The sequence below is a fragment of the Rhipicephalus microplus genome, chromosome 4 (assembly GCF_043290135.1).
Source record: "Rhipicephalus microplus isolate Deutch F79 chromosome 4, USDA_Rmic, whole genome shotgun sequence".
Classification (NCBI taxonomy): domain Eukaryota; kingdom Metazoa; phylum Arthropoda; class Arachnida; order Ixodida; family Ixodidae; genus Rhipicephalus; species Rhipicephalus microplus.
The window spans coordinates 164,411,449-164,555,627 of NC_134703.1; the positions used below are offsets into that span (position 1 = coordinate 164,411,449).

Consider the following 144,179-nt stretch of genomic DNA (forward strand, 5'->3'; position numbering starts at 1 on the left):
CCCGACGTGTCCGCTTATACATGGGGAGGGCGAGTCCAGAAAACCTGTTTATTTCGACTCAACGCGCCCTCGTCGGGTCAATGTAAACGGGCCTCTTGCTGTTCCTCGCTCATGAGCACCATGGCTTCGGCATTTTCTCGTAAGGTGACCCCGTCCTCCACAGCGGTAACAGCGAGTGTTAGACCAGGTGCAACCGGTTTTATTATGCTTTGCACTACCGCACCTTGAGCATTCTCGACGTGCAGCACCCCACCGCTCGTCTTGCGGTGTTTCTAGCTGATTTGCTTGTACTTTCAACACTGGTGTCAAGGGCAATCCGTTCATACTTTTCACCCCCATATATGCAGCTTCAGCCGAAAGGACCATCGCTTCAGCCTCTTCTAAGGTTAAGTCCTTCTTCGAGAGTAGCTGCTTCTGCAGTGCACTTGACCGGGCACCACATACTATGCGATCTCGTAGCATGCGGTTCAAAGCATTGCCGAAATTGCAATTATCAGCAATTCGCTAAATGTCGACTGGAAATTGATTGATGGCCTCATCCTCCGCTTTACATCGACTGAAAAACTTGTAACTCTCGGCAATTTCATGTCGCTTGGGATCGTATCGTTCAAAACTACAACGACTTCTTCATAAGTCAACTCATTCAGCTTGCGTGAAGCTACCTTCCCTGCCAGTACTTAGATTGTGTGTGTGCCTAAAGCAGCAACCAGCAATGCTCTTTTATTAGTCGAGTCCTCAATTGCATTCTCTTCAAAGTATGCTTCGACTTTAATAAGGTGTGGCCTCCACTTCTCTTTGCCTTCTTAGAATTCCGGAAGCAGGTGGTGAGCCATGATTGCCTCGGTTGCTCGGTTTTCGAAGCCTCACGTTCAGGGTCGTTTTTCACTGCATGGGTGGTGTCCATCCTCGTCGCCACTGTAGCATAGCCATGGCGTGCGCTTAGCAGCGCTGTACCAGCAGGATACCAACGTAGTCAGCAGAACGAAAGAACGTTTATTCAGAACTGTAGAACGTATTTATAGGCAGCTTAGGGGTAGAACGATAACGATGAACACGTGGTAGTAGCTATAATCTGATGAGATGCAGGCTGCCAGCTGAAGCGTCAATGTGCGCGCGCGCACCCACACAACAACACGTGAAGACACAACAGCTGCTGAGTAAGGAGATTGGTGTTGGGTGCATTGTTTTAGATGAGTGACGGAGCCGGTCGTGGTAGTACTATAAATTATTATTGACAGAACTGTAGATTCGCCCCTTTTATAATGTCACGTGGCTCCTAAGCCTAATGATTGATTATTATGTGGGGTTTAACGTTCCAAAACCACCATTTGAATATGAAAGACGCCGTAGTGGAGGGCTCCGGAAATATCGATCACTTGGGGTTATTTAACGTGCACCCGAATCTGAGCACACGGGCCTACAACATTTCCGCCTCCATCGAAAATGCAGCCGCCACAGCCGGAATTCGATCCCGCGACCTGCGGCTCAGCAGGCGAGTACCTTATCCACTAGACCACCACGGCGGGGCGGCTGCTAAGCTCAGCTGTTAGTATTAGGACCGAACATTCAATACCAACCGGTACGACCAAGAAGCGGCCAAGTTCACAAGTGACATCGACCACCGTACTGAATTTGTAAATTTACGAGTGCAACAACGCCGGAAGTATACACGCTTGTGCTAAAGTAAGCCACAGTGACATGCATGTGCAGATGAATGAACGTCGTTAATTTGAACAAACGCCTTGAAATTAACGACCAGATGTACATGCACACAGTGACGTATACAAGGTGGGTGAATCGGCTACTTCTCCTGGTTCTCGAAAGAAACGATGCCGCATGCAGTGTTTCTTATTTGTGTTTGTGGCTTTCATAAATCAAGATTTTTGGCAACTTCAACAATAATGAACGTGATTCGCAGTCTGAACAAATATCAATTCATCGCCTAATTGTCGCTATTTTCGCATGCGTAACTGCATAGATACAGAGAAACAAGCAAGAAAAGGCAGAAGGGTTAAGCAGACGCACGTCGGGTTATTGTTACCCTCCACTAGGAAAAGGCACAAATAGGCGACATGAGCTACATAGGAAGAGAAAGTGGATGGAATGAGTCACAAGCCCACTGGGGAGGCACGTCCTGTCCACACATGGTCGCATGAGACTTGCTGATTTCAATTACTTCACTAGCACTTAAGTTGCCTTCAGCGCCCTTGCAGCGGATGTCCAAGAAAGTGGTCTGGAGTCCAGTTGGTTCACAAGCATCCGAAGTGGTCATCAATGAACGTCATAGCGATCACAGCTGCTCAAAACGGATTGTATCTGTTGCGTTTAGCATTGCGTGGCATGGGCATACAAGGAAATAATCTGTATGACTCTACAGACATCTGTCAACAAAGAGGCAAGATTCTCAAGTACAGACTGCTAACGGTGAAGGTAAAAAACAAGTCGCACTGCACCCAACACACAAACACACACACAAACACACACAAACACACACACACACACACACACACACACACACACGCGCGCGCACGCACACACAATGACGTTACGGCTCTGTCACTGGAGTCTAGTTTAGAGGAAAATATTGAAACTCCGCCTCAAATTAGGTGGTGTAGATTGTCACATATTGACGCTGCGTGATAGGCGTACCCGTCGTTAGAGGCTCGGCTGCCTTCATCTTCCAAACTTTTGCCAACCCATAGCTCTTTGATGAGAGTGTGAAAGTGTGACCACACGCTAAAAAAAAAAGGAGCGAGAATGGAGAAACGGGCTCCGTTCTTCCTTCGGCGCAGCGACTTCCTCCCTTTCGGGTGCTTTACCCGTCGCGCCCTCTCGCGGCAAGGACCAGAGAAAAAACGTTCCTCCTTCAGCGTTCAAGTTTCTCCTCAATCACGGGGGTCTTGCTCGCGCGCATGCGCACGCGAAACCTATAGCCGGCCGCAGCCAGTCGCGAGCGGTTGCTTTTACCTAAGATTGTTGTAAGCAATGCAGGAGTGACGTTTTCTTTTGTTTTATTAGTGTAGAGTAAAAGCCTCTCTTTTTTTATCGTCAGGCACTCGCACGATGCTCCGCATACTTCCATGTGTGTCTCGTGTTGCTTCATACTACCAAGTTGTCACGAATACAAGCAGCTCTGCTTCCCGAGCAGGCTTGCTTTATCGATTACCTTAGAGTGTAAAAAAATTATGAATTTATTCGGTGTCGACATACTTGGTAACCCACGCATTTTTAGTTTCGCACGGCACCAACAGCATTAATGAATTCAACGAGGCGCGTAAAAAAGCATCACACCAAATTTTTCAACATTCTAGGAAACCTGATACCACTCTACAGTCCATGCGTGAAAATACGATCATATACAATTGATAGAGTTATACGTGGCACTACCACCGTATGGATGTTCTTTTCAGTTTATCCCCACTCAAATACGGCCGCCGTGGCCGGAAGTCGAACCTGCGTCCCCCAGCATAGTCACACGACACCCAATAAGGCTATGCTAGCACGGCAGGTGAAAGCACAAAGGGAAACAGGCTGCGAAGTTTCACCGAGCGTTTATTCGCCAGGCTAGGTTACAACCATCAGAAGCTTTTTAAAAATCATCATAACTAAGCTTTTGGGAAAAGTGAACCAATGACTTCTGTAGGTTAAACCAAATTCTCAATCGCATTCGTTTTGAATTGCCCATGCCAGCACTGAGAAGTAGGAAGGAATCTTGCACGCGTGCAGTATGCCTTTCTCGTCCATGGTTCTCCTTTGTCGTGAGAAACTCAACACAAAATGCACTTCTAGTAACAGCTGTGCACAGCAAGTAAGTACTAACGCTCACTCACCTTTGAGAAAAGAGTATTACGAATCCAGAGTAATAACCACCACACCCACAGCGCTAACACCAAAATTGTGGCACGCACTATGATTGCAAGTTGACACGTGAGGCGAATTGAGAGAGGCATCTGAAGCAGAAAAGTATGCAAGCACAACATTCTATAAAGTTATAGTAAACTTGCGCACTGCAGCGATAGTTCCTCCACTCAAGTATTAGAGCTGCCGCGACGCCAACAGCCACTGTCATAGCTCACGAAAAAATACCGTCAGATGTGAGGTCATCACTTATTTCTCTCGCAAGACCCACGCTGTAACGTACGTATACACTGCTAGGACGGTCGTTACCGCATCAAAAACATTGTCACTGAAGGGCTAGTGGTGTACTGTATCCATGGCTAACGGTCACACTTGTGGTACGCACGTAAAAAGAATATAGGCAAACGTTAAAACGAAACAACTAAACGAGGTCGACGTGACCACAGCACACCTCCCACGACAGAGACAAAGTTTGGTCTGCATGCTGCGCTCTCTCCAAGTAACAAGAAGAAAAAAAACATGACCTCCGAAATGGCTAAAGCGCGGCAAGTGTTTGCACTCTCGGAGGCTTCAAGAAAAAAAAAAGTAACTGTGGCAGTGGTCGACAGACGGCGCAGCGTTCGGAATGCCGTGTGCATTCTATGCATGGCTTGGGGGTATCCGCCTTCTTGAAAACCTGGTAAGCTCTAGTAATTATTCCGTTCATTATTGTGCAACCATTGATAAACTTACGTTTGTTTAAGCATCAGATACAATATATTTACGTGTGCGCATGTTTTGGTATTGATAAAAACGTAAAAAAAGTGTAATAAAACCTACTTCTAACTTGTGCCACTATGGTCAGTCGAAATTCATCGCTATATAAGCTGGTGCGCTTTCATAGTAGGGTGTGAGTAAACACGTCGAAGTGTGGGCCGTTGCTGCGAATGGTTGATTGTGCGCTTGTTGCGTACTTGTCAGCCTTTATGTTAGTGTACTTGTTGCGTACTATATGTGTAGTATGTGACCATGTATGCATGTGTAGCTATATAGATTGCATCAGCACATATTAGACTTCCTGTGTCAGTGAGTAGTCTTGAATGGACTGAGGCATAAACAATCCGCAAGGGAGCCGTGAAAGTGGGTATGACAACATACGTCACGGCATGCAACTTTTTTTAGTTTCGTTTAGTCCTTCCAAATGGCGCCAGCTACCACCTACTTCATGGCTATGACGCTCTCACACCTCCAGCTACTCATATAACGTTGAACATCTATCTGTCAAAGCTGCACTACGGATTCGGAATGGTTTCGCTGTGATCGAGTGTACAGTTTGGAGGCACATCTGGTGACCTGCGGACCCGTAAACGCATGGATAGCGTCGCTACACAATGTGAATCTGCGATAAATAAATACAGCAAGGCTAGCATGCACTCTTCAGGTGAGGGCTCTGCAGTATCTGTATCTTTCGGAGTGAACGTGGTTTCGCTGACCGAACGAAACGTAGTTGCTCCGTCGTTCTCTTTCGCGATGTCTTCACCACCACAGGCTCGTCTGCTTGTTTTTATAATCATTTCGTTCAATATTAAGCTCAGCGGGACCTTTTTTTGTAACTTTCAGTGCCGTGTACTCCTTATCAGTCCAGAATCGTTGCATTTGCTAAGCCTACTCGCTTCGCCGGGGGGCAGCCATGTTGATTTTCATAAGGAGGAACGTGTTTCTCCGTGGATGAGGAAGCAACGTTTCTCTATTTAAAGACGAACATTGGGGACATCGCCGTTCCTCCCTAAACGGAGAGAACGTCACTCCATTTTTTTAAGAGTGCACTTGATGGCTCCTCTTCAAGCTATCCCTTTTTTGTTGTAGGTGCGTGTATATTTGCCACAAGCTCTCCTTTGTTCGTGTTTCTATTTGTTTACCCTGCCTGCCCATTACATGCGTTAAACTACTCCCGTGCGCAAACCATGCCCAAATAACTGTGGAACTTCCAGATTATTCATAGGTTTTCGGTGGAAATACGCGCACAACGCAAGCATTAGAGTTCATTCTAGAACTTACACATGGTCCCCGCCACAGTGGTGTAGCGGTTGCGGTGCTCGACTGCGGACTCGAGTGCCACGGGTTCGATCGCAATCGTATTGCGATGGAGGCGATATGGTAGAGGTCTATACACTGTGCGAGGTCAGTGCAGACTAAACAACACCCGATGGTCGAAATTTCCAAGAGCTCTCCACTACGGCGTCAGTCGTAATACTGAAATGATTTTGTGATATCAACCTCAGATGTTGTGGTTGACCTATGTACGTGGCCACTAGCAATAACGCTGGTATCTTTGATGACACAGGTGTCAATGCCGAGACGCGCTTTCCCGCTTGGTGCATCACTCGACGGCTGTCACTGTTGTATTGCTTTAATGGCTGGTACTTTGACGCTTTCATTTTTTTGGGCATAAGGTCATACAATCAAAGAGTTGTTCAACACGCCGACTGTGGATTTCGGAGATGTCGCGACTGCACGACCATGTTATATAATAATATTTTATATTATTATATAAATATAATATATTATATAATGATATTTCAATAATAATATAGGAGTTCTTCGACTGAAACTACGGTAGAATTATGAGGCATGTCGTAGAGGAGGACTCTGGAAATGCTAAACACATGGTGTTCTTTAACGTGCACTGTCATCGTAAATCAATGATTTCGCCTGCATACAAATGCGACCGCCGCGACAGTGATTTCAAGAAAGGGTTTGCAGCTCACCTTTGCAGGCGACGCCGCAGCAGCCGTTTGAAAGTAAACGGTTTTGATGTGTTTAACGGAAGCACTCTCAAACTCGCTGGAACACAGCAGTTAGTTTAATATATCGCATAAAACACCGTGAAAAGTTTTTGCGCAAGTAGGCTTCTCGGCGCTGCTTTGCAGCCACGCAAGAAAAGCGTCTTTTTGGCAATGTGCAAGCACTTGATGATTTTTCATTTAGTCGAGAACTCCCTCTTGGTTGGGGTGGGGCGAGAAGTCTTGGTGCAGTCATGGCTTATATACGAAAAAAAAATCAAAATTGACGTAACAGCGCATCGACATCATCAACGCAACTGTGCGCAACTGTCGAACGCCGGAAGCTTCTGACTGCCTTGGCCTCAACGACGATCTTCTCACTGAGCTTCATTTTAGGTAGCGGCTTCGTCAGACTTTTGTTCCCCACGTCTGACTGTTTTCACTGTCGCCAACACTGCGGAGAATAAATGGTTCTCCGCAGAAGGGAATAGGAAATTGCGGAGATGCTAACGACGACCCCGCGACAGCGCTCGATCGGCCGATGGTCGCACCAGCGTGGAATCTTTGTTGCGGGTTCGGGACGGCAAGCGGTAGTTTCTACTCGCTCCACGCGGCTCCCAGCAAATCACACCGCCTGCACGTGCGAAAGACCCCTCCCGCGATGAATACTCTTCTGATGAGGGGCACGGAACTTCTTTAGGTAATTCACCCGCCCTATGTTCGATATATGAAGTGTTCCGGCTGTTTTTACAATGAAACAGCTCTAGGGCTATAGACCGAACGAGAGATGAGTTCCTAGGCTTGTGACGCTGTGTTTCACAAATACACGAACTTATGGCGTAGCTGTGTCGGTCGTGGTAGAGCCACTGCATATGCTACCTTCAGCAGAGTTGCCCCCTTTGACGTTTTCAACAACGCTATTGGTCGAGCGTCATCACATGGTCATAAGTGGTTCATTAGCACTGTGGAGAAGTCAACACTACGCAGGCAACGCCGATGCTCCGCAGATTCCGGGCATATCAATCAAGCATGGCTGACATCGGCTACTGCTGTTGTCGCCACGCTTCTTCGGTAGTGTAACCGTTATGTGGGTTGGTCGCGAGAAATGTGGTAGCAAATGCAGTGTGTGTTGAATTGTACTACGTTCAGCCCATGTGATTAGGCGCGGGTGCAGTGGGGGTTGGTATAGAAAGAGTAGTGCTCAGTGAAGAAGAAATGAACACTTGGGGCATTTTAAACGCGAATGCATTTTTTATTCGGGGCATGTCAAGTGTCTGTTCGTGTCCGCGCACCGGCAGGTGTTATCTCTCTGCTCTCATTCTCTCTCCCATAGAAAAAGCTGTGGATGCACGCACTTATTGTCACCCCTAGCAACTGGAGCAGGTGGTTCGGGTGTAGTAACGGAGAGTGAGTGGAGAGGAGGAACGTGCTCTGCTGGGTGGGGGCGCTCGCGTTGCAGGAGCTCAGCGGAGCTTTCGCATGTGTACAGAGAGTGTAGGAGGTGTTAGGGGCAGTGCTTTCCCACTCCTTCTCTCGATGTTCACCCTCTCTCATCCCTGCGCCCCACTCTCCCATCCGCTCGCTCGTATACGTATATACGAACACAGTGAAGCGTGCGCCTCCCTCTCGACCGTTCCCTGCCTGATGAATGTGTAAATAAACGGTTACGGTACAAATCTTGATGTTGTCATTCATTTACGTCATTAAAGTTACTACGCCGTGTGCTCTTCGCGCAAGAAATGCATTCACATTTACTCACGATTCCCTTAGGGGAGGTGGGGGCAATTTTTCATATATCTGCGGTACTACAAAACGGGCTTTATTTGTATTACCCACATAGTCAGTGAATACGTTATGCATGCAAAGTTGGTCAGCATGTGTCAGTTGCATATGTCCAAGAATGTCTGCCGGGTAAAACAAAAGAAAAAAATAAACGGGGAAGTTCAGCTATAGTTATTCGCATTGGCAAGCTGTCGTAACGAGCACGTAAAATTAATGCATCTTTCAAACCTGAGGCGAAAGGAATGTTTGAATAAATATTCACATCAGCTATCGTAAGCCGCAATGGTAATACGAGCGTATTACGAGAGCCGTGCGTAACACGGGCGCCGCGCGGCCCCACTCGCTCGCTATCCAGCTCGATTATCAAAATCGCTATCCAGCTCACACTTATCAAATGAGCCCAACGCCGCGAAAGAATTCTATTCTTAACTGGATGATCGCCATCAAAAGGGCAGAAATAATTTCTTATCTGCGAATGGGAAAGACGGCGGAATAGAAAGCGAAGCTAATTTGTGATCAATCATAAATTTATATCTCACTGGTTCATCGAGCCTACGCGCTTTGTTTCGTTATTGTATATCAAGAAAATAGGCATAAAATCAAGGCTTGTAGGCGCGACCGGAGCCGCTTAACCTTGTTCGTATCTTCATAAAAAGTAGGAATAAAGTAAAAAGAAGCAAAGCAAGGCTAGTGCTTTGAAGCGCGAGCGCTGCTCCTACGCGGCTGGTGAGGGGCATTCCCGCAAGACATTTGAATTCAAGATAGTGTTCCTTGATACAACTCGGCTACCTAAAGGGATGCACACAGCAACTCTAGGTCGTGGGTGAAGCGGTATTATTAGGTGGCGTAGGCCGTTTAGGCACGCAGCATGAGGCGGTAACCGATGCTAGGTCGCGCTGGGCGAATATAGGAGATGCACGGTAGAAACGGGGCAATCGACTGTTCGTATAACAGCAAGGACATAAGTGCGCTGAGGCCACTCCGAAGGTTTGCAAGACATCTGGAACGTCCAAGGAAGAAGCTGTTCGTGGCCATTGGTAGCGTGAGCTGGCACAAGAACACTTGGCTCTTTCGACGGGTTTAACTCTGTTCAACTGCCTATACCTGTTGCCTGATGTAAACATCAATCAGGTTAAAGCATTGCCGTGTTCAAAATTAGTTTGATATAAAGGATAATTTGCTTCACCAGAGCTGTAAATATTCCGCTTTGGCAGAAATAACAACTTATATTGAAACGTCTCGAGGAAAATTAAGGTTCGTCGAAAGCTGCCCAATAAAGTTGTTAACTCCGCTCGTGAGGGAAGTGAGTAATGGCGACTCTCAGCGACATCCTGGGTGGCCCTCCGGACAGTCTTCAATCGATGTGTGAGGTCCGCACTATGCAGCAGGTTATCTCTTTTGAATGTATTGTTACACATTTAGTGCACCGGTCACAAAAGTAGAGTGCCGGTAAATGTGCACTGTACAGCATGAGTTGGCATGTTTGATATAGCTTTCCATATTAAATTAAAACACAAATGGAGTGGCAATGGTGCATCTTGAATTGTGTAGAAGTGACTACATATGGTCAAAACCAGTTCGACAACATTGAAAGGGCTGGTTCGAAACCTTAAACTCGACCATAAAGAGAACCTAAACGCCTACTTACGCGTTCTTTACTTATTTGAAATGGTGTGACATAAAGTTTTATGGCGTCAGAAGCGTAATAAACACTTCCAAGCATCGGGACGCCCTGTATAATTTTATATACCAGCTGTTCTGAAGCTGACACAGTATCATGAAATCACAACGCAGAAAGTGGACACATTGTTCATTGGACATTGCGATGTCTTCAGCCTTCTATGCTGTCACTTAATGTGAAAACTTATTATGACGTAGCTGATGGCTGAGCGTGCCAGATCGAGTGTCATAGCTTTCTAGTGTTATTCTACCATACTATCACGCAATGCATTATGAGATAAAGCATAACACTCCGAAACTATACACCGATAGTTGGTGTAACAATAATCATATTATTACTTACCGGCGTTTAACTCACTAACACCACGATGTCCTTATGAGACATGCCATCGTAGAGGACTCTGGATTCGATACCTTGATTGATTATTGATATGTGGGGTCTAACGTCCCAAAACCACCATATGATTATGAGAGACGCGATAGTGGAGGGCTCCGGAAATTTCGAAAACCTGGGTTTCTTTAGGGTTCGATACCTTGGTGTTTTTAACGTGATTTGATACACGTTCCTTGCATTTCGCTCCCAATAAAGCTGTCTTTCCACTGGGAATTGAATCCGTGTTCTCGATCTTGCCAGTTTGATGTCTTACGTTCGAAAATATATCAGGGGATCGAACGGAGTAGCTGTTATGTTATTTTATTCAAGGCTATATACGGCTTGGCACTTTTTTTGTCCTATCGTTCCGAGGTTGCACTCAACCACTTAACGTTGAAAACGAATAATAAAACAAACATATCAGTTAACCTTTAGCTATATTCGTAGATTTTTACACCGAGAGCTGTTATGAGATCACAACTCGGGTACGCGCAGTTGTCCGCCGCCACCACTGCCACCACCGCTGGTATCCTTAACACCATCGCGAGAAATTAGAAAAAGAAAAACCTGGCACCAATCATAGAGTGGGACTCGAACCCGAGTCCGCTGGGTGCAAACCCAGTATTTTACCACTAAGGTACCCTGATGATTGCGACTTGTTGGAAAATTTGCTTTAAGCAGGCTTGATGTCTGTAAAGCAATCGCGTTACTATGACTTATAGAGCGTTTTAAAACAGTAAAAGAGCAACAAGTCGTCGCACAATACCGCAACTCATTACAAAAAAGTGCTTCGCCGCAAAGGCAAAACAGAACGCGAGAGTAACTAATTGGAAGGTCACGCACAGAATGACAAGCAGATCTAAACGTGTCCTGCGTTTCTCACGCAAAAATGACGCACGAAACGTTCTCACAGGTACAGATGAACGCAAATAAGCGTCTCATTTGTTACTTCGTGTTGTCTGAAAAGTGCGCCCTTTTCGCAAACTGGGGCTGTGCAACGATTGCAGTGACCTTTGTGCGCACGGTAACTACAACAGAATTGTTCCGACGAAACCCAAAGGCTAGCCAAGACACACAATTCTCCTCATTGCAAGATGAGGGCGTGCGCTATCGACCGTACACCCCTTTATTCTCTACACGGGCCAAAGTACGCGTGAGAGATGAGAGCCACCACGCTCATTGTGCCATCTTGCTGATAATGCTGTAAACATGATACCCCCACCCCACCCCCCGATATGCCTGCCAACAGCGGTAAGTGGTAGATATGAGTAGCTTGCTGTTTGAACGTTGAAGTAGGTATCCCTTGGTGACTCAGTGGTTAAAGCCTCGCATTCACGGCGCGGAGGTCACACTATCGATTCCGCGCGCCGGAGTCTTTTTTCTGGGATTTTTTTTTCTTTCTTGCGTTTTCATATATATAGATATGCATACATATACGGTGCATGACATCGACGCCGACGCCGGTGGTGAAATCCAGCTGAGGATAATTGCTATTGCACAAAAAACTTGTTCTTGTTCCCTTATTAACCATGGCTCATACCCACTTCAGCCATAATTCCTCATCGTCGTCAACCACTGCACGAACAATTGGCACAAAATTCCTTGCAAGTGTTTGACGGATACCATCTTCTCAAACATGACGAAAAATAGCATGGAGAATACAGGCCTACAAACCAAAAAAATTATTATTAAGTTCCATATATAGTGGGTATCAAGCAAGTGTAGTTGCAGTAACTTCAATGCGTGTTTTGAAAATGCTCTGAGAAGCCGCTCTTCGCGTTTTCATTGTGACTGTGCTGTGCCTACCGCGCAGGCCTGGCGTTTATTTAAAACTTGGCCGGTGTAGAGGACAAAAATGACAACGTCTAAGCACAGAGTACACGGTTGTGCCTGCGAGCCGTAACAGAACCCTGCAGATGCGTAGAGGGTAACACGTCGAACAAGTGTCCCCTCTGTGAGGCGTCGCTGCCATCGATCTCATGGTGAGCAGATCCGGGCCGCCAGCACAAAAACTCAAGAGCGCTGAACCACGTCTGTGGGCTGGCGCAGAACTGGGTCCACTACGAGCAGATTGATTGAAGGGGGGCGTTCTGGACACGCCTCCTTCCTTTCCGGAAGCAGCTGAAAGCCCCAAGAGAGAGCCCGTAGTCGGTGAACAAGTTGGAAAGATTGCGTCGCCTTCTCGCTCTTATCGTGTCACTACATTCAAAAGCCCCTAAGGACAGCGCACATTCGCTTCTATTCAATATTCCCGTTGCACCATTTGGGGTATGGCTGTACTTGTTAATACAATCGATTAGCGTTCAAGTCTTGTCTCTAACAACCTCCTGTACTGCTGAATTGTTTCAGCCTAAGTAGCAATTTGCAGTCTAAAAATCTAAGGAATGGTATGAAATACCATTCCTTAGATTTTGCTCGTTTTTACAATGATGTCCTGCATGTACATTTTGGTGACAGTCAGTGTTCTTGAAAGTAGCATTGATGTTTGCACAAGCAATAAGCCTAAATTCCTTACCAGTGATGGTAACATCTGATCAGAACAATGCACAGCGGTTGTAAACTGCATGTCATGTGTGGTGTATGTTTTGAAAATTCCGTTAAATTAGCTTCTGTGTATTTGGACTTTTTTTTTTGGTGTAGGATCAAGCAGGTCAGAGGAAAAAAGCAATAGTTCTCAACCCTTGCTTGCATTTTATTTTGTTCACTGCCGCGTGTGTGAAAGAGATTATCGCTTTTTCCCCACTTGAATGCTTCAGTTGCCAATTTCTAAAGCTTCTTTTGCGTATTCCTCGGTGTGTATGCACAGGAATTCGCATCGCGCGTTTATACACCCGTTGATGTGCCTTATCAGCAACTTCACATGAGATTCTTTAAAAGAATAAATTATGAATCACAAGTTACTCACGATATATGTGGGGCCTATGTATGAATGCTCCCCAATTTATTTGTCCTCGCACTTGTATACCTTCGCTCCACGAATATAGCGTGTTATAAGTACAACCAATTCTTCATTTGTTCATAAACATCCGCTCAGTCTGAATGACGAGGAAGCGTTTGCCCTTCGCTACTCTGCATGTTTAAAAAAACAATAGATATGAAGTTGTACAGAGTGTGTTTCTCGTACCTTACATTGCGCTTTGCTTGGGTTAATCATAATGGCTTGGTAATATGCTTTTTAATTGCTACACTTCGCATGGCTACCCATCTATAATAACTCAGGTATAGAAGATGATATGCAAAAAATCGGAGGCGTTGCTTATCACTGACTATAGGAGCCTGGACGTGGCCCTCGCACGTGGGCGCTTTTGCGCACTGCATGGTGCGTTCCTTGAAATTAACGTGTGCTTCGCGCGCTGCCCAAACGTATTTCAGCGGACACAAAGGAAGAAGCGCCTGTTGTTTAATATCGGTACCTCCATGTGCCGCAACAATCTCAACAACACGCAACGAGAGCCACCTTTCTCAGTGCATGTTCTCATGTTCACTTTTGTCGATGATTTCAGAGCTGTTAGAAAAAAAGCAGCGCCAGCAGCTTGCTCTCCGCATACCCGTAACGGCTGTTCAATGTATAGATGTTGATCCTGGTTTCACTGCGACGTCGCTGGGTGCACGAAGAATCAGAGAAAAGGGAAGCTTTTGACGCAACAGCCCTTCCTGCAAAGAAGGTCGTGGTGAGCGCCCAGGTGTCTTATACAACCTAATAGGGCCACCTTTCGAGATCAGTACACGTGAACTGAGGGCCAGATCGATGTACTCCTCTGACCCGAAAAGCTAGCGTGTATCCATTCGGCCCTGGTAATCTAACCACAATGGAAGCGCGCGCTCTGCTATATAGTCTGCTTTGCGGTTACACTGATTTTCATTTCTGTAATATATCAAAAGACACCTAGAAAGTCAGCTCGCTTCCACATAGCCCCTCTCCGGGTCGTTTACGTAAGTTTGCTGAACACATGCCATAAAATCAATCATATCTCACCTGTCCTTCATAAGTACTGCTAGCAATTACACTCCCTCCACTAACTCACTCAGTCAGTCACTCACTCACTCAATCACACATTTGCTATTCAGTTTTATAATGACCGTAAATCTGCTGACACCATGTGTAGTCGATTTGCCTCCTCAAAGGATGTCACGTGTGATTGATTTCATGCGGATACACTCACCTTTGAACTCCGAGAAGTGGTTTACATGGAATTTTAAAGACGATAGTCTTTCTTGGGGTACTTTGACGCAAATTTTCTGTCTGTCTGTCTGTACATTTGTCTGTCTGTACATTTGTCTGTTTGTCTGCCGTAACGATACCCCAAACGGCACCATACGACATTGCAAACGGCCAACCCCATCCACAGCACCCTTCAATATTGCTCAAGTTTCAGCGTTCTTACTTGTGCGATGGTCAATTAAAAAGCAATTCTTGCGCATATCTTGGACACCATAACCACACGTCAATATTTTTATGTGTCTGTTTATACTAAAGAAGGCATACATAAGTAATTCTAACGACCATTGCGTTTATCACGCTCCGCTGACAATGCAACGCAATGCTCAAAACGGCAAGTGTTTCCAGCGCCTTCCTAAGACGACATGGTGGTGGCACCTGCCCGTCGCTTTGTGTTCTAAACCTTATCGCCTCCAAGACTGGCGCGCACGCCTTCCTTCGTTTTTGAAGATAACTGGCAGATAGCGTTCGTGTCTAACATGCCTTAGGATGCCTCGATGCGCGCGCCCCCACTCAGGGTGCTGCCACCTTTTGTACTGCTTCCTCCGCCATTGTGGTGCTTGCCACGCATTTCCTAAGCTGTGCAACTCATGTGCAGGTTTTCTTCGGCATGTTTTGCCTGGATGTGGAATTCTCCAGGGCTACAACCATTCACATTAAGCTAGTGGGCCACTACGCGCCAGAACAAAGCCTGTATGCAGCGGGACTGTAATAGCGGCCGCCGCCGATGTCTTCACTCTAGGCGGAGGAGCGGGCATCGAGGCACTCTAACATGCCTCGATGCGATCGTTCGCCTTCGCAGTACGGATCGAGACTCTCTAACCCAGCGCCTCTAGAATACAATTCACCAATCTTCTCGCACAAAGCATCAAATAAACGTTTTGTTCCCTTTCCGCAGACGCAAGGCTATCGTCTTTCGACGCATTTGAAGCGAAACATGCAGATTCGGAGCCATTTTTAGGAGCTTGCTCCTTTCGCTGGGGGCTATCTTTCATCGTTTCGCTGGCGTGTACGCTAGTGCTCATCACTAGCGCTAGAGGCGCAGTTGTGCTCTTCGTTGCTAAAGCCCCTATACTTCGTTGCAAAAGCGCGCCGCCGCTCAGGCGACGCTCGCTCCGCTCTCGGCGCATGCTCTAGTTTGGTAGGAGACCGCTAGGTGGCTGCACCTATTTATAGCGCTCGCTCTCGGCACGCTTTCTCTCTCTTTCACCGATACCGCTACCCACTATGAAGTTGCACATCACAGAAGCCAAGGTGGCGGTGAGGTGGGCTCGCAATGCGGTTGCAGCACGGGCTCACCGTCAGGACACTTCTTGAACTTTCCACTACATCCTATATTTTAAGATCCTCGGGCTGTGTACTTCACGGATCACAAAACCATTATACTAAAAGGAAAACATTCCTCCGAGCTTATGTTATCCGTAAATAAGTCTTGAACAAAATGTATATAATGCTTAAGTATGAAAATATCCGTATACATATAGTACATGAATATGTTAATAATAAACATTTCGTATGTAGCGTGCACATCAAATCACACCACAACTCTCGTTTCACGTCTTTATATGATGAATATTGAGCATATGTACAGATGATTCACGGTTTACTGGATTTAGCCACTGGTGCAACCTCCTTCATTATCCTTCCCTTCGTCTATATGCGGGAATATTTTTCAGAGGAAGTGCGTAAGCCCATATGTGGGAACAAGAGCCCGAGGACGAGTGCGCTTTTTTGTTATTGAAATAACTTTTGTTGTTGGCTGATTGACTGCACGCTGCCTCAACTGTGCTCTTGTCCCGTTTGTGTGTAGAGTGACTTTCGAAAACGTTATTCTCAAAGTGCCCTGCAAGCCTTTTTAAGTGGTCATTCAATAATCTCATTGTAGGAGTCTAAGGGCTCGCAAATCTTTTGCCAAAAAATGTTTTAAATGCGTCAACTATAAGCAGAGTTACAAAGATTTTGAAATCCGTTGGGTGTATTCGCGTTGACTATATTTATTATTGCCGCACGTGTTCATAGGACAACTGATAAAACAGCTGCATGACTACAATTTGAAGGAAAAAAAAACGACGCTGCAGCGTCCTTTCAATAGGGCACGCGAGTCCTAACAAATTCAGCTATAGGACATCTAACGGTGACGTCATAAGGTTAGTTGGTCTTAGTCACGACGCAGGCAACCAACCTTAAATGACGATTACGCATTCATGTCTATGAAGTGCGTATTAAATTTAACGTTCTCTAACTGATTATGATAACCACTTGAAGCCTCGAAGACCACCGTGTGATTACTCTTATCATGCAAACACGGTAGTCAAAGCGTTCTGAACTATCAAAAGAATGTCTGTCTTGTAGAACCAGTTGCAGTATATGTACAGTACAACTGAAACGCTCAATAACGAAATTACATAAGAACGAAATTGTCCCAATAATTTTTCTCTCTGGACAGCGAAGGTGTTTAAAAAAAACACTGCCGTAATAAAGAAAGTTTTACGTAGAGATTCCAAACATTTTTTCTCAACCCATGAGCTAGTTTCCAACTAAGAAGTTCAAAAATTTCAGCAGTAGTCATTCGATATTTCAAGCATGTATAGCGTCGGTGCTATCATCACTGTTTAAACTCGCTTGGATAATGATTAGAGCTGTTCTTCGCTGAGAACAGTGTTTTTCCAACACTTCCGTTGGCTGCAGCTATATACTTGATGACATGGGGTTTTAAGTGACGATACCCACGAAAGTGGCGTTAGGCTGGCAGGCATTCTGTAGACTTGTTGCTGTGTGTCTCTCCATGTGTACGGCGAGTTCTGGCGCGCTTCGCTTACGTGCCGCGTTGTTCACCTCTCGTAAAGATGCCATCTCGTAATAAAATAAGGAGGTTGTTAACACTTCAGGAGTATAGAATCACTACCTGGGATCAAGAATGCGGATATTACCGAAAATTTTGACATCCCACCAAGCTCTTTGTCTACAACTATTGAATGAAAGGACGGCATAATACCAGAGAAATATTAGCGACTTGATGGTTGCGCGAATAGTTGGATTGCGTATTATCTTTTTTTGCGACAATGGAACTTCCATGAAAACAAACAAAAAACTCTTCCTCTGCAATTTTGTTATTCATTGGTTCGACTTTAGTTCATATTGTAGCCCACCCATTCATTGAAAATTACGCAGACGCTGCAAGCCATCCACGCTGTGCACACAAGAAGAAAATGTAACTTTTTCGAAACATTCATCTGACAAACGTAAAAAAATAACAGCACTTTGATGTTCATTTGGTGATATTTTAATATATTTTCTCTCATGTGATGCGCACAGCACGCAAGCGTAGCACGGGTGCCTATGCATTAAGTGAATCGCGAGATGTTCTGAGGCAATCAGTCCAGCTGCAGCACCGGTTGCGTCGATTCAAGCGTCTGTACGAGCACATAATCCTGTACACAGCCCGCTACCCACAGTTCACCAGCACAAAGCTTTTCCATGTGCTCTCACATCGCAAATGTCATCATCGGTTTCGCCGCTTGTCCTTCCACACGCCACACATTCTCTGGTTCATGTATCGCCTTCTTGTTGGGTCGCCAATAGTGTTGTCACAGTATTTCTCCATGTTGGCTTTTAGCGTGCATCGGTGTTACAAAAGATGCCCACTTTTATGCCGCCACGGTTATACCACCGACGTGAAAATGCCGTAGTACAGGCATCTCAAGCGCAACAGTGCTCGGGTTTGGATTCCTGTCGGCATCACTTATCTTCCCGTAGATACCACCTCCCAGAAGCAACAGTTCCAGTGGCCAGCATGTATCACCTAAATAGCGGTGTTCATGTGCGAAAGTGCTTGCTTGAGGCCCGTATGTCTAGACACACCAGGAAAGAAGTGCACACCTCGGCGACTATCAGTGAGAAGTTTCGCTGCCGCTGCATGCGCCGCCTTCGCCTGGTTCGCAGGATCTTCATTGTCACGATGGCGATGTCGTTTTTCGACAGATTTTCAGACAAGCGCTGTTGTGCTCCTCACTCATGTGCGCAGTCTTCCTTAAATTCATACCGGCTCTGGAGCACTAAACGCCGTTCCTTGTGACGGTGCAAGGCGCCCAGGTAATCTCGTCGGTGCCAAGCCACCCGCCAGACCAGGAACAGGACCAGCCAGTGCCCTGCGTATACAAGAAAATCACATTCATAAGTTATGAAACTATCCCTCGTGAACGGGTAAATGTGCTGCAGAAAAGGCAGGGGTTCTGATTGTTTGTTTCAAGTAACGTGTTCTATGAATTGTAAGTGCGGCATTTCGTACACGTATTCAGCACGCATTCAGCGCTGAGACGACAACGACAGATAAATGCAAATTGACTGTGCATACGGCTGTATAATTTGAATAGATAATCATTTTCATGCCCATTCAATGTGCAAGCTGTCCCTCCATACGTATGCCCTCCTGTCAAGTAAAACGATTATCACTAAAAAGATGTACAGAAGCGTAGGAAACAAGTGCACTATCTTTGCGGTGCTGGGTTAGTGTGAAGACCACCGCGTCCTAAAGACGCGTATTTTAACCACTGGCCTAGACACCCAAGGTCGGAGAGACTAATGGTATTTGGACTGCGCGAATGCGTCGCACTGTCACTACAAAACAAATGTGAAAGTGACACATTCTATACGAAGGTTTGGTAAACTTCGAGGTGGTATAAGAAAGGCCGCTGCACGACATGATCTAAAGGCTGCGGACGCTAAAACGTTAAAAGGCACGGAAGAAGTCAGCCAGAAGCTATCATCGCCATGATCGAACGTCGTCTACTTCGCCTTCTTCGCCTTCACTGACTGGCTGCGTTTATTATATTTTCAACATTCTGTCCCGCCCCAGAAGAAAGACGAAAGAAGAGCCTCTTAAGTACAGTGCCGGCTTGTGTTTTAGTGAATCACGACAGCACTAGTCCACCATGACCAGGATATACCTGCGTTACTCGAGACTGATGACCAAAAACGTCGACTCTTCCTGTCGTGTTGCACTATACTATAGGACATAGTTTAACATTCCACCTCGGCTAGAAGTTTGATGATACCCGTAGGAAGGTCAAAATATTTCCTTACTTTCTTTTCCATTTCTTTCAACGACGATACCGTAGACTGAATGTATCTAAAGGTCCCGGGTTTCGGCACCAAAATATGTGGACGCTAAAACGTTAACAGGCGTGGAAGAACTCAGCCAGAAGCCATCGTCGCTATGATCCAACGTCGTCTACTTCTTCTTCGCCTTTACTGGCTGGCTGCGTTTATTATATTTTCAACAAAGGCTACTTGTAGAATTATGTAGATGAGGAAAATTCCCACTTTGTAGACATGTCTTGCTGCAGATGCGCTTTCGTTATCGCAGATAAATCCTTCTCATGAGCTGTTTAAGGGACTGCTCGATGAAGAAAACGTCATGCCACCTGAATACGAAAAGCCGCCAAGTGTTGAAGACTTTACGATGACTCATTTTTGGAAAACTTTCAAAATGAAGCATGCTAGGCTTCCTTCTTCAATAAATGCTGTGATTTCGAATAAGTGTGCCTGAAGTGAATGCTATAAAAACAAAGAAAATAAATTTACATTCCGCGCCACTTTCTTGCCTAAATTTTCCTCTTGGTAATAAAAATATTTTTACAAATTTGACTTCATGAAAGAGTCACTAAAAGCGAAAATAGCGAGAGAACCTATTTTATTGTGATAATTTAGAGCGCAGATCAGTTTGCTTAAAACAACCAAGCTATTCTGATTTCGCTGGGAGCCTTTATCCCACTGGTCAACCGTGTCTTTCTATGTACGAAAAAACTGGCCCCGTATCTGCATGTTACACCTCAAATGTCGTCGAAACACAATAGTCTTGCGTCTGGAGAAAGTAAACAAAACGCTTATTTGATGTTCTGCGCAAGAAAATCGGTGAATGGTGTTCTAGAGGCGCTGCGTTAAAGTGCCTCGAGCGTGCAGCGGAGGCGAACGAGCACATCAAGTCACGTCACGCGTGAGATATGAGCGCTATCTGGCAGTTATCCTGGAAAACGGGGTGCGCACCGTGCGTGCCAGTCTCTGAGGTGATAAGGTGTAAAAAGCAAGGCGACGGGTATGTGCCACCACCGCGTCGTCTTAGCAAAGCGTTGAAAACACTTGCCGTTTCGTGCAAGCGTTGGATGGCCAGCGCAGTGTTATAAAGGCTACGATCCTTAAAATTACTTGTCTATGCCTTTTCTAGCAAAAAATAGACATACATTATATTGACGTGTGGTTATGATGCCTCAGATATGCGCAATAATTGATTTTTAATTGACAATCGCACAAGTATGAACGCTGAACCTTGAGCAATATTGGTGGGCGCTGCGAATGGGGTCGGCCGTTTGGAGTAACGTTTGGTCACTTTGATGCCATTCGAGGTACCGTTAAGGGTGGACAAACAGACAAATCACTGACATACATACATACATACATACATACATACATACATACATACATACATACATACATACATACATACATACATACATACATACATACATACATACATACATACATACATACATACATACATACATACATACATACAGGCAAACAGGCAGACAAAATTTTTAAGTTATATATCCCCAAGAAAGACTATCGTCATTAAAAATAGATGAAAGGATTCACGGTAGCTGTGACATGCTTATGGTAATTACGCCACACGCTTTTTTGAGGCTGTAAGAAGCCAACGCGGAAATGACGCAGTAGGCCCGGACGACAAAGGACGACTGCCTATAGACCGCGAATATGAAAGGACCATTATCTGCAAGAGAGAAATCTGTCAATGCTGCTTGAAGCGCTGCTTGAATTTCTGTCACTATAACGAGGTGCAAATGAATACGAGAGCAATTTTTGCCACTTGAGCTATTGTGTCCACTTGGTTAGAGGTGATCCAAGCGATATCTGAGGAAATTGTGAGGCGGTGCGAATCACTCGAAGCGGATATTTTTCAGCTCTTACAATTTTGATTGTTTTTCTTAGCTCCTGAAGCCTAAAACTACGGCAGCCTTTATTTTTTTTTTAGTTCTCCTTGTACAAGTAATTATAAGCCAGAACATGAAGACGCTACGGTTTACATTCCTTGGTATCTGACGACTTCCACGGCAATTTCGCGAAAGCCGCTGTCAGCATCTCCGGCCAACAGTGGAAGTTTAGAATTCGCTATCGCAACTGAGTGCAAAAAAAAAAGAAAACAGTGGGAAGCTCAGCGCAAGTATTCCCGCCTCGTCTAATATTCTCAACTTCTGTAACCACAGAGCACGGCTGGTCTGTCGGCCCAGCTTCTCCGCGCCAGGGGTCAAATATAAAAAAGCAGAAGAGCCACAGTGAACGCCCAAGAGGCCTAGTGTACACAAGCAAGTCAGTGCCTGAAACTAATGCTGGTGTAAGAAAACAAAAGAGCAACCCTTTTGCTTTTTATGCTCCCCTTTCTTTTTCCCCGGTGCGTCGACAGGCGCGCCTGCGCGTGGTGTCGGGTCAGCAGCACGCTCGCTGACACCATTTGCATGCGCCGGCGCACCCCTTGAGTCCTCCCATTTCAGATAGGACCCGTAATTGAGCCTTCGGCGCCGGATGACGCCCGCGCGTCTTCTCGCGCTGCACCTCGCGCCTGGACGATGTCCCCGGACCGTCGCCGAGTCACCGAGACGAGATAAGCTCCCGTCCTCATCACCGCCCACTGAGCTCACACACGTGCCTGCTACCCTTCAGAAGACTGCTCGCCGAGTAGGCGACTCGCAATGAGAGATGCGGCTTGTCTTGTCACTTCGAAGGGAGAAGCGCCTGGGCCTCGCGAGATGGTTTCCACTTATGCATGGCGCAACACCATGTTGCATTAGAGAACCACTGCTGCAACGAAGTTGGATATAAAGATCCGATGACGTGCATGCTTGATTTAACCGGTACGTAACCTACGAGAAACTGCTCAGTTCTCACTCTAATTTCGGGGAAACATAATCCTTACAGGTATTCATTGTTAAATTAAACACCTTGCAAAATTGTTTGTTTTACTCGTTTAACATACCGAGAAGCAGTGGTACTAAAAGAGAACTTCTAAATAAGCAGATTGTCACTTCACCCGTATAGAAACGGATGTTCTTGAATACGACTTTTTGCTCTATCATTGTTTCAGAAAGTAGCGCATGCAACAATGACAGCGACAGAAAAGGAGAATATGAAAGAGAATATGAAAGTGTGGAGAACAAAAAGACATGTCTTATTCAAAAAATATTTGAAAAGTACTAAAACTAAGGTTAATGTAAAAGTATGTGCAACACAACACACCAAAAGAGCTTCGCCATGCTAAAATGAAAAATATAGGTACATTTGGCTAAAAGTAACACCGCATTCTCATTTCAAGGTCGTAGTAGTTCCTTCGAGCAAAACATCGTTGTTACGGAACAACTCCTAAAGTGCGTTCCTCATTCCCAATTAGTGTTAATGGTCTTTTTCAAATTACCGGGAGCCATACGGACATTATGCGTAAGTTATCAACTTGAGACAATAAATGTTCCCGGTTGCGGGAAAAGGTGAATCTGTCTGAAGCTGGACCGGGAGTCGTTGCTGTTGAACGCAGAGTGTAGCGCTACAGCTACACTCAGATGCAGAATGCTGAATGTTTTAGAACAAAAGTGTCTCAATCTGTCGAATGATCCAACCAATTATCTGATCAGCTATTACACCCCCGGGGTTATTGTAAGCCAGGTATAGGATACTTACGTTCTTGGGGGTAGCTGTACACGTTAAGCGAAGCAAGACCTTAATGATAGGCTCTATATTTTTATTTTAAGACCATGTAGCTACGCTGGTACTTTTACTTCGTCTTTTATGAGGCGACCACGTCTGTAGGCATTCTTCTCAAGAGTAGTTTCTTAGACAAAAGGTCATCAGTTTTCCTCGCTTCAAGAAGACCGAGTCAGTCATTTGCATGGCAGACACCTTTCTCCGACATATTGCCGACCGCGGACCGCGGAACAACGTCTTTGGTATGCACTAAACAAGGTGTACTCTGCCCACAGCTCAGCAGTTTGCGCACACATTCAAGTTTGCAGCAGGTGTTAGAAGCCAAACTCACGCCTGCTGCCACCTTGTAAACTTGTCCCAGTAGCAACCGCGGCGCCACCTCTCGCTGCCTCCCTCCCTTCTCGGCCTGTCTTATTTCCACCAGCCACGTCGTCTACTTCTCGCCCAAGGTGGCAAAAGCTTTATTAGCGAGCGAGGGGCTCAATTGGACGGCGCTCAGGGTGCGATTACGGCCTGCTCCTGGCCACCTTCCTTCGACCAGGCCATAAGATGGACCGCTGCTGGCGGTGGCAGCCAGGGGTCCTTGAGTTGTCGCCCGCGGCGCCCGTTGGCCGTTCAACCCAGCAATTACAGACACCGTATAACGACCTGCCGACAGATGGTCACCCCCACAGTTCGGAAGGCGGAGGAGGAGTCCACTTTTCGGTGCTTCAGGGCGGAATCGACGCGCCGGCTGACTCGTCCAGTACCGCCAGAACGCGTCCAGGAATCCCTGTGCGGCGCTACGCCCGGTAGCCGCCGCAGGAGAGGGGCAGCACTGCTTCCGTTCTCGCTTTACCTCGCCGCCATCAGAGGTGTAACTCGACTCTCTCCGCGCGGCGGCGACGAGCGACGCACATTAGAGGAGAGATAACAAGGTGCCGAGTGCCGGGAGCTGCCTCTTCCCTCGGGGCGGGCGCGGTGGGTCCGATTTGTCCGGCACGCCAGCTGATTAGCGACGGCGGCGGCTGCTCGAACAAGCAGGGGTGCGTACGTCGCCATTACACCACGCAGCGCGGCCGAGACGAGTAGGAGGCGCGCATTTCGGCGCAACCAGCAGTTACGTATGCCAACACTTGGTTTCCTGCTTTGCCTTCTGCTTTAGCGTTTCGCGCGTCGTCGTGAGCTCCTCCGTCTGTCTAGTCTCCTTTGTCATCCCCTTTATTGAGTGGACGACAAAAGAGTAGGTACACCTTTTATGGCGCTGTGGAAGACTGGGACGCCCCTGCATCTCAGGGTCGTCCCGTGTCTCGTGAGGTGCACCTGTCCTTATGAACGAATGCGGGAAAATTTGTACAAAAAGAAAAACGTATAGCTGTCAGCTCTGTTTTCTTTTGCCAGAAATTGCTCGCGACCTCTGGGAACGGGAGAAAATAAATACGAAACTACGGGTGGTAGGCTCTTTTTATTGGTGAAGCAGTGCAGTGGATGGCCGGGCAGTTGCACCCTGTCGTTACCGCCCACCCCACTTCTTTTCCAGACTCACAGCGTTGACACTGGTCTACCGTAATTACGCCCGAGTAATCTACAGTGACACGATGACCGTAATGTGCTCGAGGAGAACAACGGGAAAAGAACGAAGCCTCGAGCGGGTAGTAACGATGTGGCCGCACTGCAAGTTATGCTCCGTTTTCGCCAAGTATGTGACGGGAGTGTTTCATGCACTGGTATTAGGAGAACACCACGATGCTAACAAATGAGTAGGAAATTACTATTTTTCCAGTTGTCATAATCAAATGCGTTGCCGCTGGCTGCGCTGCCGGGGCGCGTCGTCGGCGCTGGAACTCTCGCTTCCCTTGCCATAACCGCTACTCCCGAACGAATATTTCACCGATTTCGCAAACATTTCACTAACCTTATCTATTACATTGTGGTAATCCCCGTTTTAAATTTCTTCAGTAACATCATACAATAAAAAGTATGTTCTAAGTGGTTGAAGCGCGCACTATAGGATCAGGATGTCGTGCGCACTTTGAACTCTTATATGCGAAGCTTAAGTATCCTCCAGCTTTTACTAGTTTCTGTCTCGCTTACGTGTCAATCTAAATGAACTTGACGTCCATCTTCTGCCTCAGCCCACTATCTTGCATTGCGTTGTTTTTAAGCCATCGAAGGTGTGACACTTTTTTCATAGAGCTATTTTCTGGCAATAGAAGCGGTATCATTTATTTGAAACGGTCATTGTGTGAATGAAGTTGCTGATGAAGTTGTGATGATGTGAATGAAGTTGCACACGACTTCTCCAGTATCCTTTCCAGCGAACCATTAAAATGAACTGCTCAAACTTAAAATGTCAATTATTCTCTGCTTGGTTACATACTATACGCACCGGCGAAATTTCGCGTTCTCGATGTCAAATTAGATATTATGAAGGCAGGATGGTAAATAGCGATGTTAATGTAAAGGTATAGCTAACGTTCTTGCGTTATTTGTCTTCACGTTATCGTGCATGCAGGTATAAGACAATTAGGCAAGCATGCACAGCCTGAGTATATCATAACCCAATAGCGTCAAAGAGCTGTAATTTAGCAGAAATTGCGGCATCAGTGTAAACGCGGTTGATTGTTAGCGAAAAATGGTCTTTTCCATGACCGAAAAATGTACAAATACGCCAATCAAGTAAGTAATAAAAATTTCTGGGTCCAAGAGAGGATCAAACCCACGCAGTTTGCGTAGAAAGCAGGTGTACTATCATAGAGCCACGAATTTAGCAGAAATATTTTAAAAAACACTATATGAATAAAATGTTACAGAAATAGTCATTTAGCACACCTTATCTTACGTAGCAGAAATGTAGATTCACGTCAGAAGTCAAAAGATGGGAATTCAGCAGCGAGTGGGCGTTTCAAGGACCCACCCATTACAAAGCACCCAGACATGTTTAATCATAATCAGCAGCAGAACCACCCACAGTGTGAACAAGTGCTGGTTCGCGTGCTGCCCTGTACGGACGTGTAGTGGGCTCTTCGCTGATTTACAAAATAAGTAATTATGGTGTATTGGGCAGGCACCTTGCAATATATGGATTCAGTTATACCTTGAAGTGGCTAAGGTTATGCGCACAGCCACTTGTTTCCTGGTGGCACGCTTGAGGCATGCACCGAGAACCTAAGCCAGGCTAGCAACTTCGAAGGCAACGCGCATGAGGCCCGATTACGCTATGGCGACATACTCTTCAAGGCAAAGCTGGAGTGTCCTTCAACTTTTATTGAATGTTATCTGCATAGCCACGCATTTCGATCTGTACATACCACTGCATTGCAATAGAAGGATGGGCTTGAAGAAGCTCACACAGAAGCAAAGATGGCGCACCCTAGCGGCGAAGTCCTATTAATTCACTTTTCCTGATGTGACATCAAAGCCTTGCTGTCAAGGTCTATGAAAACATGTAGCACACGATTATGAGATGAGCCTGAGCATCACCACGAGAGCTTTTACAGACTTGACTCTCGTCACGTTCTTCTAGCATTCCTTATAAGAAGACGCCACGAAATCACGTGTACAATGTCAGCGTACCTCGTCATGCATGTTCACAAGCGTACCTTAGCATGTTCACTATCATTCCTCCCTAAGACGTCAATAGATTGGAATAACCTACCTGCATCATTAGTAAGCATCACCGACGCCACTCAATTTAAGAATACACTAATAAACTCATACTGGTGAACTGTACTAATCAGCGCAAGTGTTATTGACTGTTTAGTGTGTTCTTTGTGGTTCTAGTTCAGTTGTCTTTTAATAAAGGGTACTCCTTGCATGCAAAACTTCATCATTATATTTATCTTCATGTATAAATGTGTTTACATAATCCTGTAGTTATTTTGTTGTTCATCTGTATTTCCGCCTCTCCCCTCTATAATATACAAATGTACCCTGAGAGTTTTTACAAATAAATAAATAAATAAATAAATAAATAAATAAATAAATAAATAAACACTAATGCGTAGATTGCGGAGGGGTGTTGTAAATACGCAACAACAGCTTTCTAAGGTTGGAGACGAGCGATACCCTAACTTCTTTGTGTGTCAAACATCAGAGGCTACTCACCAAATCCAGTGCTTATCCCATGAATTGGTGACCAAAATGCTGTCAGTGCATGAAAGATCACTTGGACTCTCGACTCTTTTCAGTCGAGCTTTTGGGTTCTTGGGAAAATGTACACAACTGCCAACGCAGCTATAGAATGCCTGTCAAGGTATGTACGCGATACAGCTTTAGATGATCGTCTTTCGACCATCTGCTGCACTATTGAAAGTTACGCACGTAGTACAGGTCCCAGCGCAGTACAGTGTGTGTACATCAACTCGTTGTACAATACCACAGTAACATATCATCACACGTCCCTCTTTATCTCCCTTCTTTCCTTTACCATCGCAAAGTGCAGGCCAGAAACTCTCTTTCCTGGCCGCGGCTTCTCATTTCCCTTCTCTATACGTTTTTTTCTTGTCAGCATATAGTCGTTTTTTGACCCACGCGAGTGTTATTTTAGAATAGATGAAAAAATACAGCATGCAATGTACAACGGAGATGACAACGAGAAGCTAGACGCTGAGTTTGGTGAAGCTGCAAGAAAAGCACCCTTAAACCATCTCGACACTGCAGGTCGGCTCCCGGTTCGGACTGGGTGACCAACAAGACTCTACACAACCTGGACGGTAAGTAAATGATGCGGCTGACGAACTACATTGACGACTGCTGGTGAGAGGACTCCCTCCCCGATGCGTTGAAGTGGGCCGGCTATGGTCATGATTCCCAAACCGGGCAAGCAGGTGACGATCGATAACTTAATACCAATCCCGCTCACGTCCTGCGTGGGCGAAGTCATGGAACACGCTGCTCTGACTCGCGCGACTGATTACCTCGAAGACGCTGAGGATGTGACGGCGATGTAGAACTAACGCTGCATATGAGCGTGGACGCGGTCCAGGAATTCTCGCGAGGTACGGGCATCGAATATTCGGCGGACAAGTCCGAGCTATTGCTCTAGAGGCCCAATAGAAGGGACCGAAAAACCGTCCTTCTCGATGGAGGGAGATCAGAGATTAAGATAATAAGGCAGACAGCATTCCCATACCGAGCGTAGGGCACATAAGGACATTGACACTACACCTACAGGCCAGCTGTCACAACGGTGAGGCGGTAAGAAGACTTAGACATTCGATAGACGACACAATTTGACCCCAGTGACGCATTACAAACAGACGTAGCAGTACGCGGGAAAGCTGTGCGATCCGCCTCTTAGAGGCGTACGTGATCAGTCGCATAACGTCTGTAGCTTTTTATCTAAAGTGCGCTGGCCTCCGAACAGAACAAGGTTAATTGCACGATTCGCGAGGTGTTGAAGAGGGCGGTTGGCATACCTGTCAACGCGAATAGAACGCCCTGGGCGAACTACGCGCAACACCGTAGGCGAAAATCACAACACCCCGGGATAACTGATCGAGGAGCACATTACAGAATACGAGCGATCGTCAATTTCTAAGACAGACAGGCGCATGCTTGAGTCTCTAGGAATAACATGCCACACACAATGCGGGGAGAAGACGATGGTTCCGATCACGGTCCGCGACCGTCCCATCGTCCCGCCGCTCTTTAAGAACATGCGCCCGACGCAACTCGTCGGGCGCCGCAACAGAGCAAGTGACCTCCAAATAATGCATGACAACAGCGACGAGGTGGTGTACGTGGACGCCGCGCGATACCCATGCAGATCGAAGGAGTGCTCACGTGATCACAGCTGTGAAGCGCACGGGCAAATTATAGGGCAAATTAACCCAATAATTACCTTAACCTTCCTTCACTTCAATCTCGCCGCAAAATAGCTCGACTGTGTCTTTACCACAAATTCTTCCACTCGCAACAACTCAGAAATCAGTATATCTGACTAGCCCACCGTATTTCCCGTACTAGCCACGCCAACGCAGTCTATCAGGAACGTGCCCATACTAATACATTCCAACAATCATTTTTCATACGCACATCCCGAGACTGGAATGACCTACCTGCTGAAGTTACTACCATCATGGACCAATCTCGTTTCAAGCATGCCATTGTAGTGCCCCCATAATTAATGTACCCATTCTGTTGCTGTCGCTACGATATTGTAACCCTCCTTTCTAGTATTGTGCCGCACCCCTTATATAGAAGTGCCGCCATAACTTCTGTAAGTAGTCTGTTGCCGTTACCATGTTGTTACCCTTCTTTCAAGTGCCGTGTCATGCCCACCCCTCATGTAATGTCCCTATGGGACCTTTGAGGAATAAATAAATAAATAAATAAATAAATAAATAAATTTGGCAAATGTATTGCGAGTGCCACGGTGCGTACGGAACACACAGGCGGACGAAGAGGCGGCGATTGCTCTTGCAATGGTCGCGGCAGCGAAGGCTGCGGTCGAGATCAGCGACTCAAAAGCTGCCACCCGTAGCTTCGGGCGCGGCCGCATCTCGTGTCAGGTGGCTCGGATACTTCAATCAAGTCATGGCACAATAAGAACGGCGGCGAGCTTCGAGGAGCGATAGCCTCGGTGTCGTCATCCTCGTATTTCAAGACTGAAAATGTGACGGTCTTCCTCCTGTGGACTCCTGCTCACACCAGCGTCCTCACACCAGCGTCTTACTCACAAGCTACCAGGCGGCCCACACCGCAGCTGGAGGACTCACTCACCAAGCCGCGGCTCATTCGGGGGCAGCCTCCACCTCCGAGAGCGGGAAGATGATATCAACACAACGGCAAGAACCGGGATGATAAGGAGGTGATCGCCTGACCACATTCAACGACATTTTACAACATTACAGACTAAACAGACGCAAATACTTACCACCTAACAGCAAATTGAAGAAAATACCTGCAGGTCATAACTCTAAGATTACTACAAACAAGTGCGTACCCCATCCCAGCGTTCCTATGCCTGTTTTATCCAAGCCTATACCAAACGTACGCGTGTAAAGCATGCGCGGCAAGGGCCAAACTGCGGCACATGATTTGGCAGTGTGGCAAAAAATTTAATGTCACTGCCGTCGCTCATTTCGAGACCCATGTTAGACAGGGAAGAACTTCGAGGCGAACTGCTGCTGCTACCACTGCGCCAGGGCAGGGGCCGGCCGCCTCCGCAGCTGCGGTCACTGCTGCGGATCGGCTTCGCTGCCGCTCGGAGGCGGCCCTCACGAGCGACGTGCTGGTCGACCAGCCTTAGGCCATCCGGCTAGCTGAAGATGCCACCCGGGTCCAAGGACTCCGAGCGGTCACCCGAGGCACGCCGTCATCTTCAATGGAGGGTGGGAAGGGACAGGGTTAATCCCCTCTAGCCCCCCCCCCCCCCTCGCCAGAACGAAACTGCCGGACTTCAAATAAAGTTTATTTATTCATTAGTGTCACTTTCACCTCTCGTTAGATTCTCATCGCGAGTGCATGCTTGGCTGCCAACGAGAGCATTCATTACTCAAGGCTCGGCGTGCGCCCCGCCCAACGACCCCCTGCAGCGTACACGCCGCTTAAATTTGCGCGCAATGAGAGACCCAAGGTTTCGCCGCTGCGTCCGCCTGGCGCTCGTCTTCCAAGACCACCGGCGCGGAAGCATTTGCCATGAAGAGTAATAACCAGAGTGATGTTTGTCACGGCCGCAGCAGGCTGGGCGTAATGGAAGCTTCATGCTATGGCTCCAGAGGTATGATATTTCTGCATCCCAGTGACTCCGCGTTTGGCCGCCGCGTTCCTGTGCATATGTACTGCGTGCCTCGCGCAACAGCCACTTGGCACTTTCTGCAAATTATTATTATCCAAGGCCGTAATGCAACCCGGAAAAGAAGTCTTTTAAGTGGCTCCGCAGATTGCTCCTTTTTTTATCTCTAGCTTGACAGTTATTGTCCCTGATGTGAGCAAACAGGGGTATTTGTCCGCAGAAGAACACAAAGGAATAAAAGGCTGTCGCACACAATGGCACATCACGTGTTCACGATGAGCGCTGACGTAGAGAATCAGGTTCGTCACGGAAGGTTATGCTTTCCACGAGTCTATTTTTCCTTTGACGAAGCACGCGTGTGCTATGTGCTATCAAGACCTTACCCAATAGTTCACAGCCTCCTAAAAAAGTCTACAAAAAAGTCCTTCTGGTGATGCGAAAATTTTCCACAGCGGTGGCTATCTTTCCTGTACAAATTAACAGAAAGTTTTAGTACCGGGAAATAAAAATGGAGGGGCCATAAAAGCTTGGTTACGCATGAAGTTGCGTAGTTGCGTAGTTAGTGATGTAAAACAAATTGTTTTCTTTAAAATGTGGTGAACTAATGCGAAAGAGCCATCCAGCGGCAAGAGGATAAGCTTTTTTTGCGCATATATGAGATGTGAACATCTTACCCAACACGTTACCACAGCGTCGGTTGCGGCAACTGGCCCGCGGTGTAGGGCCTATTATAACCACACATGCACAAAGGTAGTACAGCTGTGACGTACATGCTCGATTTCACTAGTTTAAATCACTTGCGTTTCGATCATCGCTAACTCGCAGCGCTTCCATATTTTCTTTTTTGGTGAGAATATTGATGTGACGCTAACTTTGCCTTAATTCTATTAGCTATAATATTTGTAAAACGTAAGTACAGAGCAGGCAGTAAGCTGATTGGCCTGTACTTTTTCAAGTCCCTGACGTCTCCTTTCTTATGAATTAAGATGATGTTAGCGTTCCTCAGAAATTCTGGCACCGTTCCCGTCAAGAGACACTTCGCATATAAGGTGGTCCATTTTTCTAACACAAAATCTCCGCCATCTTTCAGTAGGTCCATCGTTACCTTATCCTCACCAGCAGCTTTGCCTCTTCGAATTCATTCTAACGCTTTCATTACTTCATAAGAATGGAAGCTTGAGCAACTTGGTATACGTTCATCTTGGTTGAGCAGCGCACATGAAATGACGACGAAATAAAAGAATACATACAGGCGCTGACTCACAACTAAAGTTTATTTGGTCAGCTATGGGCAATCCAGCGGGCCGAGGAAGCCGCTAGGAGGCAAGACCTTCTATCCGACACCTAGGTAGGAACCCAGCCCACTAACACACCGGATACAAATTGAAGTTCGTTCATTCCTTCCTTATCCTTACCTCTCCTGTCGTTACCAGAAGGGTGTCAAATTCCTCTGGGCTATATTCTTGCTTCTTACGATATAATTCCGTTTTCGGCTTCCTTAAAGCTCTCCGTAGAACTCCTCCTCCACCACCTCAACTATCCTATCCATATTGGTTACGACACTTCTTTCCTTGTCTTTTGATGCATGAATCCGATTTCTGTCCACGCACAGGTTTGCCTCCGCAGTTTCTATAGGCTTCTGCCGCTGTTTACAGCCTGCTCTATTCTCTCCCTGTTATACCGTCTGATATCTGCTGCATTATGCTTATTGTTTAATTTCAAACAGGAGCAGGATTTCGTACAGGGTACTTCACAATATACCATAATAGAACTATCAATCAGGTGACAGAGAAATGCGCAGAATACAATGAACCCATATACATCACCTTCATAAATTACGAGAAGGCGTTTGACTCAGTTGATACAACAGCAGTGATGCATGCGCTACGCAATCAGGGCATCGACGAACCACACGTAAACATACTAGAAGAAGTCTACCGCGCATCCAAAGCCACCATAGTTTTCCATAAAAATTAGCGACATAATCACAAAAACAAGGTTGTAATGTATAGAGACACGATGTCTTGAATGCTATTCACCGCGTGTTTACAGGAGGTTTTCAGGACCCTAGATTGGGAAGAGTTAGGGATAAGAGATAATGGAGAGTATCTTAGAAACGTGTAGTATGCTCATGACATTGCCTTGATGGAACTTATTACAGCCCATGATTACTCAGCTCGACACGGAAAGCAGAACAGTAGGTCTGAAAATTATTATGCACAAAACTGAAGTAATGTGCAACAGTCTTGGCAATAAACAACACTTCACGATAGGTGGAGAGACGCTGGAAGGTGCAAAGGATTATGTTTACTTAGAAAATGTAGTAACCACGGAGTCGACCCTTGAGAGTGAAATAACTAGAATAATAGGGAAAGGTGGCACGCATTTGGCAAGCATTCTAAAATCATTCATGGTAATCAGCCACTTACCCTCAAGAGGAAGGTATACAACAGCTGCATCATGCCAGTACTTACCTACGGAGCGGAAACCTGGCGTCTTACAAAGAGAGTTCATATTAAATTGAGGATAACGCAGCGATCAATGGAAAGTGATAGGCGTAACCTTAAGGCACATGAAGAGAGCAGAGTGGGACAGGGAAAAACTAGTGTTAATGATATTATACTTGAAATCAAGAAAAAAATGGACATAGGCTGGGTAAGTAGCACGTAGGTAGGATAACCGCTGGTCATTAAGAATGACTGACTGGATCCCAGAGAAGGTAAACGAATGAAGGGGAGACTCAGAAAGTTAAGCAGGCCAATGAGATTAAAACGTTCGCAGGTTTAACGTGGCAGCAGAAAGCACAAGACCGGGTTGAGTGGCAGATCACGGGAGGTTTTTGCCCTGCGGTGGGCGTGGTCAACATGATGATGATGATGATGACTGAGGCAACTGTAAGCGACTTCAAAGGCATGGCAGTTGTGGAATATTAGACAAGCTTTTGCTGCAGTCACTATTGCTAAAAGCTAATAAAAAAGGCGAGGAACATTGGCTACCTACAAATTCGATTGTTCAAGGATACACATTTAGCGTAGACATCACTGAAAGACCCGTATCTCCTCCCGCTTCACGACACCAATGTACGGAAAATTGAAGCGGTGATTCAACACACTGAGCGTGCTGCTTTTCGGGCTGGGGTGACCGGGAAAGGGGCACAGGCGATAGCGCAGCTGCGAGTCTTCGAGCCTCGGAACTGAACAGCTAAACGACGTCGGCATAGCAGCGGTAAGGAGGCCCGAGTAGCGGAGAGGAAGAAAGGGCGATCAGGGAGCGAGCCGTGATGAAAGTTGTGCAAAAGGCCGCCTTTGAAGAAAGACACCCCGCTTAGAACGAAGCGCTACACTTTGAAGCACGTTCGCGCACGAGGCCTCACCGCTCTCTATGGAAAACGATCGGCCGCCGCCGTCTTATCGGGCAGGGCGATCTCGCCTAAGCACGCCAATGCACGACGCTGAATGACCGCCAGCATGGCGAGCTAGCAAAGTGCAGATCCGGAGAGATTTTGTAATGACAACCGTTGGGGCTGGCCCTCACGCCGCCTGAGGCTGGGAGGGGGGCGCGAATGTGGGAGAGGAGGACCGGCGTGCATGCAGTGATGGCGTCGCACCCCTCGCTCGGGTACATGCAACGCGAGCTATTTGCCCCGCATTATATGCGAGGCACGCGAGGCTGCGTACACCTACACGAGAGCCGAGGTGGTGGCCGACACTTTTGAGGTGCGCCGCTTTTTTGCTCGCGACAGAATGCAGAGCAGTTCGCGCGTTCGCTCATGAATTTTGTGTGCCAGCAGCAGGTGAAGCTCCCTACGCATCCACGAATGTGTTTGGTTCGCCAGTAGTCTTATGAAACACCACGAGTTCGAATTTATTGTTCTCATGCCCTTTATAGAGTGGAACAATGTAGTAGTCGCGAAACATCGTTCTCATGAATAGTTTATTCAATTGGAGGAGCCTAATTACAATACCCATAATATACCTGAGATACAACATACATCCATGCTCGATGGCATGAATATGTCGGTATACTTCCACAGAGCACCCTACTATAACATTAATGATGATTGTCTTTATCACAAGTATGGCTTAAATGGTGCAAAGTGTTTGGCACGGCACTTAGTGCACAATACTCGCAATGTAATTTGAAACTCACCCGCATGGAAGACAATTCATGAAAAACGGAAAAATTATCAACCACCCAAGCACTCAGCTAAGATACAATACAAAGCACCCCACCGTGGTTTATGGCGCAATTTCCGTGATAAATGGGGCTTGGCATCATTTCCAGCTTATGCACTCAGTCTCTTGCACTTCCATTCAGGGACGTTAAAATCTGCCAAAGTATACATCAACACCCAACTTGACTCGTGGATTCAACTCCGTAAAATTGCTGTTTTGTATTCACATTTACCGAAACTGAAGATGAACCAGTAACTCAGAAAGGACACATGTAGACAGAACACTGCTGCATTGTTTTACTGAAAAATTGGGACTACATATGCATATTATGGGTGTTCTTTCTGCGACAATGGTCCAGCTCTATGGCTCTCTCAATCATAAATTCGTTCGTTCTGGTTAAAGATTATGGAACAAACATATAAAATTCATAACGGACAGGATCTCCAAGCAAGCAGTCCCCCGCCTCCCTCCCTCCCCCTTCATTTTTTCACGTGCCGTTCGCTAAAGCATAGCTCCAATCTGGACATACATGCAAGCAAGCCTTGCCAGTCTAGAAAATTACGGTCCTGAAGATTTGCGCCTGCGGTCAGATAGAAAGAACGCGCTTTTTACGGCGTGGGATCAACTTATTATCCAAACCAACAGTTGAGCTCAGTACCGTTTAGAAAGTTCCACCTTTAAACAACTCATGCGCTGAAACGCGCGCATTGGTGAAACTTTGTCGCGACAATAGTTTGAAACTTTCTGTCCTCTCACGCACCACTCATTGCTTTACCCATACTGCTTCTGTAACTTCTCCAGCTAGGCCAAAACGTATCGAAACCACATAATCACGTAGTAGTACCCTCACCACAATCCTTCCTTAAACAATTGAACCAACCGAAAGCAGTGGGTATAGCTCTCTTGCGTAGCACAAAGCACGAGATTGAAAAAAATAAATAAAAAATTGTCATGAGGTGTACCTCAGGCTAGAGAACGCCCTCCTCAAATCGATTCTTCACACATCTTCGCAACTGTAGCTCATTCCTTCTTTTTCTTTACAGGAGGATGAATAAAGATTTTCAGTCATTGACTGATTTCAGACTTACGCCCCTAACATCAGTCAGCTCTAAATATCTGAGCGCAATCACTCTAATGCATTCTTTAAAAGGAAGTTATGTACAAATTTGTACGTCTTTTGACCGCAGTTTGTTGCTGCTACCGCATTTAATAGGAAGGAAGGATTCCGCAAAACACAGTACATCGAAAGAACACACGAGGACACCAGTGCCAAAAATAATCATTCTGAAGGTGTCTCGCCTTATTTGGTGTGCAGTGATTTCGCGCATTCGTTCCTTTCTTAAAGGGGTACTGACACAAAACTTCGTGGCCGAGCTAGCCTCCGGGATCAATTCTCTTCAACATGCGTATTTCATCTGCAAAATATCAACAGCCAATATAGCTTGGAAGGTATACTTTTCAGCCATCCTGAAGTTTGGTTTTGAAGGCATTGACACCACCTAGAAGGATTTTCGGGGCCCTTTACTTTTATTACGTCACTACACTGCAGTCGATAAAACAACTGAATTCAGGAACAGCGCAACCTACAAGTAGTTACTTCGTAACTACGGAAGCGAAAAAACAAGGACAGAAAAGAGCGCTGCGCTCTTTTCTGTCCTTGTTTTTTCGCTTCCGTAGTTACGAAGTAACTACTTGTAGGTTGCGCTGTTCCTGAATTCAGTTATGTCCTACCAACTTGCCCAAGTTTCTACGCTGCACGATAAAACAAGTTATGAAGACGTCATAGCTGCCATCTTTCTTTTGGCGCGTTTCTGTCAGCACTCTATACTTCTCGGAGACTGGTAGCGAGTGCGCGGCAGGAGCGCACATATTGAAAGTTTTGTGTTCGGCGACACTGCAGTCCCGTTTCCTCATCGAACGGAATTCTTGATGCGGACTACGCAGAAGTGCGTCACAGTTTTGTGTGCTGACGTGGCCGAGAGCTGCACACGCTAGGGGGCGATAGTTGCAACTGGAGGCTTGTACTTTTTGGCGTTCTCTCAAACCGAAACTGAAATCGCATGATAAGGTGCCTGTAATGAATTATTTGTCGCATGCGGCAGGAAAGGATGTGCCAGATTGGGATCAACAGGTTTTCAGCAACACACTTCAGCAAAAAAAAAAGACGAGGCCAAAGTCTCTGTGTCAGTACGCCCTTAAAGAACTCGCCGACAAGCCCCTGAACATGTGCTTCTAGACATTCAAATAAAACTATATCTCTTTCATATGAAATCAGTATAACACGAATGTGAAACATGGCTTTACAGAAGCAGGTGAATTCGTTGCAGCACTCGGATGTATTTGTCAGTCCATTGAGCTGCGACGTGGCCAATGTGTTCCGCTACTCGCTGGTGCACCTGTGCCCGCACCAAAGCCGATGTAACTTTCGTGATGAAAATCACTTCAACGAAGTCTATAGTGGATGCCAGCGTACGACACTCTCCTGTTGAATTTTAACCGCTCCGTTATACGACATGTTCATAGCGAAAGCGGAGTGAGGAAACGTGTTAGGGGATTTTCAATGTGGAGAGGAAGCCAAGGCCCACCTGTTCCGTGCGACCACGTTGCTTGCTGCTCGTTCCACCACTGAGATAGAGCCATTCACGGCAGACGCGTTGCCATTTTGCGGCACTACACAACACTGCGTGCGCACGTCTCGAGCCCTGATCTGAGGTCACCTGTTTGCACTTTTAAAAGTGCTTCGGACGTGAGTCCAGGCAAGCGGCGGTGGAAGATCCGCGTCCACTTTTCGAATCCGTTCAAGGTGTGAACGTACTTTTTGACGTGCAGCACTTGTTCAATATAAACGCATTTTCAAAACCGCGATTTCAGTAGTTCCACTGACTGCTTCTTCGCAACGAGTCTTGTCTGTTTGCTTAAGTACACTTGAGTGTGGCACAAAATATATTTCGTGAAAAAAGGAGGAAAAAAAAGGCAGATCCCACGTACAGTGGGAATCATTGATATGCGAAGCACGAATGAGAAAGGTTGACATAAGTCATTTTAAAATCAGCACTGCGTTACGAGGTGGAGGTAAGTGATGCCGTGCATGCCTTCCGTGCCATGATTATCATGTTTGGATGTATCGTTTACCTTTGTAATCTATTGACGTCACGTGACACAAAGTTTAGTATATGTGGAGCTAGCAAAACGACCGCGAGCGCATCATGAAGGGCCCAATATACTCAAACGTAACGTTGACGCGCGCACGCTGGGCACAGCAATGCTACGTTAGCCAAACGTGAGCACTCTTCAGTCGGACGCCTGGCGCGACCTGTGTGATCAGCGTCCGTTGCCGCGACCCCACGGCAACCGGCGCGAGATGTCACATGCTGCATTTCGCGCCAATGGTTACCCAGACAGTATACTGCGTCTGCCTCTTTTCGGGACGGAGAGGCGCCGGACGCGCTGAAACGCGCATGCGTCAAAGCAACGCAGCGGGGCACGCGCCTGCGAGTATATGGCAGGACCGGCGCCTGGCGTGGAAACGCCAGCGTGACGCGACGAAATGAACGCCGGCGAGCACGCGCACCGCGTCACGTCGAAATGTATTGGCGCCTTGACTTTGGCATGTAGTCACATTCTCACATGACACGCAGCTGATGATTATCATGTTTGCACCAGTCACATTCCTTCGTCATCCATTGACGTCACGTGATGCCAAGTTTATGTAAAGCTAGCGAAACGGCCACGCGCACATCATGATTGTGGCATGTAGTCATGTTGTTACATGACACGAATCTCCTCACTATCATCTTTTTAAGTGTCATTTACATATATATCGTCCGTTCGCGTCACGTAATACCAAGTCTGGTACATGTGAAGGTATTGAAACCACCGCCAACGCATCATGAGTGTGGCAGGTAGTCATGTTGTTACATGACACGCATGAGATGATTATAATGTTTGCACCAGTCACATACCTTCGTCATCCATTCACGTAACATAATACAAAATTTGGTATATGTGACGCCAGCGAAACGCCCGCGAGCGCGTCATGAGCTTGGCTTGTAGTCATGTTGTTACATGACACATGTCATGATTTTCACTTTAGGATCTGTCGCTTGTATTGGCCATGCAATCATGTCATACCATACCAGTTTTCCAACATGTCATGTGAACGAAACCACCGCTAGAGATGCAGGACCGTGAAATTTAAATCATGACATTCATGACATCCATATCATGATTTTCATGTTATGACTATTCATATATGTTCTTCATACAGTCATCTTATGCCATACCAAGTTTGGTATCGATACCATTATCAAAACGACCAGGACAGCTAAAAGTCGTAGGCGGCTAAATAGATAGATAGATAGATAGATAGATAGATAGATAGATAGATAGATAGATAGATAGATAGATAGATAGATAGATAGATAGATAGATAGATAGATAGATAGATAGATAGATAGATAGATAGACTCAAAGTCGCTGAAGTTCGCTTAGAAATGCTTCGCATTTAAAAGCGAAGGTCGGTGCTTCCCTTTTTTGTCTTTTCTGCCTATTTTCTTTGTCACGAAGTGTATTTTGCACCACAGTAAAGTGTACCTACCAATGTAAGCACCAAAACACCCTAAAGAAGTTCCTTTGGAAAATAATTCGTTAAACTACGAAGTGTTCAATACTACTATGTCTTGCTTTGATAGTGAGACGTGGAGCCATCATCCAGAAAAATCAATACATGTTGGCGCCGTGCATTCTTGTTTTGAAATGTCATTGTTCCTGATAATAAAATAGAAGACTTAAATATCTACCTCCCTGGAATTGCCAGATCCGTACTTTGTGCAGATTAGTATATCTGGTATTGTAACATTTGCAGGTCTTGGTATCTTTTACTTGCTCTACCTTGGAGGTCATATCACAAGTATAGTATGCCTGTTGGATCGTGCCTCCTATAAGATATGTACATTGCCCTTGGTCAATCGTTTTCTGTTCCTTATTGGTGAACTATCGCCACATGGGACGGCTTCATGCTCTCCCATAATTGAGTACTCTAAATCGTTAACCACTTTTTCTAAACACACACGTATATATATAGGAACTTTTTCTATCCGCCACCCTCTATATTTAGGAGAGCCGTAAATGCTGGATTTCGCTGCCTCAGAGTAAATCGCTCCATTTTTTCAGGGCGTTGTTCGCGAGGCCGCTTTGCTTATCTTCTCATTGTTGCCGACTCTTTCTGCCTCTGGCGGGCCGCCGCCGCCGCGCGCTCTTCCCGATAGAGCGATTGTATATACTCGGAGCTGTTGCCTGTTTTGTCGGAGGAGCTCTTCTTCCGCGGCGAAGAGGAATTTTTTTGGCACTGGTCTTGCCCTTTTTTGTCGGTCTGTGACGGACGAGTGAAACTTGTCTTTCGCCCGGCGAGGTATTGGTAGGCTGATGTGTCGATGCGCCGGCAGAAATGGCAAGCCAACATGTATATATACAAAATGTACATATTCATGTTTCATTTGTGTCTCTTGTTTACCTTGAAACATTTTTTTGTGGGTATGTTTGCGTGAACCATCGAATGTACATGTTCTTTCAACGTCATCTCATATCCATGTTCATGTAAATAACGTCTGTTTTGTCATCATCGTTATTTTATGTCTGAGAAGAAAATGTTCTGTTGAATTGTATTGACGTTTGTGACAATAATTTTTTTTAAACAGGCCGTTGTTACGGGGTCTGCTAACGCTTGCTGTTCTCATATAGACGGTTTCAAGATTGCAAGCGTTGTGCCCCCAAAATTCATTTACCAACTCGTAACGTGGAAACCAAAAGGTCGTCTTCACGTTGTTCAATAGTAAGGAAAGTCTCTTATGAGTTTTTCAAATTAAAAAAAAAAACGTGCGTGATGTTCAAGGCGATCTCTTCTAGTTTTTATGTGGCTCAAAAGAACATATATTTGAATATATTTTGCCAAGTGATGAGAAGAAACTGTAGAAAATCAGCGGGCTATTTTCTAACGCTCTTCTTGCCCACCCATCTTACTCCGGCATACCGGTGTACGAAATCGAATAACAAGTCATCGTGTGAAAAACCTTTGACATCTATAGGGACGGCTTACTGCTCTCCCATAGTTGAGTACCAAGTACTCAAAATTGTTAAGCATGTTTCTAACCCCCCCCCCCCCCCCGATGTGAGGCCCACGGGACGGCATTTTGCTCTCTTATAGTTGAGAACCATTGCAAGTACTCCAAATCGCTAACCATTTTTCTCTAAACACAGGGTCTGTAGTGGAAAACAAAGTACTTTAATTCATGAACATCTTACGGCGAAAGCTGTACACGTCCATGTTTGAAGGCCCTATGAGGACGAAAAAAATTATACCATCTCCCCACTAACAGAACCATGGGTTGCATGCGAAGCAGCGTATGGGTCGACTTAAAGTACTGCTCATCACTGGCACCTTGCCTGATGTTAAGACGTCTTTGCACGTGGATCTTACCAAGAACTCACTACAGTCTCTAATCTTACTCGTCCCGAACTCTTGTAAGCGCACGCCACGCGGGAGCACATTTGCTTATCGAACGTCTGTGGAATCTCGTTTCTCGACGCCATTGTGAGATTGCTGAAAGAGTGTAAGGGGGAGAGGCCACAGCCACTTAAGGAGGCTCAAAAACGCCAGCGCGTGTCAGTGCGTTTTGACTAGAACACGATGCATTGGTTCGTCGCGCGTTCTGCAGCATCTCGTTGCCCGATACCATCACATGATAGCTGAGACAGTGCAAGGGGTAGAGACCACATCGTCTAGCCCAGCCCCTTAAACAGGCCGGAACGCGCTAGCGCGTTAGTACGGTCTGGCAGTGCTCGGGCCAGCGGTTGCACATGCTCAGTAAGCGTGATAAGGCACACCGGATGGAGCTCCGCTATAAGCTGCTTCAAAGCTTAAATGGGTAGAGCGTATGCGCATATGCACCGAGTGCGTGTCTGCTTCATCCACCTCGCCTTTCAGAGCGTCCCGGCAAGGTAAAAAAAAAATGTTAGAGAGAATACAAAACCATTAAACTTTCGTCATGCGAAATCGCATTGACTCGGTCTAACATCTAGGTCTGAGTTAGTGACTTTAACTTATGAATCAGTTTGCCAGTCTTATATGCTCATCAGATACAATATAACATCGCTGAAATTGCCGCGGGTGTTACTAACCTCGTTCGCCACGTATGTGCTCGTTTACTGAGCGCTTTTTCCAGTGCAAGTCAGCGCATTACGACGTCCCATAGCATCTTCACAAAGCTGACGGATTCCCGATTCTCTCCTCCCGTCTGCAACATTGAAAAAAAGAGACCTACACCGTGACTTGCAGTGCTGCTTTTACAGAAATAGCACCAGAGAACCGAGTGTTAGACGTGGAAGCCCACACGCACGTAACCACACCCCCGCAGACATATTCTGAGAAATACGCGTATGAACACGATGATGTGCGCAGCGTGGTGTGCGCACCTCATGTATATGTACACTATCTATACGCACACCAGAAGACCACGTAGATTTATAAAGGCTCAAAGAAATAAGTGAGAAAAAAGCACAAGGCTCAATGCAATGCTATTTCAAGCCCAATATGGCTGTTCAAGACTGAAACTCACCGGAGTGAATATACCCAGTAGGGAAAGACACAAGTTTCTTGCAAAAAAAAAGAAAAACAGGAACTGCTCAAAATATGATAGTGGAATGTCGGAATATCCCCCTCAAAAGCACTGAGGGAGGCCTCGGTTTCAAATCCTACAGAGGCCCTGGGTTTCAAGAGGGCGGAAGAGTTAACCAGTGGGTGTCTTATATAGCCATGAGAGACTTTAATTTCTTTCAGAAAAAAAAGAAGACCAAAGCAAAAAAATTAAAAAAAGCAGATTCCACAAATAATGGGGAATCGATGTTATATGAAGTTGCCAGGACGGAGAAAATAAAGCAGTACATAACATGCGTGTCTTGATTTACTTCCCAGGACCTGTAATTTATGTTAGTCATAGAGTGACGGCCCTTCTAACCAAATAAATGGCCGCAAGCATGCCATGAGCGTGTCATGTAAATCATGTTGTACGTGACATGAACTTCGTGGCATTCATTTTACGATCAGTCATTTATTTTGTGATATGGTCACGTCACCCAATACCATATCTGATGTATATCAACAGCGCCGCCATTTTTAAATGGCAGCCAGATAACCCGACCTGATCCAGTCTATCATCACCCTCTCCTCTTGCTCTCTTCTGCTCTCGCCCATCGCCTAGCCTTCGCGTGTGCTTTCAGAAGAAGGGAGAGAGAACCATTCATTTGGGGCCTCACGACGGAATTCATGTGAAGTAATTTGTTGTTCAACTGTGTACAGATCCGTGGGCGGCTTCTTACATACTTTGTATTCACAATGTTGGTGGTCACGCTGGCTCCGTAAGAGATACTCTGTACTTAGCGTGTCGCCATTCGTGGCGCTACGAGGGCACCCAATGACGACGTGTCACTGCGATGCGGCTGGATGCGATGGCTTTAAAGGGACCCCGAAATGCTTTTTTACAGTTTTGTCAGCATTTAGGCTGGGACATTATCAAGCTATTCGCACCACAAATTTAGTGACACGCCCCGTACTAAGGCTGCAGATCGGGCAATTATATGATACCCTCCTACTCACTTCTTCCTGGCCTCCTCAACTCATGAGACACGCTGGCACCGCTGTCCATCGAAGATCTCTCATGGACACGCTCAATGATTTGAGCTTGTACCAGGCTTGACCTCCGAGATGGCACACCGACGGGTTGCGCGACATGTCGGAGGTCATCACATAGTGCGCCTGGCAGCACGCACAACTTCTGGTAATAAAGACGCAGATCGCGGAGTCGTTCATATATCTGCTCCGACAGCTACCGCTACCCAGTCAGCCCAACTTACTTCCGCGTATTGTACAGCCCATAGAAGCCAATCAGATCAACAGCCACGGTGAAGGTACTGCTGATGTGCTCTGGCCTCGTCAAGTGACCAGAATATGTCGCTCTGTAAATCTGCGGTGGAAAACGCGTTTGGCCGTGTCGCACCAACCTGCAGCGATTCGCAGCTCTAAAGCGTTCTAATAAATTACACAGTTCACGCAGAGAGCTCAAACTGCTCTCTAAATAACCCTTATGACTCTGTCTACCGGCCCAATGTGTTTTTACAAAATCGCCACCATTGTTTCACGATCTCTTGATTGATTGAATAATTGATTGATTGATTGATTGATTGATTGATATGTGGGGTTTAACGACCCGAACCACTATATGATTATAACAGACACTGTAATGAATGACTCCAGAACTTTTTGACCCCCTGGGGTTCTTTAACATGCACCCAAATGTGAGCACACGGGCAATACAGAATCTTCACCTCCACCGAAAATGCAGCCGCCGCAGCCGGGATTCCATCCCATGGCCTGCGGGTCAGCAGCCGAGTATACGTTTAACGGTCTCTTTCAGAGCGCTGTGAGGCGACGGCATTTTTTTGAGCCACACAAAAAGAACTTCAAAGAAACAAATCTAACACACGTATAATATTGGAGATGAAAGCACGTCCATACATATTCAAATGCAATTTTTTTTCCTAACACAGTTGAAATGTGGGTTGAATTCCCGGTGAGAGTTGTTGACCGGAAACATTTCTCGAAATTTCAACAGACCTTGGATGACCTTGGATAACAGGCCTTGGGTAATCGACAAGTGTAGCGCTTGATCTTGATCTAACCTGCATTTGTGTATTTGCTAATAATGTTTTTTTAACTTTATTATTTTGTAATGTTACCCTCTCTGTAAAGACCCTCGCATGAGAGTTGACTGTATCGCAAAATAAATAAATAAAAATAAGCATTATCAGTGGGACAGCGCTCGGACGTGCGTGTGACGCAGGCAGCATTACTCTATCCCCCGTATTCTAGAACGCCCCTTCACTCAACGCTCCCCCTTCACTTGAGGAAGCCGATGGGAGCGCCATCTCTGGGCAGGAAAAGTCACTGCATATCAGTAATAATTTGCTGCTATTCTTGAGTAGCATAGCGTCATTTTCAGCCGAGCAGCGGCGCAGTGCGCCGCTCGGTCAAGTGAAGGATGGAAGTCGAGTCGAGGAGCGTTTGTGAATACGGGGGAATATGTCGCGTCGCATCACGACCACTCCCTGAACAAAGGTGGACCGATGGCTCCCGCAGTGGGGCACACGTTTGTACTGGTATCGAAAGATATAAGGTAAGCGTTTATATCAAGCTTGCGAAACGGCCGCGAAAGTGCTTTAAATGTGGAATACAGGTTGCATGTCTCACGATCTCCATGCTCTACTCGCCATTGGTGTATACAGTCACGTCACGGAACACCAAATTCAGTGTATATCAAGCTAGCAGAACGGCCATAAGCGCACCATGAGCATGGCTTATAAATGATGGTGTACATGACATGCACATCATGATTTCATACTACCACGTGCCGTTAATGTTGCTAGTACTAAAATCTTTCATCATAAAGAATCGGCAGTTCACACGTACAGTGCGAATCAATTATATACGAAGCACGAATGAGGAATGTTAATGAGTCACTTTAAACTGAGCGCAACGTTACGAGGCGGACGTGAAATATGTCGTACATGACTTCCATGTTATGATTACCACGTTTGGACGCGTCATTTACCTTCGTCGTCTATTCGCGTCACGTGATACAAGAATAGTATATGTGGAACCAGCGAAATGGCCGCGAGCACGCTATGAGCGCAGCATATAGTCATATTTTACGTGAAATGCAAATCAAGATAATCTTGTTTGTATGTGTAATTTACCTTTGTCGTCTATTCACGGAACGTATCACAAAATTTGGTATCCGTATAAAGCTAGATAAACGGCCGTGAGGACGCTATGAGCGTAGCATGTAGGCATGTTTTACATGACACACATATCATGATTATCATGTCTGGACGTGTCATTTACCTTCGTCTTCTATTCACGTCACGTGATACCAATTTGGTGCATATGTAGCTATAGCTAAACGGCTGCGAGCGCATAATGAGCGTGGCCTGTAGTCATCTTTAGCATGAAACGCATATCAAGATTATCATGTTTGGATGTGTAATTTACCTCCGTCGCCTATTCACATAACGTACTACCAAATTCGGTATATGTAAAGCTAGCGAAAAGGCCGCGAGCGCATCATGCGCGTGGTATGTTGTCGTGTTCATAGATGAAACGCATGCCATGATTATCATGTTTGCACCAATCATATACCTTCGTCCTTCATTGACGTCACGTAGCATCAAATTTGATACATTCGAAACTAGCCACACGAGCACGAGCGCACTATGCGCGTAGCATGTACTTATGTTTTAAATAAGACGCATGTCATGATTTTGTTGTTTGGATGTGCCATTTACCTTCGTCGTATATTCACGTCCCGTAATACCAAATTTAGTATATGTGAACCTAGCAAAACGACCGCGAGCGCACCATGATCGTGGCGTGTGGTCATGACTTACACAATATGCATGTGATGATTTCCACTTTAGGGTCTGCCACTTATGTTCGCCATGCAGTCATGTCACACCATACCAATTTAGCAACATGTGATGTGAACGAAACCACCGCAAGAGCAGCACGACCATAAAATGGAAATGATAACAATCATGACATGCATGTCATGATTTTCATGTGATGACTATTCACTTATGCTCATCATACCGTCATATTATGCCATAACAGTTTTGGTATTGATACCATTATCGAAACGGCCAGGAGAGATAAAAGTCGTATGCAGCTAGATATATAGATAGATACGCTCAATGTCACCGAAGTTTGATTGATTTGTGGGGTTTAACGTCCCAAAACCCCGATATGATTATGAGAGACGCCGTAGTGGAGGGCTCCGGAAATTTTGACCACCTGGGGTTCTTTAACGTGCACCCAAATCTGAGCACACGGGCCTACAACATTTCCGCCTCCATCGGAAATGCAGCCGCCGCAGCCGGGATTCGAACCCGCGCCCTGCGGGTCAGCAGCCGAGTACCTTAGCCACTAGACCACCGCGGCGGGGCAATGTCACCGAAGTTTGCTAAAAGAAGCTTCGCATTTAAAATTTCTATATATATAAAGCTAAGAAAACTGATCCAGGAGCACCATGGTGATTGAGTGTAAACCATACTGATCATGACAAGTTAGTCATGATGACTAGTCACTTGATTCGCCATGCATTGATGTTATGCCATACCTGTTTTGGTATAAATCCTATTTACGATATGGTACGGGGCGGATAGATAGATAGATAGATAGATAGATAGATAGATAGATAGATAGATAGATAGATAGATAGATAGATAGATAGATAGATAGATAGATAGATAGATAGATAGATAGATAGATAGATAGATAGATAGATAGATAGATACGCTCACACTCGCCTAAGTTCGCTAAAAATTTCTCGCATTTAAAAAATCGGACCCATAATCTGATCGGATTCATGGCAGTGGTCGGTAAGTGTATACGTTACGGAAATAGAGGATTGAACAGCAAAAAGGTAATTTTTGAACCAGGGCATGTGCGGGAACGAAACAGCACCCTAAAACAGAAAAGAAAATGAAGAAAAATGGGGACCCTTCACTTTCGTTTTTAAGAGTTGAACGCAATACCGATAGTCTATATATGCTTCAACCACAGTGCATACTTTTAATTGTATGGCATTACTCGAGAAGTTTAAAATTTTTTTACTACTATGTAAACCATAAAGTTGACAGAAGCTTTTTGCACAGGGCTGAATTTTGTATAACGGGCAATATTCTTTGCACCACGAGCAATTACTCGCGTGAACTCCTTTCGAACTTGATATGCACCCACTACATGACTTTAAGAAAATAGGCGCAGTAACGTGTGTGCTTTCTGTAGAGGATGGCGGGTTTAAAACATGAAACTATGATAATTACATGCTTTGACGCACACTGGCGAAATATACGCTTGTACCATGCATTATTGCTGCGGTATTACTTGTTGTACTGTGAATATTATATAGAAGATGCGCGTGTTTCCACAGCATGGAAGTTACTTTCACTGCAGTTAGAAGCGGAGGAAGTTACTTTCACTGTATGTCCAAACATACGCATAAGTGGGTGGTATAGAAAACGTGGTTACCAGCAAACGACGCGGGTTCGATCCCCACTCGGACCCGGGATTTTTTCATATTGATTGTATTTGCATACTTTTAGATTTCTCGGTGACGCACAAGATGATGTTCTTTCGTTCACAACCAATGACGCCGACGGCGGAATTTCTGCGAAACGAGCTCTTTCAACACTATCGCATTAAAACGCCCCGTGACTGCCGGTTCTCGATTACCTTCAAAGAGGGATGCTAAGAGTTTGAGCGATTGGTAATGATTTTGCTCATCAATATCAATTGCTTGCGCGCTTACCGCGAAATCAGCATTAATTCTTCTGTGTTGCCCCCAGACACACTAAATACAATTTTCACTCACCCGATCCCGAAGTGTCAGTATACTGCTTCGAACCCCATTTGCTCGAATATTTCCTGCGGTGTTAACTATATAGTGCTACTGAACGGTGGCTAATACCGAGATGTCCTGGCTGTCAATTGAATTTAATGTAAATAAAACTAACGCGGTTTCTAAGGCTGTGATCGCAAACAGCAGTAAGATTTTTTCGGTGCGGAAGAACAAATGTATTTCATGTTCAAAAAACGGACACCGCCATCTAATTCAATTAAGCAAGTATTTCTCAGTTTCCAATGTTGTCACATAAATAAAGAATATGATGAAAAATGAAATACACAAGCCCAGCCATTTTTTTGTGTAAGAGTCTAGCATGGGACTGTTGGCGCAGTTTTTACCAACACAAAGCAACAATCTTTGCAGCAGTTGAACATAAACTAATGGGACCACCTAAACGAATTCACAAGAATGTCATTAAAAAAAACGCAATATTCTCATGCATACCCCGACTCTTGTTTTTCACACATCATGTACTCATCTCCTCTCAATCACGCATCAAAGCTTCACGGCGGCTCGGTTTATTGTTTAATGAAGCAATACTGATCAAGTATACAATCTTGCACGCTGGAAGCAGCTGTCAAGAAGCCTGCAGCGTTTCAGCTGGCCAGTTCGTCATCTTAAATCTCTTTAACAAAGAAAAGGGTCCGGCGCTAAGGAGGAGGCGAGCTTCTATCTCTCAGCAGTTCAGCTTACGTTTCGTCAAAGCACATACGACTAAGAGTGAGCACCATTTAGTCGCCCATAGAATAGTCGCCATCTATTGAGAGCTACTTCCTCACATCGGTATAAAAGCACCCGTGTCACAGGATTGTCCCGGTGTGGAGCGCATCCACCAATGCTGTTTGACCGCTTCGGGCTGTTTACGCCCGCCCCAAAATCCATCATCCTAGAAGGTGATGGCGTCGACAACCATAAAAGGGCACCACAATAGTGGGAACGGTGTGATTTCGATAAAGGTGGTCGATCAACGCCGTTGTTTCCGTTACACGCCGGGAATGAGTCATCGTCAGCGTCAAAACGTGGCTACGCCGATCTTGGGCAAATGCTTTTACGAGTAGCCATTGGCAAATCAATACGCCATCGGCACCACCGCAACAGATCGTCGTTCTCACACGGGTCTGCCTTGGGAATGGCAGCGATAAACGGACGGAGCTTCAGTTGCGGGTCGTCGCAGTCTACGCGAGCTATGGAGGAGCGAACAGTCAGTTACTCGAGTTCATGGGAAAGCGGCGCTCGCGCGCAGAACACGCGGCGCGAGGTGTCACCGCCTTTTGCGGCCTGCTGCTGATGCGTACACAATGGGCCATCAGCTCGCGGCGCCGACTTGCGGACGCAGCGGCTTCGAAGCGAAAATGGCGTCGCGCACCCCGCGCGCTAAGCGGCAGAGTAAAACGTTTTCGCGCGCCTTCGAGAAGGCGGTGGCTCGCTACCTCGTTGTCGGCTTCTAAATGACCCGCTGTGCGTGTTCGCAACGAGCCGGAGGCGTCCACGCGTGACCGCCCGATTAGGCCTAGCCGCCGACAGCCTCGCTGTCGGCGCCGCTTCCACGGGAGTAACTGACTGGCCGCGCGCTTACGAGGAACCAACATATAAATAAATAAGCGCGCTCGACATGACAAAGGCTGCGCCGTTGGGAACGTTCGTGTAGACCGCCGGGCGTGTGTTACTCGAATGGCCTTACACGTGTCTTTCGATTTCGCTCGCTCACGCGGTCGCGTCGTGCGATCTGCGGGCAACTGACGCAACTCAAGCGAGGTGTCCGCGTGCTTTAATTTCGGGTTTTTCTGCCTCTCGTCACCGTTTAATGCTGAGACCATTCATTATTTTTTTTTCAGGTACTGTCTCCATGGAGTTCGCAATGTTTGCAGTGTAGACTTTATTTCCGTTAAAGTAACCTGACGAAACATATGCTCACACGAGCTCAAGGGAGGCTATAGACAAGAGAGGCTGTTTAAGCAACAGACATACATAGAAATAAGTGGTAAACAAACATGATGCATCACGAATCTATAAAAAAGTTTCATAAGACACACTGGAGCTATTCGAAACATTTCGGCATTAGCTACGATGATTATCAATGGCCGCCTTCTTCTGTACGAGCAAAATTAATGGCATGTGTAACTGGAAGTGGTGCCGTTGACAGTTGCATCCACGAGTGAAGCGCTGCACTTTCGCCTGCGCTGAAAATGTCGGACACGAAGAGGAGGAAAATGAAAGTGTTTCTATGAGTGCGTTGTAAGATCCTCCTTCGCATGCACAATGTAATGCCTCTTGCAGTTTCCAATCATGCGGTAATCGGATGATCTGAGAACACAGCGCGATGTTTACACGTCTGTAGCTACTCGGCAATTATAATTGAGAAGATACGAAAAGGAGAAAGCCCAGCTAGCACGTGGCGCTGTTAAGTGAATAAACCTGGTTGTGCGAAAGTTAAGCTGAGTAGAAAAGGACGTGCTTACTGGCATCGTGAGAATGTTCATGGTGCTAATGCTAGTGCCCAGCCGCAAAAAAAAAAAAAAGAAATTGCGTCCTACACATAAACTGTTCCTATACTTTCTGCGTTTCCCTTAGCAACACGATTATAACAGCATGTCCACACATATACGTCATCATAATATATGATCGCTAATGACGTTATTGCTTCTTTAACGACCATATTGTTAAAATATTGAGTAGCCTTTTTTTTTTTTGAAGTTTCCTGTTAAGCAGGTTGACGACCAAGCGACATAGTACATAAAGAAGTTCGCGCTGTTCTGACAATACACATCGGGCTCGGAAAGCACTGACAGACAAGGCAAACATAATTTGGGGGGGGGGGGGATACATGATTTTTCCCTTCTGACCACGCACCCTCAAACAGCGTCAAGCCTAAGAGCTCGCACAAGGGAGGCGTGAAGAAGGGGCGCCAATTACCGGCAGTCCGGTATATTCAGTCACCTCGGCGACGAGCCTTTCCAAGCAAGCCACGCAGTGCGCCCGCATAGACGCGGAGGCACAGCGCCGAAGGCAACAACGAGATGGGAGGGGGGGTGAGCAACAAGAAGGCCGCTCGGATCACGTCGCGGGTGATGGCAACGAGGTACCGGCCGCCACTTCTCAGGCGGCTCGTTTCCTTCGACAGCAGCGCCCGGGGCGACGAGCGCCGGTAATGGTTCGGGCGTGTTGTTGGCCCGAAAGCAAACAGGCGCCGACAGCCTCGCTGCCGGTCCGGAAAGAGAAACGGCCGCTGTCGGCCCGAGTGTTAAATGCCTCTCGGCCGCGCGGCCAAATTACAAGGCGCCCACCCCCTCCCTTCCCCCCACCCCAAAACCCAAACCGCTTAGGGCCGTTCGCCGGCTGAGAGAGAGGTCCGGTGTGTGTATCGGCCGGTTTCGGGGACGGCCCGAAACAGGACGACGCGATGCCGCGATCATGTGGCCACTAATCGGCGCGGCGGGCGAACGGCCGATGCTGGAATCCCCTTAGCTCGTGGCTCTGCTAGACGTACTTAGGTTGCGTGGCGTACCTGTCGGACAAGCGAATTCTCGCGTAGCGTGTCTAATGCGACTCTTCTTGCATGGCATAAGCCATCGTATATGAGCGTTCACACACCTGTACCCACGGAGCTGGCTACCTTTCCCTGGCTTCCTCGTCTCATCCGCTAATAAGCGAACGATTACGTCGACGCCTCGGACGGGATTTCAGACGTGTAAATGAGGGCCGAGGGAAGCTCCTGAGGACGCCAAATGGCCCCGTTTATTGCACGCTTCTTTCAATCCCCATTTTTTGTACATCCTTGTTCCCTCTTGCGCACATATGTCTTCGTAACGAGATGATCCGTAATGTTTGCGTCTAGGCGTGAAAATAGCCCGCTCGTCTGAGAGATTATATAAAATTGCCGGGAAGCCGGTCGTTTACTGCGGTAGCATACAAGTTCTTTACAAAGATCCCAGCCGGAAACGACAGACGCAGGGACCGAGGCAGTCGTGAATGAAGAAATCTACTCGTATATTTGACTATTAATCGCTTTGAGACGTGCACGGATCCCGTCTTTGTCCTTGTTAGGCAAGAATTTATCTTTTGATATTTACTCTAGACTTGAAAGAGAGCTTGTTTTTTATTTCTTCAATGCCCGTGTAAACGATGGAAAATTGTGTAGTAACGTATTACACTATTACCATTACATTATCACCAGTGTGTCGCTGTATCTTTTAAGTGCATCCTTTCCCTTTCTAACTGCCGGACCTGAATGTATATTTTAGGCGTCCCATTCATACATCATATCATAGGATTTATTCGAATGTGATTGATCGCTTTTCTTCAAGCTTTCTAGCACAATTCCCTAAATTTCAACAGTTGATGGGACACGCCATTTTGTCTTTAAGTCATTCGCACATTCATTATCGCATTTATAAACGATTGTAGACTCATCTTTCTGTATTAATTTTTTGAAGGGTGCGACGGGACAGGTACTGTTCCACTCTTTCCCCGCCTCGCCGGCAGGAAACTGCCAGATTTTTATAATAATAAAGTTTATTCAATCATTTATACATGCACTCGGTGCTGCATAATTTTCAATAAAGCCAAATTTCATGAGTATTTTATTCTGTCATAGCAGTGGCGGTGGTCAAGTGACCGGAGCACATTTTTCCAATCGCGATGCGGGTTTTCACTTGACCATTCTCGAATTCAGGGAAGAAAAGAAACGTTTACTTAGGGCTCGCCTCTATGTCATGTCTGTCTTGTTCTCTTTTGTGGCTATAAAAGAGAAGGTATAGGTCTCAAAAATTGCTAAGCGGCGTAGAAATAGGTGCTTACAGTTTTTGAAAAAATGACAGACCTGCACCAGCGGCTCTAGCAACACACGGCAACTTTGCTTGGTCAACTAGAGATATATAATTTCAACATTTAAGACCCTTCCCAGGTGCTGATCATGTTAAGATATCTGCGCTCTCCGTTTCTATCTCTAACATATTCTGATTTTCAATATTTCCTATTTCCGAACATATAACATAGGAAGAGAGACGCGTTCCTTTAAGGTCTGCTTCTCTTTTCCTTTTTGACAATATACGTGTAATCAGCGCCTTAGAGGAAACATCTTTCACATCACTGTCTAAATGCGTCAACATCACGTTAGTATCCTTTATTAAATGAATGGCTTTATTAAGCGTAAGAAAATAGGCGTTATACTCATGAATATTTCAAGGTGACATCGAAGACTTAGGAAAAAGACCGATGATTGATTTCGTTCTTGTGCGTAAGTACATGGCCAATGGCAGACCGGTTTCGTTAATTACTTGCCCACCTTCAGGATTGTCTTAAAATTTCTCTTTCAACCAGCGTAGATAGAAATTCCGAATACAGGCCCAGGAAAAGATTCAGCTCGCGAGTTTTGCAACATGCACCCATTTTTCGCGTATGTACATGCAAGTAAGCCCAAGTTTTGGTTCATGTTATTGCACAGTTAACTTTCTATACATTGCTTTGCATCGCAGTACCTTCTTCCACGCAACGTTCGAAAGAGAAAAGAAAGGCATTGGCCGCTCACCCCGGCCCCTTGGGTTCGGCTTGCTGCTGCTGTTGCTGGTTGCGCAGGGCCACCCTGTTCACGTGTACCGGGATTGGGACCACAATGCGTGGCGCGTCTGAGTGCGTCTGAGGCCCGCGGCCTGCCGTGAGCCCTGCCTTGACGCGCTTCCACTTGGCGCGCCGGTTCTGGAACCATATCTTGACCTGGACCTCGGTGAGCTGCAGAGCGTGCGCTATCTGCGACCGCTCCGTCAGGGACAGGTACTTCTTCGAGTGGAATTCCTTCTCGAGTTCCAGCAGTTGCTCGCTCGTGAACGCCGTGCGCCGGCGCCGACTTTGTTGTTGCTGCTGCTGCTGCTGCTGCTGATGGTGTTGCTGCTGCTGATGCGACGTGGACAGACTCTGGCCGTGTCCTTGGTGAGACGAATGGCCGCTGCGTTTATCGGCGCAATCGGGACGCCCTATCAGTCGGACATCGTCACCACCCACGAGGCTCGGTGGTCGCGGACTGCTTTCGTGAGGCGGGCCGCAGTCGCCATCACTGTCTGAGCCTGCGGCCGAGTCACCCACCGTGTGACACCAGGCCAGCGGTGACGGGGGACAGCTGGAGACAGGAGAAGTCTCGCCTGCACGGAAGGGTTCACACGATGAGCCACTTGTGTGACTCGCGCAAAACATGGCATAGGAGCTTGCCCACCCTGTATACCCCTTGAAGGCACGTGCCTTATATAGGCAGAATCTTCGTCATCACCATAACCACCTCCATTCGTATAGCACTCAAATCAAAGTGCGCATTCCTGCATTTTGCCAACAAGCAGTCACTGTCAATGCTCTGATGATGCCGGGCGTTACTATTGCAGCTTGAGCCGTTGCTCTTTCCCCATATACGATCAAGCGCTTTAGTGCTCGTTCTACAGCTCGTTCTGCTTGGGGTTGGCAACAAACATTGGCATAAGCGAACAACAGGTTTGCCATTTAGTAGTTTTGAGATGGAGGCAGACCTTGAGACAAGAATAGCCAAATGCGACGATGCCATTTAATTTAGTCTCCAAATCTGTATGAAAATAAATGAGCAGCCGTGTTATGAATTGAGCTGCTATTATTGAAGTACAAGTAGCATAAGTTTGGATAAGCGAGAATGTTGAATTGAAATCGCGTTTCTCCCCTATCACCTGATATTAAAGCAACTAATAGGTTACAGATCAATGAATAATTTATTATGATTTCAGTGTACCTGCATATATAGTATATTAGAATTGATAGAGGCCCTGAGAAACAGAGTAATACTATACAAAGTAATAAATAGTGAATCATTTCTTTCAACAAGTGCGTAGAAATATTAAACGTTGAAACAGCTTTCCGTGAGTCCAGCATTGATTAGTGGGGTTACTATAGCACCTTTACAACTGCAAGTATTGAAATCTGGTGGAAGACGAACAGTCAAATTTAATTTTCTTGCTGACACCTGCTAATGACAAGTTCGCACGAGAAAGCGCGTTCTCCATTAGCATTAGTAAGTGACACGCAGCGTAAGCATATTTTGCCGGCAGTCTGAGTTCAGCGAGGTAGGACATGCGTTTGCACCACGAGACATGACTTAAAATCTTACAAAAAATGTAATGTTGTTGAAAAACAGGTCACTGACCGATTTCTAACCCGAACAATGACATTTTGGGATCCGCACGAATCCCAAAACGTCATTAGTTCTGTTTGACATTGGTCAGTGACCTGTTTTCAACAATGCCTTCACCTGACCAGACGATATTGCATTGAACTCTCATCTATAAGCAATGTAATTTATTCGACAATAGTAAAAATAAATGAATCAGGCACTAAGCACGTCAAAGTACAAGTTCAAGGCTGCCGGCAAGTAGCTATGAAGCTGCCCTGAAATGTTCACACCTAGGTGGCCGTGGTGTTACAATTAGTCAATCAGGCACAAAGTGGCCATGATCGCCCATTAAGAGTAACAGACTAGATTCTAGGAGAAGGCGAGTGCGCGTGGGGAACGCAAGACCAGGGAGTTGGGCGGCAACATGAGCAGGTTATCGGCTTATGGTGACGTCAGCAAGCACAAGAATGGACTAAATGGCGGATCAGTAGAGAGGCCCTTACCTACCAGCACTGGTCGTAGTGTGTATGATGGTAGAATGATTATGGTAGCATACCCAGTAATATCCTGTATTCCTCGCTTGAACTGCTTCCGCGCAAATATTCAGTTATCTCACAACCACATCATGAACAGCGAGGTTCAGCGCAGAGAGAGAGAGAGAATAAATGGAGAGAGAGGCATGAAATTTAACCAGAATTGTAGCATCCGGTTTTCTACCCTGGGAGTCTCGTATACCCATCATAAATGTGAGGTGCCACAAAGGTGACTATCCAATGTGTTCAGTGGTGGGCTTGTGGCAGCACGCCTTCATTGGCATTTGAGCGGGAACTGCCAACTGCCGACTCCCCCGCCCTCCCCCTCACCCCCAAAGAAAAAAAAAAGCAGCCATCTGCTTTTGCGCACTCACTAAGTAGGAACGACCACAATGGGAGTCCTTTTATCTGTTACAGAGTTGGTGATGTAACCGGAATGGTGGATAGTCTAAATATGAGCTATGGTCCGGCGCTTGATGTTCTCAAAATATGAAGCTATATATACTAGATAATTGTAAGGCACATACACCAATGCTCTCCAGGAGAGCGACGGAATATTTCGACCACCGAGAAACGCAGTGTTAAGAAAGCAAAGGTAGTGGATACCTGAGGCAGTGTTGCCAAAAAAGCTCACGTCGAGAACTTTTGCGGTACGTAGATTCTAAGGCAAAAGGGCAAGGTCTTTTCAACGCAAATTACGCATGTCCTTCACGGCCATACGCATTCATACTTGCGCGGCTCGGCGAGCATTGCATACTTACACGCACACGCCAACGAGGCAGCTATATACTATGCCTGCGCATCACTCGACGCCCTGGTGGTCGCGAAGGGAGATAACAGCCGCGCACTTTTGTGGCCAGTCACCCAGGGTTGGTTCACCGCACACGAACAAGCCGAAAGACATGGATGAGAAAGAGTCTGGAAACCCTTCCTTTAGATATAATTTACTTCGCTAGACGCGGCGCGCGTAATAAAAAAACGAGCCCGAAAGCGGAGAACAGAACTGCCGGTGCACGGCTCAGGGCGCCCCTAATGACCGGCAGGCCTTCACCCCCAGGTCCGCTCCAGCGAGAACTCCCCCCACTCCAACGCTGGCGTGCGATTGTCGACTTTACAGCGCGCACCTCACTGAAAAGGAGGCAGGCACACAAGCAGGGCACTCCTCCCGTGAACAAAAATGAAAATAAAGTGACGGCTAGGTCCATTAGCGAGGACTGGCGTGTCCCACGGTCGCGAGGCGCAGTCGAGCGTACTTGAGGCCGCCTCAAAGCGACACGCAACGACGGAACGAGTCGCCGAGCGCGGCGTCGTCCGCTGTTGCTTTGAAAGGCGTGGGCTCGGGCTGAGCCACGGCAGCCAATGGGTCCTTCCCTTGTCGCACGCCCTCCAGACGACAGCGCTGCCGCGCCAAATGGCGAGATAATGAAGCGACAGAAGCGCACGTCGAGAGGATAGCATAATGAAGATGTAGCGACCGAGATATGGGACCTCGTCGTAGACACGATGATACGTGCAGCTGATAACGAAAGAAACAGAGCCGGTTGGGTCACGTTGGATTCTAAGCCGTGGGAACGCTGTCGCTCATGTGTGAAGAGAGAAAGTGTTTTCGACCACATGCCAGCTTGTGTGCAGTTTGGAAAAGCACGCAATATGCCTCACATTTGATCTCGTGACTGAAATTTAACATACGTTATGCTATACCATGTTGCGTTCTCTGGCCGCTGCTGCATACAAAATTAATTTATTTATGCTCTCCCACCTATGTATCGACCCATTCATGCCACTATTATAAACTAGGGGATATTATTAGAAGTAATTGCGATCGTAACGCCATGAAAAATTCACATTAGATTCACTCCAAACAACGTCCTCTATATTTTCCTCGGCGTTTTTTCTGTTATCGTTTATGATGTCTCTAACAAAAAAAAACGAACCCTTAAAATTGCACTTTCATTCATTTACAACGACAGTCTCGTGCTGGCAGACTTATGCCGCCAAGTAAGTATGCGAGGGATTACTGGTCAGCTGCCAACTGATGACAAAACAATGTGACACACGTTGCCGACAGGCAAGAAAAAGAGTTCCGCTGTCCCCGTAAAGGCAGCAGGCGGCACTCACTGACGCTCACGTTCCATATATATAGCCTATAAAGTGTTCGAGGGGATGACCGCCACCATAGTTCAGTGGGATCGCACGCGTTATTCGAAGGGCGCAGTTTCGTATCTTGCCGGTGGCATGTTATCTCTTCATCCACTTTTCATTCTTCACATTTTATTTATTTTTTTTAATTTAAATACCCTAAAGGCCCGAATGGGCATTACATAGGGGGGGATAGAGTGGGGTTATGATCACAAGTACAGTACAGAACATAAATGAAGGCAGAGATGGTATACATGTCTACTGCATCGAGAAACTGAAAGTGCAATCCAGAAACAACGCCAAAGAACAATAGATTACATTGAATGAATAAAAGGGGTTCACGCGAAATGCACTTTAAAACAGTAAACAAGAACAAAAAAGCGCGATCAGTACACTCAACAACAGTGTGCAAAAAGAATGGAAAAGAAAAAAAATACAGAGAGAAACATAGAAGAAGAAGAAAAACAAAATAAAGATTTATGCGTCATCAAAGAACTGCAAGAAAGGTTTTGAGTGCATGTTGAAAAGATGATGAATCGGACAGTTCTGCGATGTGAGCAGGTAACGCGTTCCATTCTGCGATTGCAAGGACTAAAGGAGAGTTTTTATATCTTTCTGTTTTAGCGAAAATTTAGAACAACTGCTTCTAATAACATCCTGTGTACTTTAGTTGACATGAATGTCTATTAGTTCTGAATAATATTGTGTCTGACAAAGGAAATGACCCTTAGGCCGCGTTCACACTGAGCATTCCGGCCGCCGAAAGTGCTCCGAATCCGGTTCGGCGGCGGCGAGATCCGCCGAAAGGGCCCTCTCCGCGCCGATCGCTCTCGGACCGATTTTTGCGGCGTCTGCCGCCGAATCCGTCACCGCGGACCAATAGGAGCACTTGTCAAGGAATTTCTAAAAATGGCGGCCAAGCCCTACTCACTTGTTATGCCTCAGTGCACGTAACTGAATGTTGACACCAACGGGAGTTTAACCTACTCTGTGCCTAGTTCACCTGCGTGTTTCGTGAAAGAGGTGACCGAGCTTGCTGTTGGCGTGACCGAGCTTGTTGCGGTCTTGCAGAGCAAAACAAACCCACCAACGCCGCTTGCGTCAGTGGTTTTTCTGCTCTTCGTGCATTACAAGACAGCTACTTGCCAGCAAAGTAAGCAGTACTGTCTTTTCTTGCTTCTTGCGTAAAAGAATCGTCGAAGTATACACCACCGGATAACGTAGTAGCGTTTGCGAGCTGCCACAACAACTGGGTGACAGCGCATCCATCCCGCGTTCGCCCCGTAGTAGATGGCGTATTCGGCGGCGCGGGACGCGTCCAGTGCGAACGACGCTGCGTTTCGGCGGCAGGGGAATTTCGGTCGCTGCAGAAAGCGGATGTTTCAGTGTGAACATGGCATTAAATTAACATTCCCTGCTGTGGACTACAATACCAGAAAAAAAAAAGAGAGCTAAGCGATGATTTTCTGAGAATTTCATTAGTTGTCTTCCCTCTATAATTTGTTCTTTTTTACGCTACCGAATGTTATTATTAACTTTTGGGTTTTATTTCTTGCTGTATGTAAGCGAATTGATCCAGAGATGCCTCCATTAAAGTATGTACGGTACGTATATATATATTACTTCAGTCTATACGACACACTCGTAAATTTTCTATCTCAGAAAGCCACTGCAGGCACAGCTTTGTCTCACCCACAAACATTTTTTCCCGTTAAGCGTATATATATATATATATCACAATCTCACCCAGGAACGGTAGTCTAGTGGCTAAAGTACTCGGCTGCTGACCCGCTGGTCACGGGTTCGAATACCGGCTGCGGTGGCTGCATTTTCGATGGAGGCGGCGGAAATGCTGTAGTCCCATGTGCTCAGATTTGGGTGCATGGTAAAGAACACCAGGTGCTCGAAATTTCCGGTCTTGCAATAGTCGTGTCTCATAATATAATGGTTTCGGGACTGTGAACCCCACATATCAATCAAATCATTATCACAGTATTTCCAATGGACCGACTGTTTGCCATCACGATTCGTAATTTCCATTGGTTTACGTTTATTCTCGTCGTTGTTATTGTGCGCGATATTTCTCCCTAATTACTCCTCGCATTTAGAAGTGATAGGGCTTCCCGCTGTATGTATACTTTACGTCAAAACGCACATGATCTTTTCGATCCACGCACTCTTACAGGTTGTTGTCTGACGCTAAGCTTTAATATAGTGCTGGGTTCGAAAACATGCGGCCCGCGGGGATTCACTTATGCGGCCTCCAAAACAACGTCAGAACTCCCCCTCTCCCACCCCTCCCTCACCTTCCTCGGAGTTGCCAAGAAACACCTCCAAGATATATCGTGTACATCGGTGACCAACCCTGACGCAGATATTTGCGTGGTGGCACAAAATTTTGAGCCTCAAAAGTCGTATCAAAACGTTTTTCTTTTTGTTTTGCTTCCAAGCTACGTTAATAAATTGCTATTTTGTGGCATGCGTGCTGAAAACGAACGTCATAGATATATCAGATTTGTGCATTATTATTTTGAATTCAACGACTGTTTTCTCTTTACCTGGTAATTTCCTCTGCGGTCCCTGACGTGTCGTTATTAAGCAACTCGGCCTTCTGCATCAAACTATTGCCGAACATGTAGATATAGTTGCTAAGAATGCTGAGGCAGAAACCTTGGGAAAATTTTGTTCAACTCAGGGAGTGATAGAGACTACCTTGCTGTCGCTTGGTTGAAATTAAAGGGAGAGGAGCGATGTTTGCTGTAAAACCGAGTTACTTCGAAGTAAGTCGCGGTGTCGTTTGTGTTTAGAAATTGTGCTCAGTGCCGCTATTAAGCGAATGGAGAAGTGATCTTTTTCTCTTAGTGAAATCACCAGCTTTATTTATTTTTAAAGCGAGAGCCTTGTACGCTTCGTTATTATTAAAGTCCCACGCCTCATGGCGTTGGACTTTTCTGATAGACCTATCGTGCATTTATAGCGCTGAGCGAGGTGCGCGGCAGAAAGTTTGTAAGCAGTGAGGGGGCGAAGAGGGGAAGACGGACTATGGTTTAGGTGATTCGAAGGTATAATTAACGAACAAGGTGACTCAAACGAGTGTTACGGTGAATTAATGCAGTAAATGTGTGCAAGTCAACAATATATTATTTACCGTGAATGATATTTTAATGTGGTGAAGCCATTTCAAGGTGCGCCAAGTGGCAATGAGCACCTCAGCGATGAAATTTCCACATGGTTACCTAGTGGTAAAGCAAAGGGCACCGTAATAAAGCAACTAACTTTGCTATTGAGCGAGAAAGTCAAGGTGTATAAATGTGTGTTTCCTGAAAGCACATATAGGCATTTGCCTATGCTCCCTTGGCGCTGCTGCCTTATGGCGCTGTAAATGTCCATCATACTGTTTTCTGATGTATACGTCTCTGTTGACAGCTATTATTTTTAGGTACAGGAACCTTCCCGAGTCTGAATAAAGGACAAGATGATCATTTTACGGAAGTTTTGCCCAATGAGTGCAGAACAACGGCAACAGATATCGGGGTGCACCAGCGTGGACGTGTACTCTTTGGCGCACGTTCACTGCACATATCCACACTATTAAGTTACATGTTTACAGCAATCTTATTTTGTTTCCTAGCTGACTCAGTAAAACGTGAAACCCTAATGTACCAGGCGAGCGCTGTCGAACATTTCGTTGCGTTACCTGAGCCCCCGAGGTCTGCCTCCGCATGCGCACACTTCGATTAATGCACCTGGACCCTCCAGATGTTGCATATCGCCACTAGAGATCGTCCCAGCAGACAAAATTGGAATGATAATTTGGAATGGGGCCTAATGCTCTGGTGGGTGGTGGTAGTGGACACTCAAGCCCATGGGTCTGTTGTCGCCAGCGAAAAAAAAAATGTCAGTGGTTGTTTTGCTGGGCTTAGTGTATAAGGTACAGTATTGCTATGCAGAAAGTATGTTAGCACGGCATTCATTAGCAGCAAGTGCGAGGCTATCGAGGGGCTAACATTTCTAACAAATTACACTGAAAGCTCGTAAAGGCATTTTGCTTGAATATGTGAAAGTGGGCAACACCAATATAGCTATAAATGTCCTTGCAGGGCGTGTATAATTCAATGCGCATAAATCTAAAAGCTCGGCAATGAGTGGCGACGCATCGAGCATCTTTTCGCACATTTAGAGTAGCCGGGCTACGCGGGAGGACGATTTGCCAAATAAAAAAAATTAACTCTCCAAGGTATAGTGCCATTGGCGACGTATGTATACTTCATGCAAAGGCGCCTAATGGGCCGTGTCACGCAAGAAGGCGTGAATAGGCAGCGCGTCGCGTTACATGGTGCCATCACAGTCTTCGAATTCATCTCGTCTCCGATAAGCGAGCTCGCAGTTTGTTGCGTTCGAATGTCATTTCGGGTGAGTGCGTTTCAAATGCGCGAATAACTCACTCTGAAAGGTGGTCGTGCATGGTGTCTGGCCCGTATCACACGACAGCTATTTCAACGTGGCAGTTTTGTCCGCAAAAATTATGCTTATTCCATGCATATAGTAATGACTTCATTTGGGAATATCGTACAGCGTGTGCACCTGGTTCCGTGTCACAAGATTGTTCACGGCTGCATCATAACTTTTTTTTTGTTTTTGCCGTCGCGTGCGTTTTCGGTGTCGTTGCTTCTAGTCGTTAGAGTGTTTGCTCGTTTCGGGGGAATGCGTTTCTTCGATTCAATAAAGTGACGTGCACTTTAAACGTACCATCCGAACTTCCGGTTTTTGCTATGCTGTGGAGGGACTTGTTCCATAACGTGTCACTTTGCAATTTAAGCGATGCAGTCATCTTTTTCTCTTGCTGCAGACAGAAGGCTTATGGGGAACATAGCGGCCTACATGATAATAATATATTTACCATATGAGGATAACAATATAGTTAAGCCCTTCGGGGCACTTTTCATAATTCGGCTATACGATTGATCCGAAACTATGTATACGTATATCTATCACTTTTCGTGCAAAGTATGAGAAAATACGGGAGCGACCATCTATCTCATAGTGTATTCCAGCTAGCATTACTCTCTCATGCTGCATTACGTCTTCACAAACAGTGACAGGCAAACGGTGGCAACGGATGGGAATAGTGACAGACTGAACTGAGCAGTTTACAATAAAAGTTTGCAAGTCACTGTATAGTAATATAGCCAAAGCTGATGAACAACAAGGAAAAAAGCAAAAATCACTGCCATATTCACAAAGTGAATGATGTTAGAGGAGCTTGCTCGTAGACGATCGGATGACTCGTGAGTCGTATACGTAGACATCCCTAACCATCATATATAGACTTCACAACGTTGTTATATATCACTGGCTGTCACCGCAGGGCCATGGCGACGAGCCCGCTGCGCTGCTGCCTTGGCGTCATAGGTGTTCATGCATGCGGCTGGGCGGTAACAAAGAATGTTCAGTGCGTGAGCTCCCGGCGAAGAGAAAGGAAGCGCACGTACCGAGATTGCTGCGCACCGCCTTGCGTGCATATCTAGGGAGCATTCTTGAAACTACCGGGAAAGCCGGCGACTTAAGGGAGCATTTCTAAAATCACCGGAGAAGTGTAGACGCCGCCGCCGGGCAAGGCGCGAGCATATAAGCTTGCCAAGCAAGCTCCTAAAAGGAAAACTGGAAGCAAGCTTGCACAAAAAATGTTACATTTCAGTTAATAATTAAGCTCAACACAGACGCACTACTTGCGGCTACATATGGCTACTTATATGTGAAGTGTGTCACCACGACACACTCGTCATGGGCAGCACACTTGATAGCTCGAAATACTATAGCGGGATGCTCTTGAAGAAAGGGTCGCCGATTAAATACCCCGCTTTAGCGGAAAGTGAAATATTGGCTCGGCTAGTCGCGGAAACTCCCATATACTTCGATTTAACTGTTCGGCGAAGAAGACCAAATGGTCAGAATCGATCTGCAGTTTCTCACTATGCCTGCATCACAATTGAAAGGTGGTTTTGGTACACTTAAAGCGCAACAATTATGATCTACTTCCTGTTCACACCAGAGTGCAACGGACGCATATTGTGCTTGCGTGTTCTTGTGTCTCGCGCACAGCAAAATTTGTAAATTAAATAATCAAATGTTCTTTCAAAACGTTTTACGACTAGATTTTCCGCAATTTATCACTGCAGCGCCCAATGAACACTGAGCAGCCTTGCGCTAAGCTAACAATAAAAGAAAAACAAAAAAAAAACGATACAAGAAGTTGTAATATTTGGCGCTTTTTTTTTACATGGTCGACTTCTCTTAGCAAATACTCTGGCAGCTGCTATAACAAATCACTAAATATTTTGGCATGCTGCTCTATTTCACTAGTGTGCTCGGTCACAGACTCCTTGGAAAACTATCATATGAGAACGATTGGCTGGATTCCGTACGGATGCATCAGATCAGACAACCAGTGGAGCCCCGCTGCCTCAATTACCAGGTCTATTTTTCATTTGAGGAAAACACCTTGTTGAGAGTGGTTTAAAATCGATGAAAGCCGGCTAGTAATGATAATGAAGTATCCAGTAGAAGCGTTCTATATAGGACGTTAATGAAACACGTACGCTGTTAAGAAATTATTGAAGCTTCTCTACAGATATCAGCTATATTTTATGTTTTTCGTGCATTAAAATTATCGTGAATCACTGGCGTGAAGTCAATGAAAACATGTCCAGACTAGTAAGCGGTATGGAGGAACGCAAATGTCATGAACGGCAACACCTTACTTGTGTCATAACCCCGGCCATAACCCCTAAACGCAGTACTCGGTTGTGTATACCAGTGACTGCAGCGACCACCACGTTTCGATGAAGGCAAAATGCAAACGGCACGCGTACTGTATCATATATTTGCACACGCTAAAGAACACCAGCCACTTTATGTCCACAGCTCTGAATGCGGCGTCTCTCATTGCGTTGGCCTATTTCGGACATTAAACTTCACAAACCATCAATCAGCCTGTGTTCTTGCTGGTAAAGGCTTTCAATGTATACCATGGTTCAACAACGTGATTGCCTCGAGCACTGCCAAAGAGCGTATCCCACATTGCTCCCATCATAGGCAAATCGGTCCGAATAAAATGTAGCAGTTGTATTCCACAGCCTCCACATCGTACTGCAATATTCTCTATCGCCAGGTAAGAATTGAGACAATGTTACACTTACCCTGCGTAATAGTTGCGGCACGCTGCGGTGCATACTATTTAGCGCAAGCTGTTGAAACAGCCCGCTGTTTCGATATCATGTATTCAAGAAGTCATTTGCTATATAGGAGATTGCCGGCAAGAGGCTTCGTTTACTTTCCTCTGTTTCCTGTTGCAATGTCCGACTGAATTTTGCAACCCAAGCTATAGTTTTTCACAAAGCATCCATCTTTACGTTATCAGAGTTTCCCGACGCTGCCACACCAGCCTAAAAAATATCCCATATAAGACTTGCATGTATTCAAGAGGAGGCTACATCGAACGCCTTAGTGTCCACATTTACGTCCACGCACAGGCATTCCTGTATTTCAAGCACAAAATGAACTTACTCGCGAGACTGATATAAGTCTTTCCCATTACAGTCTGATATTATACCTGTCGAATGCACAGCCGGCTTGCACTTGAGAAGCAAGCTCGGTGAGCAGCCACAACAAAGCGGCGTATAGAGCGGCGTACCTGGCCGCCGGGCAAACGCTATACCGCCCAATTAAAGCGGCGTGGCGGCCGGCACGACCGCGAAATCGCGACTCCCCAAAGCGTGTATGCATAAGCGCGAAGCGGAAGCTTATCGAAGCACGCGTTCAACGCGGTTTTCGCGTCAATTATCCGCAATCATTGCCTCGGCGCAATCACGCGCCCGGACCAAAGACGAGAACTCGGTCCCGCTTAAGCGTGAATGCCGCGATTATTTTTTCAGGAACCTCCACGAAAGCATGACAACCAATCCGGCAAGAAGGGAGCCCTTCGCAACTTTAGTTTTGTGCATAACCATGGGCACTCGATGCACATGCGCGCTCAGCAGGGGGCATATTCGCGTCAGGGAACGTTTTCTCGCTTTTTTTCCCTGTCCTATGAATTATACGCATTTCCTGTTTTTATTTCATATCTGTACATAAATGAACGAATGAATGTTTTTCATTTCACACATATCCTAAACAAAATATGCACAAACTATATGGTCCCATAGCCAAACGCTAGTGCAGGATCCCATTGAAAGCGTACATAACAGAAACTGTAATATTTCTAGTTAATATAGGCAGAAGTAAACAATTCAAATTGACATGATCATACAAGAAATAACGGTTATCTGCAGATAACAGTAACCGAGCTGAATTCCACAGAGCAGACAAAAAAAGTAGTTAACACAATATTTGGTCTTTATAGGCGTACAGAACTGCAAAATGAATCTTGTAGTTACAATAATAGTTACCATATATATAACAGTGGTGCAAGAGATGGAATACAAATAGAACTTATCTGTGCATGCTCAGGGAGCGCACGTAATAGCGCCCGCATGCCCGATTACCAGGTGGTGCCCCATACTTGAGCATGGCGGAAGAGTTTTGTTTCTGCCTTCTTTTCTGCAACTCTCATATTTTTCAGTAGTTAATGAGCGTTCACGTTGTCTTGTTATTCTCCTGCGTCCACGTTCGCACTCCCATTTCTTATTGTGATCATTGCTTTTCAAGGCCCGATATAAAAATACAGGGAAAGTTAATGATAAGACTATTTTATTGGTGAACGCTTACAACTTTAATTATCTGCCTCAAACACCGCCACGAAGACCTGCGGCTTTGGGCCGCCAGGGCCACTTCTAGAGCGCTCGTTGTGACGTCACAGATAGAATAGTAGTGGAAAACGGCAGCTTTGCTTTCGCGACACCATTCGCATCGTCCCCCATAGCTGCACTGGTTCTTAGTCAAAATTTTACGATGCAAATTAGACACGAGAGGGCCACCGGGGGCACCGATTCGTATAGTTTGCTTGCGCGTATTATCAGGTCTTACCGCTTCTTTAAGCACCAAGCTTCGAAACAAAAGGAAGCGTGTACGTTGTCCACAGCAGAAGCGCAGGAAATGCGGTGTTCTAGCAGACAACACAACCCGGCATCCTATGAGTGACGTCATCACGCAGGTGGCGCAACGGTATGCCCTCGAGGTCAATAGAGAGAAATAGCAATTACCCTAAAAAGCTCTTGCTTACTTTTCCCATACCTTGTGCGTACGGCGCACACGCACTGTATGTCATATGGCGGCTGCCAAGAGCGCTCTTCTTGCACAAAAAGACTACACTCTTAAAAAAAATGGAGTGACGTACTCTCCATTTAGGGAGAAACGGCGATGTCCCCAATGTTCGTCTTCAAATAGAGAAACGTTGCTCCCTCATCCACGGAGAAACACGTTTCTCCTTATGAAAATCAACATGGCTGCCCCCCGACGAAGCGAGTAGGCTTAGCAAATGCAACGATTCTCGACTGGTAAGGAGTACACGGCACTGAAAGTTACAAAAAACGGTCCCGCTGAGCTTAATATTGAAGGAAATTGTTATAAAAACAAGCAGACGAACCTGTGGCGGTGAACACATCGCGAAAGAGAACGATGGAGCAAGTACGTTTCGTTCGGTCAGCGAAGCCACGTTCACTCCGAAAGACACGGTTTCTGCAGAGCCCTCACCTGAAGAGTGCATGCTAGGCTTGCTGTATTTATTTCTCGCAGATTCACATAGTGTAGCGACGTTATCCATGCGCTTACGGGTCCGCAGGTCACGAGATGTGCCTCCAAACCGTACACTCGATCGCAGCGAAACCATTCCGAATCCGTAGTGCAGCTTTGATAGATAGATGTTCAACAATATATAAATGGCTGGAGGTGTGAGAGCGTCAAAGCAATGAAGTAGGTGGTAGGTGGCGCCATCTAGAGGGATTGTTCAAAGTTAAAAGTTGCCTACTGCGACGTTTGTTGTTATCACCCACTATCACGGCTTCCTTGGGGATATTTTACGCATCAACCCATTCAAGACCACTTACGGACACCGAAAGCCATTATGTGCTGATGCAATCTATATAGCTACACATGCACACATGATCACATAGTACACAAATAGTACGCAACAAGTACACTAGCGTATACGCTAACAAGTACGCAACAAGAGCACAATCAACCATTCAAAACCAACGGCTTACAGCTCGCCGTGTTTACTCACACTCTACTGTGAAAGCACGCCAGCTTATATAGCAATGAATTTCAACTGACATGAGTGGCACAGGTTACAAGTAGGTTTCTTTACACTTTTTTTCACGTTTTTTATCAATACCACAACATGCGCACACGTAAATATATTGTATCTGATGCTTAGGTAAACCTTAGTTAATCAATGGTTGCACAGTAATGAACGGAATAATTACTAGAGCTTATCAGGTTTTCACGAAGGCGGATGCCCCAAGCCGTGCTTAGAATGCCCACGGCAATTTGAACGCTGCGCCATCTGTCGACCACTGCCACAGTTACTTTTTTTTTTTTTTTGAAGCCTCTGAGAGTGCAAACACTTGCCACGCGTTAGCCATTTTGGAGGTCACGTTTTTTTTTTTTCGTTTTCTTTTTGTTACTTCGAGAGGGCGCAGCATGCAGGCCAAACTTTGTCTCTGTCGTGGTAGGTGTTCTGTGGTCACGTCGACCTCGTTTAGTTGTTTCGTCTTAACGTTTGCTTATATTCTTTTTACGTGCGTACCACAAGTGTGGCCGTTAGCCATGGATATAGTACACCACTAGCCCTTCAATTACAATGTTTTAATGCGGTAAGGACCGTCCTAGCAGTGTATACGTACGTTACAACGCGGGTCTTGCGAGATAAATAAGCGATGACCTCGCATCCGACGGTATTTTTTCGTGAGCCATGACTGTGGCTGTTGGCGTCGCGGGAGCTCTCATACTTGAGTGGAGGAACTATCGCTGCAGTGCGCAAGTTTACTATAACTTTATAGAATGTTGTGCCTGCATACTTTTCTGCTTCAGATGCCTCTCGCGATTCGCCTCGCGTGTTAACTTGCAATCATAGTGCGTGCCACAATTTTGTTGTTAGCGCTGTGGCTGTAGTGGTTATTACTCTGGATTCGGAATACTCTTTTCACAAAGGTGAGTGAGCGTTAGTATTTACTTGCTGTGCACAGCTGCTACTAGAAGTGCATTTTGTGTTGAGTTTCTCACGACAAAGGAGAATCATGGACGAGAAAGACGTAAGTAGGAAGGAATTATGCTCGCGTGCATAATTCCTTCCTACTTCTCAGTGCTGGCATGGGCAATTCAAAACGAATGCGGTTGAGAATTTGGTTTAACCTACAGAAGTCATTGGTTCACTTTTCACAAACGTTTAGTTATGATGATGTTTAAAATGTTCCTGATGGTTTTAATCTATTCTGGCGAATAAACGCTCGGTGAAACTTCGCAGCCTGTTTCCCTTTGTGCTTTCACCTGCCGGGGTAGCATAGCCTTATTGGGTGTCGTGTGACTATGCTGATGGACGCAGGTACGACTTCCGGCCACGGCGGCCGTATTCGAATGGGGGTAAACTGCAAAGAACATCCATATGGTGGTAGTGGCACGTATAACTCTATCAATTGTATATGATCGTACTTTCACGCATGGAGTGGTATCAAGTTTCCTACACTATTGAAAAAATAAGTATGATGCTTTTTTACGCGCCTCGTTGAATTCATGAGTGCTGTTGGTGCCGTGCGAAACTAAAAAATGCGTGGGCTTACCAAGTATGTCGACACCAAAAAAAATCATTATTTTTTTTTACTCTCTAAGGTAATCGATAAAGCAAGACTGCTTGGGAAGCAGAGCTCCTTGTATTCGTGACAAATTGGTAGTATGAAACAACACGAGACACACATGGAAGTGTGCGGAGCATCGTGCGAGTGCCTGACGATAAAAAAAAAAAGAGAGGCTTTTACTCTATACTAATAAAACAAAAGAAAACGTCATTCCTGCATTGCTTACAACAATCTTAGGTTAAAGCAATCGCTCGCGACTGGCCGCGGGCGGCTATAGGCTTGGCGTGCGCATGCGCGCGAGCAAGACCCCCGTGATTGAGGAGTAACTTGAACGCTGAAGGAGAAACGTTTCTCCTTTGGTCCTTGCCGCGAGAGGGCGCGGCAGGTAAAGCGCCCGAAAGGGAGGAAGTCGCTGCGCCGAAGGAGGAACGGAGCCCGTTTCTCCATTCTCGCTCCCTTTTTTTTTAGAGTGTATTCGTTCACTCAAATTAGGAACGATACATTCAAAGAGGACTGCGAAGTGTGGTGGGTGCATTAGACAGGCTTTCTTAAGGTATTAACGCCATAACATTGTCTTTCTGGGCCAGTTGTAAAGTTATCATTTGCCGTCATCTATGAAAATAAAATTATAACTTCATGAAGCCAGTCAACAAATAAATCTGAAAACAAGCATGCCCTTTAAAAATCACACCCTCAGCGAATGCACGAAAGTAGCGGACGAAACGTTAAGACAAGGAGCGCTAATGCGATATAACACAAAGCTGTATTTGTGACATTGTTGTCCGGTGACTGAATATAATTTATGATTGATCAAGTTTGTCAGAAGTCTAAGCAACTTCCATAGGTGAAATCAGTACAACACAACGAATATCAAGGTAAATTGGAGATGTAATTACTAGCAAACTTGTAGGCACAGGGATGAAGCTGAATTAGCAATAAGGCACGTACAGGTATACAGTTTTGACTCTATATATACACTCTTAATCTGGTCAAGCTTAAAAGGCAAAATATAACCACGAGTAAATGCGCCGCAGAGTGGGGGGGGATATGACCTGAATAAAAGTGTTTTTGAACGCCGTAGTCTTTTTTTTTTGTTTCCTCATGTGTTCTTTTCTGACACTGCAACCATCATCGCAGCACGCTTCGCTGTGTTCCGCAGGTGCATTGCAGATAATTCGCAATAGCGCAGTTAGCAACTGTCTTTCTTACAGAACCAAAATGAGCCAAGCCCAGATGCAATCATTGCGGTCTCCCCATTCTGGGCGTGGCCTTCTTTTACAATGACGTCACCGTCAAGAGAACACTTCTGTGTATACTGTGATGATACCATAGTGGCTAGAAGAATAGCGGTATGCCGCATGTTCACCTTCCATCAAAAAAGACAAAAAAATCTGAGTAGAAAAACTTCCGGTTGCCGTCATATGCGGGTATAGTCACAGGACAAGAACAGAAATGTCCCTTATGACGCCATTCTTAGAGCAGCACATCAGATTAGGTTCTAGTTCTGGCAGTATAGTGACGCTGGCGAAATGATGGAACCACGAAGCGGTATCACGGGTATCTGGCGCCCCACGTCTGAGACACGGGCCAACTATACGGGTGGCAAACAGAAATATTGGTGCAACGCTGGACAGAACCGTTCCCTTTCAGTGAAATTTCGGCAGTGGTATGGCGTCATACGTCGCGCTTCTTCTCAGGTTACTTTTAAGTTTCCTTGTTTTGATGGTGACCGGAAATTATGCTGCTTCGCATTTGAGAGTATATATAGATATATGGAAACACACGGCGGTGCTACAGCCATACTTTTCGTGTGCAGATAAAAATGATAACTGAAGTTTTATTCTGAATCCGTTCCCGCAGTTGTTTGGCGACATTCTGTGCTTGTTTTAGAGTGTTTTTTTGTTACTTCGTTGTGGCCACGCTGAAGCTAATCCGGGCCCCAACAGACAAACTGAGGCTTTTGTTTCAGGCCTTTCTCGGTAGATGTTGATATCTCAATGATTCTTAGAAAATTAGGACGCCGATAACAAACTACATTGAAGACATTTATGAATCACCAACTCCGTCAGCTAAAGTATTCAAGACACATCAGGAAGTGACGTAAAGAAGTAAAAAAGAGGCATATGGATTTCGAAGCTCAAGTTGCAGCAAAAAGAAGAGACTTGGTGATGTCCAAGCAAAAGGAATCAGATCGAGCAGACTGTTTATAGCATCGTGAGGTCCTAGTGAGGTATTTTCACAACCGTCGTGCTCAGTTATCGTCCCGCATCTATGTGAAGAATGGCTGTTCGTGGCACGACCACATATTTTTCAAGACATTCCACAACTTTAACAATGATGGCAACAATCCAAATTTGACCCACTATAACAAACGTGCATGACGCCTAAACCAAAAACACACTCGGGTGCGCTTATCGGTTAGGCTCGTACAATTGAACGTTGTTAAAGAACCAACATCGACACTATAAATTATCAGTTATAGCGAAATAAATGCGAAATTCGGGTGGTCATGGTAATTTTCAGTGACAGTTCATTCTTTTAAAACGAAACGCTAAATACGAAAAGCACCACGATATCGAGTCTGACTAATAAACATTTGGTTAGCGCGAGAATCAAAACTCGGAAGTTAGCATATAGAGAGCAATATAAATATCAAAGGGCAATCCACAAAAACTCCAGTCGTCGAGCGCCAAAAACGAGCTTGGTTTGTTCCTTCAACGCATAAACCGAAGCTTAATATGCCACAAGACAGGTAAGCATTAGCTATTTTATGATGTATAGCGTGGAACAACGAGGTTTTGTATATATGAAACGTTCGGGTGAGGCCGGAGGCCATTTTCGTCATTTCGTTTGCTTTTATCTGCACTGTCACAACTAATATCGAGTATAAGTAACTCATTACTGGTCTTGATGCTACCTCGTTAAAACGGCCTTCGACTGCATTTGTGAAACAAGTACTGGTCACTATAACTGTGGCACGTTCTCACTTCATTCATAAAGCGAGAAATATCACAGTTTCCCCGCAAGGGCCCCACGACGGATGTCGTCGCAACAAATTAAAATGTCACGCGAACAAAGGCTAGCAGCTTACTCTTTCAGGATGCTAGTTCTCGTAACTAAAAAAAAAACAACACGAAGCAGACAAAAACCCGAGCTGGCTTAAATTAACCAGGGCGCGGTGCTGTCAGCGTCGCGACCCAACTTGTATGCTGGCCATCTCTCAGACGCTATGATAGCTTCCCGATGTAAGACTGCAACATGTACAATTGTATTATCCCACAGTTGATCTCTGCAAATAAACGGCACGTGAGAGGTATACCACGCCTGGCCCGTCGAAGTGCGGAGTTCGTGACCGATGTATATGCGGCATTTCTCAGGGACCTTCGGACGCGTCTTTTACTTGGCAGAAAACGCATGTGCGTTCCATCTCCGCCTGAATAGCGATTGTCTACAGCCATCGCATGCACTCTCTTCTACATAAAACGTACGCTGGGCGAGACGCCCTAATCGATTTGAACTATCCATAACGGGAGCTCACGGCAGCATACGGTAACGGCATGCACTTACTGCAATATAAACTCTCGGGGAAATTATTGTAGGTGTTAACTAGGACTTCTATACCACCACATTTCGGTTGTAACTAAAGATCAGCGTTGCGTAACCACCTAGCAAGTACGTTACAAAGAGGTAACTATATCAGAAGCAGGACGTCTACACAACATCCACATGTACATACAAACGAAAGTGCATAAGCAAGTGAGCTGCAGCAACCAATGAAAAACAGGCGCTGAAGAGCGCCTCTGAACCAAGCCCCACTGATAGGTCCACGAGATAACAACCCAATAAAATTAGCGGAAATGACCTGATAAGTATGATACGTGTTTTAAACATCAGAATCAATGCAGAAAAAACAAATGCCCTTCACTAAGATTAACCATGGATACATGCAAACCCGATATTATCGTATACTAACGGAAGCCTGGGTTCATCCACAAATCGGGGACTGTAAAAATAATTGCCAATGCACATAATTTTTATGTTTAAATGTGACCGCCTAAAATATCACGATGGCGGCGTGATTGTGACAAACTTAAGACTGCTTTCAGATTTCCATCAGATTACATTCTCTTTTGATATTGCATGGACATTACAAAAAATTGTTGGCATATCCCACGTACAGGGGGAATCTATGATATGCGAAGCCCGAATGAGGAAAGTTGACATGTCACTGTATAGAATTAGCCCAACGTTACGAGGCGGACGGACGTATAGTACACATAAATGCAAGTAGAAATGTTATGCGAACTCGTGTATTAATAGTTTACATGAAAATACGTCGTTTATAGTCGCGTGAAGATGGTAACATTAACATTTGCAATATCATTATACCAGCTGTGGTATTTATATTAGGCCGTGCATGGCTTCCATGTCATGATCTTGTTTGCGCCAGGCATTTCTGTTCATCGTCAATGCACGCCACGTAATACTAAATTTGGTATGGGAATCTAGCAAAACGGCTGCGAAAGAGCTCTGAGCGTGTCATGTAGTCATGTTGTACATGACACGCATGTCATGATTATCATGTCTGGACGTTTCACTTAGCTTCGTCGTCTATTCATGTCACTTAAACCAAATTTGGCATATGGGAAGCTATCGAAACGGCCACGGGCTCACTATGAGCATAGTATGTAGTCATGTTTTACATGACACACATGGCATGATAATCATGTTTGGACGAGTGATTTACTTTCATCGTTCGTTCGCATCACGTAATATGGAATTTGGTATTTGTGAAGCTATAGTGAAACGGCCCCGAGTGCATCACGAGCGTGGCATGTACGCATACTCTTAGATTACACGCATGTCATGATTATCATAATTGCACCAGTCATATTCTTTCGTCATCCATTCACGTCACGTAACGCCAAGTTTGGTATATGTGAAACAAGTTAAACGACCACGAGCACACCATGACCGTTGCGTGTAGTCATGACTTACGTGACATGCATTTCCTGATTTCTACGGGCCTGTCACGTATGTTCGCCATGCAGTCATGTTATAGCAGACCAGTTTTTCAATATATCATGTGAACGAAAACACCGCAAGAGCAGCAAGACCGTGACTTGTAAATCGTGACATTCATCACATACATGTCATGATTTTCATGTTATGACTAGTCAGTCGTCATACAGTCATGTTGTGCCATACCAATTCTGGTGTAGATTTCGTTATCGAAACGGCCAGAAGAGTTAAAAGTCGTAGGCGGCTTGATCGGCATATAGAGACGATCCAAGTCACCGAAGTTCGCCAAGAAATGCTGCGCATTTAAAAAGACCAATTGCTCATCAAGAAGTACTATTGGGTTTGTGTTATCACCCCTTTTGTTGCACTTCAACTTTTTTAAGCAATTTGCAAAATTCAACGTACTACCCTCGTTCTATTTGCACGACACTTCCAATTGTACTAGTTGGAAAATTTGACACGCGGAATACTATATGGATAAGCGGATAAGTGAAGTGAACTAACTCATCCGTGGTGAAGAAATCTACAGGGTTGTGCGGGACCTTTCGGTGTGACCAAGGCTGCTTAATGCAATGAACGTGGCAACAAGTGATCCATGCGCACTAGCCCAAGCAGTGATATTGCCTTACACTGCAAGAACCGCGGCAGCCATTTTGTTAAGCTGGAATAAATATGATTCCTTTCTTAAACAAGAAACCAAAAACATATGTAGATGTCATCGATGCTCTCTTCATTGCGAAAAGAGCCTACATTTGTGTTAGTTGACTCTCATCAGCCTTATCGTGTAAAGAAATAAATTTCTTAGACGGCCACCTCAGAATCCTTTCGGGATTGTAACACATATATGTGGTGCTGCCACATTATCGCAATTTGTATGATTATCATTTCGATGACTCCTTGTTAACGTTTACAAATCTTGTAACTTCAAGAAATAAACAAACTTGGACACCTGTGCTTCGTGTGCACGCGTGTTATGTTTCTAACGAGTTTTCTTGTTCGCGCAGTTTAAACATGTGTTCAAAATTGCTGAATGAACGAGAACAACAACATACCTTATTTTTTAAAAACACGCACACGTACACGTATACGCTCGAATGCCTCCCCCCCCCCCCTGCTCTCCCCATTGTTCTTACGTGATGCAAATTTTCATTTCGTTGTGAGGCCAAAGTGGGACTGTCAGAGCACGGCAGATGACCTCTGTTGTATTGACGCAGCTGGTGACACGCGTTGCTGAATACACTCATGAAAAAAATAAAATGTCGCGACGCAGCATGCTGACCTAACTTGCAACGCCAACACCACACTAAATTTCTTTCTTTCTTTCTTTCTTTCTTTCTTTCTTTCTTTCTTTCTTTCTTTCTTTCTTTCTTTCTTTCTTTCTGTTCTCCTTCTTCCTTGCTTTCTTTTTTCTTTCTCTCTTTCTTTCTCTCTTGTTTGCTTTCTTTCTTTGTTTCTTTCTTGCATTCTTTCTTGCTTTCTTTTTTCTCTTTTTCTTTTTTTCTTTCTTTTTAGGAGCGCAGTCCTTTTGGTCTTGCCATGATCCGCGTCAGGCGTAACCAGCAGTATCTTCCAACCAGTATAATATACGGCATGTCTCATAGAAGTACATGCAAACTGCAGTTGAGTGAGGATAATACAGATGGCACTGTACCGCTGCACTACGATTGGCTGCTGCGCGAGCTATGCCTGGATGCGCGGGGAACAAGTGCCTCTCTCAGTTTTCTGGATCGTCGCCGAACGTGGGGGATCGTTGGTAGGGCATGCGCGAAGCAGAGCGGCGGGCGCGGAGGGCCGCAATGACTCGTGCTCGTCGCCCGACAGACAGACAGACAGACAGACAGACAGACAGACAGACAGACAGACAGGCAGACAGACAGACAGACAGACAGACAGACAGACAGAGGACGGGCGCATGCACGGATGAACGGACGCACAGATGGACGGACGCTTCGTGCCCCTCATCATCGTTCCCTCCGTGCATATGCTTTCTTTCTCTCTCTCTCTCTTTCTCTCTTTCTTTCATCATTTTTTGAAAAATTGAAAAAAAAAGAACGCTATAGTTATTTTATACAGATGATATATGCAAACGAAAGCATATATTAACGTCTCAGGTATATAGTCGCCATAATGGTCTCTTTTCGGCTGAATGCACGTGTGCCAGTGCGTGGTAAACGTTACTGTAGTTGATTTCCCCCTATCGTAAGTTTGACTTGAACAATTAACTACCCAGAGTAATCTACAAACGCGCCTTATAGTGACCAACAGTCGTGCTGTTGGTGTACGACAATCGCACTGTTGATGAACGAGATAGTCACCAAAATTACCACCTTTGCTGCAAAAGTGAAAATAAGCAAACAAAACTAAAAATTCATAATTGTAAAAGCGACTTGTAGAAAAAAAAGGCCCAAATACGCTTATAAGCGTATTTGGCCCTTTTATATATATTGTGATGTAACAGTAAAGGCAACCTTTATTAGGCCCGGAAGACACGATGAAGCGACCACGCCCAAGGCACAGAACTCAGACAAGCCAAGTCCCCACAGCAGAAGAAGATGACGACCACTCATGATGATGAATATGTGTAAAGATAGAAGATGTGCTTAATGAATGCCTACAATATATATAATCAGCGGACTTATAGCAACTCTGAGCAGCAGTAAATTCTTGTTTTTGCTGTAGCGCGCACCTACAGTTATACGTAGTTTTTATAACCAAATACGTCGCGTGTGTTCTATGCTGGCAGTTGCTATGTATATTTTTAATCAGAAAAATGTGCTTTTAATTTAATAATAAATTTCTTATAGTAAATCCGTAAATTTATCTCAAAGCAAGAACACCCTGCTACGTAGAGTTTATTTGTTGCTTAGTTGGGCCGGAGTTTTCCAGTGACTTTCTCTGCTGCTGAACTTACTGAGCTATTACATTACAAAATGTCTACGTACGTTGTAAATAACAAGTAAAACATCTACATGAAGAGAACTGACCATAATGTCGAAAGCAGTCGAATACAGCATTTGTGATAATATCTACGCATGAATTCAGCAACAGAGTCAATAATTTATCGTAAATTGTAGATACCAACACTTACGTAGCGAATACAAATTAGGAAAAAGAGCACGCTTTTCATTTTTTTAAATAGTCAACTACTTATACTCAGCAACCTATAGTCTTTTTTCTCGGAACACTTTTAATAATTAACAAGAAGAAGATTAATCAGGAAGCTAATATCATCGGCCCTAACCACTCGAAGGGGGTGTCAGACAGATCTTTCCAAATTCCAAAACATATTTCTTGAACTCTGATGTAGCAGCACAAATTAAGCATGTTCCGCGTATTACTCATTCTCTGGGTAGTCAGCCCGGACGAACAAATAATTATTTTCTTTTCCCAAACGTGTGGCATGAGCTCGAGCTTTGAAGATATACATGCATCACTCCCTTCACGGGTTGTATCAAGAAACGCGAGGCTGCAGTGCGTGAACGCTGACACAAGCACTTCGCACTTTATCCATTTGAACGACATTTATTGAACAGTACTTTAATGATTTCACCCCTTGTGTCCCTCTATTTTGTATGATCCACCTGACGAAGCTCGAAGCCTGCTGTCAAGAGTACCGAATTGCTTACATTTTGCTTCAATTAGGTGCCGATACATGCTCACAAACATTTCCAAGGGAACTGATGGGAGCGAGTATTAACAGGTGCATGAACGGAATGCATGCGTATACCTGTATGCTCTTCATTTGCAAACGTACAGTAAGTGCGCTGACTCAGCTTTGGTTTTGAACAAAATAAACTTCGATAATGATGGCCGTGGCAGTGCGTCAAATCAACGCGATGCTATAGAGCAATTCCTTATACCTGATGATATGGAATTCGAATACGGATACAGTAAAATAAATCATTGTTTGAGTAAATTACCCAACCTCCATATAAGCCCCGTGGGAAACGATTCAACTTGGATGTCGTGAACGTTTCTAGACCAACATTGATCGAAGAGGAAGAGAGGAACGAAGTTGTAGAGGCAGAATTATTCGAAGGATATGATCCCGTGAACCATTGATTGAATTTCAGTCATGTGAGCTTATAGTGCATCACACATACAGTGTAAGCAAAAACTATCCGAGTTTAGGGTTTTTGTGGCTCATGACCTCTGAAAACTCTCTCGCGTTTAAAATTACTACCTCGTGTAGGAGTAAAAGGTGGTACATGACATAGTTTTACCACCACCTCTCAGGCAAGTACTAAAAGGATGTCAAAATCCAGTTTTACCACGTAGGGAGTTTTCTATCACGTGATTTTTAACCTGCGTTTCAGAGTTTATTACCACGTGACTGAAAGGTGCAGCTGCTTCGGTGGCTTTTGCCCCATGCCCCCCATTGTGACGCTCTCAGTGAATCATGAAGGTACGCGAAGACTACATATCTTTTTTTTTATCGCCGTGCCTCAGGACTGACCTCGAGTCAACGCACTTTCACTGGAACTGGCGGCTGCATAAGCACAACAAGCGAGAACAGCATTCTGTGAACGAAAAAGAAAAAAATACGGGGGGGGGGGGGGATCTTAAAAGAAGAAAAAAAAGAAAGAAAACCTGCTGTGGAAAGTTGTCCTGCATATTTTCGCAAATTGTTGGCTTTTGCTCACCGGTGCCCTTGGAGACAGACGGTGCAAGAAGCTCGGTGTCTGTGTGTCTGGTTGGGCTGATGGATCTCACGTGTTTCTACATCATCGAGCGATTGTGCGCTTCCGAGCGCCTCCGAACCTGCACGTCGCGGATATCTCGTTTCCGAGCCGAATCGCGAAGATCTGCCAGTGGTAACAAAATCAATCTGGTGTCATCGTCCGTGCTTGCCTACTGGAGAAGCAATAAGCAAAATGCTTCACTCTGTCGTCGGCACCGAGCCGCGGCCGCCAGTGACCAGTGGGAGTGTGTCGCCGGGGCAGGTGAAAGAAGCATCGCAAATATTTTGTTCCACAGTAGGCGATGTCTGCATGAGTAAAGTGCTGCCCGAATCGCCCACCTCATGCACCAACTGTTCTCAAACATGTAGCGCGAAGCCGATACGAGGCCGACGGAACCAACAAGCGGCTGCCGGTGAGCACGAAGAAAACCCGGACGGTGGTCTTTCGTTGGAAGTATGCATACACCGCCCCGTCCCCGTAAGATAGCGGTCACGTGTTCATTTGTGTCTGAAATGACGACGAAATTCGAACAGGATATGTGTTCTGTGATCGCCAGCTGTGTTTCATCGGATAGCCGTGCTCCTCGAAAAGGCCTAGTGCGCCGTCGGTAAGAAGCTTGTGTGGAGGCGTGCACCGCTCCACTACGCCCGTTGTGATAAATACGTGCTGCTACTGCGTTTGTGCACCGTCGCTCAATGAAAATCATTGAGCTACCATGGTTTGTGCGTACTTAGGTATATTTTATGGACTTGTGCATCCGCAGTGCTAACACGCGTGGGGCCATGAGCCCGGTGTGCCAAGTAATTATTGGATACTCAAAAAGGTGAGACCGGGTAGATTTAAAATAAAAGGTCAGTGTGACATTTAGTGCCCTGCAGCCCACCTTAAGTTTACGCTTGCACCTTCAACCGTTGTTGTTAATCAATGCAAAAAAAGAGCTCTCCTACCAGTACTACAGGGCCGGTCAAAAAGTCGTGCCTATATATACCGGATTGTCAAAGTGTAGTTGAGCAACGCGTGCAGTCTGTTCTAGTGGTGTATTATTCTGCATTTGTTGTGTGTGCGTGTTTGTCTGTATGTGAATCTATGTGTAACCAATTCTGCCGTTTAATAAATTCAATCAATTCTGCTATTTGATGAATTTTCAACTTTAAGCAAATTCACCCGTCAATTTTTATTTTTTATACTACCGGAAATAACTCCCGGAAACCACCTCAAAAACCTTGTGAAGGCAGTAAAAATTTACTCTCTCAATACTCGCTCAAAACCTCACTGGGGTAAATAATTACTACTCTCCCTACGTTCAAAAACTCAGTTAGGACGAGAGTAAATTTTTACCTCGGTAGTAGGTGGTAAAAGAAACCCAGGAAAGGTAGTGCGCTAGAGGACAAATGGTTTACCCAGTTTTTGAGGTTATTTCAGGTCATTTTCGTTTAGTGTGATATATAGTGTTCAGATTGGACGTACCGCGCAACACTATGAAGTGGCGCCATAGACGAACGCTGAGACACGTCGTTACTGATAAAGTTTTCGAAAAATACTGCAGACGCACCGTTCCGCATACTTATTTTGTCTTGAAAGATCACGGGAAATTTTCCGATTGAGTGTGCGATATACAGCTACAGGTATACTTCATGTCCGATGTGGGAAGGACAAACAACACTAAATTGGAGTAAATATGAAGCAGTTCAACAACCACTTCAGGTAATTTTTTCCCAAAGTTTGTAATACCAGTTACGAACAATCGAATCTCGTTGAAAAAAAAAAAGTGGAATCTGGTTTATTCAACTACACCTCGCACTGGGAAAAAGAACGTATCTTCAGAAATACGTATTATCCCACACATGGATCAGCAGCATCGTATTGACACCACACGAACTATCGGGTGCCATGATTGCTCTTTTATGGACAAACGCTGGCCTTCCTCGTAGTATATTAGCTCTGAACTGTTTCAGCACAATTGCAACAGCTGGGAACATGTCACATGCACGCCGTTTTCGGATCACATACTGCCAGCTAGAATACTGAAACAGGAAGTATGAGATATATAAAAATATCAATGAAAGCCGACTTACGCAGCCGTGTTATCAAAATTCAAATGAATAGGAGAAAGCATCAGCCGTATGAGAATACATTGCTACTGATAGCACGTCGGCTGGGAAAAGAAAAAGCAAGTGTATCATTGTTAAAAACGCATTTTGTGGAGTCGCAACAACTTGATTGCCTATAAATCTTCCCCATGCGAACACGGGAACATAATGTAAACGAGACTTTCGTGTTAAGGGATACGCCTGTTCCTGCTTATTAATTGCCCCAAATCATTCCTCATTCAATGCTGAAGACAGAGACTTGAAGAATTTATACCTCGCAAATTATTAGGGTACACGAAGAATTTTTATTCACTTTCTTCATCACGAAATGCATCGGCCGCCGTAAACAGAGGCAAGTATTAAACATATAAATGAACAAATACCCCACCCAATGCAGTATAGGACGGCACCATAAAAGCCTTCTCACAAAATTAAACGTGATATGATTCCTTTCATAGGCAGCTAGTCGAGATCATTATAGGCAGGGGTGGTCAATGTGATCTTCAACCTTCCCACAATCAACGAGAGCTATGGAGCCCATTGAGGAGACGATCACCGACCGATGCGGTAGTCAATCCCCGACAAGACTCGAGGGAAATTAATGAATAGGTGTCCTTCGAGTACAATCCCGGTTTTACGCCAACGCAAGCACCTCGTTGCCAAGCTTACCTGTTGCGGGCTCGCTCCTGGGCTCGCACCTGGGCGCGGCTACGGGAAAGAATCCGTGCGGTGTTTGCAGGGCGGCACGCATCATCCATTCGGCAGTGGCGGCGGGCCACATGCAAAGCAGGCTCGTCGGCGCCGCCGGCACGGCTGGCGAACTCATCAGCGCCTCGATCGAGAAGCCCATCCCGCGGTGGTGCTTGGGGGGAGGCGGCGGGGGCTCGCGACTCAGCGGCAACGGCTCCATTCCTCGCATGGCCGACGACACCGGTAGACGCACGCGCGATGGCAACTCCGCTACGCGGCCGCTTTCGCACGCTCTGCTCAACCACCGCGACGACCACCACGCTCTGGCCTGCGCTAGCTACGGCGGCTGAGGCGCGAAAGCAGGGCCGTTCCCCGGCGACGGACCGCCTTTTCGGCCCAGGCACCGCCCTCGCCAACCGCGTGCAGCTGACGTCAACGGCGCGCGCTCGCACAACGCTGCGATGGCCTCACGCCCGGCCTCCTGCTGCTACCCAGCCAGGTGTACTGGCCCGGCCCGCTCGACGCGACCCGTGGGCTGTTCCTCGGATTTCGCACGCTCGCTCGAGGGGGTTCACCCCTCTAGCGGGTTTCTTTAAAAGACGCCTATACAGAGAGAAGGAGGTTGGATGAAAAAAAAAAAAAGTTTACCCACCTTGTTATTGACCTCTCCACCATACTGTTCTCTCCCGGAGAAAAGTTAAGCGTAGACGAAGGGCGCTTGATCTCTGGTACAGGATCAGGTCAATTACGTTTACGTCTGTCAACTTAATGGATCAGTGATTTATCACCATTTATGTGGCATTTTTCCGATTGGTCAATTTACAGTTGGACATTGATTTCATAACCAAGCGGGGGGGCGAGGAAGAGGGCTATGGGGCGATGTTGAACACTTGCTCTACAGTTGTACCACATATTTTCATTAAATATGCTCTGTCGGTTGGTTTCCATGACCATGCAGTTGACCCCAATATCGCGCTTATTCACGCTATATGAAGTTATTAAAAAGGTCGCTTGTGGTTTACTTTCTTTTATAATGTTTTCCGATCACATGTTATAGCCCGTTGTCACAACGTATTCTGTTAGGGGGGTACTTCGTTTTCTTTCTCTGTAATTGCTGAGTATAAGTTGCTGAGCATAAATTGAACGTATAAGTCAAAGGACATTTTCCGTGTAATGAACTGTCTTGTGCATAACCAGCTTAGGGTCGTAAATGCTTATAAAGCAGGATTCTTTGTGACAGCTCTCGATGGGTGGATTTTGCAAAACACTAATACAGTGGTACAACAGAATTTTCGTTTCCAAGAGTGTTCCCAGAAAAAGGACCCAACAGGAAGCGTTTCAGCTGTCAGAGCATCTGGGTCCTGATCGCCTTGAAAAGAGCGTACGGCAAACAATACGGTGTCATCTTGACCTATTCTTCATTGTCACAACACAAGAACCGAAAGTATACCTTTGCGAGCAATAATTTCAGGAACTTGACAGCATAAGGTGTCTGTTCTGCAAAGTATGCTGTCAACTTTATGTCTTAATAATCCACATTTACTCGTGCATTCTGAAGAAATAGTTTTAATTCTAATGGTGACCCTGAAAATTTTAAGGCAATCAGTAGAGACGTCGATGACTTGTTTTATTGCATTTTAAACAGGCCCAACTAATGTGCAGTGTAAAAGAAGCAGTCACAAAATATAACACCGAACCTAAGCTCACTCAGTGTTGTAGAATGTCGCTGGAGTCATTTCTATACTTGATCCTATTTCACCTTAATAACAACCTTGTGCAATGAAACGAAAAGCTGTATGAATATTCATAGGCTTGAAACTATAGCACTGGTTTGGAGTGATCTTTACTTGAGCCATGTCAACAGTGAACTCGTATGCATGCGTATCGTAAAAGGAACGGTGTGCTCTGCTATTTTTTTTTGTTATTTTCACAGAGAGCTTGTTTTGGTCTCTTGTAACAAGTATAGTGTACCAAGGTGGCGCATGTTTCGAAGGCTTCCCGTGAAAGTGGACTAGCACATGATAATATTCTTGAGTTGATGAAGGTGCACAAATCACAGTTCATGAACTTCTGCATTTATTTTAGAGACCAGCATGTTTGTTGGTGTTTGACCTTCATAGATCAGACCATTTCTGCCGTATTCTTCAAGACACCCAAAGGAGAAAAAAAGAAGAAAAAGGCGATGCTTGTACTAAGCTGCGCAAGCCTTAAAACTGCAAAACCGAAAGAATCTAGGGAATAATCAGGGCTGTTTCTACGCGTCCAATATATTTTTAGAAGGTGTCTCAGCACCAAGCAGCCACGTCGTGGTGGTCTAGTTGCTAATGGCGTATTCGGTTGGCCGCTCTGGTCCTTGGCTAAGAGTCTCCAGATGCAGAGGCAGCTCGCAATCGGAGCGTGAGAGGCATCGTACCAACTGAATACATCGGTGATCTCAGAGCATTCAGAGCAGCGCGTATAGCGCCACCGTGCAGCCAGCGCGGGAAGCTTCCGCGTAAACAGGGCTGCGCCTGCGCCGCTTCACCGATTGGTGCCATCAGTTCAGTGGATATCTCTGATATGTCTATAATTTCTGATATTATTTCTCTCTCTCTTTCTCTCTCTGACATGTTTGTAGGTATCGAAAGCGTTCCGAGCTCAGCACATAATTTTGGCGATCGTTCTCGTGCGAGCTGTTATCTTCAAGACGATAGTTATAGCGCGAGAACAAAACGACGACACAGAGACAAGAAGCACACAAAGGACACGAGCGCTAACTTCCAACTGAGTTTATTGCGCAGAGCGCGAAAATATATAGAGGACACAGTAACCACGTGTCCTCTATCCGGAGAACTATATAATAAGGCAGAGCAGGGCCAGCGACAGGATCTGAGCAACACCGATACAGAGCGTGAAAGGATAGCCGTGATTCCATACAAACACCAGATATCACACAGACTCAAGAAAATCGGAAAAGGAGTTGGAGTTCGTGTCCTGTTCTCTGCACCGTTCAAAGTATTCAGCCTCACAAAATCTACAAACCCCCTGAAAACGCAGTCATCAACGGAATGCAGGGTTCAACATAGAAACAGGTATGCGGCATGATCCCGGGAAGTTATCTATAGGACCCCCTTTTCACCCGGTGCTTTTTATGTCGGAACGACCGGAAGGTGTCTGAACGATCGACTGAGAGAACACGCTAACAATGTTAGAAACAGGAAAGATAAAGTTTTCTTGCTCAGAAGCTGCACTAAGTGCAACTGTGTGCCCCTTTTCAAGGACACAGCGACGCTGTACAAGCACAAGGATCGTCGAGGCCGCGCAGATGGAACGCAAACAGGTGTCTTGAATTAGCAAGCCCTCCATGCCTCTGTTCGAGAAGGAATTAAGGTTCCTCGAAGGTTTTGGTGCGCGCAAGTAGTTATAATACCTTCACTTTCCTGTTTCGTTTCCTTATAGGCTTTTCTTTGCCCTTTTCTGTGCTTTTGTTTTTTGTTTTTTTTGTTCCCTTACTCATGTTCTGCTCTTTGTGCCATATGGTGTTTGTCACATGATTACTGTCTCCTCTATATATTTTTGTGCTCTGTGCAATAAAATCAGTTGGAAGTTAGGGCTCGGGTCCTTCGAGGAACCTTAGTATCTTCTCGGACAGAGATACGGAGGGCTTGCTAATGCAAGACACCTGTTCGCGAGCCATCTGCGTGGCCTCGACAATGACTCGGGTGCGCTCATCTTTGTGCTTGTACAGCGTCGCCGTGTCCTTGAAAAGGGGCACACAGTTGCACTCAGTGCAGTACTGAGCAAGAAAACCATCTTTCCTGTTTTTAACATTGTTAGCGTGTTCTCTCAGTCGATCGTTCAGACACCTTCCGGTCGTTCCAACATAACAATCACAGCATGAAAGGGGGTTCTATAGACAATTTTCCGGGAGCATGCCGCATACCTGTTTCTATGCTTAACTCTGGATTCCACTGTCACTGCTTTTTCAGGGGGTTTGTAGATTTCGTGAGGCTGAATAATTTGAACGGTGCCAAGAACAGGGCACCAACTCCAACTCGTTTTCCGATTTTTTTTTTTGAGCATGTGTGATAACTGGTGTTTGTATGGAATCACGGCTAACCTTTCACGCTCTGTATCGGTGTTGCTCGGATCCTGTCGCTGCCTCTGCTCTGCCTTATTAGTCCGCAGGATAGTCTCAGAAACGGATGCGATAAACGCCTCAGGGAAACCCGAAGCCTTAAACCGGGAAACTTGAGCTTTGAAGCTCGCAGAGATGTTGTGGACGCACGACCTATTTAAGGCATTCTGAAGACAGGATCGTGCTATGCCTCGCTTAACTACCTTCCTTTGAGTGGAAGAAAAAGAAAGTAAAGGTTTCTGCGCACGTGGTTCATCACACCAACAGATGTGCTGTGAGCCAAAGAACAGTCTTAAATTCAAAAAGCGTAACTTGTCATTCTCGCGCATTTCATGTGTCAACACAAGACTCTTTAAACAATCTTCAAACACACCTAGCGTTTCAGTGAAACAAAGAAGGGTCACAATTGAGAAGAATCAAGAAATCATCCACGTATCCGAATACTTTGACGACATGCGAGCCTTCTAACTTTTTCTGCAGTTTATTGCCAATTTTTGCCGATATAGTAGATCACTGAGTTGAGGTGCTATGCTTGAGCCGATTGAAATGCCTTTTTTCTGCAGATAAATGTCATCATTCCATTGCACGAAAGTACAGGTAGGGCACAGCAACACCAGGTCAAGAAAATGTCGCGCACTGATGCCAGTCTTTAATTGGAATTCAATTCCACGAAAACTTCTATGTTATCCCTATCACATTCTAATACCTCATCGTGAGGCAGTGAGTAGTAAGGGTTCTTTATGTCAATTGAAAAACCGAAAACATTAGATTGATTTCACTGTTTCAAAAATTCTATCAGTGCCTGCGAGTTTTTTATCAGAAATGGGTCATCAATCTTTAGACACTTTAGATGGGTCTGATTAAACAAGCTGAGTTGCTTTTGCCGCGTTCCACTTTCTGTCACAATGACTCGGAAGGGCATGTCGACTTTATGTGTTTTGGCAGAAAAAAAAAACATGCTGAGCCCAATTTTGTCACTTTTGCTAATATACTGCGCTCTTTCAACTCTAGCTTACGACACATTTCCTTGGCTTGCGATTTTACTCCATCTAGATGAATGTCGGTACAACATTTGAAAACAGAGCCAATAGCTGTGACCGCCTTTTCTAGGTATACAAGCAATCAGGAAGAACAGTGAAACCACCCTCCTTATCTGACGGCATGACACAAAGTTCATTGTCTCCCAGCAACTGGGTCGTCTTCTGCAACGAAAGGCTGGTGCTGGTAGGCTTATCCCGTAGGAGTCATCGTCGAGGCTGCGCAAATGCATGCACGTGAACAGGTGTCTTGCCTTAGCAGGCCTCCTTTGTCTCTGTCCGAGAAGGAACTAAGGTTCCTCGAAGGTTTTGGTGCGCACAAGTATAGTTATATTACCCTAACTTTTCTGTTTCGTTTCCTTATAGACTTTTTTTGGCCTTTTTCTGTGCTTTTGTCTTGTGTTTTTGTTTTCTTTCTTACTCATGTTTTGCTCTTTGTGCCATATTGTTTTTTTGTCACATGTTTACTGTCTCCTCTGTATATTTTCGCGCCCTGCGCAATAAACTCAGCTGCTAGTTAGCGCTCGTGTCCTTCGTGTTCTTCTTGTCTCTGTGTTGTCGTTCTGTTCTCGTGCTGTAACTATCGTCATGCCATACCAACTAGGCCAAGCTGCCACACTGCTATCTTGAAGTCAAAGAACGAGGCTGTCTGCGACTATCTGTATCGATAGCATGGAAGATTTCTACGCCTTTGCTAGCCGCCTCGTTAGTGAAATTGTGCATGCATGGCTTCGTAGATGTGAATTCGCCCCACACACGCTCAAAAACGCCAGTAACAACGCACGTACACGAAGTTTTATGCGCCCGGCGATGTCCCCTTCCGAAATGCACGCTCGCGCCCCTCACCTTGTTCACCTGTCGGCAGCCACCTAATTGGCCGGCTTGTGTCACGTGTTCCGTCCTCCCGGTCGCGAGTTTGCAAAGGCGAGCGGATAGACCCCCTATATGCAATGCACTGCGCCATGCGCCTTTCCGAGGCTCTCGGAAGCTGCGCGCTTATTGGTTCGTGCGTGATGTCGTCAGCAAACATGCCCATGACGATGCTGCAGGCATCTGCCAAACAAGGCTAAATAGGTGCGCTGTGTTCGCTGAAGCGATCTTGATCGTGAAAGACGTCTTCAGCTTATTTGGAGGCACGCGGAAACCTTCAAGTGTGCCGAAAAGCGCTATGAGCGCGCTTCTATCAACGCGGTACTTTACTGCCACCGGCAGTGCTAGTTACGTTTAAAATGAGGGTAGGAGACACCAAGATATGAACAGTCATATCCGGTGAAGATTAAGCATACGCCGAGAAGCTGGTCTTGGTAACACCTTTTTTTTTTTCAGTTCCGTACAGAACCATGAAATACTTGTTTACGAGACCAAGGTGCAGTCAAGTTCGCAAACGACGCTCGGGCAGGCGCAGCTTCGGTTACTACGCAACCCAGCGAGAGCCCGACTATTGCTGCTGTTGCACAGTGCCTTTAATGCGCATAGACTTCAGAGGAATAAATTAAACAAAAACAAAAATTAAATCAAAATCCACAGCTTCGAGTGTTTGTCGATAGTTATAAATTAACAAAACGTATACGGACGCGTTCACAGAGGCTTCACTGCAATACTGATGCGTACTTTGGTGAAGGCATGTGTGAATCTTTTTGATCGAGTGCTAAAAGTAAGCATCATGTTGCAAATCACTGCAGTTAGTGTGGGGAAAACGGCAGTGTATACATCAAAACTGCAATCTGAAACTGTTAGTTGCTTGAGCTTGCATTCTTTACATGCCAATTCATTGACAAATGCCCTGTGAATGAAGAGAATAACCACCTGCAGTTAAGTTGCGCATAGTGATAAAAAATGCACCCTCCTCGGTATTCCTTTTTAGAGACAAAGCATGTTGGCGTAAGGCAAACAGATTATGACAGTGTACCAAGTGCACGTGACAGGGAATGATACATCAGCTGCATAATTGTGATTGAATGTGTGCGATGCAGCATCTTGCTGAGAAATTACATGGGCCCTTTGCAGCACTGCTAGTTCTCGCTTCATGTAAAATAATATAAAAAAAAACTTAGCACCTCAGATTGACAGGTAATGTTAGATTTATGCGAAATATTCTGACATTAGTACCATAATTATACTCAAAGGTGTAACTAACAAAATGGTACAATGCTACGCTGTTGACACATATTTGTTATGCATCGTTCAAAACATACTGAAATTTTGGTAATCTTGGGAAAGATAGTTGACATTTTTTTTTTCAATGTATGCTAAACTTGGCCTATCGTACAAGTTGCTAACATGTGGTATGAAAAGAGACTGCCCATAATACAGATACACAGCACTCTTCTTGTCGTCATTTATAACTTTATTTTAATTCCCCAGTCCTCCCAGTTCCCTATGCAAGAAATCATTTGTCTTTTGCAGCTGCTTAAGCTATACTTCACTTCCGTAGTACTTGTTTTGAAACCTCCTGGGATGACAAAGGGGTACTGGCAAAGAAAGCTTTATTTTCTTGCGTCAAATGAAAGGCCCAGCCTCAAATGATTTAGAAAATGTACTGCAAATTGCGAGTACACTCTGAAAAAAGTAACTACAGCACGCTTTTAAAAGGTAGTTTCCATTTAAAAGCTATAGTCGCCTTGAGATTGTAACACAAGATGAGCTTCTCGTCATGTGCTTGTGCAAAAATTTGTGAAACTTGCTCCGCTGCTACACACTGTGGCTCCATTGCCGACCCACAAGCAGCCATTTCGATAGTTTTTGTGACGCTGAGTGGTCATTTTGGTGCCTGATGTCATCACCACTATAGCCAGATTGCAGCATGAAGTCCCTGGAATTGCCTGATGTGCCACAGGAAACCTGACTATTATAAGAAATGACATATGTTATTACAACTTTATTTGCTTCTCACTTGCTCAGAGTCACCTTTGTATCCATAAGATTCGCATGGCCGAGTAAACTCGCCTTGAAAAAGTGGTACCGTACTACTTTAAAATGTTGGCTGTGGAGGCCAATACGAAGGTACCGTTGAGGCCAACGTACCGGGTAGTCTTTAAATTTCCCGGCTGGCTTGCCATTTCGACAAATGGCTGGCGTGCCATTTTGACCCTCTATGACTCGCTGCATAGTATAGCGATTCTTTCATCAGTAGCACCAAGTCCCGAACCTTCCTTCTTGGTACAGCTGTATTCTGTTTTTAGGGGCGAAAAAGGAATTTTATTGTTCACCACGTTACACACGAATTTGGTTCCACATACACATACAGATTCAGTTTCACAAAATTATGGCACTTAACATTTGTGTTCACAATCAATATATCACATTTTGGCACTCAATTGTTCTGGCACCCTACACAACAAAAAGTGGGGTTTTTTAGGTAGTTCTCAGGCCTTAAATCGGCGATCACGCCAAGACAACCCGGTTGTTGACGATTTTAATGAAAGCATAGGACCATCGTTTCAGGAACTCCTCCTCTCCCAGTGAAAAAAATTCCGATTCCAAATGGTCCGTTACAATATTATACAACCGCACCAGCAGAGGCCATTGATTTTTACGAGCCTTTGCTTGACGCACAGCCAAACCCGTGTTTTTCCACAAAACATACATACCAGCGGTCAGCACTAGACGTGCCAGCACGCCGTTTGGACATCTTTTCCTTTTGACAAATCTTTCTACACCCAATGGGTAGTACGCCCTGTCCACGAGGGACCAAAAGGTCTTGGCCACTCGACAGGTTAACAAAGCGCGTTCGTTGTCCTCATACATGACACAGTGCACGCACGGCTCGGACCGAACGTAGTGCCACTTGTACATTCGGTCCGCCGTGGGCAAGACGGACCACCCGTAACGCCACACCACATCCTGGATGCTGCCCGGCAGCCAACTGGGCGTCAGCAACACCCACGGAAAACCTGGGTTTTTGGCCTCACAGCCTGAATTTACAAGTAGCTCTTGAGTGAGCTCCGTGTTACGCACCTCCAAGATAGGGGTGTCCAGATTTATCGCGGCATACGCTTATAAATCGCTACTACATGCCTGTAGAAGGTCGTCGGGTTCATCGCCTTCGGCCCCACGGTTTGCGTCGGCATGCATGAACAAACGACACTGCACTCCCAAGAAATACGTTGCCAGTTTCCTGGTGGGGTGTTCCTCCTGAATTTGCAGGACCTTGAGGGCCGTCTTCAAAGCATGCGTGTACGCGAGGGCGACTACCGAAGGGATGTTCCATCCGCCCTTCCCGCGAGGCAATCCCAAATGCTCGTATTTAACGAGGACCGTTTTGGCATTCCAGAAAAACCTAATTATTTGGTACTTGACCTTACGCGCGATTTGGTACGGCATGACTACCGAGTTTGTCAAAAACCACAGGCGCCCAGTAAAAACGCCCATGAGTAGATATCGAAGTACGTAGTACGGAGAGCTAAATTCAAGGGCCCTGGTGTCTTCTTGTTTCAGTGTCTTCACCTTCTCCTCCCAACTGTGGCTGGTTATGCCAGTGGCCCTGTAATTTATTCCTAGGATAGTTACATTGTCTACGACGGAGATTCCGTGTAGACGCGTTATCGGAGATACATTGAAACATAAAGACTTGCGTACATGAAAATTAAGTTTCGCAGCTCTCCATAGGTTTTAAAAACTTGAAGGACGGTGGCGAGGCTGTCCTCACCCATGTGGTATATCGTGATGTCGTCCGCATAGGCAGCTACCTTAAGTGAACCAATACCTGGGGTCTGCAACCCGAGGACACTCGGGTGTCTTTCTACCTGGACAAGAAAAGGTTCAACTGTCAGCGCCGGAAACAACAGGGGGGAAAGGGGGCACCCCTGTCGCACGTTTCGCGTTACCAGAAAAGAAGCTACCGTTTCATTATTTATTGTTAAGTCACTATGAGAATCATTAGACAGTTCCATGATAAGGTACACGAACTGTCTAGGAAAACCAAATGCCAATAGAGTGGCGAAAATATATTTATGTTCTACCCTATTGAATGCTCGAGCCTGGTCTAGGGATATAAGCCATCCCTTCACTTGCCGCTGTCTCGTGTAATCTATTATATCTCTGTTCAGCATGTTCAGGGTTTGGACATTACGTCCCACAACTGAACAGGGCTGCCAGGACGTGATGGGGGATGGCATGACTCCCTGTAGACGCAGGGTTAAGACAGTGGTTAACATTTTATAATCGGTGTCTAACAATTTGATTGTATGCCAGTTGCGTGGGTCCTCGAAGTATCCTTGCATTTTTGGAAGCAGAATAATACTGCCGTTTTTAAATGACGGGGGCAGCGTGTGCCTGCTCGTGAAGCCATTCAAGACCTCACACAAGGCGGGTCCTATTACGTCCCAAAATGCATTATAAAATTTAATAGTAAAACCGTCACTTCCCGGCGTCGAACCACGGTGGAGGCGGCGCATTGCCAAAGTAAGTTCCTCTAAGCTTATGGGTGCAACCAAACTACAATATTCCTCTGAGGAGAGTTGCGGGAGGTTACCTAAAAAAGGATGATTCATAAGCGAGTCCAAGTCAAGTTGCAGCTCATGAGTGCCCATGTTCCCAAAGTGTGTACAAAACCTATGTCGTGCCTATTTAAACTGCCACGATTTTCCAACTGACCGAGTCTGGTACTGTTAATATAATTAAGAACTTCTGGGTGGGAACTCGGTAAATGTCTGACCTGGTAGGAGCACGCTGTGGTGGACGTCAGCGTCGTCAGCCGTGCCACCCTTAGTTTCAAGTCGTTAGCATAAGTCTTCATAAGTAGAGAGGTGGGTTCCCTCTTTCCACTATTCTGATGCGCTGCAGCGTTGCTCTCACCAGTCCAGAGTACCGATGTTTCAACTTTTTTCCTTCTATTCTAGGAAATACGTGCCCGAGGACTCCAACGTCTTTATGCCTGTGACCAACCTGGCCAGAGTATTTCGCAGAAATCACCTTGGAATACAGAGGAGCAACAAGGTCTTGACAAAGCGAAAAACTGTCTAGTGCATGACTCTGCATTGCAGGCCCCATATTCAAGAAAGGAATTTATCTTCGTCACATATGCATCTGATTACGCCGTTGGTGCATGCCTGGCACAACAGGATCTGGAGGACAAGGAGCGCCCTATATCGCTCTCTGAGCAAGAAGCTTAGTCCAGCTCAGACCCGATGGGCCACAATAGAAAAGGAAGCTTGTGCAATCATGTGGGCACTGGGGAAGCTGTACGTTTGGTTCTCGGTGCTAAAGTCACAGTGATTACCCATCATAACCCGCTCAAATTTCTCTTTCTAACCACTCTGCAGAGCGCGAGGCTGACACTCTGGGCGTTAGTACTGAAGTATAACCGGGAAACACAGTGAAAAAGGGGTCTCTAAACCCTAATGCAGACGCAATGTCGTGGTTGGTGTCTCCCAACGATGACGCATAAAAAGAACAGCGAGGTAAGGGCGGTGTATGCTTTGTCAGTGTGTGCGCGCGACAGAGTCAAAGGAGTCCGAGTGACAATTGGTGCCTCACGTATCGAGCCAGCGAATATGTTTGAATGTGTGCTTGTATTTGTGAGGCATGACATAGCCACAGTGCAGCACAGTTGGAGGGAAGGTTTTGGGTTCGGACTTGGTGCCTTCCCGAATACCTTCATATTGTTACCCGCCCCGCTGACACCATGACGAAAGCGGTATCACTGCATTTGGGGAACGGCGACTGTTTGTCGGTCATAAAGGACGTGCATACCAGCGTCTCCCAAGGCGCTTAGTGGTGGCGCCTTACGGGAGACAAGAGCCGAGTCCGGCTGCAAGTGTGGAATGGGCACGTGCGCTGCGCTGTAGGCAACCGAAACCAGAGGCAGAGGCGGCATTGATACGTGGGCCAAATATACTGATGGCCTGTCAGCCCAGCGTTGCAGGCACGTACCCGGGAGGTGCGTTCCCACGGCTCGTCGACGCCGGACGTCGAACGTTCCGGGAACCGGAGTGAACGAGGTTCAGCGGCGACGAGGGGCGGTGGCTCTTCGAAGAAGATCCGAGGAAGGAGGACTCCGTGCCTGCCACCTTCAACAGCAGTCAACCGGAAGTCGAGGAGAGAAACATTCCCGTGTTCTGCTTGGATTGTAAGAGTGTTTGAAGGGGGAGTTAGGGGATAAAAACAGGGGAGCAGGGACAGAGAAAAAAGAGAAACGAATAAACGTCTCTATCGAAAAGATGTCCGAGCGGTCCTTTCGTCAAGGTGCCAGCAAATGTAAAATCTCGTCTTCATCTTCCTTGGCGGCCGCAGCAAATGTCGCGCAACCAGCGAGACGAGTGGAAAAAATAAAACGGAGCTTAACTCTTGTCATACAGTTATGTTATGGCATACGAAGTTTGGTATCGATACCATTATTCGTCGAAGTTCGCTAAGAAATGCTTCGCATTCAAAAGTTGGCAGCGTGCCTTTAACGAAAAGTGGACTTCGGGTCTATGTGTCCAATTGAAGTCTTCTGTCAATCACTGCCCATTAGCAGCAATTGGCATGCTCCACTAGGTGGTGGTGGTGGTGGTAAAAAACATTTACTTCAGAAGAAGTTTACTGTAGAGTGCCGACGTGGCGCATCGGCGTGCTAGAGTGGCCAGACCCTATTCCGGGATGCCAGTGGAGCTGGAAACTGCCCGTGCGCGCTCCACCAAGGAGCGTTGCACAGCCAAAGTAAAGCAGCCGAGCAGGTGCTCCTACCAAGCCTCTCTAGTTGGGATAGGAAAAGGGGATGAGAAAGGGACGGGATTAACTGGGCATGATGCTACGACGTGATATGTGTCGGCGAGGGCATGACAGGTCGAGCAGGTGCCATTCATTTCCGGCAAAAAGTGCCTGGCGACCGCCGGACTGATAAAGGTGTTCGTCTGCAGGCGGCGTAGCAGTCGTTCGTCCGCTTTCTCCAGACCGCGTGCGGGGTCCGGGTAGAGGCTGCGCGAAGCCTTGTAATAAGCCAAAATTTTTGCGAAAGCGCGTCAGGTTGGTGCTGCCAGATTTCGTCTCTGGACATGGAGGGGCAACGGCCCGGATAGGAGAAGCGCGGGCAGCGGCATTGGCCGCATCGTTGCTGGGCCGGCCCGAGTGGCCTGGGGTCCAGAGTATATGAATGGGATGTGGGTTAAAGCGTTAAGAGGCTGCCTCAAGTAGGCGAGCTGCCAGTGGGGCAATAGAACCCTGAAAATACTGAGAACAAGCCAAGCGCGAGTCCATCAGGATGGTGCGTGAGGCAGGCACCACTTGCCGTGCCTTACTCACCACCACGAGAGGACATAAGACGCCCACAATTTCGCAGAACGGACGCTTGGCGCACCGTCGATCGGCGCCCTCTCTGCTTCAACTGTGGTGGTGCCGGCCATATAGCTCGCTATTGTTGGTACCGCGACACATCGCTTCGTCTGTCTCGGCCAGGGTACGACGGTCGTCGTGCCAATGACGACTACATTGTTCGCCATGACGACCCTGGTTTTCGAGGACCTTCAACAACGTGGTCTCCCTATCACGAGTCGCCTCCTCATCTCCAGCTTGATTCCGCCCACAGGTTACGCTCTCGATCCCCTGTTCAGACATCGTCAACGAATCGACGTACTTTTGCTGACCTTCGGGGAACAAGGTCGCCCAGCCCTTACCGGGAAACTAAAGGCGGCGACCTCTCGGGGTGAGGTCGCAGCCCGACCACAAGACGATAAAAAGTCCCCAGTACTGCCGCTATACAGAACGACTCGACGCTGACGAAGATTAACAACGACAAAATGGTGAGTGCCGACCTCAATGTAATTATTGATGGAGAGCAAGTGACGGCCTTAGTCGATACGGGTGCAGATTTTTGCATAATAAGTCACAGGCTGGCTGATCATCTTAGAAAAGTAAAAACGCCATGGACATGATCACATATAAGAACTGCGGGTGGTCGTTGCTGCTCCAGTAATTTTTTACACCCTTAAGGGTGTAAACTGGCTTGTCGCCAGAGGAACACCCCATGGGTGTTTTCAGATACACCCTACTGAAAGGGTGGTAGCTGAACACCCTACACGAAGGGTGTTCAGCAAAAATTTATGGTGTTCTTATACTTCAACACCCTTCTAAGAGGGTGTTGAAAGGGTGTGCGACCTTCGAGTAAGGCATTATTCGAAGGTCGCAGGTTCGGTTCCTGTCTACGGCAAGTTATCTTTTCACCCACATTTCTTTCTTCACATTTACATTACAATTCGGTCTAATAACTTCCCCTATACTTTCCTTGGCAATACACAATAAATTTTTTACACCCTGAAGGGTGTAAACTGACTTGTCGCCAGAGGAACACCCTATGGGTGTTTTCAGATACACCCTACTGAAAGGGTGTTAGCTGAACACCCTACACGAAGGGTGTTCAGCAAAATGTTAGGGTGTTCAACACCCTTCTAAGAGGGTGTTGAAAGGATGTGCGACCTTTGAGTAATGTGTTATTCGAAGGTCGCAGGTTCGGTTCCTGTCCATGGCAAGTTATCGTGTGTGTGTGTGTGTGTGCGTGTGTATAAGCAAGCTTACTGAAATGCAATGCTATTCCTCAAAGCGTTCTTTGTAAAGCCGACTATAGAAATTTAGACTGCCTTTTATACTTATACAATTAAATACAAATATTTAAAGTTAAATAGCATAAACATCTCCGGTATATGAATGGGTGGCTCAGTGAGTCGATACAGCAAGGGTGCTTGGTATGCATACGTTTGTGTAGACACACAAACACATTATATTGAAAACATTATTACCCGTAACAGTGCACACGTCTCATGCAGGATGCAGACATACATATTTCAGCAACTTAATTTGCAGTTACACTTGGTATCGCAAAACCATGCGAATTCAGCCTCACCTAGTTCATTTCAAACTTTCTGATTATACAAAAATAACAGAGCCGCATTGGTAGACATCGTTTCCACTTATTGATAAATATCTTTTCCAACTTCCTAAAAGTAGACATATATTGGCGTAAGATAAATGTCAAGTACATGTACCACAACACAGGTTTTCTCTCGACTGAAAGGAAACACATTTATTATGATATTTCATACATACTACAGTTAGAGCATTTTACCGCCAATAATCGAACAGGTATAAAGGTCAATGGGTGAAGAAAGATGATTAACAGATCAGCCCTCACCCCATGAGGCTTCACCACATATTAAAATTTCAAGTTTTATTTTTCAGCATCTTTCTAGGTAATAGACACAGCATCCATTTCTCAAAAACACACTCTTCACAACAAAATCAAAATGAGAGCCAACAGGCGGAAACGCCCCAGATAGGTTGACCAAAATTTCGATAGGAGAACCTATCTTCGTCAAAGGTGCCTACCCTTCTCATCCTTGGCATATTAGTTTGAAGGGGGTTAGTAAAGACGTCATCTCCTGGTGGTGGCATGTGTCCCTGTTGGCAATCGTAGCCTGAAAAAAAACTATAAAGCAGAGAAGTGCAGTCCTTGCTTCATTTCAAGTTTGGTGGTAGTGATTCACAATGTTCTCAGAGGGTGGAGAAAAAAAAAAGAAAACACCCAAAGTAGGAGCGGTGAGCTGTCAATGGGTGGCCGCTACGGACACGAAAAAAGCAAAGAGCTTGAAAGTTCGAAGCCAGCAGACGGTCCCTGCGTTTGGCCATCACAAGGGGTTGCCGGCGATAACGGCCTATGCTGTTCTCGAACATCTATGAATGGGACTCATAAGAAAGAGGTTAAAAAAAGCGCAAGAGAGAAGCAGGGGTCTACTTTTAAATGCCAAGATGTCAAAGGTAAGCGACACCAGATGTGTTCGGAAGACCACGTGTTTATTGGGGAAGGTCTTTGGTTAAAATATGCTTTAACTATCCCCATAGGTGGCCCGCTCAACAAAATTGCCTCAAGAATTTGGCGGCATGTTGGCAGAGAAATAGAGAAATTCAGAATGCAAAGGAAATAAGCATCAACGAGAGAAACACAGAAAGAAAGGAAAAAATGAAAAAAGGCGGATTGGTGGTAGGCGACACGCTAGCATTAACAAACTAGGAAAGAAAAAAATTGATGCAGAGATATTTGTGGCTTGGCAATGACCTAATGGTGCACGGTAGGAGTGTTTTTTGAAGGGACAAAAGAGGAAAGAAACCTGTGGTTGAAAGGTTCTGGAAAATAAAATCTTCGTAGTTGTGTGTATATAGACACATGTATATCTATAATTAAAATTTTAAAAATTTAGAGTGAATATTGTTATTACAATTTGTAGGTTAGGAGTGATTCCATGTAATACCAGTTATGTCTATTTGAAGGTTGAACGTTCCTAGTCCCTAAATACGGCCGCAATTATGCAATGGCTTTCAGCGATTCCAAATTACCACGTGCAACATTGATTCCTGATGGGTGCAGGGACATAAATTTGTGTATAAATTATGATTTCATGCATTTATTCTCTCGTGGTGACAGTAAATTATTTTGTAGAACATGAAGCTTTGCTTTTTCGAAAGTGTGGTCCTGTTGGTAGAAGTGACCGGCTACTACTTTCGGTAAATTGTGCTTTGTGTCTGTACGGTGGCAGTTCAGTCTTACGTGAATTGGCGGCCCAGTTTCGCATATATATTGTTTTCTACAGCTGGCACACTCAGAAAAGTATATTAAGTTGTTTAAAAGTGCAGGTGAAGCTCTATGTGACCTTGTGAATGTAGTCAGATGCTGTGCTTTTTGTGTTGGTAGCCGGCTGTATATATTTGCAGGGTGAGCACCTGGGCCGGCCACAGGGATCAGACGTCCTAGTCTAAGTTTGCGTGAACAAGCATGTCTTTAAGTTAGCGTTGCAAATGCCACGTGCCATGCATTGCTAATTCCCGCAAAACTTAAAGCAAACACTAGGACATCTGGTCCCCGTGGCCGGCCCAGATGCTCCACCTGTAAAAATATATAGCTGGCTAACAACCTAAAAAGCACAGAATTTGACTACATTCACAAGGTCCCATCGATCTTCATGTGCACTTCGAACAACCTAATATACTGCCGTAAGTGTGCCACCTGCAGACAATATATAGGCAAAACTGGGCAGCCAATTCACGTAAGATTGAACGGCCACTGTGCAGACACAAAAAACAATTTACCAAAAGCAGTAGCCAGTCACTTCAACCAACAGGGCCGCAATTTCGACCAAGCAAAGCTTCATGTTCTATAAATTTCTGCTCACCAAGAGAGAGGAAATACATGGAATGATATTTGATACACAAATGTAAGCACCTACACCGATCACGAATCAATGTAGCACGTAGCAATTCGGAATCGCTCGAAGCCATAGCTCAATTACGACAGCATTTAGAAATGAGAAAGGTTCAACCTTCAAATAGACATAACTGGTATTACATGGAATCGCTCCTAGACTACAAGTTGTACTATTGATGTTCTCTCAAAATTTTTAAAATTTTAACTATAGATATACGTGTGTCTATATACACCCAACTACGAAGTTTTTGTTTTCCAGAACCTTTCAACCACAGCTTTCTTTCTTCTTTTGTCGCTTCAAAGAACACTCCTACCGTGCACCATTCAGTGATTGCCAAGCCACAAATTTCTCTGCGTCTCTTTTTTCTTCTCCTCGTCTGCTAACGCTAGCGTGTCATCTACCTCCAACCCGCCTTTTTTCATTTTTTCCTTTCTCTCTGTGTTTCTCTCGTTGATGCTTATTTCCTTTGCATTCTGAATTTCTCTATTTCTCTGCCAACATGCCGCCAAACTTTTGAGGCAATTTTTGTTGAGCGGGTCACCTTCGGGGATAGTGAAAGCATATTTTAACCAATGACTTTCCCAATTAAACACAATCTCTTCCGAACACATCTGGTGTCGCTTACCTTTCAAATCTTGGCATTTAAAAGTAGCCGCCTGCTTCTCTCTTGCGCCTTTTTGTAACCTTTTTCTTATGGGTCCCATTCATAGATATTCGAGAACAGCATAGGCCGTTATCGTCAGCAACCCTTCGTGATTGCCAAACGCGGGGACCGTCTGCTGGCTTCGAACTTTCAAGCTCTTTGCTTTTTTCGTGTCTGTAGCGGCAGCACACCGCTCCTACTTTGCATGTTTCCTCTTTTTTGCTTCCCTTTTTTTCTCTACCCTCCGAGAACATTGTGAATTGCTACCAGCCAACTTGAAATGAAGTGAGGACTGCACTTGTTTGCTTTCTAGTTTTTTTTCTTTTTCGGCGGCAATTGCCAACAAGGACATGCACCACCACCAGGAGATGATGTCTCTACTAACCTCCTTCAATCTAACATGACAAGGATGAGAAGGAAAGGCACTTTTGACGAACATAAGTCCTCCTATCGAAACGTCAGCCAGCCTATCTGAGGAACTTCCACTGGTCACCCAGACTATCCCACTCTTCACAACAGTTTTTTCTGATCCTAAGGCAGTTTTCAAGGCATTCGAAACACTATGGGCTGTTTGTATAAGCTCTGCACACACAATTTAGCCATGTGATATACACTATGCAAAGTAAATCAGAGTGACTTGTTGGGATTTACACTCTTACAGAGTATAAAAGAAGGAAAATTCGTAACTTCATATCTAACTCAGAATACATGCAACAATCATTACCTCTTGCAAAAAATTAGGAATGTAATAACCGCCAGCACACACTTCGCAGAGCTGCTCAGAAATGGATCTTGATAAAATACCTAAATATTGCAGTGAATTATGAATGCAAAAACACAACACCAGTGCACTAGTAGAGATACCTGGTTGGCAGCAAATTGCTGTACTTAAGATGCATCACGGAAGCAAGACCACAGCCCACAACTAATATACGCTTCAAGTAACCCTTGACTGCTAAACTGAAGGCCGCAAAATCAAACCATGGCTGTGGTGGCTGCAATTTCGATTAAGGAGGAAATGCATGACACCTGTCTGCTTAGACGTGGATGCATTTAAAGAACCCCGGGTGGTCAAAATATCTGATACCCTCCACTGCAGTGTCCCTGATAATTATATCGTGGTTTTAACACGTTAACCTCGATAAATATTATTCTTATTACACTTGACATGACATAAAGCAAGCAGATATTACTATGTAGTTGAAAAAACTCACCATTCAACCCCCCTATCCAAGGAATCACGTTACAATATTCTAGTATGCCTTCTATCAGTTATCATTAACAATGTTAAACATGAGTATGTATCACTGTAAAATATCCGAAATGGTTTGCTATTGGCAAAGTTAGGTATGATGAAGTATGACAGTAGGAAAACACTTGATTGCACTTATGAACTTCCCAAAGGCACTGAAATAACAAGGTAACCAAAATATATTAGAATATTCAGTGAAGGTTACACTGAAGATAAAATCATTATAGTGCTACTTTTTATCACAACACAAAAAGTGTTTTAAATGGCCGATTGCACATAAGGCGTCAATTAACATGACATGCGAGTCTGGCGGGCAACTCACTCATTAGATCTTGGAAAAAACAAAATATCCAATAAAGAGCTCAGTAAGTAGCACTGACACATTCATAAATGTGCTGCCTAGTTGCATTGAATTTTAGCCTTAAGAACAGAAAAACACCTTGGCAGATTGTGTCCAGGGGGACACAAAGTAATAAAATAATGCTGTCATCTGCCCAATCAACCAATCAACCAAAAATATTGAAATTTTAGTAACACAAATAAGCAGGTATGTTTGCATTAAAACTTTGGAGGCAGTCGTGTTTCTACACAGTCCCACTTGGAAAACTTTTTTGATTATGTTTATGCTCCTAGATATCCCGTTTGAAAGTAATTTTGCTTTTCATGATTACGCATGCAAGGCAGTGAGGTTCAGCAAAATATCACTCCATAGCGGAACGAGCAGTCGGTTCTTGCTATCGCCAGCGAATAGCAAGAGTAACCATATTAATGATTGCACATGCCTTCCACCCACGTTCAGATTAAATGCATGAAATCAGAGAGTCTGTACTAGTGCTCACTGTCCTGCACACATAATAATGCAAGCCGCAACTAAATTTCCAGCAGGATATCTGAGCACAGGCATGCTAGAATTTTTACAAATGATAATATGTAGAAATGTGACTGGCTCAAATTTTAACACATACATGATCTCCTGCTGCAGTCACTATTAAGTTGAATAATAAAACTTAATGGCACCACTGACAGTGATAATTATTGTCTCACATTGCATCCTCCTGGATACATAGCTTTCAGCAGAGGTGGCTTTTACATACATAACTTACAGCGCTGACTTCTCTTTTAAGAAAAAACAAAAAGGTTACATTTGAACAACCTGAACCATTGTGCTCCTTGAATACAGCTACCAGGTGGCTCTCTGCAGCTCGCTTTTCAGAAGAAACAGAAGCCATGCGCTGCTAATGTGCACGAGCAATTAAATTTTCCACGAGCCAGCCTTGATGATGGGCTAGTCCAGACGTCTCCCACATTCTCTTCCTACGACGAGCATGTATAGGCTGCTAGAGAAACAAAAAATCTATTTACTCATGTGTCTGTTGGCGAAGCAGAATTTGGAACTCTATTGAGAATGAACTGGAACGTTGTGTTTTAAAAGAGTAGGATGTACGAAAACCAGACATGTTACAACAATAATATCCTCAATGTTTTTGGCGAACATAACTGCAACCTTACGAAAGAATATGCATTTTCAACATAACAAATTTGTAACAAAATATACTTGAATAGCACTCTGGCATAGTGCGTATACATGCCAATTCATTAATAGGGCAGCGCGTACATGACGGTATGCGCTTTGATCAAGTATTCATTGGAGGTAACACAAAATTAAATTACGAATTTTAGTTTGAACACAACTAATGTAACTTTCTTCTGGCTGCCTACATTAGGACGATTATGCTGATAACATAGAAAATTGGTTTCACTAAATTACTATTGTCAACTGTTAAATTATGGCTGTTAATTCAATGCTTCCAGGTGGCTAAAAAGGCAGCGCCCCTCACTCATCCCTAACATATCCCTCATTACAGGCTGTCTAATAAATAATGGGAAAGAATGTGGAAATGCTAATACGTCTTGAGCTAAATACCATCCCAATAAAGCATGCAAGCTTCTGCAACAATCTCAGTAACAAGAATACTGGAAGGCATTGGTCACGATTTAGCAATACACAATAAACATTTGATGAGACTGATTTCTGAAGTTGTGTAATTGCATCAATGCCAACAGGTTAAAAACTTGTAGTCTATATTCATGATTGTCAGATGAACATACTGTCCAATTTTCAATTTTCACAGTAACATGTGCATGCCTTATGTATGCATACTCTATGACATTATTGCAAGCTTTGAACGTTAAATAATTCATTCGTTTCTCCAAACACCACAGATCCCTTCTATAACTGTAGCGCATGCTTATAGAATTTACTTAAGCTTGTCATCTGATGTGAAGATAATTAAAACAACATGCTGACCCCAATTGAAAGCATGACGTTTTGGCCCCCACACAGGAGCCCTATTCACAAGTGACAGACCGTGCTTTTATTTGTGGCCAGCGTGTGGTTTTTCAATGTTTTCATGTGAGTTTCTGAGCAGACGGGCATAAGCTTGTAATCTGTTAATAAATGCCGATGGAGGTGGTGATCTAAACTGTCCTTACTGTTCGTACAAGTAAAAGTGCTTAGCAAAGTTTGAACACAAAGTTTGGGCGAGGCACATACAATATTTAATAAATCACCACAAAGTAATGAATTCTAAGCATAGCGAAAACAAGCTGGATAAAATAAAATGTGCTCTACCGCGTGAGCTACTGATGAAATTAGGGCTCGCACAGTTAAGCTACAGTTATTCGGCCCCAATAAGCCATGAAAATGTTGTTCAGAAATACAGTTCAAGTTTAACGAACGGCTCAAAATTCATGGGTCCCGAACGCATCAGGCAACCTATGTTGCGGGTGTATAACGTAAGCTCAGATTTGACTAAACGGGCTACATAAACACCTAAGCGTACATACGTGCAAGCCTTGCGAGCCGTATCTAAGACGAGGCAGCATGCAGCACGCGAACTCGAGTAACACGGTAGTTCAAAGATGCGTGCCGTCATGAATGCATACACCGGCATATGTTCGGCTACCCGCAGAAATTTCTGATAGCAGTTTAAAAAAGGACGTACAACATATGAAACTGTTTTCAAACTGTTTTGGACGAACAACATATGAACCCGTTGACTCCTGTAGCACACAATATGAACAGGCATGCAAAAGAAATCCTCAAGTTAAGGGATCCAAATATACGCGCCCTAGGCGTAATCAACGCTTAAAGCTAACAAACGCCGTCTTCGCCCAACAATTATTTAACCAAAATATTGGTCCATCGCGAGCAGGGCCCCCTGCCAACACTACTGGCGACAGAGGCGGGCGCCGTCACAACTCGCACAAACCCGCCGCCGAATTCCCACTGCGCACGCACGCGCCATGTGCTTCACACACCGAAGCACGCTTGAATCGAAAGAAAAAGCTCGCCCACGCTTGAATTCCCACAAAAACGCCTTCATCCTGATAAAACGACACACACAAACAGGTTCGCTACGTTAAAAAACTTCACTTATCGCCTACATGTAACGGAAAAACGTAGCATGGCGTCGTTGTCACGCTCTCGGTGTTGACAAAGCGCAGACAGCAGGAATGTGGTACGTACCTGGCGAGTGTTCCAAAACGCGACGCCACACATCCTCGCTTGAGTAGAGTTCATCTTCGTAATAGGCAGCACCGGCAGAACACAAAACACGAACACAGCCCGCAAGCACACCTCAAAAAACGAGAAAAATCGATGCAGAACCGACCAGCTGCGAGGCGCCCGACCAGCGACGGCAGCGAGCAAGCACGCCCGCACAAGTATCGTGGTTACAGCTCCGCAGACGTGCAATGGTGCACTAAAATGCTTTGGTGATGCATTTAAGTATAAAAAGTAAACGAAAATATATATACCATAATAACTAAGAGAAAAAATATTTTTATCTCCATGAACAAACAAAATTACGTATAAATTTAGCGCGCGAAGTTTGAAACGCTTGCAGGTACAATGCATCTTTAACAAATGAACAACAGCGGTAATAATTAACACTCATATTCTTGAATCTCATAAACACTAAACACTCATATTCTTGAATTCGAAATATACTAATGTTGACGCACACATTTACACACAAAATTTTATTGCAATGATTGATGGTGCCTATGCATAGGCGTGCCCACCACGGGGGTAGGGGGGCGGGGGCGGCCCTTGGTCACTTAGGGGGCAATGTAAATCCCTATAGGTACATGGAGAAATAGAGATGGGCACTGTAACTCGACGGGGGTTGGGGGTTGCAGTGCCCCCTGCTGATCACTTCACACCCCCCCCCCCCCTCGAAGGGATGTCAAACTGAATAGATAGCAAATACAAATTTTACGGCGTGAGTCGCAGTGTCCCACAATATATATATATATATATATATATATATATGTGTGTGTGTGTGTGTGTGTGTGTGTGTGTGTGTGTGCGGGGGCGAGAGGCGTGTCTCTCCCTCCTCTCGTAGGCGCTGCGTGCACTGACCATGCCATTTTCTGACCTTTATTTCTTGACCTAAAGAATCACTTCCCGTGCTCCGCATGGTTGCAGTAGGTATAGTGTGGATTGTTTTCTTTTTCGACCAAGCAAGTGTCGTCTTCGATAATCTTGTGAAAACGACTTGCACTCGAACGGCTTTTGACCGAGCAAGGGTTTTTGTAATAAATTCAAGCTTTTTTTCTCAATTGCTTCTGCATATGAATATGTGCTGTCCGTAGATCGTGACAGCCCATTTTTTCATTCACATATAATGTGGACGATATAAAGTGGCAAAGCATGTCGAATCTTACAGTGCGAGAAGAAATTAGTCTCTTTTACATTTTCTCAATTATTCTTACAATCATTTCCTTGATTTTTTTCATCCCTACGACATTGTTATCCTATAGGAAAGACATTCCTTGCGCTATGCATGGTATTTTATTTGCAAGCATGGATGCAGATCGATTCTTGCACGTGCACTCCCGCGCCAGCGGTCTGGTGCTTATGGTGCTGAACTGTTGACCCGCAAGTCGCAGGATCGAATATCGGCAGTTCACGGCGGCCACATTTTTGGTGGACGAGAAATAGTGCGAGACCTGAGTAGTTAGACTTAGGTGCACCTTAAGTATAACCCCAGGTGGTTTAAACTTTCAGAGACCTTTGGTACGGCGTCTCTAATGATTATTTGACAACTTTGGGACGTTGAACGGAACAATTTTTATTGCAACAATTATAGGTGTACACCCTTCTGTTCTTCAACATCCTCACGAATGGCATAATAACACCCTTATGCCCATTACACCCTTCTCTGAGGGTGTACCAGCAAAGAAAAGGGTGTTACATTCATTCAAAAAGGGTGTAAATCTGTAAAACACCATTTTTACACCCATAGCGGTGTAAAAAATTATACTGTGTACTGAAAGATGCACACCAAGAATCAGCATAGGAGAATATTCTTTCGTCGCAACTTTCATTGTTCTCCCAGAGTGCTGCAAAGATTTATTTATAGGAATAGACTTTCTCAGGGAGCATGGCACAATAATCAACATCCCGGACCGCGTGGTTTCATTTTACGAGAGTGCTCGTCTGACTGATCCTACATCACCAGAGCACAAATCCTTTCGTCTCAAAGACCACAATATAGTCGTGCCGCCTCGATCATGTATCCTCGTTTCAGTAGCATGTGACGTACCGTTCGACGGTGAAGGAGTCGCCGACCAACTAACTTCGCTCTTTTTCACACACGGGCTTTCCGTAGCACGAGGAATAGTCAACGTCACCGACGGCCGAACGAACTTGCTGTTGACCAATTTCACCTCCGAGCGACGGCACCTTCCAAAAGGCACAACGTTGTCACATTTCGACGAGATCGCAGATGTTTGTGTCTGCTTTTCAGCACTCGAAGCAACATTTGCACAAGACCCACGTGACCTAGCACCTAACCTTGACGTCAGCCCTGCTTTAACTCAGCCACAGCGGGAACGCCTGCTTGTGCTGCTAGCCGAGTACTACGACTGTTTTGCGTCGACCTCCAAAGTTGGCCGGCCGTCCTTGACCAAGCACCGAATCATCACAGAGGACACGGCTAGACCAATTTATCAAAATCCGTACCATGTCGCTTCAAAAGAACGAGAAGGAATAGAACAGCAGGTAAAAAATGCTTGCGACGACGTCATTCAACCGCGGAAAAGCCCTTGGGCATCACTTGTTGTTCTAGTGAAGAAGGACGGCAGCCTGCGTTTCTGTGTGGACTATCGAAAGCTAAACCAGGTTATAAAAAAACGTGTACCCGCTTCCCCGCATTGATGATTCGATCGACAGGCTTTGAAATGCACGTTACTTCTCTTCCATGGACTTAAAGAGCGGATATTTTCAAATTGAAGTAGACCACAGGGATCGTGAAAAATCCGCTTTCGTGACGCCAGACGAACTGTATGAATTTAAGTTTTTACCATTTGGCTTGAGCTCCGCGCCTGCTTCTTTCCAGTATCTCATGAATACCGTTCTCTCTGGGCGCAAATGGAGAACTTGCCCAGTATACCTTGACGACGTCATTGTTATTTCTACAACGCTTGACGAACTCCTTGAATGATTGCAAATGGTCTTGCAGGCCATACGGGCCGCAGGCTTGACGCACAAGCCATAGAAATGTCATTCATGCTTTGAGGAACTGCAGTTTCTTTGCCTTGTTGTCAGGTACGCAGGAGTACGCCCAGATCCTAAGAAAGTTGCTGCCGTCGCACAGTTTCCCACACCATCAGATAAAAAGGCAGTGAGGCGTTTTCTGGGTCTCTGTGCATATTCATACAAGTCATCATTAACATCAACAAAGGCACCATGAAGGCGATGAAGATGACGATTGAACAAAAGCTCATGGCGGGGTTTTGCCACTCCGTTAACTTGATTCAAGGACACAGTGTACTCCGTCTACAATCAATAAATATATTTCTACCCTCTGCTTACCCTCACCCCCAGACATTTTGGTGGCAGTGCCGGGTAACAAGACGGAGCTACGCAGCGGCCGACGCTTGGTTTCTTCCACGAAGGCACAAGAGGGTCCGACTTCAGCTCCTGCAGCGGCCACCGCAACGATGACAGTTGACCATGGAACGTTCTGCGCGACCGACAACGTCGAAATTGAAGAATGGTTGCCGCTGTACGAGCGAACAAGCAGGAATTATCACTGAAACGAAGCGCTCATGCTTGCGAACATCCTATTTTACCTGAAGGGGACAGCCAAAGTGTGGTTTGAGAACCACGAAGTGGAAATTGGCAGCTGGGATGCATGCAAAGAAACGATGCGTGAACTCTACGGCAAATCGGCTGGCACGAAGACAACGGCCAAGAAGGAGCTGGCATCTCGCGCTCAAACGTCATTGGAGTCTTACCTGTCTTACGTACAGGACGTGCTCGCCCTTTGCCACAAAGCAGACGACGGAATGGAGGAGTCTGAGACGGTAGCGCACATATTAAAAGGCATTGCCGATGACGCGTTAAATTTGCTAATTTGCAAGGACTGTGACTCAGTAGATGCCATTATCCAAGAGTGCCAGTGTTTGAGGCCGCCAAAAGCCGACGCATTTCCCATCAGTTCGCTCGACTTCCCAACACCGCAGCAACATGGTCGTGCAAAGACATGCCTGTACCACAGGCACCGCTGACTGCAGAGCACGCCACGAAGATCATCCGTCGAGCACTTGAAGCTATGTCTCCCGCTTCAACTTTCTTTCGTACCTGTGAGTCCAGCTCCCAAATGGTGCCTTTAGTGCATGCCATCGTTCGCCAAGACCTTTCGAACGTTGGCCTGGAATCTGTGTGCACCGCCATCCCCTCTCAACCGACTGACCGTCGTCCGCCAGTTTCCTACGCACAAGACCAGAGGTTCCCAGCGCGCTCTCGCAATCCCGCTGAGTGGAGGACTGCTGATGACCGACCCATTTGCTTTAACTGCCATCATGTTGGTCATGTGGCCCGCTATTACAATAGCAGGTGGTATTGGCGTCAGCCTTCCTATGGCTACAACCGTCGTGCAGAGGCAGGTGATGGTCACTTCGGAACTCGCCACGAGTCGCTTCGGCCAGCCAGTGGTAACGGTTCGTCGACGGTGCATTGTCGGTCACCATGCCTTCCCGGCCAACAGTCCCGCTCAGTGCTGTGTCGTCGCCCATCGTCACGCTAACCCCAATTCCGTCATCCTTCACCGACTGCACATCTGGCTCGGGAAAACTAGACGATGCAGCTCTCAGAGGTGATGCTGCATCGACGATTTGCCAGCCAAATCCTCTGACTATTTCGACACGACGCAACCTCATAGACGTTAAAATAGACGATGCACTTGTTGTTGCCCTTGTAGACACAGGGTTCCACATTTCGGTGATGAACTGGGAGCTTCACCGCCGCCTTAAAAAGGTTTTAACAACGCCCACAGTGCCGCTCAACCAAGTCACCGACGGTGGAACTTTTCCTGTGCTTGGGATGTGCTCCGCACGTGTTAGCGCTGCTGACTGCTTCACAACTGTGCTTTTTTCCGGGCTCGAGAAGTGCTCTCATGAACTCATTCTAGGTATGGACTTTTTTTGCCACTCACTCTGCCCTAAATGACTGTGGAATAGGCTTTCTTCAGCTTGACCTACCTTACTGCTATGAGACTCCAACTACACCTCAACCACGTTTGTGTTCTGTCGAATATGTTCGCCTAACGCCCCAAGCTGTTACCTATGTAACCATGAGGTCTTTTCCTCCGGTACACGACGGCGATTATGTGCTGGCACCAATTTTTGACGTGTTATTAGACAGAACTGCTGCCCTTCCTCATACTCTGTTGACGATTACGAATAATGTGGCGTCGCTATCGATACGTAACTTCAGCTGGTGCGCTCAAGTTGTTCCAGATGACATGCCTCTAGCCAACGTCTCTTTAATCAGTGAACATTCTGTTTCTGGATTCATTGCAGACGCTCCTTTGCCCGCTACTGCATCCTTTTCACAGAGCTCCACTGATGCCGACTTTGACAAGATGATCGCGCCAGACCTCGTTCCAGCACAGGCAGCCGATCTCCGGCATATCTTGGCATCTTTCAGGGACATCTTCGACTTTGGCGACAGCCCTTTAGGAAAGACGTCAGTTTTTGCTCACAGGATCAACACTGGAGACGCCAGCCCAATCTGACGACGTCCTTAATGTGTGTCACATGCAGAGTGACAAGTCATCCAACGTGAAGTTGATGAAATGTTCACAAAAAACGTCATTGAACAATTTTGCAGTTCATGGGCCTCACCAGTCGTTCTAGTAAAAAAGAAGAATGGCAGCTGGCACTTCTGCGTCGACTACCATCACCTAAACTAGGTCACGCGCAAGGCCGTCTACCAACTGCCACGGATTGAAGATGCCCTCGACTGCCTGCACGGGTCTGCCTACTTCTCCTCTATCAACCTGCGTTCAGTATACTGACAGATTTCCGTCGATGAAATGGACAGTGAAAAGACTGCATTTGTTACACCGGATGGACTTTTACAGTTTAAGCTAATGCCCTTTGGCTTATGCAATGCTCCCGCTATATTTGAGAGAATGATGGACTCCCTGCTACGGGGTTACAAATGGTCAACGCGCCTCTGTTATCTCGATGACGTCATCGTATTCTTGCCGTCATTCGAAAGTCACCTTTGCCGTCTGTCAGCTGTTCTGGAAGTTTTCAAAAGGGCAGGTCTACAGCTCAACTCCTCCAAATGCCGTTTCGGCAGGCAAACAGTCACTGTGCTAGGCCATCTTATCAGTTGTAAAGGCGTGCAACACGATCCCGACAAAATTCGCGTCGTCAAGTATTTCCCCACACCACGTTCCACGAAAGATGTACGGAGCTTTGTCGGCCTCTGTTCCTATTTCCGGCGTTTCGTCCACAACTTCACCGACATTGCCCATCCTTTGACACAGCTACTGAAGAAGGACACGCCATTTTTTTGGGTCCCCAGCAAGCCAACTCATTTCGCCGACTTATTGCGTTGCTCACTTCCCCGCCCATCTTAGGTCATTTCGATCCTTCAGCGCCCACTGAAGTTCGCACCGACACCAGCGGACACGGTATTGGCACTGTTCTCGCTCAGCAGCAACCGGGTCAAAATCATGTTTTCGCCTACCTACGCAAGTCAGCTTTTCTCTCCATCCGAGTGCAAGTTTTCCACCACTGAGCGCGAGTGCCTCGCTCTTGTATGGGCAGTTGGAAAATTCTGACCATTCTTGTTCGGCCACCACTTTTTGGTCATCACGGATCACCATGCCCTGTGCTGGTTGTCTTCCCTCAAAGATCCCTCTGGACGCCCGGGTCGTTGGGCTTTAAAGCTACAGGAATATAGCTTTGACGTGAGTTACAGGTCTGGACGAATGCACCACGATGCCGACTGTCTATCTCACCATTACCTCGATCCCCCGACCTGTCAGCGCACGATCCTGATGCTTGTCTCTTCGCCATTTCTGATTTCACGGACATACGTAGGGAACAACTCACTGATGCCAATTTACGGTCTACGATACGCCGCCTAGCTTCTGACACCTCTAATCCTTCTTTTCGCCTGTTCACGCTTCATGACAGAATTCTCTACCGGCGCAACACAAGCACCGAAGGCCCAGAACTTATTCTGGTAGTTCCGGCAACGCTCCGTTCCACTGTGCTCGAACAACTTCATGATGCCCTAAATGCTGGGCATCTCGGAGCAGCCCACACGTATCACCGCGTACGGCGTCGATTCTTCTGGCCCGGCCTTTACCGCTCTCTGCGCCGATACGTTGCATCTTGTGAGTCTTGCCAGCGCCGCAAGCATTCTTTATTGGCACCACCAGCCCCACTTCAGCCTATCGGCATTTCAACAGACCCGCTCTACCGCGTCGGCCTCGATCTCATTGGACCATTTCCAACGTCTCTGAGTGGAAATAAGTGGGTAGTGGTGCCTACAGACTACGCGACACGCTTTGCCATCACGCGAGCGCTACCAACAAGCGGTGCTACTAATGTCGCGGACTTCCTCCTTCATGACGTTATTCTCCACCATGGAGCACCGCGTCAACTGCTAACCGACCGTGATCGTTCATTTCTCTCCAAGGTCGTGGACGACATTCTTCGCTCGTATTCCACACGTCATAAACTCACCACTGCCTACCACCCGCAAACAAATGGACTCACTGAGTGCCTTAACCGCACACTGACGACAATGCTATTGATGTATGTCTCCGCAGATCATCGTGATTGGGATGCCACTTTGCCTTACGTGACCTTTGCCTACAACTCGTCATGACATGACACCGCTGGCTTTTGTCCCGTCTATCTCTTGTACGGCCGTCACCCACTTTGCCTTTTGACACTCTTCCTTCGTCGCATACTGACACTCCTACCGAGTACGCTCGCGATGCAACTTCTCAAGCTCAAGCGGCCCGCCGGATTGCCTGGGATCGCCTTTCTGGCTCGCAGTTCTCTCAAAAGGATCGCTACGACAGCCGTCACAGAGTTGTCTCTTACTCCCCAGGATCGTTGGTCTTGCTCTAGACTCCCTCCCATCACGTTGGCCTATCCTCAAAGTTCCTCGCTCGCTACAACGGGCCTTACAAAGTCTTGCGTCAACTGACCAAGGTCACCTATTAGATCCCCTCCTTGGACACTCCATCCTCATCATCTCTGCCGTCCACTAATACTGTACACGTCTCCCGCCTTAAGCCGTACTTCCCTGCGCAGGATCGCACGAGTTCTTAAGCACCGAGATGGTGCTTTCACCAGCACCGGCTATATGATACAAGTCATCATTAAGATCAACGATGGCGCCATAAAAGCGATGAAGATGACGATTGAACAAAAACTCGTGGGGGGTTTTTGCCACTCTGCCATCTTAGTTCAAGGACACTGTGTGCTCCGTCTACAATTGATAAATATATTTCTACCCTCTGCCTACCCTCACCCCGTGACAATACTATGGGTGGTTTATTCAAGATTTTGCGCGCATTGCGTCCCCTTTAACTCACCTCACGAGGAATGATGTTACATTTCTTTGGGGCGACGAACAGGAAGCTGCTTTCAATGACTTGCGGCAACGTCTACACACGACCCCCGTGCTTGCCCATTTTGATGAGACAGCCCCTACAGTGCTCTATACTGACGCCAGATATGTTGGCCTTGTAGCTGTGCTTGTGCAGCGCCAGGACGACGAGGAAAGAGTGATCGCTTACGCAAGAAGAACTCTGTCACGCACAGAAGCAAATGACTCGACCACTGAAAAGGAATGCCTCGCCGTGGTGTGGGCAGTTATGAAATTTCGCCCATACTTGTACGGCCACACATTCAAGGTTATCAGTGACTACCATTCGTTGTTTTGGTTAACAAGTCTGAAAGATCCCTCCGAGCGATTGGCACACTGGAGCCTTATACTACAGGAGTTTGATATAATGATCGTGTATAAGTCGGGAAAACGACACATGGACGCCGACTGCCTATCTCGATCACCAATAGAGTCGGCTGCTTCTTTTGATGAAGAGACAGCGTTCCTCGGATTCCTCGACACGTAAAGCATCGCAGATCACCAGCATGACAATCTTGAGCTACTTGGCTTGGTTAATTATTTAGAAGGACGAAACCAGAATGCACCCAAAGCCTTTGCAAGAGGACTATCGTCGTTCTGTCTGCGAAACAATGTCCTTTACAAAATTAACTTCTCGTCAGGCGGGTCCACCTACCTGCTTGTCGTCCCAACCACTCTTCGTTCTGAGGTATTGCAAGCGTGCCACAACGAGGTAACATCTCGACATTTCGGCTACACGCGCACACTCAGCAGAGTTTGAGGGAGGTATTACTGACCTAGACTCACCGCTGCCGCGAAGAATCATGTTTTGACCTGCCTCTATTGCCAGCGGTGCAAGTCACCTCCGAAGAAGAGAGCCGGTTTGCTACACCCTGTCCAGATCCCGACAACGCCATTTGACCAGATCGGAATGAACCTTTTGGGCCCACTTCCCACCTCTAGTGTTGGTAACCGGTGGGTTATAGTGGCGACCGACTACCTTACTCGCTACGCCGAGACAAAAGCCATCCAGAGAGGCACAGCAGTGGAGGTGGCCCGGTTCTTCATAGAGAACATTGAGCTGAGACACGGTGCGCCATCGATTGTTATAACAGATCGCGGAACCACTCTCACGACCGCACTTTTAGATTATGTGTTGGTGCTCAGCGGTGCTATTCACCGCAAGTCAACAGCTTACCATCTACAAACGATCGGGTTGACCGAGCGACTAAACAAAACTCTAGAAGACATGCTTTCAATGTATGTGGACATCGAACACAAAAACTGGGACGAGATTCTCCCTTACATAACATTCACATACAATACTGCGAAACAAGAAATCACCCGGATGACCCCATTCAGCCTTGTTCACGGACGAGAAGTAAGAACGATGTTGCACGCGATGCTGCCACACAATTGCCATGACAATGAAACGAGTGCTGACGCGTTTACTCAACGCGCAGAGGAAGCCAGGCAGCTCGCACGTCTGTGAATATACCAACAGCAAGAGTACGATGCAGGCCGCTATAACCTACGTCATACACCTGTAAAGTACGAAACCAGGGACAGGGTATAAGTGTGGATGCCTGTACGAAGACGGGGACCATTCGAAAAGTTGCTCAGAAGGTACTCCGGACCTTATCGAGTGCTACGACCACTAAGGGACTTTACCTATGAAGTCGTCACGGATAGCCCAAACTGTACAAGGCGTCGCCAGCACTGACCTGAGCTTGTGCACGTAGTGCGCATTAAGTCATACGTCAGCGAGTGACTCTGCGAGGCACCGACGCTCCTACAAAGTGACTTTATGCGCGAATCACTGGCTCAGCTATAGCATCGGGGTGATGCTCCTTTAAGGGAAGGCAAATGCCGCGCCCGAAACAAGAGCGAGGACGACGTGCGCGCCAACAGCCTCGTGAAAGGGGACACTGAAGAAGACGACATGCTTTTGTTTAGCTCGCCTGCTCTTGGCTCCTGCATAAACACATACGCCGTTGGTTCTCGGACTCAACGTCTCAGTGAAATGCTTAGGTTGAACCGCGACAATATTACGGAGTAGAGGTTCCACCCATAGCTTTTGACGCCAGAGCTCTGGTAACGGCTGCAGAGGGTCTTGGTCAGACATCGGGTTAAGGCCAAGTCTGTGTAGAAGACGGCGCTATGAAGGCATCTGTGACAGTCAATTGACTTGGTTAACGCGATGAGCTGCGCGTATCTCTGCAAAGGTGTTGTGTACCCCCAGAGCCGCGAATGGGCTGTTGGAAGTTGCAATAGGTAGGTCCAGAGCGCGTTTGTATACTGAACAAAGAAGGACGTCCAGCTGGTGCTCGTGTCGACGACGCAGGCGAAGGTAAGACCAGGCGTAGAGGACGCGACTGGTCAAAAACGCCTGGGCCAATTGGAGAAACTGAGACCCGTGGAGGCCGCCGCGCTTGGTAGATACCCGCTATATCATGCGGCTCACCTGTTCGCTGGTGCGTCTGAGGCCTGCTATTGTGCCCTTGGGATCCAAGGACGATGTGGGTTGAAGGCCCAGAATCCGAGTATTTATAACTGATGGGACGGACCCACACGAAAGAAACATTTGAGGCAGCGGTAGTGGAGAGACTGAAAGAAGAGCCGATTTAGCTCGAGAGCACTCCAGGCCGCATGAACCAGCGTGGGTGTCCACCAGAAGGGCAGCCTTTCGCAGGCGTTCTTCGATTTGTGCTAAGTAGCCGGTGTTGGTGAAGATTGTGATATCGTCCGCATATAGTGCATTTTGTAATCCCTCGACCTTACTTAGAAGAAATCGGAGTGTCATCAGCACCAGGTTAAAAAGCAGACGAGACAGGACTGCCCCTTAAGGTGTACCCTGCGTGCCTAATAAGTACGGGTTCTGTTCAGTAGAATTGAGGCGAATGAAGGCGGCGCGTTGTGATAGAAAGGCGCAAATGTAGTTGAAAGTCTTCTGCCCGCCGTTTGCGGTAGACAGGTTAGTGAGTATAGTGCTGTGTTTGACGTTGTCGAACGCCCCGCGGAGATCGAGAGCGAGCATGGCTTTATCGTTATGGCACATAGTAGTCGGCTCTATGATGTCGTGTTGAAGCTGGAGCAGGACGTCCTGCGCCGATAGATTCGGGCGAAAGCAAAACATCGTGTCAAAAAAGGTCGTCCTGGCCTCCAGGTAGGCGGAAAGGCGTTCGCGAGCCATGGTTTCCATGAGTTTGCCTGCGCAAGACGTAAGTGAGATGGGTCTCATTGCCTCGATAATAACGGACTATGCCGATTTGGGTATGAATGTCACGGCCGATGTGGTCCATTCCGTTGGAAGTGGAGAGCCATCCGATATCGAATTTATAAGTTGGAGTAACGGGAGGTGTGCTTGGTCGGGAAGATTTGCCAGGAGCGATACCGTGATTCTGCCGCGTCCAGGGGCCGTAGCCCGTCGCATTTTTGTGAGTGCAAATCATAAATCGGAAAGCGTGTATGGGGCGTTGAGGTCGGAGTTAGGGGTGCCGAAATACGTATTTGCTGGGCCTGCGGGATCAATTGTGCGGCAGATGTAGCGGTCAAAATGTTCTCGCACGAGTTGATCCGTAGTGCCCTGAAATTAAGGCAAGCAGAGCATGGCTGTGCTGGCGTTGCGTTTCTCCCCTGGTGGTGGAGGGATCGAGAAGGCTTCGAAAGAGCCGCCACGTGCTCTTAGAGCTCATCTGGTTTGCAGCCTTCTAACAGGTGTCTGCCCAGTTAGCATCAGACAGTTGTGCAGCGTCTGCGGCCGCCTCTGAAGTGAGCGCGTCAATGCGAGCGTGAAGTTTCCGATTGAGTTTGTTGCGTTTCCATCGCCTTACGAACCTGCGGCGAGCGTGCCGAAAATGTAGGAAGTGTGGATAGATTGTAGGAGCCAAATTAGAGGTTGCAAAGGTGCGGGTGTTTGCTTGTTTCATATTGAGGGCGTATGATGCCCACGCTGCATATTCGGTCGAGCAGTGGACGGCAGGGAGTGGTTGCATTCTGAACTGAGTCCAATCGGTGAGACAGGTTTGGCCCCAGTGTTGGCGCATTTTCTGCCGCGGTGTGAACGAATTGCGGAGTAAAGAGTGATCACTCCTGTTATGACTGGAAGTCTGTACTGAACGCTGATGAATCTGCAAAGGCAATCTGTGTCAAGGCCAGCAATCAAGCCCGCCTGACGCAATCAACTCAATGGTGTCATCACGCGGCGGCGCAGGTTGGTCCAGCACCTGCGAGCTCCCTCAGCCCATCGAAGCAATCGGCGCCTTCCTGTCTGGCGAGTCTTACGCAAAGCGTGGCGACGTCACTCGTCCTTGACTGCAACCACGCGCAGCGGCTCCGGATTTGATGAGAATGACGCGGCCCAGCGGCGACACCATTGGAGGATTCTGACCTCACGACCAGCGCGCTTCTGGTTGGACATTTCGTTACTCAAAGAATCCTCCCGGTGCATATAAAAAAAGCCCTGCGGCGCGGCGCGAGTAGTAGACCTCTGTGTCAGAGAAGAGAGCTCGGCTCTTCGAGTTTCTAAACTGTAAGCCCCAGTGCCGAATTTATAACGCCTTTGTATATATGATGTACATAAGCCGTCTTTAACTCACCATCGTCTCGTCCGCTCGTATATCAGCTTTGCGCAGAAACTGTCGCGAGCTGAGAAACCTACGCTACCAAACGGCTGGTGACCTTCCTGGCTCAGTTCGAAGCAGTGGCGCCTTCGGGACCGTGTTGGTGCCGCCGTCTTTCGTAACAGTGGTTGCAGCGGTGAGATTTCGTGGCGCCCTTCGTAACGTCGGCGGAGGCGCGCTTCGTAACACTGCCTAGGGTTTCGCCTAAATTTTCTCATGTAGCATCGCGGATGTGACGGGTGAGTGAGAGGTCGGGGCATGTGTCTCGCGTGACGGAGTTGCTGGAACGTGTGGGTTGTGCCGGATAGGTAAGAAGCGTGAGGCTCAGCAAGTAAATGAGCTCCTTTAACTCTCTGCCCCAGGCCTTCTCGTAGTGGTAACCCCAGTGAGGGCTGGGGGCATTAAAGTCCCCGACAATCACCAGTATTTGTTGGGCCGCTATACGCAGCGCCCGATGGAAGAGATGTGCAGACGAAGCCCTCGCAAGGCGAGGGGGGCAGTACACGTTTAAAATATGTATCGATGGTTGGCCCCTCCACTGAGATAGCACTGATATCATGCAGTAGTCGTAAGGAAGATACAGATCTAGGTCAATTTGTATCGCCGTGTAAGCTTTATGCACGAGGAGGCATGCCCACGTCTCCCTCCTGCGCAACGCCGCGATGAGCGCCATTGTCAACGTCGTTCCCAGTGTAAGCGTTAGCGCCCGCTGCTTCGCATCATGGTTCCCTTCAGTGGGAGATGTCGTATTGTTTCCGGTTCTATCATCTTTTGACCAGTGATACTGAAATTAGGTCCGGACCGCGCAGCGATGAGGTAGCTGAAGACGCACACTTGGGCCATGCTGCCTTGTAAGATGAACGCTGCGTGCGTGGTACTTGATTGCGATCACCGCAGCTTCAAGTAATCACACTCACGCTCATGACTCCATGACAAATCACCCTAAGCGACACAACAAAAACACAGAATTGCATGAACTAAGCAAAACAAAGCAAGTGAAGCCGTTGCCAAGCAGCCAGCGTCGCACCAGGCGGTACAACATGTTGAATGCCGCTGTTTCAGAAACGGGACGCCAAAGCTTCTGATGTGGTTGCTTCAAGCCCGCCCTTTGCTTTCGCGGTTAGGGAGGATATTGGAAGGCATCGGTGAGCACGAAGCTGTGAAGGTAGTGCGACAAACTGTCTGTAATCTGAGGGGCATACCCATCTTGAAATTTTAGCGCAAGCACACAGGAACCTAGAAAGGAAGACAGACGGGCGCAATTGTCTTTGCGCCAGTTTGTCTTCCTTTCTATGTCCCTGTGTGCTTTCACAAAAGTTTCAAGATGGATATGTTCCAATTAGGCCGAAGCGCAGTTTGGCTTCTGAGGGGCATGGACATCTTTGTGACCACCAACGCCATCGCCAACGAGAACACGTTCACACGCTACTCGTAAACGCTTAGATATGGTCGGTTGGCCCTCCGACGATACCTGAGCGTCGCAGACGTGGTGAGCCCAGGACCTACCTAGTAGTTCCTAGAAACTCGCCTTATAAACTTTTGTTTTAGTGGCATTGTCGAAAAGAAGAGTTAATTGCATGTATTGTATGAATGGAGTATGTATATACAAATAAGCAGTAAATGTGAAGCATTTCTTAGCGAACTTCGGTGTCTTCAACCCTATCTATCTATCTATCTATCTATCTATCTATCTATCTATCTATCTATCTATCTATCTATCTATCTATCTATCTATCTATCTATCTATCTATCTATCTATCTATCTATCTATCTATCTATCTATCTATCTATCTATCTATCTATCTATCTATCTATCTATCTATCTATCTATCTATCTATCTATCTATCTATCTATCTATCTATCTAGCCGCCTACGACTTTTAGCTCTCCCGGCCGTTTCGATAATGGTATCGATACTAAACTTGGTAAACATAACTCTACGAAGAACATATCTGAGTAGTCATTACATAGAAATCATGATAGTATATCATGAATGCCATTATTTACATTTCATGGTCCTGCAGCTCTTGCGGTAGTTTCGCTGGCTTGGCATGTTGCAAAACTGGTATGGTGTGACATGATTGCACAGCGAACACAAGTGACATACCCTAACATAAAAATCATAACATGCGTGTCATGTAACAACATGACTACATGCCAAGCTCATGACGCGCTCGCGGGCGTTTCGCTGGCGTCACATATACCAAATTTTGTATTATGTTACGTGAATGGATGGCGAAGGTATGTGACTGGTGCAAACATGATGATCATTACATGCGTGTCATGTAACAAGATGACTACATGCCACGCTCATGATGCGCTCGCGGCCGTTTAGCTAGCTCAACATATACAAGATTTGGTGTTACGTGGCGTCAATGGATGATGAAGTATATGGCTGTTGCAAACATGATAATCCTGACCCTCGTGTCATGAGGAACATGACAACATACCACGCTAATAGCGTGCTCATGGCCATTTCGTTAGCTCCACATATACTAAACTTGGTATCACTTGACGTAAATAGACGACGAAGGTAAACGGCACATCCAAACAAGATAATCATGACACGGAAGTCATGTACGGCATCATTTACCTCCACCTGACAATGTTGCGCTGATTAGAAAGTGACATATCAAGCTTTATTATTTGTGCTTCACATATCACTGATTCCCACTGTACGTGGGATCTGCCAATTTTTTGTTTGACAATACTTTAAACGGTAACTTTAAATATGAAATGTTGAACAATTTTACGCCAAAACGTACATGTCTAGATGAACTGAACGCTCTTTCTACGAGAATTCTTAGTAAACCTGTGCCAGCTCTTGCAATACTTCATTAGTTTAACCTTGTTATGTCCATTAAAGCGTATGGTACTAGAGTAACAGTAATACACATCATCCTTACACAGACGTCCACAACTATCACATCCCTTAACATTACAAGTATTTGCTCTTAGGTGAGTAATTTATGATACAAAGCCTTGAGTTCAAGAACAGAGGCTTACGACCAGAAGATTCAGGAGATATTGCAGTAAAAAATATTTAAATATGCTGCATTGTTCATTGTAACTGGAAATTTTATTCTAGTGCAATCTCTCCTGAAACAGCTTCAACATCTCGAAATAGCACCCATATTCTTGGAGAGATTTGGAATATCTCATAAAATGATTACATTTACGAGGTTTTGCTTCGGTGCACTAAGATGTGTCGTCCAATAAAAAAAATCATTTCCATGTAAAATTTATGTATTCACATCTAAATAAAAGTGCAAAAGTGCCTGATTAATAAAATTTCACTCGATGCCATCTTTATTTTCAGAATGAACAAATGAACTTGTCAAATAAACTGTATATTCGCTTTGCTATTGTTTATGCAAATTGTATATATCGAATAGTGGGGCTCTTGTGCACAATTTTCATTATCGGTTTCTTGATACTGACTCGACTGGTAAGTATTTCGTTGAAATGTCAAGTCGTTAACACAAACCAGTACGCATTCTGTGGATCCATGCCAACCCTGAAGTTGAGCATCCGCAATGATTTTGAACCTTTTCTTAGTTGAACAGTATACCTCAGTCGAAGTGGTAGCTTCATTGTTCTTTTGAACGCATTGCCATCCTTGCTTCCCAATTCACATTTTATGTTTGCACCTTTACTTCTTGTTGTGAACAGCTTGACAATTGTGATGAACAGAGACGGGATTACAGGCAAATGCCTATTTTGTTACTTGCGCTACTACCGTGTCACTTTGGTACACAATCATGAATTAGAGGTTCATAAAAGCTTCTCCAGTGTTTTAAGGAGAAGCTCCTTACGCTGCGGCTCAATCTCTTCTACGTTATTGCGGCCACCCTTCACTTCTGCCAGTGTTCGCTAGAAGTCGCTGCGCTGTCGCAGTACGTTAAGTGATCACTAGATGGAGTGGAGACAGACAGACAGACAGACAGACAGACAGGCAGACAGACAGACAGACAGACAGACAGAAGGACGGACGGACGGACGGACGGACGGACAGACGGACAAACAGACAGGCGGGCGGACGGACGGATAGACGGAAACGCGCGCCCAAGAGGCGACGGTAAAACGCACACAAAAAAATCACAGCATGTCTACGGAGTGAATGATGAGTAGGGCGAAGCGCTAAAGAGTTTCATCGTTAATCCGTTAACAATCCGTGAATATCGGCCACTATATCAACAAAGATGTGAAAAACACTTCATATATATGTAGAAGAAATTTTACCATTCGTAAGCGGTAGCTATGCGCCGCTTCCATTCCCCCTTCATTATAACGTCTTAATGGGTTGTTTGCAAGGACGAAGTAGTGAGAAGTTTGCAAAGATGGAGCTATAGGCGGTTACGTACAAACAAGGGATAAGCACATTGGAACAGTCTGTGGTTCTTTAACGTGCACCTGGGTACAAGTGCACTACCATGTTGCATTTCACATTGGCTACCTTTCAACAGTATTTGCTTTATGGTCGGTGATGTTGTGGATCGGTGATGGGGCGTAGTTGAAAGTTTCCAAGGACGAAGGAGTGGGCAGTTTGCAAAGGTTGATTTAAAGGCGGTCACGTACATACATACAAGAAATGGACAGACCCATGCCTTTAGGAGCTTCGCTCTTGAAACAGGCGGGTCCCGAGCCGAGAGCCAGCGAAGCTTCTCCCAACTCATCATCATTCACTCCGGGGATATGCTGCAAAATTTTATAATGCCTATAAATGCCTATTTTGACCTGTGTGCCCAAACTTTTATAAGTGCCTATAAATGCCTATTTTAAAAATCGGTGCCCATATTAACGCTATGTAACCTGAAATCTTGCGTTCGAGTACAGTGGGAGGCTGCTATTTATGTTACAGGGAAAATTGACATTCCGGTACTCAAGGGGTGCAATTTATACTCCATTTCATAGCTACTTTTCAGTGCTGTGAAGACTACAAGGCATGCTTGTTGATTAGTCGGAAGGCCGATTATCCTTTACACATGTATTCGCGGCTCATCGTCTCCTCGGCATCTCTCCGGTGTCTACTCGCATTCGTAGAGAACAGTAGGTACTTCTGTATACAGCGGAGGTTCGATAAAAAACGGATGCAAAGCCACACAGTGTCGCCAAGAGAAAGTAGAGTATAGTTTAAAAATGTCATGGAAAGCCTCCGCAAAGCAGCATTTGCATAGTACATAATTATATTATGAAGAAACTTATCCGAGCAAAGATTACATTAAAGAGTTACACTGACACAGTAGAAACAGAGAAGTAGTCTGTTGAATGGTGGACAGGCAGTGGGTTAACATTACACAAGTACTAAAACCTAGTGTTAGATATAATAAGAGTAGTGATGATGCCCTCACTTCCAAATAAAATAATCCACATAGAAGCACTTCCCGCACCTTGTGCGCACATGCAATCGTTGGTGCTATACAAATGAGTGTATAATGAAGGATTATATCGACTGAGTATACGATCACCGCATCCAAGGCTTTACTTCTTGTACTACAAAGGATGCAAATGTTATTGCCAACCACGGATGCTGTGTTCTATGGCAGGGAAATGCAAAGAGACGCAGGTACTTTGATTTACATGCATGTTAAAAATGTTAGCTCAAATTGATTTGCCCACAAGCACTACAGCAGGTTTTAAATTAGCGTCATAATTTTCTATATTCAATGCAAAATTTAATTAATTTGGAATGCTCAAGCGCAATGGAACTGCTAAATAATGCACAGATAAGAAGCTACACTGCAGCTGCACAAAATCTTACTACGTATACGATTCAAACTGCTCCAGCCACCATAATTTGCTCTTTTTTGCCGACGTGTACCTAGAGCAGGAGAACACAGTCACTGTCCGTCCCTTTCTACGTGTTGGCCTTCTGTGCTGTGTTCGTGATACACTGTACATGGCCGTGGTTCACTTACCCCTTGTTACTGCTGGAACTTAAAAAAATTGAGATCATCGTTATAACCATGCTAAATGCTAAAGTGTACAGTTGATAGTTATGTGCTCATATTTACAGATGTATTTTCAGAAGCCGCTGACGAGTGTGAATAAATAATAAAAAGAAATGTTGTCAACATACACAAATAAACAGTGAAGATTGAAAATGTTTTCTGCTACAAGTTCATAACTACGATGTTACTTATGAAGGCATGCAACTTCTGCCAGGCATAATGAGCCAATAAAGTATCTTCTATTTTGCCTTTACACTAGATGTGAGAAACCAAACACAACTAAGTTCAATAGGTCACACAAGCTAGACTGTGTTACAGGACAACAGCTAATGTTCATAACTTTAAAGCTATATAACACAGCCAGCTCATGATACAGCGTAGAAGAGCAAATGGGCAGTCGAGAAGACAGAAAGCACTTGCGGTATACGAGTGTGCTTATTACTGAAGTCTATTGTTTCAAATGCAGGAAGCCTTTCAAAAATGCACTTCATGTGAGGAAATAATCGTATGTAACAAAATCACTTACATTTCGATTTAACGGGCTCCTACAGCTGCCACCAAAACGCATTATTAATATTGATGTGAGTGTCTTGCTTGACGCTTATGCTGTGTCCTGCACAGAACACCAAAGGAGCGCTCCATGACGTGGCTTGCATGTGTGCTGGCTGCATCGCACTGCTGCTCACGTAGGGTAGCCACGGACAAGGGGATGAAAAGCAATGGCTCTGAGGCACACCGAGCGTCTCTTTTAGAGATCAACAATGCATACTTAGGTCAGGTAAAAAAATATATCACTAGGCATTAGTGATAAGGCAATATTAGGCTTTAAAACAACAACAAAAAATTTAGCTTGAGGGGAATCGCGAGAAGGCTTTCTACTGGACAGGCAGCCGTTCTACCACAGATCTAGGCAGTCCTTTCTTCTACAGGGTTCGGAAGAAAGCGTATAGATTGTCATTCACGGGAGAATGACTCCTTGGGCTGCTAATATTGCGCGGCAGATGCGGAGATCCACACCAGGCATCAGAACATGTAAATTTTGCGTCGAGTCGATGGTTTAGAAACCTACCCATTACGAAGCCCCCATGCGTATTAATGTAATGCAGAAGAAACAGCATCAAGGAGGTGTGCTGCGGCGCATGGTGCACGTGCTTTATTGTGGGCGCTTAGTGGTTATTGTTTTCCCCGAAAAGCCAAGAAAGGCTAGTCATTGAAAAAGCAATGTGAATGGGGCTCTATTAGGTTATTGTATCCTACATTTCAAGCAGAGCATATTTGTTAAATTAAATCATTTTGAAGCAAAAGTTTCCGCATGCGCATAAAATTGCTGCCTGCGAAGCAGCCATGATGGTATATTTAAAATTATAAAGAGGTGACACGTTTCTATTTTCTATTCGAAAGCGCTACAGGACTGTCGTGGACAATAAGGACTTTTGAGTGAACCTTGACGAGCTTTCTACGTGGTTTCTAACGTGTTGCTCGATGAGTATGGCTATGTAAAGACATCCAAATAAAGCAAAAAAGAAAACGAACTTGTAAGCTATACAAACGAGATTGTATGTGGCGCTCTTGTAGTTCCCACTCTAGTTTACACTAAGCAAATGAGGAAGAAAGATGTTGTTGCTCATTTACAGGAGTAACTGATGAGCTACAAGAACTCGCATGCCCTGAGCGGTTTCAAAGCAATAGTTGCCCCGCATATCAGTTTGATCAAATTGGCCTGGGTTCCATGGCACAAGGGCGTATTTATGAATGAAATGGCAGATTCGCTCGCTAAGTCATTTTTAAATTGGCCTGTTATTGAGGCATTGCCGCCATCCGAATTCATTGTAGGTGCTATATTAAAAAGTGAACTGCTGTTAGATCAATTTTTCACGCCTTCACTTATGGCCACATCAGAATTCAAACAGTTGATGTTTGAATTCTGATCAACCGTTTGAATTCTGATGTATCATTAGAACAGTAAAATATGCCAAACACGACTAATGAAAGTCGCAAGGCTGCGTTATCCAATTGCGCAGCTAAATTTATATTGTTTATATTATATATATATATATTGTTACTATATAATATATATATATATATATATATATATATATATATATATATATATATATTACTATATATATATATATACATATATATATATATATATATATATATATATATATATATATATATATATATATATATATATATATATATATATATATATATATATATATATATATATATTATATATATTGTTTATATAATTATATAATATTTATAATCATTGTTCTTTTTGCGAAGTAAATGGGTCAACCGAACATTACCTCATTTTTTGTAACAAATACTCTGCCTTACGCAAAAGCACTTTAGGCGCTGCTTATCACCTTCTCAGAATAGATTTAAATGCGAAAATTGTGCTCCCTTTCGGGGCTTTGTCTTTTACAGTGTCGGGCAGATTGTTGACGCACTTCAGGAGTTCGTTAAAGGTTCATAGAGATTTAGGCGTTGAAATCAATTTTTGCTAGATTTTTAATTACTTTTCCACATTCATTACATTTCAAAAGCGCTGCTTCATTGTTTTACAGTATGGTTTATCAATACAATATCAAATTCGTCCTGTTTCATCTTTTTCTTTATAGATCAATCGTAACCTTTTGTTAAGTCTCTCATGAAAACTATCCGCTTCTTGGCCGATCGACCAGCGTGGGTTTGTGCCACATATTCAAGGAACTTGTCTGGTCTTGACTTGTTAAGCCACTTCTATTCCTCCTTAGGGATACCTGTGAAGCTATGAACTCCTATCACCACATTGTTACTCCTCTCTAGAATAACAATTGCTTCTTGACAAGCGATGAAAGACTACTTAGCACATAACTCCGAAATGGTAGAACAGTGCGAGCAAAACACGATGGAGAGCATGACACGAGGACGAGCACTGACTGTCAAATGAAAACATTTATTGGGAACCACGCATATATAGAAACAGCCAAGCATACAGCAAGATTATGCCACAGTTATACTCCCGTTCGTGCGGTCAGATCAATGATATTCTTTTGTCTAGCAGACCTAACGAAAGAGTGCCAATGCACTACTCACCCTTTTTGCAGGCATGTGTAAATGTCTCGAAGGTCTTCCTCGCAACCTTTTCTTAATAATGCTTTGATAAGATGACATCTGAAAGGCTTACTGTGCACCCATTCAGGGCAAATGCTTGGTTAGATCACTTGCTCCGCCAGTCTTTAATGAATTCGCGTGTTTCCACAATCTATCGTTGATGCATCGCCCAGTCTGTCCAACGTACACCCAATAGCATGATGTTGAGATTTCGTTCACAACAGATGTGACGCACTCGATGAAAGGCTTGGCGCGTTCTTCGAAAAGCTTACTCTATATTTTACGACGTGGGCAAGGCACCTTCATCACGGGAGATATGGCCATATTGTCAGACACAAAGGCACATCTGCAGTTCATACATTATTTTTACTAAAACGTTTTTTTGGGTGATCTGTGCAGTTAATAATCAAAACATTTTGCTGTCATCTAGCTTTTGCTTTTGTCACTAGCGGACGTAAGAATTGGTCATCACGTATCGTTGAAGTCCAGATTTACTTCGTGCCAAAACGCGTCTTGAAATGGAAGCCAGTGGTCGTGCTTTCATTGCGCTACATCAGTATGGTTCATATTGAAGATTTTGCGATGTCATTAGGTTAGTCGTTCTTACACTTCGGAACCATAAAAACAGTACGTGCATGATACTAAAGAAGCTTCTGCAATGAAAATTAGGAGCTGTAAACAAGGACATCTACTTCATTTTTCATGCGCTAACCACGCATCCAATGTTCAATTAAAAACCTCAAGGTGGTCTTCGGTCATGAGTAGCACCAGCGGTACGTTGTGCGTATTGTTAACGGCCCTGCTGCCGGAGTCGCGTAATTGATTGATTGATTGATTGATATGTGGGGCTTAACGTCCCAAAACCACCATATGATTATGAGAGACGCCGTAGTGGAGGGCTCCGGAAATTTTGACCACCTGGGGTTCTTTAACGTGCACCCAAATCTGAGCACATGGGCCTACAACGTTTCCGCCTCCATCGGAAATGCAGCCGCCGCCGCCGGGAGCCGCGTAATGATAAACCAATCATTAACAAACCGGTCTTTTAAAATGTAGTATTTACAGAAAGCAGCGACAAATACACATTTCCGGTGTTTTCAATTTATTGGTTTGTGACACTGAGATTCTGTTCGCCCGGGAAGCCCATGGTTAAGAATACCTCTCGAAATCCAACGACTATTTGGGCTCCCTCGATTGTTGGGATGCGCAACCAATAAACGAGCGTATTTAGGTCGGCTGAGAAGATGGCGCCACTAGCTCGCGCTTCCCTACGCTGGCGGTCGATGCAAGCTGATGAAGAGCGAAGGAGTTGCCGTCGCTATAGACTAGAAATCGTAGTCGAAACCAAACAGCACACGCAGGAGTAAAATAAATTGACAAAAAAACATGTGACCTGAGCACCAGCGCACCTATATAGAAATCCAACCTTTGTCCACTTTGTCATCGTTACTGCATGACTTGTGCACTTTCCTTTCGGTTCAGCATAATATTTTTTTTTGTTATTGATGCACCTGTGTTGAGAAGCGTTGGCGGAATTCTATTTTGCGGAAGAGGGGCGGCAACACCTTGATTTGAAGTGGGGCCGGGCAGGCTGATGTGGTCGAGTGTCATTCCTGCTATGTGCCATGGCAATATAAAAAAAAAGGAGTGGGGCATGGGCCCGTTGTGCCACCCCGGCCTGGCAATGCCACTGCCTGTATTGTGCACAAATTTGGTGGGTAGTGCACATTGTATGACACAAATAATAAAGCAGAAAAAAATAGAGCAAATATTTATGAATCCAAGCAGAACGTAACAGAGAGAAAGGTAAAAAGTTTGGCAGGTCCCACGTATACCTTGAAAATTGATGGTATGCGAAGCAGGCGGAGGGAAGGTGACTATGTTTCAATTTTTTTTATTCGGATAGACGTTACGAAATTGCGCTAAAGATGTGTACAAATGTTGCACGCCCGAACATGTGTACTGTTGCGTAACGATGCCAACAGTAACATGTCCGTAGCAGCACTAGAAGCGGTAAGCTAATATGTAGCGCTTGTGAAAGTGAAGATGGCGGCCCTGGACACTGCTGGATGAATGACTGTCAGTGGATGCCACTTCACTACAATTGCCGTTAACCCAACGTGATGGTTTTGTTATAGCAGTACGTATGTACTGTTTATAATGTAGTAGAGCCGATGCACCAACGTTTTATCGCCTGCGAAAAAGGACGAAAAACGGTGCGTTCTGAGGATGCGAGAACCGGCACCGCTTTTGAGAGCCTTGCCGTGCGGTCCTGTTTTGTCGTGACGTCATTGCCTCATCGCTACATCAATAAACCTTTTCACAATCTCAATGCAACCACAAGTGAGATTTCACGAACTTTACGTTCTACCTAAAAAGCAGCCGACCCTTCTCGTTTCGCGCCAAATCTGTTGGCGTACATCACGCCTCACAAAACCCAAACCAAAACTGAACTCCTACAGAACAAGAACAAAAGAACCAAAACGAATGCGTAAAAAACTGAATTTTGGTATATTCAATTATACAACACAATACATGTTCACCTGTGCCATGCGTCTGCCCGTCCATCTATCCGCACGTCCATCGACCCATCCATCCATTTGTTCATCCGTCCATCTGTGCGCCCGTGAAATTTCTCATCCATCCGTCGTTTTCTTTAGTCAGCGACTGCAGAAGAGACATTGGGGATCTTAGGACGTATAGCTTTGCGCACTCGTTGTCATTCACTTTAAGAAGACGTACTGATTGTTCTTAATGCTCTAGAATTAAAATTACAGATGTGTTGTTGTGATTTTTCGTTGATATAAACTGTCAATCACACTCAGTGTATTGCAGTTAAATAAATTATTCTTAGCCTGACGTGACGGCTGTATCGTAGGAGTATATATGAAATCTTTATAAAAAAATGGCAAATCCCACGTACAGTGGGAATCGATGATATGCGAAGCATGATTGAGAAATTTTCATATGTCACTTTAAAATAAGAACAACATTACGAGGTGGAGATAAATGATGCCGTACACGACTTCTGTGTCATGATTATTATGTTTGGATGAGTCGCTTACCTTCGTCATCTCTTCACGTCACGTGATACCAAATTTAGTATATGTGGAGCTAGCGAAACGGCCGCGAGTGCGCTATAAGTGTGGTATGTTGTCACGTTCTTACATGACACACGTGTCAGGACTATCATGTGTGCACCAGTCATATATTTCGTCATCCATTGACGTCACGTAACACCAAATTTGGTATATGTGGAGCTAGCAAAACGGCCACGAGCGCATCATGAAGGGCCCATTATACTCCGATGAAGCGTTGACGCGAGCGCACGCTGGGCACAGTGACGCTAAGTTAGATAAACGCGAGCACTCTATACTGTGACGCCAGGAGCGACCAGCGTCCGTCGGCGCGGCCCTATGGCAACCGGCACAAATTGCGACATACTGCATTTCGCGTTGATGTCATAGAGTAACCTTACTCTATGCCGATCAGTTACCCAGACAACACTGCGTCTCCCTCTTTTCGTGACGGAGAGACACCCAGACGCGCAGAAACGCGCATGCGTCAAAGCAACGCAGCGCGGTGCGTGCCTGCGAGTATATATATGGCAGGACCGCCGCCTGGCGTGGCAACGTCGGCGTGACGCGACAAAATGAACGCCGGTGAGCACGCGCACCGCGTCACGTCGAAATGTATTGGCGTCTTGACGGTGGAATGTGGTCATGTTCTCACATGACACGCATCTCATGATTATCCTGTTTACACGAGTCACATACCTTCGTCATCCATTGGCGTCACGTAATACCAAATTAGGCATATTTGAAGCTATAGTGAAACGGCCGCGAGAGCATCATGTGTGTGGCATTTAGTCATGTTGGTACATGACACGCATGTCGTAATTATCATGTTTGGATGTGTTATTTACCTATGCCGTCCGTTCGCGTCGCGTAATACCGAGTTTGGTACATATGAAGCTAGCGAAACGGCCACGGGCGTATCATGAACGTAGCATGTAGTCATGTTGTTACATGACACGCATCTCATGTTTATCATGTTTGCACCAGTCGCATACTTTCGTCATTCATTCACGTACCATAATACTAAATTTGGTATATGTGACGCTAGCGAAATGGCCGCGAGTGCAACATGAGCATGACATGTAGCCATGTTGTTACATGACACGCATGTCATGATTTTCATGTTAGGGTCTGTCGCTTGTGTTTGCCGTGCATTCACGTCATACCATACGAGTTTTGCATCATGTCATGTGAACGAAACCACCGCAAGAGCTGCAGAACCATGAAATGTAAATCGTGACATTCATGTCATGATTTTAATGTTATGACTAGTAAAATACATTCTTAATACATGATTAAAGACACAGCGCAAACAACGGCAGGAAGAAAGGAAGAGACAGGACAGAGCGCTGACTTACAACTGATCTTTATTAGGAAATGCGAACAAATATATATCATGGCAGGCAAAAAACACGTGTCCACCACAATATCAAAAAATTTCGCACAAGCGTCACCATCACCATATCGCTACTGTCTCACCGCACACGTGTTCATCCTACAGATAAGAAGTCCATCTCTTTTTGAGAGAGGGTTACAGATGCCCTACTTACACATTGATCTTTCAGACGTGCAATTTCAGCCGCTTCCATTATCTCCCTAGTTTTTCTTTCTTTGTGCCTGGCTAGGATTTTAGTGTCGCGAAACTGCGGTGTGCACCCACAATCCCTACAATGGATGCCAAGGTGGCCGCTAATAGTATTTTTCACGTTGTACTCGTGCTCCTTCAATCTTGTGTTTACGCACCTTCCTGTTTGGCCCACATATATCCTTCCACAGGACAGCGGGATCGAATAAACTACATTTTCCGCGCAAAGTATGTAGCTAAATTTATGATTTACTGCGCAGAGCTGCGGCCCTCTTGCGGGTTTATTCACTTGCGCACATATGGACAACAGCTTTATCGGCGCAGAGAACAGCACTCTGACGTTGGCATGCTTCCCTATCTTTTTCAAATTGTGTGCGATCCCATGCATATACGGCACAACGGTACACTTTTTATTTCTGTCGCACTCCGATAACGATTGCCGGCCCTGGGTATGCTTTAGCTTTTTTAAAATAGATTCTGCGACAGAAATTAACAGATGTGATGGATAAGCTGCTGCCTTAAGGCGTTCAAGTTGTTTACTGAAGCTCTCTGAAATTAAGTGGCGACAAGACTTCTTTAGGGCATTAGTAAAGCACGTAGTGGCAATAGACCTCTTTACCAATTTAGAATGGCAGGAATCAAAAGGTAGCAATGGTTTACTGGCTCGTGGCTCATACTCCCAGCAAATGTGATCTGTTTCAAATTTAAGCTTTAGATCAAGAAACCTAATGACCTGCCCCACTGGTAATTCATGCGTCAAAACAAGTGGCTGGAAATGCTTTCGAAATTCATTTAGCACTTCTAACATTAGTGGTTGTAGGCCTGATTCGTCCGTCTGAAAAATAACTAAGAAATCATCTACGTAACGGAAGACCTTGGTCAGCCTTAAAACATTCATGTGGTCGTGCACTTGCCTATCTAGATGCGCTAGGAAAAGATCACTTAATATCGGAGCTATGCTAGATCCAATGCAGACCCCATTTGTCTGGATGTAAACCCTGTCATTCCAAGTTGTAAAAGTCGAATTAAGGTACATGGTTAAAAGCTCTAAAAAACTGCCAACCGCTAACCCTGTGTCGTTCTGAAAGGCGGTTGCACCATGCTTATCTATACACTCTTCAATACACAGCATAAGTTGACTATGAGGCAAAGATGACTATGATGCCACAGGCAATGAAGCAACTACATCGGATCCTTTTATTCGTCTTTGCTCTCATTATACAGAGGGCATGCGTGTCACGCCATCTTGACATGACATCGTTTTCATACTATGACATAATTTTTAATTTTTGTTCACTTCCATAATTATCGTTTATATGCAATGCATGCATGTTCCCATATGTAGTATGTCAAGTCGATGAAAAGATCATAATGATTTCACGAAATAAAAATTATTGTTTTTGTCAATTATGTAATTATATTTAGTATGTTTTAAATTATAGTATAAAAACGCCCGGTGTCACACGGGCACTTTTAATCGCGATCAGGGCAATCCGCATCAGTTTTCTTGATTCCGATCAACTTTATGACCGCTGCTATACAACCCAAGCTAATCTGGTTCGCCGCTTGGGTCAGATGAAATGCCGTAGGTGGTATTTTCGTGTCATAAAACATGCTACTGACAAAACGCGGCGTACGGTATCTCCTGTATACCTCCTTCTCTTTTGGAAAAATCTCGAAATGTTCGCTCATGCCAGAGCGTCTGGAGACTCTCGAGGGTACCTCATGATAAAACAGCTCCAGACCATCTGGCATGGGGTCCCCGCGGGATGTTTTTTCACGCCCTTCCAATAGCAACACAAAAATCTCAAGATATTCACGCAGTCCGGAACTGTGAGTAGGTGAAGCATTCGTCAGTCTGTCTATGCTTCCATCCATCTGTTCGTTCTCGCTTCCGTCCGTCCGTGTGACCATCCGTCCATCAATGCGTCTGTTCGTGCGTCCGTCCGCGGGTCCGTCCATCCCTTCGTGCATTTATACGTGCGTCCGTCCGTTCGTGCATTCATCTGTTCATTTATACACGAGTCCATTCATCCGTCCGTGCATATATCTGTCTCTCCGTCCGCGGGTCTTTCCGTCCGTCCGTCCATCTAGTGAACACTGCGAGTACCACCATCTCGCAGCGTTTCATTATATAAAAGTACCGACATTCCGACGACTAAACGAGAGGCGGCAAGGCCGGACTAGAGGAACGGTGCGTGCATTTTCTTACGGTTTGCGCTTCGTGTCTTGTTTTCCCCTTTCACCGCCACTAGTTCAGGGCACTGGGGCCCAATCCTAGCTAAACCTTGCTTAAACCAAGGCGGTTACGCCTAGCGAGCTCAACGTGGCTACCTTCACTGGTCAGAGAGTGCTCAAAGGGTACCCTTCTAATACTAGCTTTGTTTAGTAAGCATCAAATTAAAGGCAAATTTTATTGGAGATTAAGTCACCGATACTCGCCTCTGTTGGTTATTTCATCAGAAAAAATCATTTTATTTATGATTAACATGCGTGGGTTTCCACCTCAATTAAAAAAAAGTATGCACATGTCGCTTCTCTATAGTCTGGCCGTGGAGGTGGCTACCTGCTACTACGACGACTACTACTACGTACATTGCGGATGCACGACCCACAGCTTAAGGAGCCTTGTCCTTAAAAAAGCACTCTCTCAAATGCGTAGGGACATACATACGTGGAGTATTTTTCCAAGAAGAGGTGCTCCCGCATATCGTAGGCAGGTGAAGATCAAAAAGCTGTTTCACTTTAAAAGTATTTATTCAATTGTGCAACAGTCCAACATTCTGTATAAAAATAGAAACACACGCAGCGACGTTTTCTCACTTCCGGGGCTCTCTGGGACCATTGTGCACGTAATGGTCTTGACTTCCTCCTACATAATAGCAAGTTTCAATACCCCGAATCTGTCCTCCGTAACAGAGTTGCCTTCTTTATGAAATCAGTTTGTCGCAGAGCCTATGAGAAGAAGCTCAGCTCACTCGCTTCATGCGTATTGTGACGTTATTACTAAAGCGATACCGTGACAGACAATCCGTACGCAGTAAACGAACTCGCCAACGAAGAGTATTGGTGCCTGAGTACTCAAGCGGCTTACGAAGGCAAGCTCTTGGATCCTATTGTACACTCCTTGGGTGTGACCGGTGAGATAAAACAGCGGGCAGATAACAAAAGAACAAAAAAATTAAAAAAAGAAACACGGTGAGCCAATGATTTGGGGTACCCGGCACTAAAACACTCCAACATCGCTGTTAGGCGTGCATGAGCCTCCGCATATCTCTAATGGCGCATCTTTATAGCCTGGTAGTTGAGGTTCCGAATCATCGCAAAATGAATCGTCAGTGTCCAGCCCAGCCATGAGACTGATGCTTTGTTGTACCCCGAGTTTGCGTTGTCCTCCTGAAGTCTTGTCGGGGTCAAGTGAATCGGAATCGACGCTGAGCTGTGCTGTCCCGAAGGGCTCACCATGAAAACAGTGGCCAGCAGGTGGTGACGAAACACAGGACCCTTAAGCTGCGTGAGAAGACAAAAATTAACTTTGCTATGTAACCTGCATTTCAAAATAACGCTACAAAAAGCTCTTGCGTAACTCGGGGAGCCAAAATATAGTCGCCCGAATTCATATACCACCTGGGGTACACCATCAAGCACTTTGGGCAGAATGCACGAATAATTTGGTTATCTAGCCTTATCAAAGTGAGGCGATAAAGTCCAATGCTGGAATCTGAAACCTTTTGTTTGGCAGTAAAATGCCGTTAACCTGTGTAGTGGACACCCAAAACATCTTTAAGGAATCCTCTTAGACAATAAAGGAACAAGTCGTTGTCGAACGAATGTAATGCAAAGCGATAAAATAAAATAGATGATTATTTTCCAGTTTTTCACACACACAATTGATTCCTCAGTATCACGACGCCTAGCCAATGAACGCTGCAGCTCGTAAAGTGCTTTCTATTTCACGGACTGTACAAAAAGGGTGTAAATTTAAGGGTTTGTTTTGCTTGTTACGCACAATAATAATGAGAAATAACATATAGTGATGCCTAGAAAAGTATAGACCTTATGTGAAATTAGTTGCCACCTAGCGGCCACCTTAAGTATTTCCGCCGTGTTGAAGGCTTGGCGTCCTTCACATGTGCCCTTTCGAAGAGTACATTTCGTTGTGTGGCTCCTGATAGCAACGGCGATTTCAAGATATTTTCGTGTGCTGTGCTGCACAAATTAATAAAACGGGGATACTGAACAAAAGGTTTCCGCGAAACTAACATATGCGTTATTAGATTTATTCGCGGCCAACGAGAAGCGCTAGATGGTTCCGTTGCTTCGGCTACTGCTTACGCCTAACTATACGTGTTTAAAGCATGTACACTCACGAGATAACACGCGAATAATACGTGTAAATTCTACGCGCCATTCATATGTTACTGTATGCTAATTCTAGTTACGCAGAACGTTTGAATTTCGTCTTATACAAAACCACTTACTTGGCTAGTTAGTTACTTTGGTTGTTGGTCAGACAGTGGGCCATATTGTCATTTAGTTGGCAAAGCATTTAGTAAAGGAGAACTTATCCATCCAGTATACGGCAGCACAAAAAAATTGGCAGAAAAACCACGGAGTGAATGATGGAGAGTGGGGCGAAGCATTCGTCCATCCATTCGTTCTTGCTTCCGTCCGTCTATGCGTCCGTCTGTGTGATCGTCCATGCGTCTATCCGCCCGTCAGTGCGTGCGTCTGTTCCGGCGTCCGTCCCTGCGTTCGTCCATGCATCCGCCCCTGCGTCCATTCATGCGTCCATCAATGTATCTGTCTGTGTGTCCGTTCGTCCATCTATTCAACACCCTGAGTACCACCATCTCGCATCTTTTCATCATATATTCCCCCTATAGCAGCACCGCCATCCAGCGGACATTCCAACAACTAAACGAGAGGTGGCACACACACACTTTCTTATGGCTTGCGCTTCGGGTCTACTTCCCACCTTTACCCACCTTGAGTTCATGGTATATACTAGTTCACTGTATTCATGGCACTGCGGCCCAATGCTCGCTAAACCTTTCTAAAACCAAGGAGGTTACGCCAAGCGAGTATAACGTAGGAACCTTTTCCTGTCAGATAGTGCTCAATGTACATGCCGATGGCTGCTAATGGGAAAAGAGAGACAGGAGAATTCGGCTGTTAGTTTCTTAAGGCTTGTGCTTCGTATCTACTTCCCACCTTTCGACAACCATTCACCGCAACCGTTACTCCCTCGTAGCCGTTGTAGTATGTAACAAGTATAATATTTTGTCCTCCAAGGTGGTGCCGGTGAGAGATTTCTTCTGCGTGTTGTTGAACAACAAAAAATAGTGCTTAAAGTACATGCAAATCGCTGCTAATGGGAAATGAGAGACAGGAGCATTCGGCTTTTAGTTGACGCGCACGCTGCCATCCCCATTAGCAGCCATTGGTATTTACATTGAGCACTATCTGACAAGAAACAGTTGCTATGTTATACTCGCTGGGTGTAACCTTCTTAGTTTTAGAAAGGTTTAGCGAGCGTTCAGGCGCAGTGCCATGAATACAGTGAACTAGTATATACCTTGAACTTGAGGTGGTTAAAGGTGGAATGTAGATACGAAGCGCAAGCCGTAAGAAAGTAGAAGCCGAATTCTCCTGCCTCTCATTTTCCATTAGCAGCCATTGGCATGTACGTTGAACACTATCTGACAGGAAAAGGTTGCTACGTTATACTCGCTGGGCATAACCTCCTTGGTTCTAGAAAGATTTAGCGAGCGTTGGGCCGCAGTACCATGAATACAGTGAACTAGTACATACCATGAACTCGAGATGGTTAAAGGTGTGAAGTAGACCGGAAGCGCATTCCGTAAGAAAGTGTGCGTGTGCCACCTCTCATTTAGTACTTGGAATGTCCGCTGAATGGCAGTGCTTCTATATGGGGAATATATGATGAAAAGATGCGAGATGGTGTTACTTGGAGTGTTGAATAGATGGACGAGCGGACACACAGACAGATGCATGGATGGAGACATGAACGAACGCAGGGGCGGATGCATGAACGAACACAGGGACGGACGCCCGAACAGACGTGCGCACGGACGGGCGGACGGACGCATGGACGGTCACACAGACGGACGCATGGACGGACGGAAGCAAGAACGAATGGATGGACGAATGCTTCCCCCCACTTTCCATCATTCACTCCGTGGATATGCTGCCATTTTTTTAGGTGTGCTTGATATCCTTCAAGCTAACGTCGTCAAGTGCAAAGTGTAAAGTGCAAATTTCTTAAAGCTGGTGAACGAATAAGCAAGAGCTAGAACAGAAATCGCGTCGACATATCACAGTCCGTGATAACAAAGACCACTTGTTTTAGCTTGGCTAGTTATTCACCTGTACTAATTTAGGAGCTTGCTCATCAAGCTTCATGATTGATTGATTGATTAAAACTTAATTTTCGTCCTGGGAAGACGCAGGGGAGACACCGTGCCATCCAGCTAATACCACGTACGGCCCGTCAAGCCGAGCTTGGCGGCCCGTTAACGGGCACTCGGGACAACCTGGGTTTGATCGTTAGGTTCGGGGCTGCGTAAGAGCACCGCCCATGTGTCCTCGCTAAAGGCGGAGCTGATGGCTTAACATTCCCACAACACATTGTTGAATGTTGCTAACAGTCCAAAGGCGGGGCAATCTACACTTGGATACTGTTAATGGTACATGACATGAAGAACAGCATGGTTAGGATACGCACTGGCTTGCAATAGTGTAAGGGTAACTGCCTGCACCCTGCACAAGGCAGGGTGTTGGAGGGCGAATACCCGTCTTGACAGATATACGTGCTTTGTTATTTCATTGAACGTCAGTAAGGGTTCCCAGCAAGGCAGAGGGACTGTGGAGGCGGCGTGGTCAGTAAGCCTTCGCGCGGCCTCGTGTGCGCCCTCGTTAGGATTAGCCCTAACGTTAGCCCTAACGTTAGGTTAGCTCACCCCAGGTGAGCGAGAAACCAAGTGAAAGAATGGGGCGTAATACTCTTGATAGTTTAGAGAATGCGGAGGGCCTGGGGGGCTACCATCCCTGTTTAGTAGACCTTCATAGCTGCCTTCGAGTCGCTGTATATTGACTCTCTGCGACTACCTAGCATAGCCAGTGCGATTGCTCCCGCTAGAGGCGCTGCTGTGCTCTTCCGCATAATTTTCCCGGATAAAAAGTTTTCAAGGTGACGTCCCTCATTGTTCTCGACGCCGTCCTCCTCACTCTCTCACTTACACCCCCTTTCTCCGCAATCCTCGTCTGTAATTAGTGCACTCTTTGCGTGCCATACTGTAAATGGCTGGTGTTGTTTATTTTTGTGAAAAAGGTTCAAAACGAGCACGCATGAGCTTATGGCCCTGACAGAGTTCTCGCCGCGACGAAAGAGAAAATCGTAGTCAAGACATAAACTCCAGAAAAGTAGCGTTGCAGTTGGTGTCAAGCTTGCTGAGATTGCTTTGCGGTGCATGTTGAATGCGACACGTGTGTTTTTCAACAATTATGGGTTGCAGTAAAATAAGAGAAAACAATTTTGCCGGCGTATACAACGCTCGCGCTATCTGAAATGGTGCACATCGTGAAGTGCAGCTAAGAAACATTTCACATGAACGCTTTCATACAACGCCATCGACGTGCGTCTACGTGGCTCGGCGAAGCGAACTTATTTATCGTTTTTTTGTCGAAATGCCAGAAGCGCTTGTAACGCCCGTCTAGTGCATTCCCGTTGTGACAAATATTTGTTTGATACAACTGAAGAGTTTAATGAACGCACTTTCATTAACATTACACGCTAGCCAGTTCGATTCACTTAAAAGGGGGCATAAAGGAGTGGGAACTCGCTACTTCGCGACACCTCAATCGTAGAACTCTCACTTGTTTTAAAGTTCTGTGCACCACACTAAACTTACTAGGCATCACTATTGTCAAAGTGGGTGTAGTTTTCCAGAAAAAAAAGTCACAATTTCGGCACGAGGTCGTGGCAATGAATGCTATAGCAACACATCGGGCTGTTATACGACTTAGCGCTAGGATATTCAGGAACCGTACAACACTTAGTGAACATCGTTGATTGTGCTTGAAAGGATGGTAATGCAGTAAATCCAGTACCTAAACAAGTGGTGGTGTGAAGAGCTGAATGCGTGACGTCCTACAGGAGGTGAAGTCTGAGTTCGGCGTCGAGAAATGCGTCTAGCCTCTAGTATTTACATCAAAGTACATTGAGGTTGAAGTCGGCAGTGAAGATGTCTGACCCATCTTGTAGGCGCACGTCAAGGAACTTGCGCATTAAGAAGTTCGTGGTGCGAGTGCGCAATGTTCTCGGTGAGATCAACGCTGTAGTGATGATGAAGCCGTGTGTTGTTTTAATGGCGCAAGCGTCACCACAGCTCATCTGGGGCAGCGAGTTGAGTTTATTTGTCTAAAGTGGAGGTGACGGTCTGCATTTCAATTTTATTTCAATTCACAGACATGACAGCAGTAGCAACTTGCCGAATATTCTTGACGTTAATGCAAGCATCTTTTCTTGGTGCTTCAGAGTGAAATTGGAGCCAGATACGCTTTATAATGTCCCTTTAATCCATCTGTATGTGCTTCAGTGAACTCACCCCTCCATTGATCAAGCCATTGGACACGTCAATGTTCAGGGAAATTAGGTAGGGCTTTTCCAAACAAAGTACATGCATATTTTGTTGATGAATGTTTCCTTTAGGTCCATTGACAAAGCGCTAGGGGCAAACGGTGCATTTGCATCTTACCATCCGTCCTTACGTGCGTTAGTCTGCTCGTGTATCTGTCACCCGTCCGTGAATCTGTCACTGAGCCCATGCTTGCATCCGTCTATCCGTGCGTGCGTCCGTCCGTCCACCAGCGTATCTGCTCTTCCGTGCATCTGTCCATCCGACGATGCGCGGGTACGTCCGTCCGCCCATGTACATGTCCACCTGTCCAACCACCCGTCCGACCACGCGTGCGTCCACTCGTCCATCCAGTCGTGCATTTCTCCGTGTATCTGTCCTTCCGTCCACGCATCCATCCATCTGCATATTTGACCATCAGACCGTGCGTTCTTCCGACCATCTGCCCATCCTTCATACTACTAGGCGACTTCGACGTAGGCACTGTGTACCTTAGAAAATTCACTGCATCATCATCATCAACTTCGTGTATCTGCAGCCATTTATTTAGCGCCGCGAATTCCACGTGGAAGTTATAGACTGCATATGGTACACAAAAAAAGCGTTCATTCAGGGAGGTAACATTCGGAAATGTTTTCACCAGATAACAAAATATATTTTAATTGTCGTTGTTCAGGAAGAAAATACAACTCGGAATGATTATCTGCAGTTCTATGTAGCCACGACAATATTCATTATCACATCTTTATGCATAAAATGAATAAATCTATAAATAAGTTAAAAATACGAAAACAGGAAAGAAATAAGATGCCAGGGAAACAAAAGTATAACTTTCAAGCCCACCCTAAAAAATAACACCAACTTTGTGAGAACGGGTGAAACGCAATGAAACCATTTGGCATTCATCTAGCGTAAATCACGACGAATATGACGGGCAACAGGGTGGCAGGTACTGCGTGCACTTTTTTAACAAAGCGCGGCGTGGGGTAAAACACGACGGACGTGCGAGGCGATGCGGCGTTGATTTTTGAAAGAATGCCACACTCTCAGCAGGGCTGTGCAAGTAGAGGCACTCTAAGCGGTAGTATGCTGGAATAATGTCTATAGATAAAACAAGTTTCGAATGAAGCAAGACCATCTCCTTTTTTCCTCACTTATTTGCCTATTGCGCCACCTAGAATGTTTCAAACTTACATAAAGAAAGAGAATGTTTTGGTTCAGTTGCTACGGCGAATAGATTTGAGTGAAACAAAATGAAACGTAATTAGCCGTAGTGTAATGAAATATTTGTTTGAATAAAAACGGTAGAACACAAGAGCAAGCGGGATGCCTGTTAACTGGCAACGTTGTGCATTTCTATATTTCACACCGCTAGCTATGCGTCTTGGATCAACTGGACAGTTCTCCGAATGTGCTTTGCTCGTGCTTATGATTTGGCACAGTGAACGAGCTCTTCGTGGCAGTGACCACAGGGCGGGGCGTTGTGATGAAGGATTACAGCAGGCTTGTGCACACGCGGCAAACAAACCATGGTCAGACTAGTACGAACGTTTGATTAGCAGCTCTGCGATAACGGTTTTTTAATGTCCTGGACGCGCGCATACACACACACACACACACACACACATAAGTATATATATATATATATATATATATATATATATATATATATATATATATATATATATATATATATATATATATATATATATATATATATATATATATATATATATATATATATATATATATATATATATATATATATATATATATATATATATATATATATATATAGTGTGTGCGCGCCCAGGCCATTACAAAACCATTATCGCAGAGCTGCTAATCAAGCGTTCGTACTAGTCTGACCATGGTTTCTTTGTCGCGTGTGCACAAGCTGGCTGTGATCTTTCATCACAACGCCTCGCCCTGTGATCACTGCCACGAAGCTCGTTCACTGTGCCAAATCATAAGCACGAGCAAAGCACATTCGGAGAACTGTCCAGTTGATCCAAGACGCATAGCTAGCGGTGTGAAATATAGAAATGCACAACGTTGCCAGTTAACAGGCATCCCGCTTGCTCTTGTGTTCTACCGTTTTTATTCAAACAAATATTTCATTACACTACGGCTAATTACCTTTCATTTTGTTTCACTCAAATCTATTCGCCGTAGCAACTGAACCAAAACATTCTCTTTCTTTATGTAAGTTTGAAACATTCCAGGTGGCACACTAGGCAAATAAGCGCGGACAAAAGGAGAGGGTGTCGCTTCATTCGGAACTTGTTTTATCTATAGACATTAATCCTGCATATTACCGCTTAGAGTGCCTCCACTTGCACAGCCCTGCTGAGAGTGTGGCATTCTTTCAAAAATCAACGCCGCATCGCCTCGCACGTTGGTTGTGTTTTACCCCACGCCACGCTTTGTTAAAAAAGTGCACGCAGTACCTGCCAACTTGTTGCCCGTCATAATCATCGTGATTTACGCTATATGAGTGGATGCCAAATGGTTTTATTGCGTTTCACCCGTTCTCACAAAGTTGGTGTTATTTTTAAGGTGGGCTTGAAAGTCATACTTTTGTTTCCCTGGCACCTGCTTTCTTTCCTCCTTTCGTATTTTAATTTATTTATTGATGTATTCAATTTATGCATAAAGATGTGATAATGAATAGTGTCGTGGCTACATAGAACTGCAGATAATCATTCCGAGTTGTATTTTCTTCTTGAACAACGACAAATAAAATATCTTTTTTATCTGGTGAAAACATTTCCGAAAGTTACCTCCCTGAATGAACGCTTTTTTTGTGTACCATATGCAGCCTATAACTTCCACGTGGAATTCGCGGCGCTAAATAAATGGCTGCAGATACACGAAGTTGATGATGATGATGCAGGGAATTTTCTATGGTACACAATGCCTACGTCGAAGTCGCCTACTAGTATGAAGGATGGGCAGATGGTCGGAAGAACGCACGGTCTGACGGTCAAATATGCAGATGGATGGATGCATGGACGGAAGGACAGATACGCGGAGAAATGCACGATTGGATGGACGAATGGACGCACGCGTGGTCGGACGGGTGGTTGG

General features: G+C 45.6%; 2 protein-coding genes across 2 annotated transcripts in view; both read right to left on the minus strand.

The window, feature by feature from the left end:
- Positions 1 to 17,934: 17,934 nt before the first annotated feature.
- Positions 17,935 to 83,251, minus strand: unpg (homeobox protein unplugged). The gene is made up of 3 exons (XM_075893823.1): positions 82,894 to 83,251; positions 54,377 to 54,983; positions 17,935 to 18,822 (listed from the first exon to the last, which is right to left on the minus strand). The coding sequence occupies exons 1-3, from the start codon at positions 83,141 to 83,143 to the stop codon at positions 18,711 to 18,713; spliced, it is 969 nt and encodes a 322-aa protein (XP_075749938.1). The 5' UTR covers positions 83,144 to 83,251; the 3' UTR covers positions 17,935 to 18,710.
- A 51,916-nt stretch (positions 83,252 to 135,167) lies between these two features.
- LOC119172936 (nephrin) overlaps positions 135,168 to 144,179 on the minus strand; it is a 210,235-nt gene continuing 201,223 nt past the window's right edge. The window contains exon 9 of the mRNA XM_037424077.2: positions 135,168 to 135,939. Within this exon, the coding sequence (XP_037279974.2) occupies positions 135,706 to 135,939 (234 nt within the window). The 3' untranslated portion in view covers positions 135,168 to 135,705. The remainder of the gene's footprint in view (positions 135,940 to 144,179) is intronic.

What these genes read in the sequence shown, in the direction of transcription:
- unpg (XM_075893823.1), bottom strand. Translation starts at nt 83,143, where the DNA reads ATGCGAGGAATGGAGCCGTTGCCGCTGAGTCGCGAGCCCCCGCCGCCT. An exon ending in CAGGAGCGAGCCCGCAACAG is followed by an intron (nt 54,984 to 82,893) that starts GTAAGCTTGGCA and finishes CCTTCCGTGCAG; the next exon opens with GCGAGACTTCTCCTGTCTCC. An exon ending in GCCGAACCCAAGGGGCCGGG is followed by an intron (nt 18,823 to 54,376) that starts GTGAGCGGCCAA and finishes TTGTATACGCAG; the next exon opens with GGCACTGGCTGGTCCTGTTC.